Genomic DNA, 124,149 nt, shown 5'->3' on the forward strand with positions numbered 1-124,149 from the left:
CTTTATTCACCTGTTCTCCACAGGCCGCGGCCATTCTAACCTGTGTTATTGTTCTGGCCATTGCAGGGTCATAATGAATCCATAGTACATTGTAGGGTATTACAAGGGAGGATTATGAATATGAAGTCCCACTATGCAAATAGCCTGTATATTGTCTAACCACATGCATCTGGCATGATTGGGAAGCGAGGGACAAAATGGTCCTCGGCCAAGACGTTTTGCGACTCAGCAAAAGCTAATGGCGATGTTCTTAATAGCGGAGCCCTGCTCACGATTTCCATGATAAAGGTGAGCATAACGAGAGAGGAGGGGTAGAATAAATTGTGAAATGAAGAGGCCCTGTTTGCATGGCATAATATTTTCTTCTGCATGCATTTGGAGGAGAGTTGGACACACTTGTCCATAAATCACAGGCAAACAAATGCAACTGTTCTGTACAAACAGTGTAAATACTTATTCATACGATGCTAATTTCACCCCCGTCATTTTGATCACGTCATTCTCTCTGGAAAATTGCAATTAAGTTTGGAGAGATAAAACATGCCAACTGCTCTGCATTTCAAGGCTTGATTGGACTATCAGCTAGTCAGTATGCCGCCGTGGTTTTCATCACTGTTAATTGATCCTTTCTTTAATTAATCTGGAAAGGAAAGCCCATATCTCTATCCTGTCTGATCGTCTCCTCTGTCCGTCATAACATAATAAAGGCCCCTGCTATCCCTCTGCTAGTAACTCTGCCTTGGCCACTCACTCTGGCACTCAGCCAAATGGACTATTTATGGAGCCCCCTATGGAAAGGCAAGCCTGCTGTATGCACTCCAGCGTCTGGCTTCATTAACACTGCTTTTGCTGGCTTGTTTTAATTTGCATGCCTTGTGCCTTTAATAAGGATGCGTGGGTTAGTGGTGTGCCAAGCTTAAGACCCAACAACGGTCTTGAGATTGGAATAGAAACTGCCATCTTCAACCCCCCCCCCCCCCCCCCACACACACACACACACACACACACATACTTTGTTGCGTTCTATTTCTCTTTCTCTCTTTTTTCCCACTTTCCTTTTTCTCACTCTGTCAGATCCTTCTCTCTGACTCTATTTCTCTCTATTCCTCTCCCGCTCTGTCTCAGTGCTCGCTTTCTCTCATCCGCACTGCGTTTGTTTGCTTGACAGAGAAAGCCATTCATTTTTATTTTATTACATTGTACCATCCATTGTATAAATTTACTACATGCTTGGTGGGGTCTGATTGTCCATTTAAAAATGCATATTTTAAATTCCCTTGTTTGACCTTTCATTTCAAAAGTGTAAAAGCAGTTTTAATTTCAGATTCACCAGTTGGGAGTCAATTTAGTGAGAATATTGATTTAAACATTGGCCTGACATTCTTTTCCCTTCTTTGTCTATTGTTATGACAAATTCCCTTTCTTCCAGCCTTTTTACTGTACCCGTAACAGTGCCTCTATGATTGTGACAGATCTACCTGCTGCAATGGCTACTCATTCGGAGGTGTGAAACTAGGTTTTAACACTTGGCTTTTCACACTAAAAGTGGGGCTCACTCCTTTGGCAGTTGTAGTAAGTTACAATAGGACCATAAAGCGTTTTCCTCCAACAGACTGCAAAGAAATTGATGCGAGGCCGCTCAGAAATGAACATGTAAGTATCTGTTTCTGTCTAATTAAATTGCCAGAGCAGTCTATAAGCCGTTCCTGCCAAGTGCCCCGTTCACAATGCTGGCTCCGTCCCATTTAGTGGTATCACACTGCCACCTATAGGTCAGATGACAATGATCGTATTGTTCATCCCAAACCTTTGTCTCCCGTCTGGTTATTGTGGAGGCTCGTTCGGTGGTGAAAGATAAGTGACGGCTGTGTCATCAGTCAGCTGGTGAGATGAAATGTCCTTTAAAAGATCACACATCTCTTGTGATGGCTTCTGACTATTTGTACAATGTATACCTCTAATGGCACTAATCACCTCCTTATACATCATCATGGTGAAATTAGTTTTCTTAGTCTGGCCATCTGAGAAGGCCCCATTTGTTGTTTGTTGCTCCTGAGAACAAAGCTGGAGAAGAAGGGGCCAGCTGGAAGAGCAATTTTTGTCCATCAAGGGCTGTTGAGAGTTCAATTATTTATCTTGTGAAGTGTTCCAAGGATGTGGTCAGCTCGTCGGGGTTATAATGCATGGCAGGGAGTCGGAGAAAGAGAGGGAGACAGACAGAGAGAACGGGGAGGGAGGGAAAGTGAACGAGCAAAGGGAGGAGGATGTAGTAGTTGGAGGGAAAAAGACAAAAAAGGAAAAACCCTGTCCTCCCAGGGTTCAGGACATCCTGGGCTGGCCCTAAGACCACTGTGGTCATCCCAGCTGCTGAACAATACCTCCCCTGATCTATTCCCTCTGCTGTCGTTCTGTCTACAATCAGTTAGTGTACACCAAGTAGTCTTACAAACATAGGCAATCTAAATCAATGTATTGATTGTATCTTCTAACGTGTAATACTTTTCACCTTTGAGCTGTAATTGACATACAAGACACTAGGAAGATTCACAGAGGCCGTGTATTCAACGTGGTGCTATTAGCTATGGCTGTTCTTATTTTACATTCGTAACCAAATCCATTTTCTTTTAACAAGATATCACCTTCAAAAGTGCAGTTAATGTCCATCTATTTTTCAGTGGAATGGACTGTAAGTCTTAAGAGAAGTGACTGATTTCACACTGAACTCAATAATCCTCAAAGCCAGTTTATCTTAAGTCATTGTCCACTACTTTACGAATGTTAACAGCATTAAATCACCTCAAATGTCCAAGTGATTCAATCTTTTTCACAGAGGACGACAAGTGAATTGAATTCCCCCAAAGTGCCTGTCCATTTCCTGTCTGTGTGTGACGGCCTCAACAGTGCGTTGCCGGAGGGAGCACGGATTCGCTCTCACTCCGAGGTGTTTCTCAGCTCATTCCGTGCACCACAGAATGTGACAGCACATTACTTCAGATATCAAGATTTCCTAGCACAAGAATTTCGACAGTCAGTGTCTGCAGAACTGGTGCAATGGGTGCGATGGAGCATAGTGCGATCATCACCACCATCTCATCCAACTACTCCACCAGCAACCTTATGAATGATTTTAGCTCCGGGGAGACTTTTCTCTTCATCTGGCCTGTTGCATTTACATCCTTTTAGTTTCAAGAGCAGGCACCAACCAATGCCCCAAATTTCAGTGGCGCAGCTTACTGTGGCTCTGGCCTTGTGCTTGCCTGTCAGTGGCAATCTATAGCACGGCTGCTCTTAGTGGCCGTGACTCCCTGACCTGCTTTCCCGCTCAGCAGCAGTGACTCCTGCGTGAATAGCTAGCGGCGGCTCTCTCTGGCCTGTCTCCTAGATCACGGCCCGGTCTAAGGAGACACACAATGTGCTCCAGCACCACCACAGCTATCGCTCAGTTGTGTTATGAGACTTATACGCTTCTTTAATGTCCCCCTGTTTCTACGCTGTTTGACAATGCCCTCCAGGTCAGGTTGAAGAATAACAATAAGCGTCTCTTTCTGTGTTCCTCAAAGACGCCGTGCGTTTGTTCTATTAGCATGCTTAATTCACCCCGTGCTAACGTTCTGCATGAATAAGGGAGTTGGAGAGAACACAGAGGCATTCTGTTGGGCCTCCTTTGAAAAACAAGTTCCATCCATTGCATCCATTTGACCACCATTCCTTCTGGAACAAAAAAACAAGGGTGGTTATTAGGAATACACAAAGAGAATCAAACAGTAATTGTACTGGGAAATTAATCTCTTGCATAAAATTGAAGTGTTGGAATGTCTTTGTGAAGGTACAGGGGCCTCTTCTGTGCCTAAACGAGTCAGTCTGTAGCTTTGAGAACAGTGATCATATGAACGGTTGATAAGTCCTTTGCAAGTCCCCAAAGTCTAAGCAGTAATCAGTGGTTGTTGAAAGCCGTTCACTATCCCGCAGACTTCTGGATGGGGCGAGAGAAGGGGAGAGAAAGGACTGCAGGCTGGGGAGCACTGATTCCCTCAGACAGCCTGGGCCTGTTTGCTACCTGCTTAATCTCTGGCTCTTTAAAATTGTGTTTGGACTAAACTGACTGAAGGGAATGGGAGTTCGGAGAGCAGAAGGAAATGGAGAGCTCTTTAGGTGTGATTGACAGCCCTTGTCAGCGCACGTCTTCCTGTCAGAGGCACCTGCCTCAGCCCTGGTGGAATCCCTGGTCCAGAGTAAGGCGCAAAGGCTCTGTCTTAATTATCCCTGGGAAAAAAAAAACACAATTAACAGTAAGCGCTTTATTTTCGGGGGGGGTATTTACTGGGGCTCATCCAGAGGAGACAGACGCTCTGCAATCCTGGGAGACAGCTCTGTCCATCAACATAGGATGGCCAACCAATCCAATTAACGCGGAGATCTTTCAGCCGGTCATTGGTAACCAATGGTGTTCATCCTCCAACAATGACATTCTTTTGGTTTTTCATTTACATCCACTGTGTTCTCAAGACAAAAAGGGGGGGGGTGTCTTCAGTGCAAGGCTACATGGTGGGTTACAAAGCTTGCAGAGGCATTAATAGAACAAACCTTCAACATTGCATGATTGCTTGACATTGCACCCATTTACTCTTTTAGTGAGGGTTAGAGGTAGAGTACAGTTTTCTGACGAGATGTCTTTGTGTGACTGTTTTGACAGGAAGCAATGCGGATAATGGAGGAATCTGATATGTGTGTGTGTGTGTAGGTGTGTGTGTGTGTGCGTGTGTGTGTGCGTGCGTGTGCTTGCATGCCTCCAAAAATGTGTCCTTGGTCCTCAGCCATCTACATGGGGGGTTGGAAACCGAAGGGTCATGGGCCTGCATGGGGATCTTGATTGAGACGTTGATGTAGCAACAAAAGCCATGGGGGCTGGGACAGCAGGGAGATGCCAGTGCTCTCTCCAAGGATTCCACTGTAGAGCAGACCCTCCGCTCCGGGGGAGGGAAAGAAAGGAGGACTGCAGTGATTCAAAGACCAGGCCTTTAGTTCAGGTCTGGGCCCGAGGTCCCCAGGTCAGCTAGCAGGTGGGAACAAGATGGAGGAGAGAGGGAAAACAGGGTGGCGTGAAGGGGACGCATCTGGGCTGAATTAGGAAGGCAATACGGCAGAGCCTGGAATACTGTTTGAGGATCTTGGAGCCAGATCTCCTTTCCTCAGTAACAGCAGGTTAGTGTGTCGGCGGGGGGCCCAAATGAGAGTGATTAAAGCTGGCCTTCGAGGAGCAGGTGCCTGCTTTTCCACTGCTGCTCTGCCCTGGATGGACCGCCATTAATCTCATATTGTCACAGGAGGCTTCAACTTCCTATACTCTGGGCGTTCTGTTCACAACGGGTTTGGACACTGAGTGTACTGTAGTACTCGGTTATTGTCTGACCCATTTCACCAGGTGCCGTATCATGGTGACCCCCTATGTTGAAACGTTGATTCAAGTTTACCTCGAAAAGGGAGAAAAAAAACGCCACCAGTCCTTAAGCTCATTTAATCATTGTAAGTGGATTACCTCACCTCACGCTACATCACCCCCTAATTTGTGAACACATTATTTGAAGATATCACAATATAAAATATCCCCCTGACCAGCTGATTTAACATCCAATGACCACCCACTGCTATTAACAGGGAGATACATACACTGACAAATTGTTCCACTAAGCCAAGAGTAACAACAACGTCTTCTTAATAGGCTCATAATTCCCCCTATGGCTCTATCACATTTAATGTCTCATTTTGTCCTTTCTCCCTACTGCAGCCATAGCAGGGACTGACACATTTGAGAATTGATTCATCGCTACATTAAGTAGTGTAGTAATCAATTACTCCAACAGTTTTGGGGGGAAAAACAGAAGCATATTAAACAGGCATGAATGTCACAAGCTGAGGAATAAAATGGTCTGGGTGCAATGTGAGCTTTATCTGACTCGTAACGCTCCGAGCCCCTGTTAGGTCTCTGTTCACGGTTGCTGCTTTGCCCAAGTCGCACAATGAAGTGGAAGATCTTTTTTTCTCTCTCTCTCTCTCTCTCTCTCTATCTTTTTTTCACAACACCATTTCCATTCCATTTCACCGCATTTCCCCACTATTGTTATCACATCTTCCAAACTATTCAGTGGTGCAGGCTATAGCAGGAAAGCGAGCCATACATCTGTTCTCAAGCGAGTGGGTAGTGCAGCTGTAGACAAAGAAGACTGGCCGAGGACAGCAGTGTAGGAGTTAGTCAGAGATGAAAGGCAGACAGTGCTATATCACACTTTTAGACACGCTGTTAGAGAATCCTTCTTTTGTTATTCAAGTTTCCCAAGTGTGAAAAGGGTCATTGCAAGAAGACAATTACCTTGTTAATGTACATTGCTGTCCTCAGGATCTTCTTAAATACTGTAGGTGCTTGCAGCTAGGCATGGTTGGATACTCTATAATGTTAGCTTGAGAGACTTTCTGAACAGGACTGAAATACAAATATGCCATTGTTAGCCTATAAGTCTCCTTAAGTGCTTTAATAAGAATTGTATGGCCTCCATGGCTCACTGAGCCATCTTAAACCTTGCCCAAAGACAAGGAGATGAAGAAGCAATCTGAGCCAAAGGCGTTCGAGTTTGAACAGGTTTTTATGCTTGCCTCAGGTACATTGTGCACCCTACTGGATTCAACAGGACAAAGTCAGTTTCACCTATCTAGTAATGGTGCATCATGTTTGAACGCTGTATATCTAAACATTTGAAACTGTTCGTCAATGAATCAAAATGTTTCTCTATCTTGGTTTTGTAGTAAGAATAATAACAAAAGAAACAAATGAATTAATTGTACAGGCTCTCCCCGGGTTTAAATATCTCAACTCAACCTTGCTAAATAAGCCCAGCCACAGCTAGAGAGCTCTCATGGAGAAGCAGAACTTTGCCGAACTGTGCACTTCAGTTAGCCCTCTGGTTCAGCTCTGAGGTGTGGGTGGAAGCAGCTCTGTAATGATTTACAAATAACAATAAACGAAAGAGTGAACAAATCAATAAATCAGTAGATCTCTGGATATTTCCGTCGCAACCTTATTTCTTTATTTATCCGGCAGTTTTATTTGTTTTTCGGCTCTCCAAGGCAGGACCAGGAATCCCAAATTATCCGGGGGGTTAGGGGCCACGGTGGCCCCAAGCCCCGAGCCCCATAGCGGAGGTAACGTATTCAATGGCCTGGGGCGAGTGCTGGAGAGGAGCGGCCCTGCTGCATACTGATGGCAGGGAGAGGAGCCAGTAATTGGAGCTGCAGAGGAGAGGGGAGAGGAGGGCAAGCACTGGGAGATGATGGCTTTGTTTTCTCCCTGCCTGTCTGTGCCGCTCAAACTCCTCCCCCCCCCCCCACACCTCTCTCACACTCACTTACCGCAGATAGGGAGGAATAGAAAAGATATACTTGCTAATTGGTCTCTTGCTGCTTGCTTAAAGATCCGTGGATGTCCTGGGTTTTTTTCTGGGTTTTTGTCTGTTGAAACTAATAAACTACATGTCCTTGTGTGTCCAGTAATTTCGGGATTACATAAAAGTGGCACATTGTTTCATGGGTTCCATAGTTTCATGTGGCAGGTGTAAAATAATGGTATTTAAGTTATTAATTAGGCTCAAGAAATATAAAGGAATAGGAAGAACTATTTTCTACGGTGCATCGAATGTGTCTTTTTAAAATAAGCCATGAATATTATAATGGGATAGAGAAGCACCAGTAGATGATTTCTTGCTTTATTTGTATCTCCTTGGTGTGAAACACATGCCTCGAGTCTATGAAAGGCAATTTGAAGCTCAACGCTGCCTGAAAGGATGTAAATTGGTAAATATCATTTTAATCAGAGCACATCTCAGTTAATTAAGGAAATTACTTTGACAAACCGTCTGAAGCTGCTATAGGAATGCCAGCCAACCTGGCAATCAGAAGCTTTCCTTGTGGTACAGCCAGACAGCTCCCTCATGTGGGTGAGAAGTAGTGTTCAGTATGCTGCTGCACACCACACTATATCTCTATCAAATCAAGCGTGCAGGATGAGGCATGAGAGTAAATCTATAGTGGCCTGTTGGTTTCCATGCACTTGGCCTGAAGAATTCCACTGGAAGACTCGCACATTATCGCCGCACTCCTCTCTGTTGACACAGATTAGGGATGTGAAACACTGGCAATTGGCCGGGGAGGTCCGGAGGAAGTCCGTCCTGTTAGCGTGTTCAAGTCATTGCTGGCGGCCAGACGAACAGGTTGAAGGCAGAGCCTGCGGGTCAGTAGAAGGACATGAGCAAGTGGAGCTTTCATTTCCTGTCAAAGAGGAGCGCGGAGAAGCTTTCAGAGGCTTCAGTCATGAGCTAATTGGGCCCCAGTGGGTGACACCGGAGCGTCGTAAATAAAACAAACAGTTTTACTGTCTCTGCCACTGGACTCTTTAAACCTTCATCACAGCGTAGGCGCTTCCAATGAAAGTCTGTGTCTAATTACTCTGGTCGAGGTGGCTTTCTGGTGCCTTGCCGTAATTGATCCTTTTTTTTCCATATGCATTTATGTTTTTTAATCAAAAATGAAATGGAAACAGCCGTAGCCTGGGAGCTGGAAGATCTTGCGGTAATTAGCTGCTCTGGTTAATAGGCCTGTGTTCGTGTGCTGTGGAGCTCAGTGCTGTCCCCCTCTGACACAACTGTGGAGGAGGATGGGCCTGCACTCTCAGGGTCAAACCCATGTAGCGACTGACTTCATTGGACTCTTCAGGCTCCACAACCCCCCTAGACCACAGTTTAGTCCATGTCTTAGTCCACAGCTTACTGGAATAAGCCCTGCTACACAAAAGTCTGTATGCCCGTTTACAGCACTGTACATAGTCTGCAGGAGGCAGACTGCAGAGTCAGGTGACGTGTGGGGATCAGAAACTGAGATAGAAACTGTAGCATTAAAAGATCAACCCTTGATTCAAGTTCCAGGTTGAAAAGCAAGTTATCACTAACAGGAAATTGCATTGTCTCGGTAAAGGAGTGAGACGCACCCTAAAACAAATTTTTCAAGGGACAGTGCCATAATAGTAGATACTGTAAAGCAGATTCTGAAATATCGTAGTGCAAGATGAAAGTAGGTTGCCCACTTTTATGTTTGTGCAGCTGTCTGTTTGTGGGATTGTTGATATTTCGAACGTGTAGCTGTATAAATGTATGCTAATTTGTATAAATATACAACTTGCCCTGGGGTGTGAATTATGAACAGGGCTCATAAGATACTTTTAGACTGTGCCTTCTTTTATATTCACCGCAGATCAAAACGCAGCAGCTCCTGATTGTCATGTTTCCCCGTTCTGCTGGGTTTGCCCAGCGTTTCACTTTGTAATTCTGCAATGGCTCCTTCCCAGGGACATATTCATTCCGATGCTATAGAATGTGTCAAATAGAGGTGTCCTAATTGTGTCCTTGATGAAAGGCTATTAATATGGAACACTTTTGCAGTCACCCAAGTGCCAGCTCTTTTTTTTTTTTGGTTCCTTCTCCCCCACACCTTGTTTTAGCAAAACAAAAAGAAGATCTGTTCTTATCTCTAATGATACCTGATTCCCCGGGGGTTAGTGGTGAGACTATCTGTGGCTTTAGCAGATTCATCAAACCAAATATTGTGTTCTTTCCTCAGGAGAATTGGACTCACATTGCATTATATCACTGCTAATTAAAATGGAATATGCAGTTAGATTATCTGTGTATTGTTGCCTGATGAGTAGGCTTGTGCTAAAGACAGAGAGTGGAGGTAATACCAGAAGGTAACAAAGGTTTTGTGGTTTATTTATTCTCTCAGCCCTGCAAGTCACTGGAAAAAAGAACTCAAGGTTCTTTGTCAAGGCTACAGGGTTGTTTGATTAACTGAGTATAAGTCTTCATTGTCAGAACAATTTGTGTTCAGAAAAAAATATTAACATTGAATACAGTTGAAGGTTGTGATCACCTCTTTCTGTTCATAAGCAGCGCTGCCGTGATTGCCACAGCGGCAGCCCTGATTGGCTGAGCGATCACAGGGTTTTTGTTCACGCGTGACTTTGTTCGCTGGTTGTCCTGAGGCCCATGTCAGCAGTCAGGATGCCCTGATCTGGGAGCAGCCACTGTCAGGCCTGCACCTGTAACACCGGGACCTTGTGGCCCTGCATCCAACAAGCAGGGCAGGGCAGCAAGAGCACACTCCGACATGCTTTGCATTTTACCAGCACTCACAGCCCCGGCAATACTCCAGAGACTGTCCGGGATCCCAGCTGTTCTCTTCATTTTAATGCACTCTGAATAATATTAAAGCAGAATCAGTTGAATTTATTAATGCAGTATGCCCCTCGGAGAGATGCTTTTAAAGGCCAATGATTTAATTTAAGCTCTTAAAGGCTATCCTACATTCTTGATGCTACAAAGAATTATGGCTTGTGCCATGTCTTTACACCACTCAGTACCGTGGGCCTCTGTTTGACTTATTAGCAAACCATGACTTGTGGAAATGGCCACCATTAGCAGTCATATTTCTCTTTGTTGTTATCTAAGTCATCCTCCCTCCCCCACCTCTCCTTCGAGAGACAACATCAATCCTTCATCACGTTCTCTGTTTTCCCATCACTACAGATGACCATTACTATCCCTTAACTCTGGGATCATACATAAACAAAATAACGCTGTCATTGTAAATAGTTTTGCCGCAGCATTGAAGTTGACTTTTACTACATGACAAACTTTTCATGCAGCAAGAATGCCCGCTCTGAAGCAACACCGACAGGCAAAGAAACCAGTGAAGTCTTTTTAAAGCTCACCATGCAGTCTTCTCAGGTAGACGTGCTTATACATGCGAAGCAATCAAGGAGTGTAGCAAACACAATCTGGACTGTCATTTGGATCTCATTACTGAGTTGTAGCCAGGAAAGCCTTCTACTTTATTGGTGTCAGGGACCTCTCCTAGGGCCAGGCCTGACCTCTGCAGGTCCTTTAATTCAGGCCAGCCCACAACACCACTGGTAATCTCACTGGCCTGTTTTTCGATTGGTCCAACAACTGCAGAACAAACAGCCCAAACCCAAGTGATTTGATACATGCAAGTGAACCGTGAGAAGCTTGTGCCTGTGATACTTTTGTTGTACTCAGTGGGGACAAAGTCTCTAGCATGGCAGGTCAAAGAGCCTGAGCAAAATTGCTCATGTAACAATTACTAAAGAGGTGCAGAGAGAGAGAGAGAGAAGAGGTTTATTAAAATGAGGCTTCCCTGAAAGGCTAGGGCGCACCTGCGATAGCTCGAGACTCGGCGCTCGGTAGTTTGACGCCTGCTTTGGGGGCTGTACATCAGACAAGCGACTGCTGAAAAAACAGGTTGTAGGGGTCCTTGCGCACAGCCTGCCCGTGGTGCTGCCTGAAGGAGAACCATGGAAACAAGGAGTGTGACAGGCTCTAGGGGGGATCTGCCACAGCTGCAGGCACTTGCTTTTTTGACAGGCTGATGAAGACATCACTGCCACACGGTGCACAACAACAACAACTTACTGGGGGAAAAATGTGATCAGGCAATGTTAACTGCTGTGTGGCTCAAATGTTCATTAGTGAGCTTGTAAAACATCCAGGGATTCTCTAATGCATTCAGGGACCAGATTGCACGCTTACGTACTCTGTAGAGATTTGAAGGCTTCCCTGGAGAAAGTGGATTGATAAACAATTCCTTAAGTATGATTATAGCTCTGTGAAGAAAGCAGAGCGGGTGCGTGCACTGAGGGTTCGGTGGTCTTTTAAACCCTGTCAAGTTCTTCTGTTTAATGTGTTGACTTTGGATGACTGCATGGCAGGCATTACTACTCACCATGACTTCTCACTGTCACAGATGTCGCTCAGGTCAACGGTGTCTCTTTTTATGACAGCTTAGAAACTAAAACAATTCTTAGCCATATTGCAGTTTACTGTAAAAGAGCACAGCCCTTTCAAACAGTGTTTTGTTGCTGTATCCATGTAGACAGGGTTCATTTTCAACTGTTTCAGCCTCTTAATATGTAACTGTACTTGGTCCTCACAGTGACAAATTCTAAACTGTAAAACGAGATGATACATTTTTGATTCAACGAAAAAGTCATTAGAATTCAATGTAAGAATTAACATCACTGGCTATATTTGTGAGATGCAGATGTCCTGGTGTGAGAGTTTGGCTGTTTGCTAATATATGATGATTAAAAGTACCCTGGGAGGGATGCTTAATTGGTTTCACCTCTCGGGGACATCTTATTGGGTCTCCTTGGTGATCTGTGGGCACCCCCCTCCTTAGTGTGCCTCCCCCCCCCCGTCCCTTCGCTTCCCTCCAGCCACCCCCACCCCCAATGGAGCCTAGAATGCAGGAAGGTTTCAGCTAGTGTGTGGGATTTAGCTCGTCTGAAGCTCAGGGTCACCTCCACTCCCCCTTACTTTGAAATGGACCCCTGGTGGCAGCTCCTGGGAGAGCCCAGTGATGTCTCTATCAGCCTGTCAAAAGAGATAGCCCCGGGCTCCACCAGGTCCCCCTGAGCCAATCAAACTCCTCACAAAGCACAGACGGATGCTCTTTCACCAGCGTGCTACTGCAGAGGAGGGGGGCACTCGCACCCGCTCGACTGGGACACTCAACACTCCAATCAGTTCGAACAAACTCCCATCTCCAGGGTCCGGGGCTCGCCTCAGCCCAAACTTACCTCCGACTGAGTCTATTTTTATGGTGTAACTTGTTTATCGAGTCTCTCTATCGTCAAGCTGAAGTGAGAGGATTCACTAAGTTTACTTTTGGCTTTTCAGACTTACACTCTGAAAGCAGAGAGCCAGAGGGAAATACATTAATAATCAAATACTTTTTCCGCCATGTCGACGACATGTTACATGATTAAAGTTCAAACTGTTTTTGTAAAGTGCCCACACGTTCCAGTCCATCCGTGTTGTATTAGCTTAAGGCAAACATGAGCTCAGAGTCTTGAAGAAATGTATGGCATAACCAATGTAAAAGCCATTTAATATTTGTCTTTATATAATCTTTTAATGAAAACTTACAATTGTTATAAAACCTCTCTGAACAAATGTTAAAATGCTTCCTGATTGAGGAACATTTCCCATAAAGATTATGCTAGTCTCAGAACTGATGGGACTTGAAAATATTCTCTCTATGTTAGAGTAAGATGTGGTGTACATTTCTGTGTGTGTTGTGTGCTTGGGTGTGCATGCGCATGTGTGTGTACTAACCATTAGGCTTGGGAGGTGTTTTTAATGGAAATCTGAAGCGCTAAGTGCTGAGGATGGAGTGAGTGCTCTCTAGGAGAGATGATCTCTCTCTCTCTCGCTCCCTCTGTTCCTCTCATCTGGACCCTGTTATTGTGAGAAAGCAACAAAGCGCTGCATTAGCCACCGTGCTGCAGCCACACAGCTTTGATGTGGGCTCTGTAACCAAGGCACAGCGGTGGCCAGTGTCTGAGCCCAGTTCCAATGGCTGTTGTGTAATCAGATGTGTTTACTGTGTATTCAAGGAGAGAAGTGGCGTAAGCCATCCCCACTACAGACTGATGATGAACAAAACACTCCGAAACAACAACCCAACTCTTGGAGATGGTAGATGTGTTTTATTTATTTGAGATTTCATTCACAAATTCCCCAAATTCACAAAAAGGACTGTAAGATAAATAAATGGACTGTATAGTAATTTGACAATATCTTTTGTGGGATGAAAAGAAGCAGTACATTAAAATTACATAATATATTGATAATCTGCCGATGGCACCATCACTAGAAAAATAAGCATGTTATACAGTTATGTGAATGTAAGGACATATCAACATAGACGTATTTTATACACATCTGGGATCAATGAAATTTGCAGTAATTAAGTAAAGATTATCAAAGCACAATATATATTCCTGGTAGTACAGCATTAATTGCTATTAATTATTGTGTAAATATTGGATTTGTCATGCATGATTCAAGTTAGAAAGGCAAGAACTGCAACCTGGTTTGTTCTTAGTTTAAAATCAATTTCTCGAGTTCTTCATTGTCAGGTGTTGAAGTATTATTGAAACGTGAACGAGAGCACTGTATATCTCCTAATTAAGAATCCAAGTACAGCTCCCGTCGTTCTCTTCAGCATTGTGCTGGCAGTAGCAGGATGAGTCTGATCGTGCCCTGATTTCTCCAGCCCTGCATCTGTGAATGACAGCTCCAGGTGCTGCCCTCCTAGCCTGAACGGTGCAATGCCCCTGTCAGGGGACGGTGGCGGTGGTGGTGGGGGGGTGGTGAACACACACGCGAAAGAGCGTCTGGCTGCACCCCAGCAGCAGGGGGCAGGGGTACGGAGGGCGCCGTGGGGAGGGAGTGGTACCGGGGGGGGGGAGAAGTGGGTCGCGGGTTCTGCCGGCACCGGGGCGTCGTTGTCGGGGCCGTACCAGGCTGGGCCGTTTTCAAAAGCAGACAGCCTTTCATCTGGCACGTCAGCTGGGTTTACCTTCTCTTCTTTGGCGGGCCCTGGACGCCAGGAGTTCGCAGCTCGCTGTACTGCACCTGTAAAAACAAACAGGGGTTTGGTCGGAGGCAGGTAATCTGAGCTCAGTGGAGCGCACGGTAATGGCTCCCCTGAGAAGAGCTGGTGCAGGGGAAAGCCGGGCGGCCCAGCCTGTAATGAATCATTTTTTAAACACAGGAGCAGAGGGGATTAATCACAGAGAGGAAGGATTTGAGAAGTCAAGGGTTCCGTACCAGCGAACGCCCCCCACTACCCCCCCCCTCTACCCCCCCCCCTCTACCCCCCCCCCCCCTCCATCCTCCACCACAATCACAATATTAGAAGCAGACATCAACTGGTGAGACGACCTGCCAGTGATGGAGTTCAGAACTGCATAATCGCTCAACGCAAGTTGTGTCCTTGGTAAGGAAGTGTGTTTTCACGACACTAAGAATAGTCTCGGCTGATGCTCCTGATGAGCTGGAAAAGCAACCAGCATGTTCACTTCAACATGGGACCTCCAAGTTCACTTTGATTTCATCAGAGAGACGTAAAACGGTGACATTTGAACTTGAAACCCGGTTTCCTTTCTGTGATGTTTGCAGAGTTTCAAGACTCGAGATCAAAGATCGGTTTCAAGTCTCACTGTCTCCCTCCTCACAGATTCCTTCCTGTCAAAACATATTTGTTTGATAAATCTATTTTGAATGGTAAGAATGTGCAATAGCAAATAAAGAACATAAAGTAACTTACATAGGTTCCAGTACAGTGTGTGCTATAATGTTTCCATTATAACATGGATGGCCTTTTAATGGTTCATCATTTGAAATAAATTAAAAGTCAAATACAAATATGACTTGATTACAACCATATTGGGAAACAGATTGATTGTGGCAGAGAAAAAGAAAAAAAAAGATTTGAAGAACTTAAATGAATGCAACATAAGTTGCTTGGGAAGCATTTTTGTTTTGCTTCAACAATAACATGCTTGTGTAGAATAAAGGTACGGTCTTTATGCTAATCACTGGGCCCTGGTGATTAGAATGGGAGATGGAATGAAGGAACAAAGTGGCTGCCGTCTGCATCAGAACATGAAACTGTCCTCAGAACTGACAGCTGCTTCTTATTTAAGGACAGACACACTGCTGTCAGAAGTCCTGGTTTGAGGGGCTCTTTGTAGATTTGTACAGGCACTAATTGCCAAGTAATTTCGGCAGCACACAGGAGTTCTTCCTTGCCTCCTTGCCTTTATGGTTCATTTGTGTCCACACACCTATCTCGGGACTCGAGTTCAAAGGTAACAAAATGTAGCTTTTGTCTGCTGCTCATTTTGGGGGAGGGGGGGATGATGCTCTTCAATGTTTTTTGTTGTATTTTTTTTTACTGAATGTCAAGTCATTGTAGTGATGAGTCAACATGCATGTTTTGCTTTGTTTTGTTGATGTTTGTACTTATTACTAAGGATCTTTCTCCCTAAAACTACGGGAGAAGTCCTGTCTCGGCAGATTTAAGTGAGTCATTTTCAAAGCCGCAGCAACGCTCCCCCTCTGGGGAGCAGACATGTAAAGGCCGGTGAATCAAAATGTATTCACCATCTTGTTTTGCCAAGTCACTCAGCCAAATCTCAGACATCCACACAGGCCTTCCTCCAACAACATCACAGAGAATTTGGCAATTGCTCTCAGAGACAGGACATCAAGGGCTGAGCAGAGAGAAGGGGCTGGGGGGGTTAGAGTTTCTTTCCAGATCCAGACAGTCACGTATCCTGGCTGAACGCTGTCTGTCGAGTACCTGGGAGAGGAAGGCTCTGTGTGGGGCTCCGTTTCCTGCCCACGCACGGGTCGTGGTGAGAGAACAGAGAGCGGATGAACACCCAGCGTCACCTACAACTCTCTGGCAGCTCCTCTCCGCCCTGTGATGTAACCGCAAATGACATATCAGCCATGGCTAATATATGATCACATATGGCACCCAGCAGGACGGCGGGGGCTCACGACTACATTAATTGACTCCCCCGCCCTGATGTGAGGGGGGCCACGTCAGAGCCTCTCAGCTGACACAGAGCTTAGCACACCAGCCGGGGTTGCAGGGGCCTGCCACCGGCCCCTGGCCAATCACGAGCCCCTGTGTCACAGCGCTTTATCAGAGGCAGACAAAACTGCTAATCACGGACATGGCTGGAGCGATATGGTGGAGGACAGATCAGAGTAGACCCCATCCAGGCATCGGGGCCACCGCATCAATCCACACAGAGAAATAATTGGACTAGAGGTGCTTTAAAGGCGTGAGTCCATTAATAATCAAACAAAGGGAGAGGATATGTTTTTGCAACACTTGGGAATTCTGTTGGAGCAAATAATGCAGATATCTATTGGGAATTCCCTCCCTCTATCTGTATGTAAAATTGGACCCTTACCATTTGAACATCTGAAGGCACCCTCTTGAGGAAATCCAGTATTTCATTATTGTCAATGGCATAGGGGCTGCGCAGCTTCTTGGTAAATTTGTTAACGCCTGTGAAAACAAGAATGCATTAATAAATAAAGGTGTCATCCTGACTGCAATGTTGGAGGAAAAAAAGTTCCGCTAGCCGTTATCGCGGTGCGTTCACCGGTGTGTGTGTGTGAAATTGTACCTTGTGATGCTATTTCCATTGATCCCCAACAACCACATTATATCTGAGGCATGTCAATAAGATACAGACAATGAAATGGATAGGTTCGAACCTAAATAGATAAGTCGCTTAATAGAAAGCTATAATTCAGAAAGCAAGTGCGTATACACACGCACACACACACACACACACACACACACACGGGCACACACTGAGGCACACAGGTTTGTGTCTACAGCCAAAGGCAAGCCAGGTCCTTTGCAGTGCTGTACTTATAACACCAAGACTCCCAGCTACTCCCAAGACACCCTATCCCAGGATGAAAGGAGTCACTCATCCAGCAGAATTTGTCTATTTTATTCATTCTAATCTTCGCCATCACTGATGATTCTGGTACACATATGTTTCCTCCTCATGCGCGTCTGTACCAGAGAGAAATACACATTCGGCTGAGATCGGTCTGTAATGGGACCGTTCTATTCACAGCTTGCAACGGCAATTTACCTCGACGTGCAGACAAAGAACCTCAGGACGTAAATATGTACAACAACTTGAAACGTTTGCCTTGCAACCATCGAGATGGGGGTTAACTGGGGAGGCCGGAGAGGGTTTCAGAGAGTGCGCTTTTGTTTGATATCATCTTTTATTATCGATTAGTGTTGGAGGCAGCGTGGACCTGCCGTGGTTGTGGGCTAGCAGCTGGAGGAGGACAGGCTGTTCAGGGCCAACGTCTTCCTCTGACCGCTGAGACAGCCGTCTACCTCTAAATGACTACAGCAGATAATGAGATACTCCTGGTGGAGACTGCCCAAGGACATCATGTATTATATACCACATGATGTTCTCCCTCTGCTTTGTTTCCAAATACACACACACACACGCGCACGCACACGCACACACCCTGAGCCTGGCTAACTAACGGACTCGCTTGCAGCCCACACTGAGCAAAGCAGACTGTGCCTCTGCAGTTGTCTGATCTCTGGGCATCTGCAGAGGTGTGGGGATGGCTGACTGCTTCCATGACTTGAGAACAGGCGGAGCTGCATTCACACAGGGTTAAATATACAAACTATGAACCGTATGCTTTCGTTGTTCCGGGAACAACGGAGTAGAACTTTCAAATATGAACGTCAAGGGATTCTGGATGTTGCTTACCCCATATCAACACGATGTAGCGCAGTGGGATGTAGTATAACGCTGTCGTTGCCACAAAGAGAACCAGACAGGCAAGACAGGACAGGAAGGGTACAGACCAGTTGAAAGTGCTGTGAAAGAAATATTGCAGCAAAATAAACGATCATGAACATTCAGCACTGAGACAAGATGCAGCTGTCAGAGGGATGGGAAAAGCCTGAAATGCTAAACTTACTTCTTGATTCTTTCTCCCACGCTCGCAATTTCGTCTAAAATGTTTTGGACAGTGATGACTATCTCCTGCACCATATGGATTTTCTCCATCAAACCTTTTTTCCCGGATTCCTAAAAATACACAGAGAGCCCTGATGAAGAACTGTACACATTGGGTAAAAAGCAGACAGTAAACCAGTTTATCTTGTCTGTGCTATCATGAGTAATTCATCTATTGAATAGCCTATAATGAGCAAACTCTATTTCTCTTCAGACGATGCTTTTGAAAATGAGATAGATTCACTGTTGAAAAGCTGTTATGTAGATGGCTGCAAGATTTCTGCCTTTGTCCACTATACACAATGGCAGTGTTACACACGCACAGCACAATCAAAGATCCACTAGAGGATGAAAAATAGACAAAAATGGCCATCAGCAATCAGGCAGCTGAGACGACCCAGACAGTGAGTGCAGGAGGTTCACAACTTATAAGACTTCAAATTTGCTGGTTTTCACAGGGCGGGTTTGGGCTTGTTCATGCAATCCTATCTCCCCCACCTCCCATTCTGTCCTCACACCTCTGGGGCGTGTCTCTATGTGAGCTCTGCCACCTCTGAACACTGGCTGGAATCACTGGCTACAGTAAATTCTCACTTACATGTGGCTCTTGTCACATGTGAATGAGCTTCACTGCTATAGCCAACACACCGCACAATACAATACCGTAGCCTTCATTTTGAAAATGATGCAAACGCATAATGGTTTTACTGGACGTGATACCGTACACCTCTTGTGGTACTGCAGATAGACCTGGCTTAGCGAGAAGTCAATTTCAGGGGGAGAAAAGGGAGTTATTCTCAAGCTTGTCTACAGTTGAAATAGATCACATCAGCGCAGGTAACGGCACAGGGCGAGCCTTGAAGCCTTGAAGCCTTCCACAGGGAGAGAGAGCGGGCCGGAGGTAACGCGTGTAATGCAAGCTAAGGAGGGCTGAGAAGCCTCACATCAAAAGAAGGAAATAATGACAGGAATGATGACAGAGGACGAGGGAAAAGGGGAGAGCGAGTGCGAGGGGGTGGGGAGGAGGAGGAGGGGGGGGGGGGGGGGGAGGAAGGAGCCGTCTGATGGACTCTAACACTATGCGGATGTCTGTGTTTGTGTTAAAAGCCAGTCGCAGTCCCCGGCTCGCTGACAGCGTCCAGACAGAATGCCTTCATCAGAGCCTGGTGAGGCAGCCCCTGGGAAAAACCAGTTGTCCGCCTGCATAGAGACTCCCTACTGTCAGTCCCCAGCCTCCTCCACGACGGGGAGGTGCAGGAAGAGAGCCATTCCCACACCATGAGAGCCTCTCCACCCAGCTCTGCTCTGGAGGCACAGACAGGATGTTCGTCCTTGTCCAAAAAAGGAGAAAACATCTTGAAAATGCCCTCTTAGAGAGATCCACAAAGGGATTATCTCATCCCCCCTGTCATGGAAAAAAGGGCGCTACCCTTTTGCATCATTTTAGCAGACATCACTTTCCTACACATCACTGCATTAGGGGCAAAGGGGACCTTCAACCTCTGTCTAATGTGCATGCAGATCCTTTACTTCACATTAGGTGTTAATTGAGCTCTTTCTCCTGAGCTCTCATTGAGAGCAGGGGAAACTGTGTGAGCCCGCTAAAAGCCATTAAGATCCATGTCTGTGCGCTCCTGATGGACTGAAAGAGCTGTGCGTGGGGAAATGATAGCTGGCTGGATATGGAGCCTCATCAGTTAGGCTCAGATTCCCTTTCATATCCCTATCTAAACTTGTTTAGGCCCCCTCTTACACAAATTAGAATTTAAATCTAATAAGAGATAGGAACTGTTATTTAACTGCAACAGATACACGCACGAGGTAAATTTAGCAAGCCCAGCCAGGGGAAAAAAGGGGAGAAACGAAAACACTGTGCAGCTTTTATTTGAAGGGGGAGAATGACCAAAAGATATAGGCCTTCTCTAAAGTATGCATCAACAAGCTCTCATGATTATCGTCATTCATCTCCCTTAAGACCCTTGAAGTCCTCCATCTCCTTAGTGACGAGAATTGGAAGTCCTCCCTGCATTACTCATTTGATGATATTCTATTTATCTTTGTTCATTTTCCTTTTCAGTCCTGTACAAAACGGCTCAGGGCTCCTAGAAAACAAAAATAAATAAAACAGCTCCCTCTGAAGTGAAAAAGGATGGGTAGCTAAGGGATGGGCTACATGAATTCTAAATGTCTACTGATTAGAAAACCTGTGTCAAATCATATTCTCATTTCAGATAAAATTGTAAAAGGTACCATTTAAGGCAGTGTAATGGAGAAGAGATTTGATCTCCTGCACAAAGGTAAACAGGAAATGTAATCTCACAGGCATGGCGGGCATTATCAGAAGCTGGAAAAAGCTCATTTAACATTGCTTTCATTTGAATAAAAGGAACCAGATTTGAATATGCATTCAAACATGACTGAATATTTCCTAGTGACTTATTTCACAAAGGCGAGAAATGCGCATCTTAATGAAAGACACCTGTTCTGGCATCGATTCTCGCAACTAAAATGGGGCAGCAGACAAATGGATGCACAAAACAAAAGTGCTGCCTCCACCGCAGTCTCCGTCTGTGTTAGAGGGTGCATTATGCAGCGCCTCCCACGGTAAACAACAGCCAGCGTGACATGGGCAGTCTGTCTGACTGCTGTGTTGAAGGTGACCCAGAGGTGAGTATGGTCTGAGGGGTGAGAGAAAGTGACCCTCCAGCTCAATCTGACACCCCCTTCCACCCCTCCCCTCGCTCGTTCCCCTTCATCCCCCCCAGCCCCTCCAGTCCCCTGGGCAGGACCTGAGGAGTGCTGCTCCCCCAGACTAGCCAGCCAGCCAGCTAGCCGGGGGATGTGGCAGGGTTGTTTCATCTCCCCCGCTCATTTGTGATGGAGATCTATGTGGTTGTTTTGCTTCTCTGTTTCTCTATTTTATGATTAAATATTGTATATCTGCACAATTGATACCTAAGGCCAAAGGGAAGTCACTTTGCCCACAGATCATTTGTAAGCTGTCTCTTTCCCTGAGGACAGATTTGTTCAGCGAGAGAGGATCTGTTCTGTATTATCCCTGCTGTAACAGAGCCTTGCCTTTCGTCTCTCTTTAACGTCATGCCTCACATTCCAAGTTCTCCAGCGGAGGTTTACATTTTCCCTTCCTCCAGGGGAAAACAGGAATGGAAAAAAAAACATATTTGAGTGGTAATCATAACCTTCTCAGAGGGACTAGCCTTTATTCACATCCTAACCAAAGGATTATGGGGAAAATACAGCGCCTTTGAAGTCATCACATTTTAACACTGATCACTTTTTAACCCCAAATATTTCCAAAGAAGCTTTGATATGAAGTGTAAAGCTACACGGCTTGATCTGCGGCATGATATCACATTTAAGTGACGGCGAAACCATAACAACACTTTCAGAAAAGCCACTTTAAATTAAAGCTGACAGCTTAAAACAAACATGGGCGACTGCTTAATTAGTAAATGAAAGGAGATATTTCATTTCCACATGAGTGTGAATGGGCTTATGAGGCTCACGGTAAACCTTTCACTAGCGACTTCAAGGTCCAGAAACGGAGTTCTGCAAGACATGCATTTAACATGCTTTTTTTTCTTTTCCTTTTTTACTGCCGTTTGAAAATTGTACAGCTTTCGTCTAACTATCATAAAAAGCAAGGAATACAACCCAACATTATGAAGCTTGAGAGCTTGTAGCATAGAAACCGTTGTGTAAACATAGGAATTAAGACCTGTGAAGTACTGACATTATGTAAACTTCCTGCATAAAAATAACTCGCCATTAACAAATACTCATACAACATAGCCTCCATCCATTTTTTTTTTCCCCTCCCAAGATATCATTGCTAACCCAGTGCTGCTTAGCGTGTATGCACACATATCATAGGAGCTTCATACATGAATTAGCCTGAGCTTTCAGAGGGGATTCAGTTGATGGAGCCAGCGTTTGAAACGCAGGATGTTCTCCTCCATAGGTGAAGGTAGCCCTAGGTCATCACAATAGAATATATTGAGCACATTATGGATATGAATCCGGGGTCTAGTCACACAGCAGTAGGGGGTCATAGCTAGGAGGCTTTGCAGCAGTCCGACTCTTCCTCGCTTCCCCACCATAAAGCAATAACACACAGAGCCCGTTAACACTGCTCTGTCTACCGGTGGGACACACTTCTAAGTAAATATAGGATATAGGCCTACACTCTGGGGATCCACAGTTTTTAGGGAGAGTTATCATAATAGCTACAGTATTTTGATATCAGTTACTCTTCAGGAGAATCACATTGAGATGAAAGATGACTTACATAAAGTCATTATTATTTCCTGAGAAGGGAGCGCATAAGTGAGTGATCGTTTTCAGAGTGGGATCCTAATATTCTCCTCTCTACGGCGGTACTATTGCACTTAGCTTGATTTGTTATTGTAGCCAAAGGTCATTCTTGTAGTTACCATCCCGTTTAGAAAAGTCTGGTGAAAAATCTTCACTGGCTGCTAATATTCCCAATGGCTGGCAAACTTCAATTAATGATGCAGTTTAACGTTGATTTATAGAGTTTCAAAGGGCTGGGACACTGCAGCAGAGCACATTAGCAGAGAGAGATACTCAATCCCCAGGGGACCAGAATAAAGAGCATGCGGGAGATGTGTTTGTTCACATGGTGTTACTGTTTCACACACTCGATAGTGTCCTAATTTGGAATGCATGAAATACTGTTCTATTCTTAGATTAAAAAAAAAAAAAATGAAAAGAAAAAAAGGCTTCTGAGAATTTATTTTCCATCTAACTTTAGAAGTCTCCACCGGATATTGTATATCTGCCATAGCAAAACACATTGTTATTTTAGAGCGTTTAGAAGAAAAGAAAATAAGCTACCTTCTCATCTTCCTCTTCTTCGTCGGCCATGGTCATGTTCACCTAGAGGAGAGAAAGGAGAGAGGGTGTAGCAAAAGGGACAGGGGCACATGAGCACTGGAGCATTTTTAACAAACACCTTGTAATGAAATTCTCCACTAGTACATACACCCCTATTGGGAGAGGCCTGTTTCCATAGAGACTGCATCACAGGGGTGACCTCACACAAAAGAAGAGGTGACCGAAGGCCCTCCTCACAAGAGCACTGTCACAGCAAAGCAATCTCATTTCTACACAACATAAACACACGGAGCAACGGAAAGAGGAAAGACGAAGAAGGGGAAAAAAAGAGCCCCACATTTAATTTGGATGCTGTTGCCTAGATCACTTTACATCAACTCATCCCTGACCCCGTAGAGTTGCACACTGTGACATTGCCCGGGAACAGGGGCTGTGTTAGTGCTTGGCCAGAGAGTCACACAGAGGTTGACAGAGGCTCTTCGCTGGATATGAGGGTGAACCCTGGCTTTAACATTGCCCAGGGACGCCTTCACCGCCAGGAGCCACAAACACAATGAGGGGGCCGGGGCTGTGGCTCCGGGGAGGGGACGCGAGCAGGCCGAGGCCTGGCCGTCAAAATGGCTTTACAACGCAGTGAGATTGGAGGGCAGTGAAAAGTGTGAACAGCATTAACCTTTACAGACACGGGAAGGGGGGGGGGGGAGACTTGATTTCCATAACCACGGAGAGAGGTGAGATCGCCGTACCATCCTGAGAATGGACTCCACACCCTCTGTTTACAACAGCGGCTGCGAATGGTACGCTGTGTGCTGCATTGACACTGCGTGGTCAGACGCTTCAAAAAAATACATCCGAATGAGACGAGGATAGCAAAAAGAAAACATGTTGATTCGATATTGTTGTGAGGGTCATGCAGTATGCCGCGGTCTAGTATGTCTCGAGTCTTGTATTACAGAAATGCACCTGCCAGGCAGGCATGTGGAGTTAGCAGTGTGTCTGTGACACGTGTACGGTATATGCAATGCATGGGGGACGTGTGTATGGGGAGAAAGGTGTAGTGTGGATGATAACACTTACCAGGTCCTGGTTGGAGCTGATTCTGCCCAGTGTGATCTGGACATAGTTCCAGCCAACGAGCAGGAGAAGGAAGAGGGGCAGCATGAAGAGCTCCCAGTGCCATACGGTCAGCACAAACATCTGAAAGACAGCACAGGACATGAGCAGACGCGTGGCTAGGCCCCATACTGGCACCGTGTGGCACAGCCCTCGAACAAGCAGACGTGTTCCACCGACCTCTTAGACCACGGACCCGGACCGTGCCCAGACGGAACGGGCGGAAAAACCACCCTACTACGGAAATCCCAGCATGCCTCTCGACCAAAACAAGCCATAATGTGTTTTGCTGGCATCCAAGCCCCTATGGCACTGCACAGCAGACTGCAAAGACACGCCACTCTGCATGCCGTGGCCGCACGGATTTAGTGGCGGGGAAGTGAGAGACATTCAGGGACAACTTTTAATATCCCCCAAATCCTATTTATTTACACCGATAACTCAGCGCTGGCAATATGCCTTTGAGCAGAGCAGGGCGTATGACAGGGATAGTCACGGCGTCCTGTCTCCTTCCTAGCACATCAAATCCTCTTAGACTTGGAGGCATCCAGGCTGTCTGACTGTGACTAGGCACATATGGCGACTGGAGGAGCCTTTGCAACGTTTACCCCCTCCACGGCGCCGATACTGAGAAAAGCCAAGACCCCTGGTAGAAATAAGATGGATCACACTGGATGAGTAATCCCTCATAATTCTGTAAAGGAGCAGCACTAAGCACGCAGCACAACACCCACTGCACTTCACAGCAGAGCACTAATTGGATGGCAGCATTTAAACCCATTTAGTGACAGCCTAATGAGTCTGTCTCAAACCGAAATTGTCAGAGATGCGGTGCGAGGAGGATCACACAAGCAGGCTGACAGGCCTGAAAGAAAAAAAAGAAAGTCCCACAAAGTTGAATCTTTTAAATCTATTATGATATCATTATGTGAATGGCACTTACACACTGTACTCATTTCACACACATTTAAAACACAAATTCCCATCATGCATATTTAGTGTTGTTCCTCTAATTAAATATGTGTGTAATTAATTTTTCTCCCTAAAATCCTTCAAACGACTCAAAACACCTCTCTCGTGTTCAATTTCAAAAGCACTTGAAAAAAAATCATTCAAACACAGAATACCTTTCTTCACCTAACCTGTACCCAGTGGAAAGACACCGCTTGCTCAGTTGCAGCTACAACAGCATACCGTGCAGTCCCAGCCCTCAGTCAAACCTGCTGGAGGCGGCTTATAGTAAAAACAATATGTTAGACATGGGCCTGAGACAAGATGTGAAGTGGTGGGGCCTTCGGGCCTCCTTTGTTGCCCTGTAAACAGCAGACTGGCCCTGTCAAACCAGCCAGCATCCAGCCCTCTTGCTTAGGGCTTGGTCTACCTAGTGCCTGCCACGCCACGCTTGGGTTCAAACAGCCACGAGGGAAACGTGAACCATGAGTAATGCACACAACACCCCGGTGCTCTCGCAGCCCAGGGCATCAACCCATCCTAGGTTACCCAGGCTCAATAACATCGGGGGAAACGGAGAGTTGTAAAGGAGCACAGTGGAACGACCGAGATGTGAAGTGATAATATTAACAATATGTTACTGTTATTTCTACATAACGACTCATTTGAATAATGCAGCCACTTACTAAAGCTGGTGGGGGAAATCAAAGGTAAACAATGAATATGCATGATGCAAGAGGTAGCTGCACCGTTTCGCCTCTCGGTTATGAATAACCTACGTCATATGTTGTCACCTCCATTCCCAGGAGACTATTCTACAGCAACGCTCTTTTCACCCCTGAGGAATTCAGCAGGCTGGCGGACAGGTAGCCTGTCATATCCAGAGCATTCTTTGAAAAAAAAAGAGGAAAAGAGAGGAGGAGGAAAGAAATGTGCCTGGAAACTGACATGAGCCCAGCAGGAATGTTCAACCTCTTGCCCTCCCTGCGAAAGCTGCTACATTAACCACTAAAGTCTAATTGCCTGGTCTCTGTCTTCCTGTGCAAGTCAACAGAGGGAGCCAATTCATTTCCTCCCAGGGAGTCGGCACTGAGAATCTGTCACAGGTATTCATAATCGCCCACTAATGCAAATTTTTGCTTGCCGCACACTGGCTTGGTGGACAAGATAAAAGCCTCCAGAAATACAATGCCTTGTGTCTAAACTGAGCGCCTAAATGAGGGTCTAAACCAAAACTGTCAGAAATATCTCCTCAATTCCTCCCTCGCAGTGTCTCAGCCCGTGTGTGTAGGATTTACAAGGCTTTTTTTCTTTCTCGACACTAATAAAAACCTTCCTGTGAACATCTGGGAAAGCTTCTCCGGTTCCTTCACTCAGGAGCACAGACTGTGACTGGCCCGTCAGATATCCCTCATTAATGAGCTGAGGCAGAGCTATACCTTTCCCTTGTCTGCTCACATTCTCCGTGGCTTCTGTGAAATGTAGACGGAACTAATTCCGCGCTAAGTGGTTTATGTTTTATTAGCAGGGAGCTGAGTGATTAAAGTCTGCCATGGACAAAGTGCAACCTGTCAGGCTTCAGTGTAAATTTATATTGAAAATAATCCACCTTTTAATTGCCCTCAAAGTTAGGCCCTATTTCAGTCTTGAGAGCCAAGTTGCTTTTATTTATTTTATTCATCCCTCAACAAATTACACACCGTATGACAACAGGAACCTCAAAGCTCCAAAACACTACAACGCTAATACGTTACATGGGCGGTAAAACAGTCATTTATTTCACCAGAAGGACGTAAAGCAACACACAGCAAAGCAGGGGACCTAATAATTAATGATCTACCTGAGCGTCTAGGTTTACACACAGCAGAATTGGGTAATGAACGACTCGTAATTGAACAAGTGTTGGTATGTACTGTAAGTCTGGGAGGAGTGCCTCTAATGTAGGAAACCTCCCTTGACAAACACCATTTAGCTGAAAAATGCCTGCGTGATTATGCACGGGGTGTCGAGGAGGAGGAGGGAGGGGCGAACAAAAAGAATGAATTAATAAAACTATTAGTGTGTGGTGGAGTAGGTGATGGAGATGCACTCTCCTTAGCCACCTGTAAACGCCTGGAGAAGGGCCGACCCCGGGCAGAGCCACTCTGCCAGCAGGGTTAAGAACAGGCTGACAGATTTGTTTTATAGTGCCATTAATATGATTCCACTAAATGCATTCTGCGCCTTCTCATGCAGATCCTCTGGCCGGCAGAAACCAGCACCTAATAATAAAGCACTCAGCGATTAAAAGTGTGAATAAAATAACTCTTAAAGCTTAGCAAGCATGGCAGCTATACCACCACCCACACTCTCCCTGGAGGGGGTGGGGGGACTGCAGTGGGAACAAAAGGACAAAGACACCCTCACCAAGAGTTTCTACCAGGCTGCAAATTGATTAATGGAGGAGGGGGGCGGGGCCTGTCTACCAACCCAGACGACTGAGTGACAGCCTCGACACCCGACGACAAGGCAGCCAACTGCTTCACGAGTGCACCACAATGCACAATGTAAACATATACTGTACACGAGCCAAACCAGCCACGCTGATTAATGCACTGTCATTTTCACCTCTTGCAGACAAAACATATCAGGAAAAGATGCATGTTATTTTACTGAACATGGTGCCAGAACGTGCTCGCTTTAAACACCAATGAATGCCGTATTGAAAATATAGCAATTACGGTATATAAACAATTACCATTGGTATCCTGCCTGTGTCTATCTGGTGTTTCTGTTCAGTTGCGCTTGGAAAACTAAACAAAGCAAAGAGAGAGCCAGCTAGCATTATGAGGGTCAGTCATGGGGGCCGTGGATGGATGCCAGATAGCATGAGCATAGCTGAGAGAGTTTAACAAGACTGACTACAGGCTGCTGCAGGGTGTGTGTGCCTGCGTGTGAGTTAGTGAGTGAACGAGTGAGTGTATTTGTACATGCACACATTCACACACAGAACACGCATGCATGAAGTAAAGAACAAATCGCTACATTTTGAAAGAGGTAGAAACCTTGCATAATTACTTTTTCTGGGTGAAATCAAGGGCAGTAGGAGTAATCTGCATTGCTTCCTCAATTAAAATACAAAAAAGGAGATTAATAATGAATCAAAGGCCCCAGTGGCTGTTCAGCTCACACGGGCCTTTTTTTCAGCCAGGCTGGAACAGAGAGTCTGGCTGAGGGCTAATGTTGGGGACCAGAGAGGCAGCCTTGAAAGCAGTTGTAAACGCAGAGCAATGAGACATGTAATTTGTGGTGAGCCTGGGCCAGTGTGAGGACAGGCTTTCAGGGGGTGTCGGAAGCAGAGGAAGCCCAGATACGATTTCTCTGCAGGGCAGGTAAAGTGTGTGGGCAGCCATGGCGCTCGGAGCAAACTCTGAATAAATATTTCACATACGCTCAGCTCAAGTCTTATCAACTAGGGAGCGAGCGAGAGAGAGAGAGAGAGAGCGAGAGAGAGAGAGAGAGAGAGAGAGAGAGAGAGAGAGAGAGAGAGAGAGAGAGCGCATTCTACTGAGAGCGATAAAGGGAAATCTCATCTCCCTCTCGAGCATGCCTGTATCTGTTGTAGCAGCTCTGGTTCTACAAACAATAAACCATTACTTTTCACACTCTGCATTGATTGGTTAGAGCCTCATATATATAAGGTCTATATCTATTTATGACTCGTGAAAAATACATGATGGCAAATATGTAGGTTTTACTTATATGCATTTGCAATGTAATACAATAACTGCAAATAATCTATGATATTTTGGCAAATTAATTTACACGATATAAGACGTATTAACTGAAATATTTATTTATACAAATAAAATATGTATAAATAAATACAATGTCTGAATAGAATGTTTCCTACTGAAGATATATGGAAGAAAATGCTGAGGTTAGTAATGGTCGTATATTCAGCATGGTACAACACTGATGGTGGTTCTTTATAAGGGCTGTGGAAAGGTGGTTGTGCGAGGCACAGCATTAGCATTTGCTCACAGGCCAGCTCTGGCCTATGTTTCCCTGCCTGTCTGACACATGCCAGGGCTGGAGCATGGGGCTGGAGCAGGGGGCTGGAGCAGGGGGCTGGAGCAGGGGGCTGGAGCAGGAGCAGGAGCAGGGGACCGGGGCCGAGCGGTCGGGGGGGGGGGGGGGCCCTGTGGAGCCTGTCAGTGGTGGCTACTCCGACCCTGCGCTCCAGCACTGGCCATGAGTGTTTAATCCGTGTCGGGAGCGTTAACACTGAGCGACCTCCTGGGTGACAGATCCGCTATGCGAGCCTTTTCCCCTGAGGAGGTGGGGAGGGAGTGGCATGGTGTGGACTCGCTCTCCCTGTCAGCACAGCTCACAGACACGTTAGCGCGGCAGGGCCGGGGCCGAGGCCTGCCCCGGTACAGCCGCACACAGGGGCAGCCGGGTCGCACGCTCCGCTGCCTGGGGAGACCTGTCCTCTGTGACTGGGAAGGTGGCGCGTGTGTTAGAGGCAGTCATTATGATACCGCACACACAACGGGGTTAAACACGGAGCACACTTCATCTGGGCTGGAAATAAGCACAGGATGAAGGCGATTCGCAGACACAGACAAAGCAACGCTGCAGTACACTCTGGTGCTGGGCAGTTGTTACTCATTTCAACCTTCCCTGCTGGCCACGGACATAATCATTATTATTCTATTTGATCCAGTAAAAAGAAGAAAGAAAAAAAAGAAGAAATTAAAATAAATTGAAAAGATATATATTTTTGTCAATATGAAATTGTTTAGCTACAATGTATGTTTTCGCAGCTGATTCTCTGGATGATTAGATGTAGCCAGAGAAAGTCTTATTAATTCTTATGAAAGCAGGATGTGTCTCAAGGTTACAGTGCATCCGGATAGCCCCCGATGCTGTCAACTGACACACTGTCATTCTCTGCCTACACAGTATCGACTGTGGCATATCTGAAGACATTGTGGAATTGTTTGCAGATACTGATGTCCTATTGTTTAATAATGAATCAATCACAGAATATTTTCAAAACACTCACACATACCATCAAGGGCTCTGTCTTTTCCTACTTCGCTATCTCTCTCCCTGCTAAAGTACATTCCCACTGCAGTCTCCGTGAGAACTCCCACAGCCATGGAGTTGAAGAGTGTATTCCCCAAGGGACTTCAGTAACCCACTCCTCCAAGGCCACACAAGCCACATACAATCCTCCAACTTTTTTCTTTTTCTTACAAGAGAGAAAACAGATGCAGAGAAGAAAACTAGAACGACTTTTCACAAGCACGTACACACTTCTCACTCTTCCAGACACTTGCAAGGGCCAGGCTGCATTGCAGTAAACCTACACAGGTCCAAACATGTCATTCTCAGGGACGGTGTTAACAAGAATAATTATGACGGTGCTGATTATAGCTTTGATCCTGGCCGTGCTGGTATTCTGGTTAATAGCCCCGTCCGTGGCGGTACCTCACAGGTGCTCTCGAGGGACCTCTGGAGCTGGTTCTGACCCTGTCCTGCTCTCATCTGGGGAGACCAGGATTCTATCAGCCCCAAAAAGCACCCGTTGCAGCTGCCAACTGTGTTTACAGCTGCACCGCATCAAACATTCATCAAATGCCATCTTTACAGTCTGTGATGTGAGGCAATCAGCATTTCACAGGCTGTCAAATGATGTCTAAACCGGTTGCTACCTGGCAGTGTCAAAAAGAAAATGGTTCAAATACTCCCAGAAGGTGCACAGGTTTCTTTTTAGTTTGATAGATGAGCTACCTCATATGTTAAAATATTAATTCTACTTAAATACTTAAAGCACTCTAATGACAGCAAAGCTCTAAATCAGCTTTCAAGTGTAAATGATCCTTCTTTTTTCTTTCATTTCTTTTAAATTTTTTACTTTAATCAATTCCATCGAAATTTAAATTGTTATCAACTTTAAACTTCCAAAACAGATTAACTTGGCTGGCCAATACTTGGTAATTTAACGTTTGGTAGAAAATTGTGTTATTTTGGTCCAGTACGTAGAAAGAAGGATTTTACTGAGTTTTTTTCCCCAAGAAGGATTCATGTTGTGAGAAGTACAGTTAAGGATCTTGGTCTCTTTCTAATGTTCAGCAGTGCTTTAGCTCCATCTACAGGCACTAGGCTTGTATGCAAGGAAGGAACTCTGGGTGACCCCTCTGCAGTCTTTACTGATGTATAGCACATTCATCTAGCTCAGTCTTAGTGAAAAGCACATCTAAAAGGCTGTTATTTTATGAAGATTTTAGCTGTCACATTCTCTCTCTCTCCGAAAAAGGAACAGGCCATTGGTTAACTTTAGAAAAACACAGATCCTAGGCTCATTACTGTAGCATAAACAAACCAGAGAGAAAAAATTCACATTTCCTTGTTTGTATTTCCGCACAATGATGGAGACGTTTATGCGGCTTTGCCAGAAGTTTGCTTAAATGCGTGAGAAAGATTCTTTTAACATTACCTAATTAGAATACTGCTATTTTAAAACTGACGCCCATGGGTGAGGAATTGACAGCAACTTCTAAAACTTTAGACTGTTCTTGCACAGGAGATTACGCAATCAGCAACCAGTAACCTCCAACACCTGGGAACAATGACAGAGCTGGAGAAGTTTGCTGTCTTCTCAGGCTTCCTCTTTACACAGTCAAACTCCCCGGTAGCGGCAGAATACCTGATGAGCCATCAATGTGGCTTTCTAAACACAGCATGCCCAATTTAAGTGTCTCAGGATACATAGTTCTCTGATTGTCACTCACAAGGGAAAATGTCTGTGTTAGAGAGGCCGTTGAGAAGTTTCTGTTCAACTGTACTGTGCTGCCAGATATCTCTCCTGTTAACGCTGGCCAGACGAATGATCTCTCATACAAAGTATGAATAAACTTCACTCTAGCCATCAACTTTATCCTGCCAGCACAGGGATGCTAACATCTACAGTATTTTACATTAAAAGAGAAAAATGTATGCTGTGAGGGAGGGGGTGGTATAGGGGTGGGGGTCAAAGCATAGCATTTTCCTGTGGGCCAGTTTAATGGCGGGGGATTCCCGGTAAGGCACTACAGTCAAATCCCACAGTCCAAGCTGAGACCACATCAGTTTTAATGCATTAGAGTCGACGTACTTTATTTGATGTAAAATGGTAGGAACATTTTCTCTCCTAAATAAATGATGTCTTTTTGTATGTATATTAAAACTGGACCCAGCAACCCTTCAGCAGTTCCTCCCTACCAGTGTGGACTGAGAAGCAATGTGCTGTAGCTCTCTGTAGAAAAGACCAGATACTACTAGTCTAATTATACACATCTGAGAGGCAAGCAGAGGCCATCTGTCAGTGTCTGAATAAGTTACCTTATTACCAGAGCCTAAAGATATAAATATAGGAGAGGGAGGTTCTTTCATTAAGGCACACACTACTGGCATGTGGGTGCAGACGGCTCCAAACACTAAGTTAATTGCGGATGATTAGTTGTTGGGAGAAGTGGCTGCGTGTGGCTCTGCTGGGGCTGACCCCTGAGATGGGGAAAGTGTGTGTGTGTGTGTGTGAGTGGGTGTGTGTGTGTGCGCCGTGTGTGCGTGTGTGTTTGGAGGCCTGGCGCTGGGCTGGTAATGACTGTCAAGGCCCCTCCGCTGCCCTCTCCTAACAGCTCCTGGGGCTCCTGACTGTCATGGTTCTGGCCTTGGTTGAGACTTCTAGCTCTACAGGCCATTACAGGTTATTCCTAGATAATGTTCAGCTGGGATTGTCTCTGGTCTAACTATTCCAGGTTTAATGCTATCTTTTTCTCTCTCTCTCTCTCTCTCTCTCTCTCTCTCTCTCTCTCTCTCTCTCTCTCTCTCTCTCTCTCTCTCTCTCTCTCTCTCTCTCTCTCTCTCTCTCTCTCTCTCTCTCTCTCTCTCTCTCTCTCTCTCTCTCTCTCTCTACTGATATTATCGAGCATGAACCTTCAAAGAACAAATCCTAGTTTAGCTATGTGCGAAATAATGTAAAAATAAAAAAAGAAAAACTGCTGTCAGAGAGTAAGTTCCAATCCTTCCTCCAGGAACTTTATTTGTGAGCTGCTCTGGAGCAGCAGGTGGAGTGGCAGTGGAAATGAAAGATTAGAGTGTGCCACCACACACTCCCATCGCCTGCGGAGGATCTAATTATAGGTGGGGGCCTGGAGATGGCCCCATCCTGCTGACCTGTCACCTGTCAGCAGACAGCGATCCTCCTGCTCTCCTCTCCACATCCTTGCCTGCCTGCCTGCCTGTCTGTCTACCTGCCTACCTGTTTACCTACTTACCTACCTGTCTGTCTGTCTGTCTGTCTGTCTGTCTGTCTGTCTCTCTAGTCTATCAGCTCTCTCTCTCTGTCTGCCTCTTTGTTTGTCTCTCTGTCTGCCTGCCTTCCTGTATAAACTAAAACTGTGTAAGTCGCCTCGCAAACTCTACATCCCCCCCCTCCCCCTTTCACTCCTTTCTTCTCTCACTCGAGGTCTTTCTGTCCGTCCGACGTCCGTCCGCGTGTCTCTTTCGCCTCTTTCTCACTCTCTCATGCTCTCTGTCTGTGTGTCCGTCTCTTTGTGTGTGCGTCTGAGTGCGCACCAGAACCACAGGTTCATACACGGAGGGCAGCCGTAGCCTGAGGGGATGAGCACCTCCGGATCAGTGAGAGGGGATCTCAGAGTACACCAGGTATGAAATGCACGTCGCCCCGAGACAGAGGGAAAAAACGAAAAAAAATCGGAAGTGTAAGAAGAGTGTCTGTGACCGTTCCCTCACCCGAACACCACGCTGCAAAGGGCTTCATGCCAACCGTATGCTCTTAATCATGACATTACATGCGCTCTAAGGAGAGGGGCTTCATTGGGGTTGATGGAAAGATTATTGAAGCTTAGGGCCTCAGATCGCATAGCCTCATTAAAATAGCTAAACAGACTAGAGACGTTTAAGCAAGGTTCAAAATTCGGGGAGGCTCTCCTCCACACAGAGAACCTGAGACTGTGATCTTCGTCAAACTATCCCCATGGTGGGGAGGCTTGTCTGGCTGGTCTGATGTCCACACACCCAGACCCAAGCCCTTCAAACACGCTCCCCAGACAGAGAGAAAGAAGAAAAAACCCAGAAGAAAGCCAAGCTGGGTTTGGATTCAAGGATAGTGCACATCCAACACGACCTGGCCTGACCTGCCCCTCCATTTCACAATAGACAAGAGAACAAGGTACATGAGCCAAAGAGGAAAAGGAGAGACGCACACTTGATCTACGCAACGGATCTGCCACTAATTCGGATTAAAACCACAAGGAAAAGTTGGCTCGAATTGCTCTGCAGTAAAATAGGACATCAGTGGCACTGCCCAAGGCAGATATCAGCTAGTTCATTAACATGAGGCAATGACTTACCAGAAAGGCTATTATACTCCGTTGCGTGCTCTCCCACTGAAAACAGCTTTTAATGTACTGTAACGTGTACAGGACCGCTGTGCTGATTTTGCGAACCCGATATATATTCTGGGCAAGGACCTAAAGGGAAATGGTAAAGAGCAAAATGCCAGTTAGCATTAGTTGATACACAACATAACGTTTATGACTTTGTAATCAGGTTTATTCAGGTTTACAAGACCTCATTTGCCTCAGTGTGGTTTCATGTCTTGAGCCAATTAAGCGAATTAGACTTTGACCGATCAGAGCCATGGCTATAGACTGCCTTCCTGTGCTAGCTTTATAAGCATGATGTGAGCACAAATGTATTGCTTTTTCTGCCTCTGAACAAAATATGTTAACACATATTAATGAACAGACTATGATGAAAGCATTACACATGATATATGTTATGTGCAGAGCACAGGGAATGTGCACACATTCTCTAAATTATGCTTAGGATAGACTAACCTTTTTGGAGAATTTAGGGCTGTCTTCCAGGAATTTGGTCTCCTTTGGTTTGAAGGTTTTTACGCCAGCTCTGATCTGCAGATGGGGATGATATCCGATTGTAAAGAGACAAACAAGACAACGGTCAAAAAGGTGGCTAAATAGGAGATTGGCTTAAGGCCGGCATCACTCAGATAATCTGGAATCTTACTGGGTTGTAGATGACCTCCATCACCAGTGTGATGGTTCCTTTAGAGGGTCTTCCCAGGTCCTCCTTCTTCAACTGGTAGGAGACCTGCTGTCCATTCGGAATCTGAGATGATGGAGATGATGGTCTCAGTTAAATGGTGAACTACAACAAGCTAACTGCTAACTGTAGGATCTCAACTTACAAAAAGCAAAGGAATGGCCACTTTGCCCAAGAAGTTTGTAGATTTGTCTGTGTTTTCATCAAAGACGGTCAGCTCCAGCACCTCATGGATGTCCTTTATTGGGCTAAAACAAGATTAAAGTAAATGCATGTCTGTTCTGTACAGTATGGTGACTATGTCAACATGAAAGATAGTTACAATGCAAGGACTTGGTTCCACTCTGGGTTGAGCGTCTTGTAAATGGTTTGAGTTTGTAGTCTGCAGTTCCCAAGTTCGACAACACAGAATGGATCGCTTTTACCTGCAGAGGAAATCGATGTTACTGTACATTGCAGTACAGAACAATATGTGGGAGTCAGGAAATGATTGCAATAAAAAAAAAACATGATGACATAGTCTTGTACCATTGAGGTCTGCAGACAGGATATCTGTAGCCTTCAGAACTTGGACCTGAAGGAAGCCCACCTCCCTCATGCTCTTGTGCGTGTTCTTCAAGCTCTGCAAGGGAACGTGACAATAACGGACGTCAACTCTTCTGGAATGAATCAAGGTGACGCTTCGATTTTCTACCCAGAACCAGCTGAATGTTGTCTGAACCGGAGAATAGTGTGTGTGTGTGTGTGTGGAGGGGGGAGGGAGGGAGGGGGGAGCCGCTAACGTATTTGTCCAGGACAATGTCCCTGTTGTCTGGTTGGTCCAGGGGGCAGGCGTTGATGTTGGACACAGACACCCCCCAGCTGGGGCTCAAGGTCACCAGCAGCACCAGGCTGCCCCTCCCTGGGTCCAGCATGTGTGTGTAGAGCTGCTTCTCATCCACAGACAGTCTGGTCAGGTCTATGTCAAACCTGCACACACGCACACACACCACGGTCTTCAAGGTCTGCAGGGATGAGACATGGTCAGACATGATCCAATACCTGGTTGTCATCTCCAAACTCACATCCCCCAGCATTCCTCACACTTCCTTCCTCTCTTGGCGTACACCTCCACCTGCAGGGGCTCCAAGACGTCGTTGTAATTGTTGAAGTCAAACTGCTCCCTCCACTGGGGGTTGGCCTGGATGCACAGGTTCTGGGGTAGGGAAGGATCCAGTTGTGGGTGATACGTCAATGTAGTTGCACATTCACACACACGCGTACATACATGTAGGGGGTTTTATGTATTAATATGCTGGAATTGCAGTTATTTGAGTCTATGGGTTGAATCAGAGCAAATGAAATGAAATGTGTATTTGTTAACTTTGTTAACTGCCAATTAATTAAATCAATTACAAAGGCAAATGTGTTATAAAATGAAGGTTTTAAATATTGCCTACTCTACCAAGATTATTGTAAATTGGAGAGAGAAAGATTAAGAGGTGAGAAAGGACAAGGAGTAAGAGAAGCCAGAGGAGAACTTCAGGAGATCAAGAATCTAGAGAACATGCTCACAATTCCCTTCACACCCAGCTATCATCTGTAGAACAACCAATCAGACCACATCTTGACCCTTATCATGTGACTAGTAATGCAACAGTAAGTCACACATTGAGGTGAGAGACCCATCAAGCCGAGACCCTGTCCAGATTTTAGCATACTAGAAGTGGGGGGCAGGGTGACGCCCAGCCGACACACAGACATACACAAGTCTGACACGCTCTCTGCCTTACACACACACAAACACATCGACACACACACACACACACACACACTCGCTCTCTCTTTCTCGTTCTTACATACACACACACTCTCGCTCTCTCCTATGCACACACACACCCACTAGACGGTGATGTGATGTCAGGTTTAATGCAGTGTCAGAGTAAGCAGAGACTACATGACAGGTGGATTAAGTCTTCCTTTAGTCCAACCAGGATGGGGATGGGGGAAAAGGGAGGACGTTTTTTTGTGTGTGTGACACGCGTGTGTGTGTGTGCACGTGAGTGAGTGTGTGTGTGAGTGTCCTTGTGTGCGCACCTCTAGCTGCCACTCTGGGATTGTAAACACTGACAGCTTCCAATTAGAACCAGCTTTGTTCAACAAACAAACAAGCCGAAACGAGAGCGGAGAGGTTTACAAAGAAAGGACACGAAAACACAAGAAGCACACTGAAATCATCAGGGGGAGGCAAGTTGTAGAGGTAGATGAGCAGGGCATGCTGGGTATGCAAATAAAGCTAGTGAAGCCCGGCACCGGAAGTCCAGGGAGAGTGGAGAGGAGATGAGAGGGGAGGAGAAGGGAGGGGAGTGGAGTTGCAGTACATTATGCCCAGTATAATGAGCTGCTTCTGCAACGGCCCAATGAGCCGAGGTGGAGGTGAGCCACTGACAGACACCTGCTGAGAGAAAAGAGAGGAAGAAAGGGAGAGAGGCACAGGAGGGGTGATGACAAGAGAGAAAGAAGGGGCTAGTGGAAAAACATGGGGAGAACATACAGTCTATAGAGTAACTGAAGAGAAAAGGGAGAGAGATGTACAGTACTTGAAGCATGACAACAAAAACTAATGGTGCCACTTGCTCTTATAACCCCACCTTGCTTTTGTACTTCTGCTCCCCCAGTCTGAAGCGGACATAGATATCTCCATAGCCATTCTGGGGCATTTCCTTGCCCTCCACCAGGCTGATGCCAAACACCTCACTCCACAGCTGACTCTTGGCTTGGGCCTCGGTTGTGCGCTGCTCCCGGATCTGGTTCAGGTTCTGCTGGCCTCCCTGGAACACACACACGCTCACGTTTACATGAGGGAATCCTCAGAGCACTGCTCTGTTCGACCTCCCCACCTCAACCCTGGCACCGTCACACCAGCCATACATGAGAGCAGGACTGGGGCTTGGTTGCTACAAAGCGTGTCTCTGTTTGAGCACATGTGCCCATCTCTGCTGACGGGTGAGCCACACTGCTGAGGCTCCTAGAGAGAGAGGGAGGGAAAGAGACAGAGAGAGAGAGACAGAGAGGGAGAGAGAGAGAGAGAGAGAGAGAGAGAGAGAGAGAGAGAGAGAGAGAGAGAAATGGAGGGAGGGAGGGAGGGAGGGAGGGAGGGAAGGAGGGAGGGAGGGAGGGAGGGAGGGAGGGAGGGAGGGAGGGAGGGAGGGAGGGAGGGAAGGAGGGAGGGAGGGAGGGAGGGAGGGAGGGAGGGAGGGAGGGAGGGAGGGAGGGAGGGAGGGAGGGAGGGAGGGAGGGAGGGAGGGAGGGAGGGAGGGAGGGAGGGAGAAATAGAGAGAGGGAAAGAGAAATAGAGAGAGGGAAAGAGAAATAGAGAGAGAGAGAGAGAGAGAGAGAGAGAGAGAGAGAGAGAGAGAGAGAGAGAGAGAGAGAGAGAGAGAGAGGGGGGGGGGGGGGTGTCAGCAAGCAGCCAGATGTCCCTGGCTGTGACAGTCCCACTCATCACCGGCTGGGAGACAGAAACAGGGGAGGCAGGACACTTGGCATACTGCTGCACAGACAGCAGGCCGAAGTGAGTAATGATGCAAACCACACAGCCTTCTCATCAGCAAATCACGACTAAATGTGTAGATGTATGTACATACTGTATATGTTTTGCACTGTATAGACAGCCAAGCACAAACAGCAGTGAACATGTCTGGTTTAACTGCTCCACACCACAGCTAGAGCACAAGGATGAATTCAGCTTTCTGGAAAATGCTGTAAAATAAGACACAAGGGGGTAGAACAACAAGTCCAGGAAATGTGAACACTGAGGCATCAAGGACAGCTCAAACAAAGGGCCCACCACCCCTGCCGTGTGTCACAGAAGGAGAGGGAGTGAGAGAAACAGGGAGAGATGGGGAGAGAGAGAGATAGAGAGAGAAAGAGAGAGGGAGAGACAGAGAGCGAGAGAAGGAGAGAGAGAGGGGGAGAGAGCGGCCTTGATACATGTCCATGTGTTAGCGTTCCCCAGAGCCTAGTCTCTGATCGGCGAGGGCTGTAAAAACAAACAAGGTTGGGTAGGCCTGACTGTAATTAAAGAGCAGGGCCTTAATCTGCTCCGGCCTCCTTTGATTGGATGGCTCCCTCCGCTGCCCCGGCGCTGCTTCAAACAGCCCCGACGACGACTCCCCTGACAGCCCGGCCCCTCCCCTTGGCTACGGGGTCACAGCCTGCACCACCACCCAATCCAGAGGGGATCAAAGCCTGTCTCAGGGACCTGAATTAACATGGAATACCAGAGCCCAGCCCTATAAATAACCCCCTCTCCTCTGCTCCCCTCTCGGAGGAGGAGAGACGGGGAGAGGAGGACAGAGCGATAGAACACAGGGACCAGCCAAGTCATCCCAAGTGTTTATCTTGGACACATTTCTATCTCAGCGGCCAATAAAACAATTCCACTTAAATGTAAGTGGCCCCTAAAGAGAGTCTATTCCTGGTCCTAAAAGGGCTGTGCGATTGCTTCCATATGGTAGGACAGCATGGGGACGAGCAGGATGAGCCCAGAACCAGGTCCATTTGGCTGGTACCTCGGCCCAGTCCGTCCACAGCTGTGAAATTACAGGCTAACATCTGGGTTATTGCCCACTATGCCTGGGAATTATCAGCCTCACCGATCTTAGGCATCCAACACTGGCAATGTGCCTCCAACAGCAGAGCCCCCCTCCCACACACACACACACACCACTAACTCTTTCACATGGCCCCCTTCTGACTGAAACACTATCACACAGCGGTTTTACTGGGGCACACGCCATTCTCTCTCTCCTCCACGGGCAGTTGTGAAAGCGTAAAAGATGTTCAGTGTGTGGGTGGTGTTGTATGAACAGCAGTAGAGAACTACCGTATATAACAAGGCCTTTAAGACTGGGAAATGATTTCAGATGTCGGTGTTTTTTTCTTTTTTATATATATAATAGAAATTCAAATGTGAAATTGACTTTGTTACATGCAAAATTAGCACAGTCATTTATAAGAAGAACACTGGCAAATGTTTGTTGTGCGAGTGTCCATTTCACCATCCTCTGAACAGCACATATGAGAGTGGCTTTATTGTCTTTTTTCATGTGATATTGAGATTGACTACAGCTTTGTCAGGAGTGTAAGCAGAGGCAGATGTACCAGCTGAATAGGTGTGAATATCTTCCCACAGTACAGCTACAGCCATGATTACAGTGTGATTCCTAAACACAACAACACAGACTGTGAACCCAGACTACATCTAATTACTGATAAAAAGGCACATTGGATTGTTGCTTTTTTTCTCTCTTTCTGTTCTTTGCTATACTAGATATTTGATTGTTTAAATTTGCTTAGATCACTGACTGGTGCTGGTTATACTTGAAGTCAGTGATCAAGTCAATATAATTTGCTATCGGCACTACAGTTAGATAATCCATTTAGATGCTTACAAGCCCAAATGCTGGGATGACACCAGTCTTTGTTCCGATATTCCTCCAAAACATAGTGATCTACTGCCCCCTGGTGCTAGATATCAACAAAACTCCGATCCATATTTTCTAAACGTAAAAGGGCGTTTTTGTAATAATACATTCTAACATAGGTTTAGTGACAAACATACTGTATCTCATGAAGCACTAAGATATTAGACTCCTACCCTGAAGCTTCTCCTTCGTTTTGGCAGCCATCTCTGTGAGATAAAGAAGAGTAAACAATCAATGAAACGTTGAGAATATTGGACATTTTTTAAATATTTATCATACAAATAAATAAATAAAAGACTTGAGTGAAAAGTGGCCTTACCGGATTCCGTTTAATAGTGGCGTCTCTCAGGGTCAGACAGGTCTCTAGTACAATGACCCCCATATCCACCTTACATTTGGGGTTGTCGAGACACAATTCCATCTCACAAGTCCTGCATACACACACACAAAAACATGCAGAACAAGAATGGTGAGGAGTATTTGGGGTGTGTGGATATGATTATATTTACTACTCCATGCATGTACAATAATGACAAGTCTTTAGTTATTTGTGGTTCTTGTAAACTTACTTGTCTAATTCCAGGTTATTTAAGACAAGAGTGCTAGACCCCATGAAGACATCAGAGGTCAGGTTTCGGTCATATACCTGTAACAAATCCAGAAACATTGTTAGATCTTTATTTTAAATTCAAAGGTTTATGCAGCACTGCTGTCGTTGACTATGGACTAGGTAAGGTGTGTGCTGGCCCTGCTCTTGAAAATGTAGCTATTGATTCATGATTATCATTCATACACATGGTGATGAGGTAACACCCTGTGTGTGAAAAGAATCTGATACCCACTCGGACATCCACACTGTGATCCCGGTCACGCAGAGCGTAAGAAAACGACTCGTTCCATCTGGGATCCCGGTTTTTGCGCACCACTTTGCTTTTGTAGAACATCTTCCCTCCAATTTTAAATTTGACGTAGGGATCAGTTGCACCTACAGGAAAGAACAAAAAGGAAGTATATCCATGTGATCAACATAATCTGACTGTATGCCATTTCTAAATACCATTGTAACAACACTGAATTATAAAAAAGTAATCATGGAATAGGCCTATTTTGTCCTATATATTAAATTCAATAAATACATCAAAATAATTATCAAATGTGAATGCCCCTGTCCAGAACACACACACACAGTCCCCCTCCCCCAAGGGGATATCAAAGAGCTGCATTGTGAGAGACGGACATACGCAGGGAGGTGTGCCCCACATTTATTTGAGAAATCAGAGGGATGTAGCTGTTTAATTGTGAAAGAGTAAAAAACCTCTCGCCAGCAGGAGGCAACTAGCAAATAAAGTCCAGAAACCAGGAGCAACCGGTGTTAATCTCCCAAGCCTGTTAGGAAAGTCTGCCTGCGAGCAGTATGAGGGGGGACGGGACGCCTTTGTCTGCGCTATGGCATGCAGATTGGCCGAAAAATGAAACGCCAGTCCCATGCCTTGGTTTGTATGGGGGGAATAAAGGGGTGCTTGAGAGAGTCTGCAGGGAGTCTTGAATCACATGACAAAGGCCCTGTGGGGATGAGCTGTCAGGCCTGTCAGCTCTCCACTCCAAATGAACATCTCGCTCGGGCAGGCAGGACCCACAGCAGCTCCGCCCTGCCCTGCCAGGCTGTGACAGCCAGGGAAACCTCCAGGCAACTTGACAGGAGGAGAATGTGGCAAGCCAGCAAGGAGAAAAGCTCTGGCATGACTGAGAACGGTGACGATGGAAATGAACAATAACCAAAAAAAAGAAGGGCGAACAAAAAGAGAGGAGTGGGGGGATGGCGGCGTGGGGCCTCTCAGAATATGCCATGACAGTGTATGGTGGTGGTGGGTCTTTGGCATGGTGAGGATTGTTGGGCAAACAGTGGAGAGACAGGGGGCGTATAGGGATTGCATCATCGAGGTGCCATCTTGTCAGGGAAAGTAAGGTCTCAACTAACAGGGAACAGAAGGCAGCCGGTGCAGGACTGAGGCGTGACAACTGGAGCCATCCTTATTCAAAGAGTGAACCATTTCACCTAACACATATTATTTTAAGTGAGTTATAAAAGCTGTGATGATGATAAAATGGCTCAGTATCTTGTAAATTACTATAACAAACATCACATTTATCAACATTTGATTAACATCAAAACCAACCACCATCCTATGTTACTATGAACTAGTCAGTGATTGAATCCATACATGATAGTACTGTCATGTGGTAATTCCACCTGATACCAATTGAGGTCACTGTTTTCCCAAAATTGGCCTATTAGTGTAATGCCCTGGTATATTTCTGAATTCAGATTGTGACTTGTTGCTAGTGTTTCTAGTTAGACTAAATGTACATTTTGTATGTTTCTGATCAAATAACAATTAGCCTAGTGCTGCAGTAGCTGAATGTACAGCGCCCTTTCAGGCTGGTTAAAAGTTATTCTAGTTAAAGTAAACAGACATAGCTTAATGTGCTTTCTATTATTGTATATGTTCCTATTTCTAATCAAATAACATTTAGCTGAATAACCTTGTCAGTTAGCCACGAACAATCAGCTGGCTGTACTGTACCCATTAGTCATGTGTCATGACACTGGTGGCCCCCCAAAATGTAGTCTGAATAATCAAAAACATTGTCTTTTGCCTGTTGATGTCTGCAATGCAGTGAAGAAAACTATGACAACAATGTTATCCTTTCCTGCCGGACCATTCAAATATGGGAACAAAAGTTCCCATGGTTCCCGCCTTAATATCTTCGCTGTCCAATCACCGATTTTGTTTCTGAAAACTGCCAGATACTCATGACAACTTAAGCTCAAAGTACATATCATTGGTTAAGGGGTTACTGGGAGGGGGAAATCAATTTATCGTCAGCAACGGCAGCCATTGTTTTCCGAGGCGGAGCCAGAGCGGAGATCATGGGAGATTGCCTACAGTGTTAGATTTACACCTTCGAATTGAAATCGGAGACGATATTATGAATAAAGACAAGTTTCTTAATATGTGTTGTCAATATTGTCAATTAAAAGTCTAAACCTTGTCCTTACGAAGAATTTGTTTGTGGGAGTGACGCGAGTTTTTTCAGGAAAGAATGACGTGTCCGGTTGGCCGTTTGTGACAGGCAGCTACGACGGTAGTAGCACTGTTTAGCTTCGATTTGAGCAGATTTCTAAAAAACTTGGAAAAACAACATTAACTAGCTAGATCATGTACACTGTAAGCTAAATGTACATGCCTTGTTTGGCCAATTCGGTCGATTGTGGAAGAATCTCGAAAGTTTTTTAGTTATCGAGAGGAGTATCCAGCCATAGCGCTAGCTACTGTACTTTTGGGGGAGGATAATTCCGGTTTCCCCTATGTCTCAACTAGTCATTAGAATGGTCATAACTATTAATCAAAATATGATATTTCTAATCTGTTTTCTGTTCTACATTGCCCACAGATTTGTGGATATTCCACCTGCTCAAAGTTTTTTTTCTCCCTCTTGTAATTAAAGTGGGTAAAAATTAAGTTGTCTGATCAGGTATGGTGGATGGAGAAGTTTTTGTAAAAAATGGCTGCCTGAAACCACCTTGTTAAAATATGATTTGCCTCAAGTAATCATATATTTATTCACATCATTAAAATCCCCTAGTTCTCCTCTTCATTATGGTATAAACAGTTAAGGTGTATAATTGAATATGAAAATTCATAAAATGTGAATATTAATATGAATATCATATTTCAACAGCATATGGAATGTTCAGAATTTTGTCTTAGGCAGTAAAGGGTTGTAACTGGCCCCTCTAACAGTACAACTGGCCCTAGCTTTTCTCCCCAGTTGAAAAGGTCTAGAACCTCCCTGCCCTGGGGACCAGGGATGAAGACCACTGAGCATGACACCCCAACCGAGAGGAAAGTCATACTGCCTTGAGTGACTGTCAACATGTTTGTCAAGTATTTAGGTAACTTATATCACATGTGGGTATAAGATAACTTTAAAGTTTCACAAAGGTGTCTTTCCCAGGGTGACTTTACAATGAGAAAATAATATATTTTTGAGTGAAACAAGTTCTCTACTTACACTTCTGTCTTTTTATTTTGGCTTGCCATACTATGTCTTTCACATTGTCTAGATGTACAGTAAATATGACATTTTGATGTAGTAGTACATGAAAATGTGTTGTGAAACTACAACTTAGCTTTGTCACAGCTGTAGGTATTTGGTGGTGTTTTCTGTGTCTTCCATAAGGGAGGAGTAAATTACTCATGACAGTCTGGTCTGGCCACATGCCTTGCCTCTGTGTCTGTCTGTACTCTATTCAGAACCTCAGTTTCACATTTGAACTCAACCCATTATTAAACACGTCCCAACGTGTCAAAGAGTATTAGCATAACCTATGATTACATAGGGAAAACAATTAAGCTCTTTTTTGTAGTTACTCAATGCAAACTGTAACTGTTTGCTAAATTGGTCGACTTCCAAAATAGTGTTGCATGCTAACACTCACAGAAATGCTTGAGTTTCACCTAGCAGGATCTTTTTAACACAAACAGGGCATTCATCGTGAGTAGGTGGGTTGTGATTTGATATTGATTGCAGTGGGATTTTCACTTCAGAATTTCCATAGTGAACATTTGGGGGTTTTTGGTTTTCAATGGTTGGGTAACACTTCCATTTACATTGTTTAAGTACAACATTGTCACTGAGGTGAAAATTGACTAACAGCAGGTCAAGCACTGTCAGTGCACTTACCAGAGCGATCCCGGATAAACAGGTTTCTACCTTCCTTCAGGTTGATGGTGAGGAGATACCTCTGAAAAGCAGCGGGCACAGACCCCCCTGCTGTATCCTGAGAACAAACAGAAGAAGCAGATTATCTCTATGCCTTCATGTTGTCCTCGATCAGGTGACAAAGTGTGATACAACTCCAGAACTCACACTGTCGCCTGCTTGGTCCTGCATGGGCTGCTCATACTGGTCGCTCTGCTCATTGCACTTTATCACAAAGGAAAGTTGGAAACAAACTGGATGAGAGACCCTGACTGTCACATATCCGTACATAAGACATTAGCAGAAAAACAATATATATTATCTTGTTGTCGTTTTTAGAGCGTTCACATTTTGCTAACTGTGACGTAAAAAAGATTTGATTAGATCAGTTTTGTTCAGTCTGTTTCGGTCAACCTTAACGTGTTGTGTTGGAAACTGGTAATGCAGGTTTAAACTGGACTCGGTAACACGTCAGAGATCTATCTGAGATCTGAAGGAAGGAGGATATAGAAGTCTGGGTTTCAGTTTGACCCAGGAACTTAATAGTGAGCCTGCTACAACCAACCATGGAGTTGAGGAGGACCATGGATTTTGTTGGGGGCGGCCTACATGTTAGGGTGAAAAATATCAACAACAATACAATTATCACTCTCAGATAATGTGCTGTGACTAATCTTAGAGAACCGGGCACAGCTAGTATCACTGTAAGACTTTCTTCTTTTTTATTTTATCAGACCACAATATTTGAGTATGAAAAGAAGGTCTGCAAATGCAAATGTGACCATGTTGCAAATACAGTATTTGTCCTATTGTATTTTGTCCTACAGTACCATTCAAATAGCGGAATACATTAAAGAAGGTGTAAAATACTCAGGCTCAAGTGGTTCAATTCTAACATAAGGAAGACTGCATAGTGTAGCTTTGTCATTTATTGAGTTCAGTAAAACATTTGGCCTTAAAACCTGGCTTATGTCATGTTGAAAAATGACCCTGTGTGCAGTAGGAGTGTGTGCAGTAGAGGAGTGTGTGAGTGAGCTTTGTACCTCCTCCATGTCGTCCTGGGGCTCCATGGAGAACATTGTCATGTCAGAGGAGAGAGACTCTCTCATGTCCAGGTCCTCGGGGTCATTAGCCCAGGGCGCGTTGGAGTGCTCCTCTGTCGGGCTGCCACAAGCTGACTCCCCATCTGCACTCTCCACAGGGGTGCCCTGTGTGTCCACTGGCAGGGACCATCTATCTGGAGCGATTTTGTGTTTTGCTCTGCTTGTTGGAGGAGTGTAGCCTTCTGAAAACAGTCTCCCACGTACCCCTGAATACGCCAGCTTATCCAGAAGGAAGCTAACGTGTTCCCCAGAAGGGTTTCTTGATGCAGCACCCCTGTCCACAGGAAGGTCGGATCTGTCCACGGAGGAGGGAAACCTTTCTGTGGATCCGAACTTTGTCTCAACTAAGGGACTTTGTTGCATTTCGGGAGATGACGTCTCTCCTCTTGCTGCTGTTATGATCCTGGGTGCGGGCACTGGTAAGTCTCTGGAAGCCAGTCTAGTCAGAGGTTCTCTGGAGAGCCCATCCACAGGTTGGTCCACACTTTCCTCAGGCATGCTCAATTCTTCCTCTTCGTCCTCATAGAATGTCACCTCTTCTACAGGGCCACTTCCTCTATAATTTCCCATTCCACCATCCACAGAAGCAGAATCTGAAATATTTTGTCTGAATGGAGTGGCTGAATCAGGTACCGTTAGTCTGTCTGTGAACAATGGGCCACTGGAGACTGAGCTGGTATCACTTTGACTTGAGTCAAATAAGATGGCATTAGAGGTGGTGGACAGGAGGTCAGTTATGGGAGAGGACTCGCTGGGTATCAACCTGAGGTCAGGCACTGATATACTACGTCTGTGGGCCAAAGGTTTACCTTGGACTTTTTTACCAGCCCCCTTTCTTATCTTGATGTTGGCAAAGGGGGCCTTAGCCTTGGCACGGAAGTTCTCCCATTTGATTTTTTTCTTGGCATCCATATTAAGATTTCTGAAAGTTTTATAATTTAATGGCTGTAAAAACTGGAATGATAAGATCAGGAGAAAAATACAGATCAGAGCCTTATTTAGCCAAGTGTATAAGTAGAGATGTGTTTTTCTTACAGCGACATATCAGGCTGTTAGAGTAGAACCAAACACTAAATAATTCCCTCGACAGGAATGTCAGACTTGATAGATAAATGTCCTATAGGTTTTTTTTATTTTATCAAACTGTGTTTTATACTTTATATTGAATATTTGACAAGATATATTGAGGAAGCTACAGGAATACCAGCATTTAATCTGCCTCTGTATGGAACGCATGCATGTTCAAACAATGTTCACACATCGATACAAAAATACATGAATTACCTCTGTCTTCCCTCTTCACTCTCTCATTCTCCTAAATCCTTTGCACATAAGAGTGTAAAAGATAACAACACTTACCTGTCTAAGGTATAACACAGCTGAGCACCTTCATTAGATGAACCAGTCCCCAAAGTGCGACTCCTTAGTGATTGCAAGAACTCATCTGGTAAGACGAAAACAGTCACACACTGTTATTGTAAAACTAAGGACGTGTCTCTAGATGGGTCTGTCTATTGGTGGAGCCTCACCTGAGACAAACAGGCCACACCAGTCACACCAGGTGACATACAGCAACATTGTGAGTCATAGCTAACCACATAGATCTGCCAAGTGGTGTAGTCTTTTACATAACATAGACCTTACTCAGTATCCACACTGAGCCCATACAAAGGCGTTGTAAAAGTACAATGCATGAAACCAATTAAAATAGTATCGTTCAATAGTATAGAATAAATAGTGGTTTAGATGGCTATTTGTTGGCAGATATAATGTAGTGGATACAATCTGAGGATGAAATCTAGCTTGACAAATAAGGAAATGATTTGTATAATATATTATTATCACAACGTGACATAAACAATGTGAAGATGCATACTTTGTTTATTAGGTGTGTATTTGCCTCAAGACTAACATTTACTTATATTGTTGCCAAGTATAATGTGCTTTCATTAACATTCCAATTATGATTTGCATCATAATTACAGGCTTTGGTAGCAATCCTACAATTCACATTGTAGATTCTGAGTCATAAACTTGAAGAATGCAAGATGGGTGGTTCAGTTATCCAATGTCATATCTTCCGACTTGGCATTCAGTCACTGCGTCAATTGTCAGTATGGAGCCTTACCCGGCTCTATTCAATTCGTTCATCTCTATTTATTTACAGTGCAACATGGTTTAGCCTAAGCTCATCAAAAGTGAGCATTCATGTTTGCTCGGAATAAACAAAGCAACAGGCCCAAAGACGTTCCCACATACTGCTGGCCTGTGCAGAACAGTGGTGACTATGTGACAACAGATGCGTTGGAGTTTGGACCGAGCTTTGTTCAATATTTGCACCCGTCTTAAGGAGCTCAGGCCCACATGAAAGAAGCCCAACTTGGCAACCAGTTAAAAGGGAGAAGTGAGAACCCGAAAAGGGCAAGCCCCTGTGGCAGGTGGCCTGTACCCTCATCCTCAAACAGTGCAAAAGCCCGCCTGGTTCTTCTTCATGATTCCTGGAGCTTGTCCAGCACCATGCACAGCAGGTGCAGAACGCAGAAACCAAGTAGTGGGAGTCAGGTGGCTGAGCGGTGAGGGAATTGGGCTAGTAATCAGAAGGTTGCCAGTTCGATTCCTGAATGTGCCAAATGACGTTGTGTCCTTGGGCAAGGCACTTCACCCTACTTGCCTCCGGGGGAATGTCCCTGTACTTACTGTAAGTCGCTCTGGATAAGAGCGTCTGCTAAATGACTAAATGTAAATGTAAGTAACGGGTTTTGTTAGAGCACTTGCTGATAAAGCGTAGCATGGCAATGCCAAAGCACGTACTAATGAGAGAAAGTAACACATGCTTGCCTTATGATTGTGCAACCTTACCTTATGAAGGCCCAGTATTCATCCATTGTACTGTAGGTGACGCTAGAGTACAGCAGGAGGACTATGAGGGACTGATTCAGTGGCTTTGGCACCATGATTGTGGTCGATCTTGCATGGTCATCGGTAACAGTTTTTTTCTTCTTCAAAAAACAGTCTTTGTTTTTTGTACACACATTTTCTTCCCTTTACGAAAATGATTAATTTCTCAAAGGTCGCACAACTCCTCTCTTGGAGAACGGTTGCCAAGGAACTTATGTGTTCTCAATAGGAAACTGTAGATGTGGTTACATATGGCAACTAGCCGAAGATGTTGTTACATGTGGCATGAAGCTGTAAAAGTAACTCTGTGATATCCAGTTAACTGTTGGTCATTGTTTGTGTATGGATCTTGGAGAGAATGGTGTACAGAAGAGGAGCCCCACACACGATGACCCTGATGAACGAGCTTGAGAGCACCTGTAGAGAACTTAACCGGAGACAAATGTATCTCATTCTTCAACCAAGCTAGTTAACTGTCACTTAGCTGTTCTTATGCCACCTACTGGTACGTCACTGTGAAGTAAATTCAGAAACAAAAGGGGTGAATCTTTACTATATTGTAAATTAGCCTGTTTCATGCCAATGACAAACTTTATGGTAATGTGAATGTTTTCACTCTGAATGTGGACAAAAACAAAGATTTAAAAGTAGTCATTACTCTGATAGTAAGGCACATAGAGTAAATTATTGAGCATACATTGAGGTGTTTAATGAAGTTGTCAGTCTTTTGTTTGGGACTTCACATGTGGACATTATCTCGTTTTTTAATTCATACAGAATAAGCGAAATAACCTAAATTACACAGTGAAAGCCAAATTTTACTCTAGTGGATGTAGAATACAAATGTGTACAACAATATCTAGCATATTATCTTAGTCATTCAATAAAAAGTTCACTAGAATATTTATTGTATAATGAAGATAAAACAACACATTCAAGGGAAATAAAATCCAGATTAATTTCAAAATTCTCTCTTAATTTTGAAACAGTTTGTTTCATTCATGGCAACAAAGTCCAGCTTGTGCCGCCAAACGGTTTGAGCATTCAAACCGAAAACAGCTTCTATGAGTGAACTATTAACTACAAACAATTACCAAATACATAGTTCTGTTTATAAAAGCCATAAAGCAAAGCAGTGTACTCTTGCACAGCAAAGTGAAGAAAGTTTTGACAAAATTCTGTGGTATACTTGAATCCTTGTTCTTTCACATTCAACAGTTGCACATTTTTGGACAGTACATGGAGAAGGAGTATCTCTCTAAATTAATTATGCTTTTCTTGTGTGACTCAAATTTGGGTATGTAAGACTGCTCATTATTGATAGCATGCAATGACTGCCCCAAGAATAGGAAGTTAGGTAATGCCTAAGAAACCTTTTTAAATGTTGTATCATGTCAGCAGTTCTTTGGGATAAGGCTAACTGTGCATATAGAGAGAAACTAGAAAAGTCCCTGAAATCCTATCGAGTGCTAAAGTGTGCAGGTTCTGTACTTTGTGCTGATGCTATCAAAATAGCTGCTATTCTGTTATAATGGTATTATTGCTGTAAAATCATGGGATTCTAATGGGTTATAGTGTATTGTTTATATTTTTCTGTTTATACAGAACATTTGGATAAAGGTTCCGTTTAATTAAAGGTCAAACTTAGGAAAAATTATCTGTTGTAGATTGTGACCAAATTTGAGGTAAACCTCGGTTTCAAGCTCCATTCAGGCAGTGTCACTATTGGACAAGAGGTAACAGTCAAGACCTCATTGGTTCACACCCTGAGCACATGTATCTGAGAATATCCATTCTTATCCAACAGGACTTTAGTTACATCAAGGATGAAGTCTGGGTGTGACATTATGCAATGACCGCGTCTTGGCAAAGTATGGGTTGGGTGCTGCATAGATCATTACCGGCTTATCGCCAACTGCTATGAATTCAATGGAGAGGTGTGGAGAGAGTGTCTAAGGGCTACAGTACACAAGATATTCTATAATAAATGTAGAGTGATACTCCTCCTGTACAGCAAAAATATTTTATGCAATCCAGCAGTGAGATGAAGTCAAATCATTTGCATTGTTTCAGGTACTGTATGATTTATCTGCAGAATTACTTGATTTATTTATGTTCTTGCCACTGTAGGATAGAACAGAATGCAAGCTAGGGGCCCCTGTAACAGACAACAAATGACTGTGCATGTAGAAGTCTCATCACAAAGAAAACTGTCTACTGAAACAGTGCAACAGGACGTGCTGTGGCTCTTTTCCAGTGAGGCACACTGCCGATGAATGCCTGCTATACCTAGCAGGCATTTCCGACCCCAACTAGTCCTTTGCCACAAACATATTATGGTTATATTCTAGTGAGCCAATGAACAAAACAGATTTTTTAAACATTATTATGACTTAAGTTTTACATTAGGCTATGATATTTACAACGACTACATTTGTGAACAAGGGTGATCAGGTTTCTCAGAAAAGTGATCGTTCACTTCTATCAAATTAATTTAATATGGATGTGAATGGTTTGATGAAATGGGTTGTGAAATATGTTTTCTTTAATTTGAGCTATGCACATTCACAAAGGCTAATTCTGGGATGCTGAAATTCTGAGGTGCTGAGACCTTGGGTCTAGATATTGGCAGTGTATTCAGCAGCTGTAGGTAAATAATGTGTAGGGAGAAACCTTATTTTCTTAAGCCTTGCAATTATGCGTCACAAAATATATATATTTTTAAAACATTGTAACTTTAACCATACAGCACTGATGTTACAATTTAGTAAGGACAGACAGTCACTACTATTAAAGGGAAAACGACCCAAAACAACCTTCTGGAAATAAAAACCACTTGATAACGGCAAACATTTTGAAGAACATACTGAATAATCAAAATAGTTCATGTTAAACCAGTGAATACTCAACTCATTAAGGACCTTGCCTTGTAAATTTGGCAGTAATCCACAAAAATAGACTTTTTCCTTGATTCTGGCGATAGTACAATGCATACTTACTCACACCAAGGTGAAATATATATATATATTAAAGTTGCTATTTACATAACAAAAACGTTTGGCTCAAATTCTTAATTTTTACAGCAAGTGCTCATGGCTTTTTAGATATTGATTCAAGGTCTGGCTTGCATGTCTTTAAGTATGTTTGCCAAAAAATCTGCACAATTAAAAAGCAACTACAATAAAAACAAAAACATTCGGAGAAAATGTATACTAAACAATATCTTCATCACAACGGAAGGAAATTGAGATTTGGCTTCCAGTACTAATGGCTTGGAGCAGTGTAAGTATTTCTTGCTGTTATGTCACCAGTTCAACTGGACAATTTACTGTTACCTTAATTACACATTTATTGAATCAAATTAAAATGAATATTGTTATTGCAGTATATTTTTGCCATCTGTTTTTGTACTCCTAACACAATAATTTAGTTTCCACATCCGATAGCTGCTCTTGTTGCCCACCAGAGAAACACTCTTCTACATAAAATAGAAGATCAGATCACTGAGCTTGATATCTTAAAAAAAGTCAGATCAATGTTTTAAATAAGTTAAAAAAGAGACATTAAACAAGTTATGTTTACTGTAGCAGTTTTTGAAATGTGAGCTTGAACAATAAACAAGCAGGGGCCCTCAGCTGCAAATAACTGTCTCAGACTTTTTGTGACTCGCAACCACAATAGCAAAAAACAGCAAGTACTAGTAAGTGGTGGACTCAACCAGTGACTACAATAATCTTCACTGCTTAATAAATGACTCCTGTAAACCTAATCTGATTTGCACCAAGTACCTAATATCCTCTGATGGTGTATATAATTCAGCAAAACTGCCTATGAGTTTAAATTTTCTTCATACGTGACCTGTTTAATTTAGATATGTCCTGACAAAATCTTTTCATCTATTTCAGTTGCCATTTTCCTTCTTAAAAAATGATATGCAGTTAAATAATAATAATCTGATATTCATAGCTTGAGGGAGCCTCCCTACCCCTTGCCCCTCCTGCCCCTCCTCCCCCTCCCCCTCCCCCTGTGTCTGGCTGGCTGGTGACAGGGGGCTGGACCTGGGCTCTCTATGTCACCCAGGCGTCCATGCGCATGCGCTTGACCGAGGGACTCTCCCTGTCCTCTGTGCTGGCCGGGGGTCTGCCCAGACCCAGGGGAGAGTGGAAGTCTGCCCGGTGGTCCTCGCGATCACTTCCGTCGTAGGAGGAGCATGAGGAGCTGAGGCTGTCGACAGGCGAGCGGCCCAGGTCCTGGCGGCTGGGCACCTGCTGCTGCTGCTGTTGCTGCTGGGGGAAACCGGAGGGGGGGACACGTTCTCGCGGAGGAGAGATAGGCTCTGACTTAATGTTGATGTTGTGGCTGGTGTTGATAGAGAGGTTGGAGCCCTGTGGTAGGTGACCACCACCCCTGTGGAAAACAACAGAGGCAGTGTCAGTGTGCGGTGTCTATACAGGAATCAAGGCATCGGAGAGACGGTAAAAAAAAAACAGGGAACCAAACCCTGTGCATGGTACATGACAGGTTATGTACACGGATCTAGGTGAATATGTCCAGTAAGTGACGTGGGTGTCTTTGTGAACAGTACCGCAGAGTGTATCCAAGTGTGTTACTCACACCAAAGAGCTGAGAGCTGCCTGTCCCAGTTGATGTTGTTGCCATGCCGACATGGAGCCCAGGGAGAGCCCAGGAGAGCCAAAGCCCTGCAGGGAGGAGATGTCTGCACTGCTCAGGGAGTAGTCTGTGAAAACAACACAGAGCCCGGTGAGGCCCCCACACAGCAACACCTCTCTGCACAGGAGAACAGGGCCGGAGCTAGCAGCGAGTGTTGGCAATCTAGGAGAAGGCAGGGGTGTCAGACCTGCCAGGGGATTAGCTACTAGTAGGCGAGGCCAAACTCACCAGGGTTGTAGGAGGTGGGCATGCCTGAGTAGACCAGGCCCTGAGGAGGCAAGCTGGGGGTGGTGACAGACACCACTGGGGTAGCCAGTGGCTGGGTGGTCTGGGAACCGCTTATCCTCTGGGTATTCTACAAGAAGAAGAATACAACAGCAGGATTTAGCCAACGGTAGACACAGCAACCTGTAAGTGAATAGAACAATTTAACCTGACGCAGTACTACTGATATTAAAAAAAATTATGTTCAGGATGAATCAATTATCTTATCAAAATGTAGATCACGGTAAATATCGCACATTATCTTAGAGTGACAATTGAAATGTTGGAACTACTGGAATGAAAGGTTTTTACCATAAGGTGGCGCTATAACTTCATGACTTCATAACTTCATTTAACCACATCTCTGACTACATATAATAGAAAATCTAATAGAAAAATGGCTCGACAATTAAAGATAGCACATCATCTTAGTCTAGAAGTAATGTAATTAGGTGGGTTTTTTAATACAAATTATACAATTATGCAAATGGTGGACTATACTGTAGGTGTCACAATTACTGATGGTCTTAAACAGACCACAGATGAGGGTGTTCCAAAAAGGTTTTGTCATACAGGTTGTCAAATATGTCATCCAAGTCAAGCACAATTCCACTACTCCTAAACACATCGTAACTAGCAAAAAAATATGTATAGTAGATGAAGTGATTAACACAGTATAAAGTGATGTGAACAAATCTAATCTAAATAAGTGATGGCCTTTGGGTTGAGCTCATTTCCATACACAAGTCCAGTGCAGTGACTGGCATGCTGTCCAAGCACACAGTGCCTTCATGCAACAGGATTAGCCGTGGTTGAAGACTTAAGACAATGTGTACAGTAGCTACACCGATTAGTACACAATCACATTAAACCCAAACACTCATTGGTCTGGTTGGTTATAATATATCTGTGCATGCTTATTTGAAGATTATTTCATTATATTTACACATACAATTCTAACCCATAATGTTTTTGTTTAAGGAAAGAGAGATCACATTGGCAGAATATGATAGATTTCTGTAAGATGACTTGGAAATAACTGAATTCCTAAAGAGGTCTGGCCTCATTATCACCAGCTGAGATGACAGACACATTTTCGGCAACACCTCATGATCAGAAGTCTCACCATGGGCTTCTATGACGCTTCTTACCACACACCTTCCTAAAAGATGACATCAGACCAAGAATCACATCATTCCGAATGTGGTCATCTCCTTCATTCCAAAGAGTTCAAAACTGGGTGTTTGTGTCAGTGTTATTTCCAATTTCCAGCTGAATTAAACTCACACTACTTTCAAATGCAGACTTTTATTTCTCCATCTGAGGACTGTAGGTGTCTGGTACTGTAATGTTTATGGTCACAAACCAACACGCACACACACGTAAGGCCCCAGTGACATTGCAAATGTTCCCGGTGCATAGGTTTATAGGTGTGAATCAAACAGGTTAAGGCATCTTCCACAAGCCAAGCCCATAACATGCAGTGACAAACACAACTCTGCTGAAGCCTCCCTTGAAGCCAACATTATCCATATCCTCCACATTCTCTGACTCACAGGAGAAGACTATCTTTTGACATATTCTGCTCTCATATTCCGAACGATCTTCACCACCTTTACAGAATTACTGATTTATTTCCTTGCATGTGTTTTGCTGGGATGAAAGTGAAAGCATGTTCAGTCAGTCATTTTTCCTCGGGAAGCGTCGGCACTCACCAAATCCATTTCCTCCTCCTCCGACTGCTCTCAACAGAAGAGAAGAAGAGAGGCAGGGTTACTAGGGAAGGTCTGGAGGACTTCTACAGTCGCCGTCATCTAATACCGCACATGGACATATTCTCTCTCTGCTCCCGCTGCTCGAGGTCCTGTGAACCCTCTTTGTCACACTCATGCCCTATCGATTCAAGTGGTTGTGTAATCAGGAGGGCTTTCTGTGGAACGTCGTGTTTATCTGAATTCTGAGCACCACATGAATAACGCTGCCATTGTTGCAGATGTTGGCTTTGGGCTATTTTAAAAAGACGACCAATGTTTTTTTTTTTTACCGATTGCCGAACAGTAAGGAAAAGGAGGTCACAGAGGTCAACTGTGAAGTCCATTAGGGAGCACACTTAAGTTAATAAAGACGTTAAAGCGGCACAAACACCGTATGACATGGACTTCACCTTCCATTAAAACTGTGCTTAACCTCTCATACTGAGGCCACGTCAATACAGCACTCAGTCAATCCAATTACATAACTAGACCTACGGCTAGGCAGATTCCTCTGGAAGATGGCTCGCTGACTTTAAAGCTAAATGTGTTCAATATGCTAGTCCAGTTGCTAACCTAACAGAAGCCCACTTGTGATCCTAATGTGTGGGTGTGTACTGCTCGTGCATCTCTCTATTAGGCCTTAAGATGTAGGTCAACTTTTCAAAAACAACAGCGAGAGGCATTATCACTAATGGCTGAACAAGCCGATGCCTTTCTCAGCATTTTCCTTGCTGGTGTTTTGCCCTACACTGAAGAACGTCAGTGTGCTTGAGTCCAACTAGAATCCAGTCTTCCATCTTCTCCGTGCTGTGGGACAGACCGGGCCCAGGCCAGGACCGTCTTAATACCCACACTCAATCAACAGCGGCAGGAAGACAAGACAAGGGTGACAAGATATTATCTAGCTCACACTCTGGGCCCCTGATTAAGCCTTCATCCCCACTCTGTCACACAGAGATGTGATTAATTTAATACCATTATGGCCTAATGACAGGCTGTCTGCAGACCTGCCACAGGCTGCCCCCTCCCTCGACTGACTCTCCCCATCTGGAAGGGTTAGTCTACAGTGACAGAGCAGGCCCTCCCCCTGCCACAGCTCCCTGACATGCCAGGGATTGCTGGATCTCTCCCGGCAGAGACAATCCCACGAGTTAGCTCTTCATTAAGAGCTCGCTAAATGGCTCTGTCCTCACGCTAAGTTCACTTGTTGCTTGCATTCAGCAGCTGCACTTGGAGAATGCTGGCATGGCAACATGCGTTCTTTACTCTTCCAAATCTAGGTGTGGATTGTGACGGGAACATCAAAGGTAACCACCAGGTAATCCTCCGTATATTTACCAAACAAGCCCTCCGTTTCCTGGAGAAACTCCAATTGCTGAGAACACCAGCACTCTGAGCAATGCTGCAACTTGGAAAGGGTAGATTGTTGGCAAAGTTCTTAGAAACTATTCTCCCCTTCTATTTTTCTTTCTTTCTTCTTCTTTCTTTTTTTTGCACACGGTGATTTACGACCGTGACAATGTAGTGTAGCCTCAGGTGCTCAGCGTGGTCAGAGATCTTTGCACCTTAATTATTATAATTAGAAAGGGCCTTTAATTTCAATATGAATAATTGAGTAGCTGTGGAGGCACCTGGGCCTCTAAGATTTGGTGGAGCTAGTCAGCTGTGTTGTGGGGCTTCTTGGCACCCACCACAGACTGCTGCGATCACCGAAGAATGTAGCATGAGCACGCCTCTCTGTGATTGCTGCTGATGGCAGTAAATCAGAGCTGTAGTGTACACTGTAAATGAGATCCACTAGGAGAACAAATACAAGAGAAATAATACTTAGACAACACACACACACATACACACACACACACACACACACACTGAAGTGTAGGCAGCGTTCCTCCCGGTGAAAACACTAATAACGCCGCGCGCCACACCACAGAGATACCATCAGGGGATGCTGTGGAACTCCCACCGCTGCACGCAACAGGGGGGTGCGTGGGCCGGGGCTGAGCCAAACTGTGAGACGCCCAGGAGTAGATTTTTCTCTGATGCTTTCCACTTCAGCTGCTCTGCTCCTGTGAAACAGAGGGACGGGGGCTGCACTCACCAGAGGAGGCATCATGCCCTTGCTGGATGGAGGAATAACCACCCTCAGGTCTGGCTTGCGGCCGCCCATCCCCATGTTCCCTCCAGGGGGCGGTGGAGACTTGGTGGGCATGACTTTGCCCAGACCGTTTCCGCTGGGCGTGGCCAGGAGTCCCGGGGATCCCCTGGGGTTGATGAAGCCGTTCCCTGCAGACACACAGGGACACTCAAGGCTGTCAGGAGAGCATGCAGTCATCAGCCAAACTTCCAATGCCCCATTTGAAAACTGCCTGGAACGCTACAGCAAGCAACGTCAAGTGTTCTTAACCCTCTGGGCACTTTTAATAGACTGGGATAATTATCCAGCACATTTACAAAAATAAAACCTCCATTTGAAAATTGATGAGCCTTTCATTCGCCGTGCACATTATTACATCAAAGTCAGTTGGGATGTTTGGGAATTCACTGAACAAATGTAGTGTGACTGTTTACAAGATCTGAACGGCTGAGACTGACGTATGTGCTCAGATAGCAATTGCATTTTTGCAAACACATTTTCGGCAAAACCTGTCAAACTAACTATTGGACACACAGCTTTACATGAACGTGGAAGATGTCATTTTCTACTTGTCTGTAAGTCATGGCAGGCTAACAAAGCTCTGAGTCATAATGCTAGATTACCCACCACCCAGGGTCATTTCCTGTGGCAGGCAGCAGGAAGAGAGAAGAGGGGACATGGTGATGAAACCGTTTCCGAGTTTGCAGAGATACAGTGAGTAGCAGTCAGTGCAGGCCAAGTCATGCAGGCATACTGCAGGCCTAGATGTCAGATCACCACTGTGTCAATGTTCATATGTCTGAGTCTTAGGAATCAGCGGCAAAGCAAAACACAAATTCAACAGTGTACAGCAGTTCACTGTTCAGAGTGTTATTCAGCTAAGCCCTCTCATAAATCTGAAAATTGAAAATGCATAGAACATGGGTAAAAATAATGAACAAAAACACCCTGAAAGAAAGAAAAATCGATGCTATCTAGTATTTCATCAACAGATCAGTGTCACACTTCAACATGTAACCGAGTGCCCTATTGTGTTCTATTGAAACACAAGTCCACTGCCCAACGAGACGGCTCTCGCTCGCTGAAAAAAGGAACAATCCCCGTCTAACTACCGATAAGGACCCCAACAATACACGATCAAATAAACAATTGTGAGGTCCACAATAGTGTCTCGCAGCTGAATCAACACCCTTCGCAAGCTTCCATTGCGCTCAGCTCTCTTGATCCTATGCTACACTGGACTCACTGCTGCAAATCTAAAGAGTATAGATTTAGCAATAATACCATTTGACCCTCAAAACAGCAGACTGGACAAAAAAGGCAGCTATTTATTGGTTTAATGATTGGGTCTATAATGCAACTGTCTTCCTGGAATAGTTGCTTTACTTTATAACATTGGGTGAGAAAGCTATTCTTGTCTGTGTAAATAACCCATTATATGAATTCCATTATTTCAATCAGCAATTTCTTCATATGAGTTGACGCACAAGTCAAACAATGCACAAAGGAAATACATGATGGGGATGGGTTGCCATGAGGAACATCGTGATGTGTGTCTTTGTGCATGTGTGTGTGGTCGGTGGGCCCTAGAGTCCTAGACTACTGTACTCCACATGCAAAAGGTGCAAAGAAAAAACGTTCTGATTATGATCTCAACCTTATGATATATAGTTGCATGTAATCAGTTGAAAATCTGGTGTTGCAATAACGAGAATGTGTGGGCATCACAGGCATAGACTCGGCCTAGCGAAAAAGAAGAGCTCTGTGACCTTAATTTTACATAGCCGTCAGGCAGTGGTGCTCCACAGCAACAGGCTGATGTGAAATACTGTACACTATATGTGCAGTGCAGTACACTGTGCCTTGAGATTATGGATGAGTCTATGTGTATAGTAGCATATGCTAGACTTTTCATTCCATATTCAGAAACTATCCAACCAAACATTAACAATACAGTATTCTCAGAGTAAACACAGAGCTTGTAAAAGGATGTTTGTATTCAATGTTTGTGTAAATAAAAAGACTCATTGTTCCTAAATAATTTAGATGGCCTTGGGAGCTACATTACATAAGGTCTTGTCTTCACGACTCAATCGTTCAGCTTTCATTTGAAGTGGAGACAGAAAAAAGGACAAATAACCCTGTTGACAAAACTGTGCCTAGCGCTCAGGTTCTCCATAGAGCTACACTGACGCTGGCCGGGGTGTCAGTAGGCCAACGCCAGAGCAGCGCAGAACATATGCATGCATGAATGAGAAAAGATTAATGGCTGTAGAGCGTGGGGCCTCTAATAGATTAAGTGGAAAGGAGAGCAAATTCTATTTATAGGCTCTATAAATGAGCCCGAACAGTAACTGCTCAGACACTGCTTTGGTATTGTTTTGGCACAGGGAACAGAGCATGGGGCCTGAGATGGGTATGGGAAAGAGACTGAGACAAGGGTCGTCCTATTATTCCTAGAACTCCACCATATTCAATGATGAGTGGCCTCCAAGTGGAAGGAGTTGAGTTCAATACTTCCTGATATAGAAAAAGGTGGACTACATGAAGCTTTTTGCGAACGTAAAATCGTTTTTCAAGGTCCAACAAGAACCCTCAGACATCAGGATGGACGCATTCTGTCGGTATGCCAGTAGGCTTTGTCATTTTCTTCGAGAAACTCTCCAGTCTTAATAAAGGAAGCTGCCTAGCATGCAGGCATGTTACATAACAAACTCTTTTATTGTATCCCTCACATTCTGACAAACTTTCATTATTAATTCGGAACCCAGTGAAGGATGGATACAGTACAAAGAACTCTGTGTTTTGAATTCTCAATGCACTGCATTGTGAGAATCTATAAAAGACCTCCACATCAGATTGCTAATTGGGTGTAAATAATACACTGTAAATCCAAGATTAGTTCTAATTACATATATCATCTATAATTCTGGAAATCAGGATAGCTTTCAGTCATTATGTGTCATGCCCTAGGTATTTGAATCCCAGCCAAAACAGATGGCTAATTGCAGATAACATGTTTGAGATTTAAGTGCTCAAGAAATCTCTCATTGCTACTACATTTATTTGCTTGCAGACCAGACAATTATTGAGCCCAGTGGAGTATCAGGGACAATGTGCTACAATGACTACAGCAGTACAAGTATGGCTTTAACTTGGCATTACTCATCTCGTCCTTACCCATCATGTCTGATTAGCAGTGAAAGTGGTGCAGGAAGCTCTTGCCTTAATCTGACCTTATAATATTACCACAAGAAACAACATAGACCAAGGATAACATGATAAATCTCACACTTTGCCAGAAAGTGCCACTGTCTTATCTGACCGGTTTCTCAAGGGGCTATAGAGACTGGATCAGTGCCACCATTCCCAGGGTTTAATCAGTGATCCAGAACTTTTCCTTGGACATTCTCCCTGCTTGCAAGCTTCTCGGCTGTGATATCTATGCATGCTACCAGGGGAGAAAAAGAGAGTGAGTTCCTTGAGGGAGAGTTCCTCCTGCCTGCTCTAATCCCTGTGGCCTGTGTCTGGAGAACTCCATGCTATGTCAAGAATGGTCATATGACAGCAGAGTGCTTCTCTCTCCCAGAAGCCTCTGGTGTTCCACCCTGTTGGTACAAACAACAGCTGCAGCCTCCCGGCCATGTGCCAAGTCCTGACACCCCCTGGCATGGCACTCAAAAGTGCACCACCTACACCCTCTGTACATCATACCTGCCGCTTACCAGGTCAGCACAACCAACGTAGCGGAACTCGTGTCACTTAATTTGGGGGTGCGAAACAACTTTAGCATGCTCCATTAAGTGCAACGGTTTTATTTGGGATTGAAAATACTGAAGCACTCTGCTTCACAATATCGATGAGGCCCTGGCAGGGAAACAGGCTCCACCTGCCTCTGACTCTGACACTGCAGCCATGACAGGCTGTCTGGTCATTGTGCACACAGGACTTGGAGGGATGTCATGGACGGAACACATTTACATTTAGTCATTTAGCAGACGCTCTTATCCAGAGCGACTTACAGTAAGTACAGGGACATTCCCCCCGAGGCAAGTAGGGGGAAGTGCCTTGCCCAAGTACACAACGTCAGTTGGCACGGCCGGGAATCGACGGGCAACCTTCTGATTACTAGCCCGATTCCCTAACCGCTCAGCCACCTCACTACCACCTCCAGGGCTCTGCTGCCCTGGGCATGTCGCCTGCCCTCTCCAGCCTTATATGGGCCACTGTGGGCCTGGGTAACACAGATGCACCTGTCAATAGAGGGAAGGAAACTGGAGGCGAGATGGAGGTGCCAGAAACCCTGTGTTTGTTTACCTGCCAGAGCCAATCAGCTGCGTCAACACTGGCCAGCTGTTAACCCTTTGAGTAACTGCCATGTTGACCCTGAGAGAGCAGAGTGATGGCATTTACACAGGCTCCAATGGCTGACCCGATTCCTTAATATTGTGAAAATCCAGAGCCAGCTTACTTTGGACATATGAACAACACCTAAAGGTTCACCATCACTTCAATATGCGTGGATGACCACGGGCGTTACCGTCCAACCAAATCTCCCAGCTGTTTAGACAAGTGCCTTCACGTCAATCCCGCCTTCGCATGCAATTAAATGTGAGTTTGACTAGTAATTATCAGCTTAAGTGACACCCGCTAGTGTCTGACCATGTCTCATGAAACACAGGCATCCAGCCCAGCAAACTGTGCCAAGGGTGGCAGGGCTACTGAGGGTGGTGAGGCCTGGAGACAGCCAAGGCCTACCCAGACTGGGGAACTTACCCTCTGGGCAGGGGCCCACGCCGTTTCATACTGAGAGGTCTGGGGTAGCCAACATAAGACCTAATGAGATGCACACACAGTGATAGAATTAACTATTTGCATCCTTCGGCCAGGATAGATATGTGAGAGCTCCGTCAAATGAAGGAGGTGGCAAGAAGGACACAAAGGCTGTTTCTAGTCTGCACTCTAGGAACAAACGCAAATAAAAATGACACGTCAAACTGGGAACAACATGGTATTTCTTATCCATTTAGTGTCAAATAGTGTCCACTCTGTCTGGACAGCCATGGGAAGCAATGCTGAGTGGGAAATCATTCTGTTTATTTTGTTGGCAGAGTTTACATTTATGTTCTCTTCACTCACTTTGTTTAGCCAGCCAATACATTGTTTTCAAGGAATGGCCGTAAGTCAGTCACAAAATGCCAGTGTCCCATTTTAAGATATTTTGGGTTATTTGGTTGGTCCAGTTCACATGATTAGTACTACAAAGGAATAGTAGCGTAGCAGCGTAGACAAACACATAGAGCTTATCTGAAGCTAATGTGTTTTAGTACAGACAAGTGACAGTGGGACAGTGTTAGTAAGGATGTTACTGGATGGATGGTTTGACTGAGAGCCTTTAGACAACCCAAGTGTTTCATTGACCCATGTTTTCACAGAATCCCTCCGTATGACTTGTGTGCAAGTAAATAAATAATGTTAGAACATTTCAGTGTGTAGGTCTTTCTGATCAAATTAAATAAAGGATTGTGGATTCATGATGGTCAGTGCTGTCATTATGAAAATGACTTCACAGACAAGTTAGCTCAGGCATTATTTACCACAGGAAAATCTACTTTACATATTTGTTTAAAGAATGTGGTAGCCCTCTGCTGTGCATGGGAACAATGTATTGGTTCTACTGCATAGTTAAGGGGAAACGCTGATGCAGCTGCTTTTAGTCTGAATTATGATGACCACATCTTTGTTGCTAAAGCCTATTTGGTAACTGGCAACACAGTGGCACTACTCTGGGTTACTTGGTACTGTATACCTGAAGGAAACAACCTTATCGCGGTGCTAAAATGACCACAAAACCATCGGAAAAGTGAAGACATGAGGTTGATGAGGGTGGCCCCCACTGACCTGCGTTGCCTGCGCTGGGGGGTCTCTGCGGGCCCCCGCTGGAGCCCACGTTCCTGTGCAGGGAGGCCTGGGGAGGAGACAGCATCCCACTGTCGCTCAGTGAGGCGGCGCCGGCTGCCAGGGCCTGGGTGCTCAGCGGGCCCCCGTGTTGGTAGGCCATGACGTTGGGGTTGGAGACGGGCACTGCCACGTGCATGGAGAAGTTCTGCTGGGGCAACGCTGCGGGCTGCAGAGGGGGGCAGACACACACACATGCAGAGAATCAAAGGCCTGACGCAGACCGGAGGATCACGGGGGGCTGGGGGGAGGGGTGGCACAGCTGAAACTGGAACGGTGGAGCAGGCATGGCGGCATGGTTAACAGAGATTCCCCATGGAGGTCTGCTCCTCAGTAGATCCCTGATCACATGATCAGGATCAGGGCTGTCCGTGAGGCAGCAGATCCCTGCTCACATGATCAGGATCAGGGCTGTCTGTGAGGCAGCAGGTTCCCTGTGGCATGGGGGAACGGACGAGGATACTAGACAATGGAAGAAGTACGATTTCAAGGCATTACAATTCATGGAAACCTTTATGCCATATTTTACAGGGAGTAAAGATGCACCCGGAGAACTCATAGCACACATTACACATTGTTTTTAAACCCATGTATTACAGTAAATGAATTCAAATGAAAACATTTTCACTCAAAACAAATAATAGTATTCAAACGGCATGCCCATTGTAAAACAAAACAGTGCCAGGAAACCAGTCAGCACTGCAATAGTCATCACAGCTGAATATAATTTTTTCATTTTCTACATGATTCATTTGAATTATGAATCATCATGAGTCATATTCACTGAATGTATCTTTGTGTTCAGTTCTACAGGGTATCAGATTGCTGTGGGTCTGTGCCTGTGCAGTGCTGACTGTCCAGTGACTAAGTGGCAGTTACAGGTGAGAAGAAATTCCTCCATTCACAGTGTCCAGTGAGACAGTTAGTGATGTCATTAGTTTGTTAATGGCAAACAGTGGAGCTCTCCATGTCAGAATCAGGAAATGAAAAAAAAATAACAGTTTCAAAAATACTACACTCTTGCAGAAGTCTGTGGTTGTCACCCGCAATAAGATCACAATTGTCTATTGTAGCTCTAGATACTTCTAACCACCACCAGATCATAGGCCATCAAGATGGAGAGGGGGGAGGGGGGGAATACAGAATAAGAGTTCACTGATCTTGGCCCGGAGATGAGGGGAAGACCACAAGTGAGCCCATCAGGGAGGGGACAACTAGGAGAGAACAGAGAGAGAGACGGGGGAGGGGAGGAGATACATCACATACTGTAATAGATCCCCTTCCCCCATCCTCCAAGATTTTTGAAAATAACGTAATGCAATAATAATAAAAAAAAAATAACATTTTGCAATCTGCTTGAGGCAGAAAATTGGGTTTTTGGAAAAAATGAAAGAAAAAACACATAAATCACTAAAGCTACAGGGCAAACAGGGGGTGGAACAGGAGATGTATTACTTTTTCCCTCAGCTTTTCTGAATTTATCTGTGCCTCTCTTTTCTTTAAATGTATCCTTCGGTTTTGTTTCAGATTCATCAGAAAATATTTCTAATTCCTCAAGTCCTGAAAAGGTTCCATCTATAATCATTTTGTGATCTTATCAACGTGTGTCAATAAAGGTTGGAGAGTGAATAAACAAAAACAAAACACTTCAAATGCGCAGAAAAGGGTTATGCTTTGAGTAGTACATGTTTGTTTTAAAGTAGAGAAAAGAAATTGCAGGGTGTGATACCAAAAAACAAGGGAAAAAAGTCAAATCAAGGGTGAAAATCCTTCGTGCCACAAAGCCAAGCAGAAACATTGCATTTACTTACGATTTTATGATTTCTCATCATATTATCAAACTCCTCATTAATTTTTTTATACTTTTCTTCTGTGTGAGGAGTGAGGACATATGAGGCATCGGGGTCCGGGCTATCACAACCTCTGTGTTCTTTCTTGTTTAGCGCCTGTAGTGGACATCAACATAAAGACAGAAATCAACACAAAAAGGCAGGGAGGAGATAAAGTACTTACACCACAGCGCTTGTACATTAAATCACTCTCTTCGCTTAGTTTGCCGAAACGGTCGTCCATGAGGGGGCTGTGCCCAAAACAGTCATCAGGATCAGGACTGGCACAGTCATTATGGCCTTTGGTTCTTAATTTCTGAAATAAAATTGCACAATTCACAGATACAGCATACATCTTTGTCTTAGCTTAATATAATAGTTTTTGTCTATAGAGATTAAGATAAATGTGAACTGCAAAGAAACGATACTTTCAAACATGATACACATGTAAAAAAAATTGTAACATGACACAAAGGACCAAGGGAAATATACCAGGTCATTACTGTATGTAATCATAATTGATCATAATTAGGAGCCATTTACATGATGATAACAATAATTGGCAATTGACATGACAATCATGACATTTCAAGTGAAAGGTGCAAGGTGGGCAAAGACACAGAACAGTATGTTTGTGGAAGAAATGAAGCATTCCCTCCTTATCCTTTTATCCTTCAGAATGCTTCAGAACAGGAGAAACTAAATATTGTCCTCTATCTCACCACCCCCACCCCCTTTCTCTATTCTCCTCAATGCATGTGTGTGTTCCGATGCATAGTGAATTATCTTTCAGTTATCATAATCCACCAAGCTGGAAGACGCCCCACCATAAGAGGATAGCACAAAGCAGCTGTTTAAAATGTCCCAGGCTTCCATTCAGCATGGTTGCCACTCAGGGGATCTTATCAAAGTTAAGTAATGTAGGAAATAAAATGGATTATCACACGCGGTAAAAAGCGCTTATTAGAGCATGAAATAGAACGATTATTGTAAGAGCAAAGAGCACACACTGTGGTGTGGGGCGATAGAGAAGAAGTCCTTTATTTATTTTTCAGCTCTTCCAAAAGCCTCCACCTGAGAAGCGAGCCAAATAAAAAAACGGTGTTGTGTGGAACATCATTAAAGGTCTGAATGACAGTGTTAACAAGCCTGGCTGACAGCATGTGATATCAGTCCGGCGCACATCAAATATGATTTATACGTGGGCTCTGTAGGTTCCCCTATCAGGATGCTGCAGGTCTAAACTTCTGCCCTTGCCTGTCTGTGGTCTGTTCCTCTGGCCCCCGTCTACAGAAAGGTCACTGACATCTATGGATGCAGGGGCCATAGGCTAGCGGATAGGAGAGGGGCCTACACACTCTAATGAGCCCTTAGTCTCAGCCCCTGTCTCCATCACCCTGGAGGTGGAGACAACGTATGTGTCTGGGTGTGTGTGTGCGCGCGTTCACGCGTGTGCCCATGCATGTGTGTGTGTGTGTGTGTTCAGCAGCTGGTGCTCACTGACAGTTGTCTGACAGTACACTGGGGTTCATTCTGATCTATATCTGACAGTGAAGCTTATACAGCCTACAGCTCAGTATCACACACAGACCCTGAAACTCTCATTAGCTCAGATTTGGGAGACTAACAGTAGCAGGCTACCAGTATGAACACGCTGATTGTTTTCTGACTGAAAGGTACAGTATGTCCACAATGGCAGCCCTAGCAAATGTAGTAAACCTCAATTTCAACCATTGTTTACTATACCATACACGTCAATGAATACTTCTGCATGTATGCTAAGGGTTTAGCGTAATGTAAACATCGCCTTAGTTCTCTGAAAGGCACTCCGTTTTTTGGATATTTCCGTAAACTCTCAAGGACGATGATGATACACAAAAGCGCAGACATTCAGATTGACTGCTGCTTGGTGTGGTGGTTGAAGTTCAGACATTCTTCTTATTCGAAGAAAACGCCTTCCTGGTTTGCTTCCTGTTTACTGAACAACTCTAGCCCTCTCTAGTTACAGTTCTGAAAGGCCTGTATTTACCAAGGAAACTATGCATGTTCTCCGCCAGACTGCCACACATCTGATTGGGAGCTGCAAATTAAAGTTCCAACCTGGTCATTAGGGGAATAGCTTGGTTGGACTGGCTGAGCATGGTGGTGTGAGGAGGGAAGCCCAGCCACACACACCCTCCATCTCTGGACAGTCAGGGAGGGTCTGGCTGGAAACTTCCAGAGAGGCACACCACCGCCCTTTCCACAAACCATGGGGCACCCCTTCACCCAGACTGGATAACACTTTGCTCAACAACCAGTTAATTCTATGAAAAGCGGAACATGGGCTAAAATATGTGTGGCTTCCCAACACTGCCTGGCTGGTTCTGTGAGAAGTTAACACTGCCTGGCTGGTTGTGTAAGAAGTTAACAGTGTCTGGCTGGTTCGGTGAGCAGTTAACATTGCCTGGCTGGTTCTGTGTCCGACGTGTTGGTTCCAGGGTGGAGGTCTGGGACAGCACAGCACGTCCATAAGTCCTTCTTAAATGACTTGGCATGTTTCGAATGTCCCACAGAGCCTGTCCACAGCTCCCGGTAAATGGATCACTAAATCAGCACATGGCCAAACAGGTGTCCCTCTCCCAGACACCTGCCAGGCCTCGGCACCCCAGCCTGACCAATCAGAGAGAGCGTCATATTGACATGGCCTTAGAAGGGGCCAGGGGGAGGCCTGAAGGCTACGACCCCAGTCAAACCTGCCCCCCAGAGACTCTGTGACCTAGAAAACGTAGCCAACTAGAATTCATTCATTGCCACCTAAACAAAATGTGTTCTTTTTCCGATTGAAGAAATGTTTTGGACGGATTTTAAAGTAGCCTTCAAGAGTGAAGTGTAGCTGTTTGTTCCTGGAAGATGGCGCAGGCAGACAACAGTGAATACAGTAGTGCTTTCAACAACTTTTCCAGGGGAGTACTGTGTGTTATAAGGGCTGTGGAGAGGAGTGACGAGGGAACTTGTGTAATCTATTCACAAGGCCCTGAAAGGCTCACTGAGATTAGTGGGAGCAAGGCCAGATACTATTTTCTCACAGCCATCCAGACCTGTATTGATAGAAGTTTGGCATAACAGGCAAAATGAGGAGTGTGAGTGTCTAACAACAAACCACCAAGGCATCAAAGTGTGTGTGTGTGTGTGCGTGTGTGTGCGTGTGTGTGTGTGTTTGTAGAGCTACCAATGCCAGCTAGATTTCAATATCAGTTGTAAAAAAATAATAAAAAATATAAGATATTCTCTTCTAAGACCATAAACATGATGGGCACATAGAGTTGAATAGTTGGACCCAAAATGTAATTTTGAATCGTTTTTAGTTTGACAGATTTTCATTCTAAATCAACGTGAACCCAACCGCACCGGTTAAAAATAACATGGAGCCGCAGTTCTTGCGTAAGCCACCTACGTACACTACTGTACCTGTTCCTTGTGAAGCACTTTGAGTGAAATGGGCCTGAGTAATATACTGCCCTGTGTACCTCAGAACAGCCTTTTACTCCTATGCGCACCCCACTCTTGCGTCAAGGGCTTTCTGTTTTTAACTTATACAGTACTATGTGATGCACTGCAAAAACAGCAACATAGACATGTGAAGTGATTGTAGAGATGGCTTGAAAAGGAAGGCAAGCTAGACCATCATTTATTCTGCTGTGTGTGAAGTCACAATGGGAAGAAAGCTACTCTTCTGAGTAGCTTCGAGTACAGCATCTGAGAGCAGGAGTGCAAGATGAAACACACATTCTCCTTCAGTTTATTTCAACAACCATATTGACACCAATTATTGGTTGACATAAGTACAGTCCATTAGACACACACACAAGCAGGCACACCTAAGGCATGCATACTGTATGGCATCAATTGGTGCTCGAGGCCGGTCCTGTCCATACCTTCCAACTCCACAGGGCAGCCAGTTAGCCCTCGAGAATAATGCCACACTAAGAAAGGTAGCGTTCTAATCCTCGTGACATAACCATTCTGTTTGTACTGTTCCATCTAATGTGCTTATCAAAGTACCTCTTTTTTAGTGCGATGGCACTTGAAATCTGCATGGTGAGGAGGCTGATAGCAAGGCTTTTTATCTTCTCAGGAGAGAGTTCGGCTCTTATATAACATCTTAAGAGTCTTTCACGGAACCCATGTTCCCTTTTCCCTGTGGTGCTGCAGTTTCAACTTGAGGGGAATGAAAGCGTCTGCTAGTTGTTCATTATCACCAGGCATCTGTTTCCATGTCACAAATCCTCCACTGGCTTCCACTCATTTTCACTACAAAATCCCACATTTGTGACTTCAGGGCTAGAGGGAGAGATACAGGACATTGCTGCGGGTTCCAGATGGATCTGGGGTGATCTCATGACCGTTTCACATCAGCATTGAAGCTGATCAGAGGATATGACCTCATGCGCGTGTCCTTCCGTTGGCTCGGCCCATGGTCTAGCTTCCTCGGTAGACAGGAAGTGGAACAGCGGGAGCAAAGTCTCCAGCCAACCGTCTGTCTACAGTCTGTTGTGTCGTTAGCTTCTTGGTGCAGCTGGTGCCAAAACAATGGACAGTGTGAATCCCCCAGTACAGGCCTGGGATAATGACCAGACCATCATGACACAAAGGAAACAGAACCATGGTTCTGAACGTGATCTGGTCTGCATTGGTTTAAAGGACACAGCCATGACAGTCCAAGCCTCTATCTTACCCCCAGCTCATTATACAGTACTTCAGAAAATTACCTGTGGTTGACCAACTAGATTGTCACTTTGATAAATATAGCCTGTTCACATTATCAAGTAAGATGCCAGTGCATTGCCTTTCCTCGGAGAGACAGCTGCTCTGCTTAGAGACTGGGCTGAATGAGGGATGTAATGTGACAAAGCTATTAGTTGCCGCAGTCAAAGAGAACACTCAATCAGTGGACTGGATATTTCCAGACAGTTTTGCCAAGTGGGAATTGAAGTACAAATTGAGGATGAAGGCATCTCAAAGTCATCATCAACTGCAGATGTTTTCAGAGAATGGGAACACAGTGATGCATGTGCACCCCTTCTCTTAATGGCTCTTCTGAAAAAGCACCGGTGCAATGTGCCATGCATACATAACAATACACTGTAGATATGGCTCCTTAATGAAGTTAAATATGTACATACAGAAAATGACACGGTGGAACTATGAAATCACGTCCCATCTCTCTCTCTCTCACTCACTCACTTTCTCTTTTTCTCTTTCTTTGCCTTCACTCCCTTTCCCCCTCCCTCTCCTTCACTCTCTCTCTAAGCCCGCTGAGTGGATCATTAGCTGTCAGGGCCCTTGAAACCATACCCCCCGCCCCCAACTCCCATTCCTGCCTGCCTCTAAAATATTCATAAGGACAATTAGGAGTTCCGATAAGGCGAGCGCGGAGGGCCGGGGCTGGGCGGCAGAGAGGGCAGGATGTGCCAGCAGGACGTCTGTTCTGCAACACTCTATACCCAGACCTCAGACCTGCCCTCATCAATCTGAGGCATGCCAGCCCTCTCTCGCTGGCAGGGGAGGTGGCATGCTGCCAACTAACCCCTTAACCTCCCCCCCCCCCCCCCTCCCACCTCCTCCTCCCTCCAACTCTCCCTGCTCTGTCCTCGCCCCAGGGTGGAGGGAGGGGGGTGGGGGGACACAAGGGCAAGCTCATTGTTGCACAGGGCGAGCTAACACAGAGAGACCGCTGTGCATGGATGCGGCGCCTTATTTCAGCGGTGGGGGACCACAAGGTCAGCAGAGAACATGGGGCTGGGCTTACGGTTCGGCCCTGAACATAACCATGGTCATTGTTCTACCCAGCCCAGGAGGTTGTTGTGGTCGCTCGTACATGGACAACTCTCATTCATAACAGGCACAGATTGGGCAATCTCGCTGCTGTACTGTGATTGGTTTAAACCAAATTAGGCCAGTTCATGTCTGACCTATTTTCTGCATTTATGCAGTCTTTATGCCATGTGTCTGGTAAGGTGCTGAGACGTTCACAGTTGAGATACAAGACCCTGGTCCAGAACAATTAATTACGGAGTAAAGTGGATTTCCACTTCAGCAGAAGCTTTTTGTAGTGTAGGTCTCACAATTAATTCATTTAATCATGTATTTGAGGGTTGGAGATTTTTTTCCAATCCACAGTACCATTTCATTGCCTAATTAGATTAGTTTTGCTGACTGGAGATCAACTTCAATGGCAAATTGAGAAGTGGGGAAGGTTGGTGGAATTGTTTCAATGGATGTCATTTAAAGTTCTAAAAGCTCATACAGTATATTCAGTGCTAATGGATGTGCATTTAATTTACAGGTAAACCTGCTGTTTATATGCATGAGCTGAAGTGACAGACGATGGCAAAATAATTCTGTCGAATGTGATGGTCCAAAACTGATAACGTCATTTTTTATGAAGTAAAAAAATTAAAGTGTATTATGTGTCATCTTCTTTGTGAATGTGTTATCTGAACTGTACGAAGCTGAATGCAGTGCTCAAGCACTTGAGGCTAGAGCATGTCTCATTAGTGTCCCTGGAGACTAATATTTACAAGAGACCACCCCAACCTCACATCTTTAGTTGTTGATGTTGTTGTTTTTTCTCATCCTCTCCAAAAAGACTTAGTCATAAAAAGGAAAACAAAATGAGTGAGTGAAGAATTGAACAAAAAGCCCTGACGTCAATGAAGCATGACAGTCAGAAAAACAGAATTTCTCCAAATCTCTGTAACCTGGTAACAAGCATTACACTCAAGAGTGCAGAGCCTTTGTCTGAGGACAGCGGAGGATGCAATGGTCACAAATAGGTCAAGGAGGCTACATCATCAGGTTTCGGATGTTCACTTGTACACACATAGCATCTTGCAGCACAGCCTACAATCAAAAATACATTTAATACATTAAATGTACTGGCTACTTGTTCCTGATCACCAATGGAATATCTCACTGTTCTCTGTTGTGCACTAAACACTAACATGTGTTTCCATAGCAACGCAGCCAGCAGGACTAGGAATAAACTGTTCTGGTAAATTCTCATCTTGAATAAAACAATACAGGACAGGAATATAATGCTCTCTCAAAGATCCAAATTACTTGCTTTCAATGAAATCAAAAACTCCAAAGGGAAGTGCGACCCTTTTTGCAGTGAAAGCCCAGAGGAAAATGAGTCCTTGTCCTATAAAGAGGGGCACTTTAAAAACTATCAGGAGACCAACACCATTAATACAGCTGCACTCACTGTGACAAATAAAGGTGTATATACACTGTATTTACAGTACCTCACCTTGGTATATGGAACAAGTAATGGCACTGTTAAACTGAACAAAAGTGGCTTCATCAGAAAAAGGAAAAAAATGAAGAAAAAAAAAACATACAATACACACAACAGTAAATGTACATTGAAATAGTCAACTTGATAGATTAGTTATATAAAGTTATGTCAGTAACGGTTTTGTCAGTACCATAACAGGTTGTCTTGCATGGAAGCATAATGTCTGTAACCGAGTTGAACTGGATAAACTCACTCCTCAGTATAAATACTGCCTACCTGTGCCATCGAAGATATAGCTTTTCAGTAGCATAGCTGGTTGAAGTAGTGTTTATAGTGTATTAATAAGGAACAAGCCTTGTGGCTGAGCCAAACATCTGTGTCGTTGTTTCAGACCTGTTTAGGACTGGACCCCTGTATTCACTCAAGCAGTAACTCAGGGGTGTTTTGAGCTGTGGACAATACTGTAGGTCAAAAGTGGATGCCCTGTAGCCAATGGATGTTAATCAAACTGCAAAACCTACCAGTTACATACATTGGCATAAATACCAACTGATGCCAAGCAGATTTGCTGGTAACAAATCCATAGAACACTAGAGGTAGAATCCCAGATAAAGTATCAATATTATAGACATATGAATATGACTGTTGTACCAGTCCTCATCTGAAACCTCTCTAAGGAAATTAACATTGGAATGAGGCATAATATGTTATGAAAATGAATGGAAAAATGAAAGTCACTATAGTTAAGCTTAAGAGCCCAGAAGTACATATTTGTTTTGCTGCTGGAATATGAGAATTCTGGTTGAAAAAGTACTTCATATATTAAAAGGCCCTCAAAAAACAACCTTTCAATAATATTATGTCAACAGCACTGACATTTGATTAACTTAAGAGAAATGTCTAATATCATGGCTGCTATAGCTACACACCAGCGAGAACGTGAGGAGGGCCTAGCTGGAATATTAGGAGTACTGTCCGTGGGAGGATGTTGGAAATATCCAGCGATAGCAGAGATCATCCCGAGAAGAGCTGGTCAAGGCATAGGGTAATGTGTAGCATACAGTATGGGAGAAAAAATCAAATCATTGTTCGGTTGGAAATATCAGCGCAGAGGATTTCACTACATGGCTGTGTGAGAAAGAAGACTACAGTATACGCAGTCCAGGAATCAAATGCTTTTCAAAGTCAAAGTAATTTGCACAAAGTGACGTGCTATTCTTATGTAGAAAAGCCTTCAACATGTCCTCTTGCTGCAATGGGATTTGTCTGAGGCGGCATATAAAGTCAGCATTGTAAAACACACATTTTAATCACTAGAAGTGGGCTTTTAGAATATCCCTCGCAGCCCCCTGAAACAGACGAGCCAATGTAGCTGACCGTGGCCACCCTTTAGCCATCTCAAATGTCAAACAAGGCTCCAGTGGATCGCAGAAGGATTCTGGCTGCTGGCCAACCCAAAGTCAAGTTGCTAAGTTAAGCACTCGCCAATTAAAATGTAATATTTTCTTCTGGGTTGTCATCTGTACATATCAAACATAAATTAGGCCCCTGACCCCTTTTGGACGGATCTTTCAAACTTGGTTAATTATCCAGAAATGGGGAAGTCAGTGACTACAAGTGTGTGGTGCTGTAAGTGGCATGGGTCATGAGTGATGCCAGTTGTAATACTCATCCAGGGGGCACAGTCACCATTTAACAGTACAATCCCTGTTTATTACCGTTTATTAAAGGCAGGACAGGCAAGTATTGCAAACCTAGCAAGTGACTACTGCCAGGAGGCAGACAGACAAGTAGCCCTTTCAATCGCTTGTGCCGGTCCAAACTTACTGGTTGGTCGTATTTATTATAGTCCTGTGACACCCGCAGATATTGGATTGATTTCATTTTACTGTCAAACCTTTAGATGTATTGGTAACTATCAGGATGTGAAGTTTGTTTCAGCAAATTGTGTCAAAAAGTGCTTCTCAACAACATTACCTACCCTGACTTTAAGATGCTTTGGAGGTTGCAGCCAAGAAGCCAGCACCAAATATCATTAGTATTTGATACACCTTGAGGACAGACACATCCAAACATCTTCAGCCACCATGGCAAGACGGCACAGAAGCTGCAGGAAGGCATAAGGGTGGTGACAGGTCTGCTCTTTACCAGTCCGAGCTTCATCTGGCCGTCCCCGGTATCTTGGTAAGTCACAGTTAGAGATAGACAACACTCAGTTCTCAATCTGTCTCTGATGCTCCACAGAACTCCTATCTAAACACGCTCTGATGTCCAGGACCCAGGGCTGACCTGCTAAGCCTCAGCCATCAAGGTAGCCCTGCAATATTGGTGTGAGCCAACAAGGAGCCGCCTATACAAAATGAACTAGAAGTGAAGACAAATAACTAATGAATCAAGGAGGGCAAAGTTGAATGTACTTTACGGTACGTTTTAATTTGCAAATGTTTGTGAAACTATTTAAACTCAAATTGTTCGAGTGATTATACAGCCCGTGCCTTTCACCTTCATTCACAATGAAAACCATTGCCCTACTCAGTCCATTTGTGCACAATAATTCAACAATTATTGGCTATTCATACTATTCACAGTGGCCCTCTGATCTCTGACCTACCTTTTAAAGCCAGAGAATACAGGGGTCTTTAGATCTACCTTTCACAAATGTCATATAATTACCCAGAAAAGTACGCAGGAAATTGCCATAATTTGAATTGTACATGTCAAATTATATTTGAAGGCCCTATCGTTTTAGTGAAAACAACTATATGATACAAAAGTATTACTGTGGGCTAAGAGAAAAGGTTTGGGTCTTGATTCTCTCTCTCTCTCTTTCTCTCATTTCTCTCCTCCCACGATTTGATCTGAACCCTTCTTTCTCTTTATCATTCTCTGACCCACATCCCTCTCCCCCTCTTCCTCTGTTTTCCCCTCTCTCCATCTCCCTCCCTCTCTCACTCCCTCGGAACATGCATATTCCTACCCATCTTTGGTAGCACTGCTGGGTGGAGGATAATTGATCAATCATGCTAATTGAAGAGTCTGGACGGCTAGCCCACCACAGCAGATGTGCCAATTTGCATTCATTAAGCCTGAGATGCCTCTTAATCACTGTACAGGTTTTGATTGACAACTTAACACCCCCTGGATCCGAACCTGCAGTCACTGCCTCTGTCAGAGATATTTACATTTCAAACGCACAGTCACAATACACTGATGATCCGACACAACATAAAACGATCTTTGTTTACTTGCAATGTTGTTGACTTTTTTACTTGCAATGTTGTTGTCCAGGCTATAAAGATGTATCATATGTACAAGTAGGTCTAAGACAATGTCCTGTCCAGTCAATCATCCAACCTTTACATAAGTGATAATAACATGGTTTGTAATACAATGACCATACAAGCAAATTATTGTCTATGAATGTTATTCAATGCATTGTCATTGAATAACATTCATTGCTCTAACCCGATTAATATGTGTGTGGCTTCCTTTGATAGAAAAGTGGAATGTCTAGAGGGAACAAGGAAACACAAACCCAGTCGGCCTGACATTAGGAAAGAGTCAATATTTGCATATCTTATTAGGTTACTGTCACAAAAGTAAGTGTCATTTATGTTAATAGTTGATAATGATGATGGAATGATAATGATTACTCAATAGGGACTGAGTATGGCTCTCACTGAATGGACTGTTTATCATTCAACTCTATGCATGCAGTTTCAAAAGGAATATCCATTGTTTTCCTCACACCACAGGGTACAATGACTGCCTCTGTAGCGCACCAGGTAGATTCAACTGAATTTGACTATGACTGTTTAGGATTTGTTTACTCAAAATGATAGACAAAATAACAGCCATACAAAAGGTTAATTCTGCCTATGTGCTATATTGTAGCTATATGTAAACCTAGACTGGTATTTGAAAACTCAATTTTCAAATCAGATTAGAGACAAAAGTGTAGTCTCCCTGCCAGATTGAAACTATTACAGCTGTATAATCTATCTCATTCAATTACATCCACATCCCCTATTATATGACATTACTTTTAATGTGCATCTCCAAGTCAGATTCATTTAAACGTAAACTTGATTATTCTGAGCGCACCGTAATTGCGTTGGAAAACGCTCCAAAAGAAACGGAGACACAAGACGGCAATTCATTCCTGTGAAGTCTAAGATATCCTGAGCAGAAAGCGAGGAGCCTGTGCTGGGTAGGACGCCGCCAGGTTGCGGCCGGGCTGAAGGAAGATTTCATTACCTCCACCCAAGGAGAGGGAGGATGACGGCCGTCCCTTATTAGATCTCTCTAATGACCCACGGCCACGTCTTCATTTGGGGCACAAGTGAAACTCAATAAGACAACAGTACTATTCAATAACAACGGTTGCAATTAGTGTACAGAAGTTGCACAACACCAGACACAAAGAAGGATCGAGAATTAAACACATGGGCGTTCCAGCCGTTCCGCCTCCACTCAGCTCTCACTGTATGGCTATGGAATGGCAACACTTGAGAGTTCCCCTACTGTATGCAGCTCTTCTCAAATCCCAGTGTCCCATGTCTCCAGTAAGGTACAGCCGTTGTTTGTCATGTCACCTTTTGAGTCCGCCTGTCTTGACCCCCTAGTCCTCTGCTGCTTGGTGACTAAAAGCTCTCCTTTCAAAGCAGGACTCGGAAAGGAGAGACACAGATGGGGACAAGGACACTTAGAATCTGATGGAGAGCGGGCTCGATCCACGAAGGGAGATTTCATGCAACATTTCACCTGTCGCCCGGAGTGTTGCCGAAACTCAAGCACACACACATACAGTCCAAACGAATACACAGACACACACTTCTTCACTCAAACATACACACACACACACGCACAAATCCTGTACATTACACACCAATGCACAGGCACACACACAGGGAAAGCAATCTAAGCCTACTGTTTGGGTCTTGAGTCTAGACTGTGAGCCAAGATTCAGACAAAGTCCGTAGCCCTCTGCGAGTTTATCAAACTGTGCCCCAGGCATGCATCCATCTGTGCGAAACATGGCTGTTGCTCTCCCACACTGTAAGGCCCAGCCTTTATCTACAGATGGTACTACTGAGCAGGAATGTGACCTTTGATTTGGCTCCTCGCATGGAATGGGAACGTATGCTGCCCAATGAAAACTGGGAACGGCTTAATTTGGTCTCTCTAGCATGGCAGATGAGCACACGACTGTTTGTGTGGCAGTTATCTGATGAATGCAATTTATAGATTTAGATAATGTGTCCAAGCTAAGTGTCTCCATGTGAGGCCAATTCAACCCGGAGACCTAGGGAGAGAGAGGGACAAAAATGATGGAAAGAGAGAAAGAAAGGAAGACTGAAAGAAACACTGACAGAAAGAAAGAAACAAAGAAACAAGAAAAGAGAAACCTTGGAGGATATTTTAACAATGCAGTCATCCCACAAATGCATGATAAGAGAAGGTTTGTGAGAGAGATACCAAAGTTCTGAACAAAAGTAAAGTAAAACTGAATTTAAGAATTCAAGTAAGACAGAATTGGGAAATTACTTTTAGCTGTTTCCACTGTCTTGTATTTCAATGGTTAAGATTCAGGAGCAAAAAAGACCTATCAAGTCCTTCCCCAACAAATAAATTGAATTAAAAGAACGTCCATTTCCTTTGTCTCGAACTGAGGAGCTTTTTCCTTGTCTCTGCTAACACTTCATAACGAGATTCCGCCAACAAACCGTGATGGCATACAGTACACCACAGACAATGAGCTATTTCGTATGGCTCTGAACCGAGTTCTTCTGCTGCTCTTTCTGGGCCTGTGAATGGTGGCATGTGTGGCCATGTCAGGAGAGGGAGCCTGGAGCCTGGCTGCTTACTTCTGCTCTGGTTCTTCACTTCTGAACCCTGGACACATAGCTACCAGGGCTGGGGGTGAGGGGGTGGGTGGGGTGGGGATTTGCGCGCATATCTACACAGATGCTGGCCGAGTGAGCAGGGACAACGCTACATTGTTCCCCCTTTCGTGCAGCAAGACAGCCTCCTTGGCTTGTGAGTGGCTACATGGGAAACACAACAGATCACCACCCTGCATGCATGGGGTTTCAGCCGGCAACGGAGCACCAGAACCACAGCCCAGAGATAAACCCTGCGTATCCTGCACGTCAGTTCCAGCACACTGCTGACACGAACATACAGAACGCATACAGCGCATAATCTGGAGGGGGAAAAAAACGAACGGGCCGACCCACGCAGGCTGCGAAGTAGAACCGTAAAGAGAGAGAGAGGAGAATTTCTAATAAGGAAAACATCCCTGAATGAGTTCTCTTTTGTCTGAGGACAGCTGCAGTTTTTTGTTGTTGTCGTTAGCTCCTGGTTAAGACGGGAAGGGTTAGAACTCGGGGCAAAACCAAACACGGGGTCACCGTTACATAAGTGGGAAGTGTGTCTATGTATTTTTTATGTAGGTAAGTCCCAGCTCGGCTTGGGTGGGGGGTGGGGGGGTGAGTGGGGCGGGGGTGGCCTTATGGAGGCTGCAACGGGGGCTGAGTTCTGTTTGCAGCTCTACCGAGCAGGTAATTCACAAGCAGGGGGACGTAAATAAAAGATAACACAGGAACACAGCTGACTCTCTTATGCATCCCTTTGACTCCTCCTTTTGCTCAAGTGAAAGAGTTTGAAGAACTTGGATTCTCGGAATTTGTCTGCCACCCTCTCAGACCCCTCGGACCAAATGTCTCTCGGTCGCGGGCAGAAATAATAAAAAAGGTATGTAGGCGTGGAAGGGCGCCAACGAAAACACGAGCGTATTATGACGCAGCAATGCAGAAACCTGGGAAAGGTCTGCCCCCCCCCCGTCTAATGAAAACACCTCTGTCTAACTTGAAACACAAGAGCAAGTCTGTGTCCGCTTTCAATATTGGCTTTAAAAGCAAATAAGTGACTTTTATTGTTATTATCCTGATTTCTCGACTTGGCATTAATGTGTTTGCTTTTCATTTAGTCAGGAGTGAAGAGACTGGCTTCAGACAGCATGCTCTGAATAGGTCGAGAAACCACAAGTACGTCACAGGGAGATGACTTGGACTGCGAAGGATCCACATTTTCTTTTCATTGATGGTCTTGGCCGACAGGTCTGTTCAACTGGCATAATAAATACCTTATTCTCCTGTGTGAGTGTTTGGGCATGTGTTAGAACATAGTCTAGCTGGGACTAGGTGCTTCCGGAGTTTCACAACTCCTAGAGCGTACAAAATGTCCTGCTCTAGCAATGTGATTGTTTTGCAGGGTGCCTGCCTTTTGGCCATGGAACACTAACACCAGGGCTAGTCCGTGCAGGTATAGTATCTGGAGGAAACAGGGGGAGCCATGGACAAACCCAGCGGTGCAAGACTGAGCAACAGCACATTTTCCTTGTCGGTTGCTGGACCAAACAGCAGCTGAACTTATCAGGGACTGCAGATGCCCTGAGCCCTATCTCCCTACAGCCTAAAAGGAAGCTGTTACTTCAATCTGTCATAACTCCGGTTGTAATGTCTAATAACTATGGCTCCCCTGTGCCTCGTGGGCATAACCAGTATACAGCACAAGTAGCACACAGTAACAGTTCACAAGTTCTTCATTCCTCGTTAGTGCATGTTGAGTCACATCATGTGTTATCTGTTGATATTACAACTGATTTTATAGCTTAAAAATCAAAAATGAAAACCCAGTAAGCTTTTCACAAGGTTCTTACAAAAACTTGTAAGCGGGCCTGTATCCTGAAAAGCAAGCCCCCTTTCTGTCAGTGTATGAAGAGTCACATCAGGTGTTACCTGTGGAAATCACATCTAATCATATCGGTGTTTCATTCAAGGTGTTCATCCTGTGTGCAGGACTGTATCCTGAAGACTACACAGTAGGAAAGGAGAGGCGACTCACCTCCACAATGTCGGAGTTGGTTCTGCTCTCGTGGGGCTCGTTGTACTCTGTGTACTTGAGCAGGACTTTATCCATGTCCGTGCTGGCGTACTGGAACAGTTTGTTGGAGCTGTTGAAGATGATGAGGGCTATCTCACAGTCACAGAGAACACTCAGCTCATAGGCCTTCTTCATCAGACCAAACTTCCTCTTTGTGAACGTTACCTGGGAAACACAAAGAGAGAGAGAGAGAAAGAGAGAGAGGAGGGAGAGAGAGAGAGAGAGAGAGAGAGAGAGAGAGAGAGAGATAGAGAGAGAGTAAATACAGACATACTTTACTTACTGTAGCTGTCTTTGAACTAGTATTACACAGACAAGTGTACCAGGCAGTGACTAAACTAGATTGGGAAGAATGTTGAATTGAGTGTGGTGATCCAGTTGGTGGGATTGCCACAGATTGGTTTGTTAATGTAAAGTTTGACGACACAAAAAAGCCCTGTTTGCCCATCTCCAGTATCTATCAATCAAACACTGACACTTGCTTGTTGTGTTCGTCCTTACGAAAACTCCACAGGGCATGTGACTCAGTAGTGGGGTTTAGCCGACCAGAGGTCAGACTGTGTCGGAGGTAGAGACAGGTCAGGGAGCTGAGTCAGAGCATCTGCAAACAAGTGATCCATATATATTAGCGTCTGGCTCCATGTTCCCTACGTACAGCACATACATGCAGACAGGGTGACAGTGAAAGGGCGGCCCCTGTGCGGCTCTACCCGTAACATGAGTCCACGGCTGGGACTGCAGGTCGTACATCACGCCGGAGGTAACCCGACCCTCTCTGTAGAGCGTGTCCTGCAGTGCTGTCTCTGTGCCTCATGCACTTGTCATTATGTTACACCCCTTTACCGCAGTACCATCTTGTCCTCTATTGCCCTACAAACTCATTCATTTAGGATTCTAGGAACGCACGTGTGTTACACAAAGTGGGTTTCGAGAATACGGTTTTCGATGGAGCCTTGCCACTAGAATGTACTGTGTGTTTGATGTGAACCCGCATGAATGTGTACTATCTTCCGCCAATTTCAGTGACCTGCTATGGGGGAGCAGAGCAGATGAGCTGGCTTTGTTCAACTTTAATTGGTCACAGCTTGCAGTTAGCTTCATTTAAAATTGCATAATGCAGCCTAATCCTGTGAACTGTATTGAGTCTCTGTATCCAGTCAGCCAGTGAGGTCACTCCAACTGTGAAAAATGAATTTCCAAAATCCCACACTACAGGTAATTACACAGGTCTATTAATTCTCTTCTAGACACACAAAGCTTCCCACGTCAAGCATTCAGGTGTCTGCTATGACAGACCAACTACCAGAACAGACTATTTATTGCATATATCAAAATTCATGAGTCATAGCAGTGTTTTTAAACAGAGTTAACCACCCTTTGATACTGTAGATGCACATAAGTGAGATTCTTCACTTGTTTGCACTTCGCATACTAATTTAGTCATTTTATTGATCATGTCAGTATCTTTATAAAACGGCAGCATTTCTGATGGATGACTCGTGTGATCGTCCAGTCCTGCGGTACATTTTTCCATGCTTCTTGCAGGATTTGCAATACCAAATCTTTTGACTTTTGATGCAACACAGTTTCAAAAATGTTGAGGCTGAAAATTAGAGGTGGCCACTGGGATTTTCATTTTGTTTTTGTTTACTACACTTTCTGTTACTACATTCCTTGATTTAGGTTAAACTTTCCGGTGTGGGACCAACAGCCCCCACCCAGCTGAAACTTCCTCACCTCTCTTAAATCAAAGAGGAATGATTTAGCTTGTTTGTTTGTTTATCCACCTGGAAAACGCTCACTGTCACAGGAGAAATGAAGGCATACATGGTATGCTCTTTAACAGATGAGTGTCTGCTAAACCATTGAGATGTCCCATTTCAGCAGGATGAACACAAGGAGGAGGAGGTAGAGGTGGTGGTGGAGGAGGTGGTGAAGGGGAGCTAGTTCTACCCAGCTGGCTGGCTGAGTGCAGCTTTGCTGACCCAGGGCCCGCTTCATTTCCCCTGCAGGAGCACAGACTCCCTCCACCCTGCCCCAACCCTAGCCTGGCTCTGCCCTCGTATGTACTTCCGCTCAATTTGGATTTTGCTTCTGTACTAGGTCTGGGAGTTTGACTCTGAAGTCGGTTTTCAGAAACACATTTTTTGTAGGTCCAATCAGCGAACAGAGGGAGTGGCTGAGAACGATGATGTTAATGTCGTGCACTAGTTTGAGTTGTTCAGAAATGGCGGCGCGAGTGAAGCTATTCTGCGGTTGTGGCAAAGCTGCCGAATATCCATAAGTTAAAGCCGGAGCAAGTTAATTCCTTGCTGAGTTTTGTTGGTGGCCATGATGTTGTGGCCCTCCTCCCCACGGGGTTGGGGAAAAGTTTGATTTTCCAGCTATGGCAGCTAGTTCCGTTACAGCAGAGGTGAAGGAGTTGGCTAAAGCAAACGCTTGCAATTGGTTATGGCAGATCAGAGTGGCTCTGGGCAGATCCAATAGTTTTAAACTTCAACAGAGGACCCGCCTTTAAGGAAGTTAAACCTTGTCAATGGGGCGATCCCAGACCCTCTGTACAATTGAAATGTACAAGGGTCTGGTTAGGTCCAGGCTACCCCAACCCTGCCACCTCTAAAGAAACATCTCCCAGCTAGCCCATTTATATGCAGTGCCCTAAGTAGTAAACAGCTCCTATCAACAACCAAGTAGAACTAATAAGCATCTGGTTTAATTCCTGTACAATACAGGAAGTAAAAAGAGTAAATTAATTCAATGAGCAGTGAAGTGAATCATAAGCAGAATGACTTGAGATTGCAGCAGAAACCAGCCTCTTCCATCTGACACTGTCACTGCACATCCACATGTGACATCCACAGTTCCCAAAACAATAATAAAGTGAAAAAGTGAAAATCAAGAGGACATTCTGTTTCTGCTATGTGAATCTGCCATGCTCATTTCAACAGTTCTACAGAATATTCTTTGAAAAAATGAGTTAAGTGTACTTGAATAAAGTTACAGTAATTTATACTTTCTCCTTTGATAAGGTCACCGTAATAACCTATACAAAGACACACCGAACAGTACAGTCACTGCATTATTCTCACCTGATTGTCTCTGTCTGAAAACCATGACCTTTTCACAGTCTCTTGCTGTAAGAAGTTACTAATTATATTCTGACACCAACTTCTACATACTTGTTTAACTGTTACCTGTCTTAGCTTTCTCAATTCATCAGTAGGGAATAGGAAGGACTTGTGTACAGTTGTGTGTGCACAAGCCCATGTGTGTGAGTGTGTGTGTGCCCTCTAACAAGGACCAGGACAGACCTGTCACTCATACGGTATATCAGTGTCCTTTCTCAGGGAAACAAAGAAGTCAACATGACAAACACGCAGACATCTGATAGTAAAGCTGCATGTAGCCAGGACGTTACTTGGAGGTGATGCCCGAGTCACTGACACCTACACCAGGGCTGAGGAGCTGACTGCTTTATGAGAAGGCTCCATGTCAGCTCCTATGATCCCCACAGCAGACAGGGCTGTATGGGGTAGAGAGGACAAGAGCCCAGGCACCAGCTGGCAGAGTGACCCAGGCCCCCTGGCTGGAGTCCGGGCTGAGCTGGAGCAGGGGGGGGGGGGGGGGGCGGGACTGGGAGACAGGCCACGGCCTCTACTGCTGTCTGCCTGGATCAGCTCTCCCTGAAAGGATGGAGTGCCCCTGGACCCCCATGTGGACCACTAGAGTACCCACAGGCTTGGTCCAGCAGCTGGGCTTGACTTCAACTGCACTGGGTCCCTACTGATAAGTCCTATATGCTTTCAGCTCATTTGTTCTTGTATGTCAAGCTTTCCTGGAAGTAATAAAAACTTAGATACAATACTACATTCAATATATCCCAAATAATTTGGAGGCACACAAATGAACAGAAAAGCAAGAATCACATAACCGAATCATGTAATAATCTGCTTTTAGATGACAAACTATAAATAGGCCTCCACAGTTACAGATAATCACTGTGACCTCTCGCTAATGTCACACGACAGGAGAACTTATCATCGGTTTACCACCGGTTTCTACCCGCCGCCCCCCTATCTATCAACAAAGTATTTTACCTGTTAAAGAATCATGACAATTTCAGCAAGGGCAGTGGGATGAGAAATGGAGGGATGTACAGTCTTGCTCCCTGGTGGAGCAAGACATAGATTAAGACAGAGAGAGAGAGAAATCAAGAGAGAGAGAGAAAGAGAGAGAGAGAGAGAGAGAGAGAGAGAGATAAAGAGAGAGAGAGAGAGAGAGAGAGAGAGAGAGAGAGAGAGAGAGAGAGAGAGAGAGAGAGAGAGAGAGAGAGAGAGAGAAGAGCTCTGTGCCCACGAGCGTGTTACGTACCCTGGCTCCATCCAAAGTGAACCACAGCAAGGGCAGGCAACCCTCCACCCAGCCGCAGAATCATCAAACTTTTAATGACTTGGGCAATTACCCCCGGTGTGCCTGCCTAATGGCATCCAGAGGACGTCGTTAGGCACGAGGAGCTACGCCCCACGCTCGCTAGGCCCTGACAAGCCAGTTCCCTGTCCCCACACTGCCTAATCAGGCCACTCTGTACCTTCCACTGTACCCACCGCGCAAGATCCTGGACGACCCTCTTCCGGGAAGATGTGCGTACCGTTTACGGGGCACAAACCGTCACGGCACCGTCAGAACGCACCGCAGAGCCGCTTTCTGTCTGAGAGCCTCAGCCGTTTGGGGCTAGGGACGTGGCCAAGACCAACTCTACCATGAGGAACAGCCTGTGATCTGATGCTTGTCACACTGTGCCAAATTATTTTCATGGGGCAGGTGTGTGTTGGGGGGGTTATTGTAGGCATGAGTCAATTCTTTCATTAGGTGAAGGGATGGATGTGGTGGCTGGTGGGGCTGTGGCTGGAGTTGAGGCTGGGGCTGGATCCTTCATGTTTCTTACAGGGCTCATAGCAGGCTCAAGTGTGGCTTTGGGTGACATATATAAATGCCATGTTATGTGTCAAACCAGACAACGTTGTCCTGTCTTTGAATGACAACAGCGCCATTGGCAGAGGTGTTGATAGGGAAGAGATATGCACGATGATAAAAAGGAAACCGAAAGAAATATGAAACAATTTGCCCACTTTAAACACTGCAATGGTGTCTGGGCTCCTGCCCAGTATCTGGAAGCTAATCCATTTGTTGTGATAGATAGTGCAATTATAGACCTCCGGCCCATGCCATACTCTCTGCCGTAAATCCTGAAAGGTCAACAGCCCATCCAGAGCTCTCCCAGTGATGATGCTATAAGCCCCCACTGTCCCCACGCTACCTCCTGTACTACCACGCTATTTAATTAGCCCACTTAAGGCCCTCTTTCAATTCAACGCTATGAATACGGATTGCTCACGGCAAAGCCAGGCTGATAAAGATTCTAATTGTCTCCCTACAATGGCGCCCGCATGCTAATGGCCATTCCCCCTAGGTTGAAGGCACACCCCAGAGAGATGAGACCGTGCTTTGTGGTTCACGGAAGGAGGCTACACACACATAGGCACTTGCGCGCGCGCGGGCGCACACACACCCCTTCTCCACGCCGAAGCTTCATTTGAGAAGCCCTCACAGCAGTGTACGAACAGTGGCCTATTCTCATTTGGCGGTAGTGTGCTGAGCCAGCTAAAGCCTCATAATGGCGACGCCTGGGTTCCACTGATAACCATTCCCTGTGATGAGAGAGCGTGACATTTCCAATCTGATGGACGGAGAACACAAGAGAGAGCTTTCTTTTTAAACAGGGTCTTTGTCTCCATGGCTCCACTTCTCGATAAAACAATCCTTGCTTCTCTACGCCCTCAGGCTACATTCGGGCATAGATTTCAAAGGTTAGCAGTGTGCCAATCAAGCCCTCCAAGACAACCTGACTTGATGTTACTTCCTGTCTGCCTCTCGAAGATGTCACAGGTCGGGGAACACGATGCAGATAGTAACTATGTCTCTCTCTCTCGTTACTCTCCTACAGCCGCCCTCCTCCCTTCTTGTCCCCCTGCCCTCCTATTTGTATCCCACCCACTGCCAGGTGTTATGCTGATAATTGGCCCGTCGTGTGGATTTTTGTTTCTCACTTGGCTGAACTGCTAGCCACAGAGTAACTGTCAGAGACAGGGGGGGGGAGCTGAGGGCGAGGGGCAGGAGGTCTCATGTTATCACCCTCCGGAGGGCGAGCACAACCTCAATTAGCTTTCTGTGTGCACGGCAGAAAAAGTTGTTTCTCCTGCACGTAAGGTGCAAATGATATTTTTTGAGAGGGTGTGAATACGATACATCCTTTTGGTGCCTCCGACAAGCTCAGGTATTTCTTTGAAACAGATTTTTCAGTGATGGAATGTAGGGGAAAATATTGAGATTTCGAAAGCTAAACGGTAGCCAGTGAACATTGCGTCGCACATCATTAGTTGTTAGAGATTTAATCTTAAAAGTGATGTCTTCTCAAATCTATGGAGAAGAAAAAAAGTTAGTAAAGGGCTCTGTCACAAAGGCACTGCATTTATATGAAAAAAACTCACGGTTTTTAACCAAGTGTTTCGAAAAATGTACCGTTCAGTACAGTACATCGCATTCTTCCATTGCATCTCGGGAGGCTGTACAGGGAAGGCTCCTGTGGAGTAGCGTAGTGTACTGCACCGGTGTTTAGGAGTTTATATTTAGAGAGAGCAGCCAGGGTGAGCTGTAGGCCGCTCTCTCTCTGCGGCCAGCCTGGGCAACGGCAGGGCAGACTGAGGGGAGAGAGAAGGGAGAACTGTGTGCTCCTGACCCACCCTGCTAATGAGATGGTGCTGTGGTGTGGGCCTGCGCTGCCTGCTCTTAATTACTACCGAGCAGCTGCAACCGCACGGAGCTGGCCTGGGGCTGGGCTGGGGGCTGGAGCTGGAGCGAGGGGCCCCGCTAGGCCTGCAGACAGACCCAGCGGTGGGGAGCGGCCGCAAGCAGCCCCGCTGATGCCCGCTCGCCCCCACGCTCCCTCCCACGCTGGGAGGCCCTCGAAGCTCCGCTTTGCTCCTCAGCCGAGCCTGCTCCTGCCTCCTCATCAACTTCTCAGGCTGAAATTGCAGGGTGGCGATGGGGTAAAGAATGCCTGACAGGACAGTATGGCTGCACTGACGAAAATGTGTCACGCACACTGTTTCTCTGGTGAGGAGTTCAGACGAGGATCGTTTATCTCGATCCTTACGGTCCTTGTATGAATTACCCACAAGGCAGCCTCCATTTTTATCTCAGTCATGACTCCATCCAGACGGGATCTCTAATCACAAAAACACAATGTTCTTTTTGCGTGATTCCATTCCATTCTACAGAAAATGTAATAGCGCATGTATCCACTGTAAAATGAAGGCTTATAACCAGCACTCTAAATCCTCATCAACTAGTACAAAATGACCAGTACACAGTACACAATAATACTGTTCATGAAAACATGTTTGTGCTATCATTTATTTGTATTTTTACTCCATACAAAGAATCAATCTAGGAATAAATATCATTTTCACTAAGCCTGTTCATCCAAGCTTTCATCAAAATGTACTTTCTGTGAGGAATATCCATTAAAAATAATGAGTTTTTTTTTTTACTGAACTGATAGTCCTCATGGCAGCCATTCACGCTGGCAAACAGTGTTACCTCAAACTGAATGGCTATGCCAACATAAGAACTGGGCTTCTAGTGAGAGGGTGCTTGAGTTGGCTTGTCACAGCTGGGCCGGGCTGAGAGAGAGCGAAGCCTCACTTAGACTGATGGGAGTGCTTGTGTGTCCCCAAGGGAGCGTGTGGAGAATGTTTGTGCTGAGGTGATCCCGTGACACTGACCTGTCTGTTCCTCTCGTCCATGATCCTGGTTATCTGGATTTTCTTCCGTCCCATGACTGCGTCCTTTCTGCTCTCTCTGACACCTCGGGAATATCAGAAAAACGACAAAGCTGGTCTCCCTTCGCTCTCCTAGTACATTGTACAGCACTCTCTCTCTCTCTCTTCTCTCTTCTCTCAACGTCTGCAACGTCAACGTCGTGACCACACCGTAGTCTGCAAAGGGAGAGACAGAGCGAGAGAGAGAAGGGAAGAGAGAGACGCAGCACAGTTAACAACACAACACTCAGAGATGCGTCCTTAACCCCCCTCACACCCAGCACATGTGTGGAGGGGGGGCTGGTCGCACTCTATGTTCCATTTCCTGACACGACTAGCAAGAACACAAGGGCAATGTGGTGACTCCTTATGTGGTGACTCTCCATCTGCGCATTCACTGCATTAGAGACACTGACACAAGCCCTCACATCCGTAGCTAGCCACAAACGAAGGGTCTTTGATGCAGGCTTAGTAATTCATGGTTGTTCTCCGCAAGGGATAGGAAGCGTTGCTCAAACCAAAAGGTGGCCGGCCCGAGTTACAAGGAAGCGGCAAACTGTTTTACAAGCCTGTGGAGGCAGAGCAAGCTTTCTTCCACCTGGTCTGACCCAATGCCACTGCCGGCTTTGCTGCTAAGATGATTAGAAGAGCACGATCTCAGGTTGACATAAGGTAAAGTCCTCAGAGGTGGAAGGAAAGGTTACGTCCACGTGAGGAACACTGCAAACTGGCATCACATTCATACCCCGCAGACACCCCTGGAGGCCTCTGCCCTGCCCCTGCCCTGTCACCGCTCATCTACTGGGAAGAGCTATTGCCCTCTCCCTGAATGAACATCCATCACTGACACATGGACACAAATACACAAGTAAATAGAAAATGTCTATTCACTACTTTTCTCCTCAGAGCACAAACTCCAGTTGAGGTTAACCTCTCGGTGTTCACTGCAGGCCTATACATACAGTCAGCATCCTTGACAACGGTTTATGATAGGCCTACAGTACGAGATAAAGGTGTATACGCCCAGAGGAGAAATGACAAAATGGACAGTTCCATTGGCAAGCAGTCATTTGTGGGTTAGAGACACCGGTATTACAGTGTCTGGCTGTCTGAATGTAACATACACTGTAGGCAAACTTGACTGCATTCGGCTAAGCCATCTCAACCCACGCACGGTAGGAAAGTAACCACACTAACCCCCATGGAGAATTTCCCTTAAACCACATCATAACACCCTGATGAAAATGAGAACGTTGTCGCTCATTCACCATTTCCAAATACTCATACTGACACTTTTTTCTTTACTTGCGAGTATGAGTATGTTTGTCAGTCTGGAAAACAGTTGTCTGGTTTTAGCGCTGGGCTGCACAAGTCAATAAATCACACATATCGCAGTGGTCTGTGTAAATAGAGGAAGGAGCTGTCAAAACGGTCTAAGACATGGTCTTCTCCAGAAGCGTAATTCCCCATGTCATGGCATTTATGTTACAGAAATCTGAAATGACAAGCTGAGGTCCCTCAGACTCCAGGTGTGCCTGTTAGAATTAGTGACAGACTTGAAAAGAAGTTGACCAAAATCGGTTTCCTTTATATGCTCCCTTTGCTGACCTCAATCCAGTCTGGTCTTTTGTTGAATTTAGACAACTCTCTCAAGTTCTCTGGATCAACAATAGCTACATTAAAACTGTTGATATTGTATTATTCATCTATAAAGCCACATGGAGATTGTGTGCTGTGCAAGATGTTACATCATAAACACAATTTCTTACTAGTAACTGCCAACACAACTGTCTTACAAGGATTATGAATAAGGACATTGTCCAGACTGAATTAGAAGTCGGACTCCTGCAGGGATGTGTTACTGCTCTTGAACGCAGCATTCAGGTTTCAATGATGGAGAGGTAAACGACATCTACATCTCCAGAGCTCCATGTTTCCCCCTAATCTTCTCGGGTGACGGGAGTCTAAGGCCGAATCCCAATACACCCCCTTACCCCTTACCCCTTCCCCTTAATTTACCCCTAGCCCTTGGCCCTCGAAAGTAAGGGGTAAGGGCTACATAGCCCTAGGAAATGGGACCCCACTTGGTTACAGGTACGTCGTATAGCACATATTGATATCTCCAAAGCAAGTAGTGTTATGCACTGTTATTAAATGAAATTCGCTGCTAATGGAGTTTACTTAAAACTGTAGACATGCTAATCAAAGAAATGCGGGACTGTTGTGCAATTCAACACTGTAGCATTAGCGTACCAAACTGGCAATCTTTAGAAACGTTTCGATTTGGAAAATGGTTGCAAATATATATGTTCAGGACTGTGTATAACACAAAACAAGACTGTCATCATTTTTTAATCAATTAATTAAGACGAAAATATCACATTTATCGGACTCTCTGGATGATCTGGCCGCCATTGTTGCCAGTCGCGCAGGATTCACATAGCCCTAGGTTTCAAGTAAGCCTCCGATCTTACTTGGTTTTACCCCTTAGTCTTAGCCCTACCCCTAGCTCCAAAAGAGTATCGGGACACTAGCTCTCACGGGAATGCGCAAAACTAAGGGGAAGGGGTAAGGGAGAGTATTGGGATTTGGCCCGAAACCCCCTCTGGATTGCTGCAGCCCATGGGCCCTGGGAACCAGGCCAGCAGGGCCAGAAGCAAGGCTACCAACAAGGCCAACTGCAGGGGAGCACGGTAACCCAAACGAGAGTAGGTTCTTGGTCAACCAAGTTATATCAACACTCATCTCTCTCTCTCGTTTGTTGGTTTGAGTTCTTGTGACTGAGGTTTCACCAAGCATTGACCTATTGTTTAGTAATGTTAATTACATGAGGATTTTGGGTTTGCTCTGTGGGGCTTGGAACAAACGGATATGGTGATCTCACTACTGATGCTTTGTGAACACCCACCTCTGTGTATGTGAGGGGATTTTCCTTCTTTTTTTTCTATGACCTGAGGACCATCTGAATATACTGAATGACGTCTCTTTAATGTATCCAAGCATTAAGAGAATACCCTCCACAATCCAGCAGTGTCCTTTTCAGAGGACCTTGATACAGTACAACTGGTCTACTTTGTCTTTGATTAAAACCAGTCCAGCACTTCTGAAAGGTGCTTACAAAACATTTGTACCGCAACGATCAATACATGGGGAATATGTCTCTATAAGAGAGACCACATCAGCATGACAGGAAAATCAATACTACATGTCCCATAGAAAGAGCAGATGCAACCATGCCCCTGACAGAAGCCTTGGTCACAGTCTAAGTGAGTCACTGTGTAGTATCCACTTTTTAAAAATCTTACAAAGGAGAGTGATTTTTGACTGAATCTATGTGTGAGTCATGTCCAGAGAGGGGAGTCCAGAGGTACAGGCTCTCTCTCTTTCCCTCTCTGTGCTTCCTCCTCCTCTTCTTCCTCCTCCTCCTCCTCCGCCTCCTTCTTCTGCCCTCTGGGAGACAGCTCTGGGCGGCTTGGTGTCGGGGTCGGCCCTTTCACACTCAATAAAACATGCTCAACTCCCACTGTAATTACTGAACACCGCACATCCTCCTCCCCTCTGCTTGTAAGCCTGGGTAAGCTGTGCACGTACGCACACCGCCGTGTAGCATGACTGATCCTTACATTCCCATCTGTTGTCCCACATAACATAATACCCGTCAGGTTGGCTTGATGCAACTTCTATGAGGCCAGGGCTTCCCGTAGAACGGTATAGCATGTTACTGTTGTACATTGCTTTGAGGGTTCACCATGAAGTACAGTGGGGAAGTTGTCTCCACTCCCACACGTCCTTTCTGGTGGTGGACAGCAGCCAAAGTCCTCAGCGTAGCCATGACAGTATAGCTTCCTGCGTCCAACCACAGGGCCGTGGGCAGACAAGACTCAACTTCCTGCGCCTCCGCTTCCTGTTATTCCAGCCCCTTGTAAATGACCCGGGCAGGGAAGTCAGAGGGAGGGCGGGAGGAGAGGGAGGTAAGTGGGTGAGGGGGGCCCGGGCGCCTCTGGCACCTCCTTCCTCTCTGATCCCTCTCCATGTTACCTCCTTTATGTCAACACTGAGACTAAATAACAACAGGCCTCCATCAGCCTGATTCTAACTGGGTGCTTTACAGTAAAGCTCATCATGCAGGCTGGGTGTGTTTAGGCTACAGTACCGCAGTAACGCACTCAAACACTTTCTATGCTATTAGAATGTAGGGCCTAGCTTGTTTTGACCATGGCTCATAATGACTTGAAACATTTCCTGAGTTACATAATGATGAATCACTACTCCATTACGATTAAATAAACAACCAAGTAAATGAGCACTAATCTACTGATTGGACAGGCTATGCTTTCTTTGCACAAAAACATATATACTTATAGCAATTTGAGTTAAAAAAAAATGCAAGATTAGCGATACAAATCAAGTTTATTTGTCACTGCATTATTCACAGTGCTAGTTTATGGCTCAGTTCCACTTCCAGCTAGTCAGAGTTGAAGAGGAAGGGAGAAATCCAGCAAAGTAAAGCCCTTATGTTGCTGTTGCATTTCAATGGGAGCCTGACAGAAGTGCATTATGAAATGAAGACACAAATCACTTTGTTCTTCCCCTCTTTTCCTTCGTCACCTGTAAAAGGGCCTGCAGGCCTGGGTTGGGAAGTGGAGGCAAGCCAGCCTCTCGCGCTCTAACACTTTTCTTTGTGAGAGCATGCTTATCTCCCACTCCAGCAGGGAGACGGAGGATCCTGCCAGACAGTCAGCCAGACAGTCAGCCAAGCGGGCAGGCAGGCAGGCCGGCAGCATCACTAGTGTTAATGTCTCCTGATGCTAATCTGACACATTGCTGATCCTTTAACAAACCAGTTTCTCCGTACCAGCTCTCTTTTCCCATTTTCTCTCTCTCTCTCTCTCTCTCTCTCTCTCTCTCTCTCTCTCTCTCTCTCTCTCTCTCTCTCTCTCTCTCTCTCTCTCTCTCTCTCTCTCTCTCTCTCTATATATATATATATATATATATATATATATATATATATATATCTGTCTATATATATATATATATCTTTATATATATATCTCTTTCCATCCCTCTCCACATTTCTTCACCTCTGTTTCCAAGGCAACTAATGAGATATAATTAATAAGATCTACCGAAAGGATGTGTGAACAGAAATGAGTGAAAAAGAGGCTTTGAGCTGGAGCAGAGCTTCAGTAGCGCGACACCTTGACTGCCACAGTACATTCACTTTCATTGCTTAGGCTGGCATTATCAGAACACACTGACTTACAAAGCATGAATACAGCATTGGAAGCTATTGTGCTTACTGTGTGAGCCACGTGTGACATTGTTCTGGAATAATCACATACTGTACAGTGTAACATAAACATTTAAGGGATGCACTGTAGTGTACAATTATTATGTATTGATGTATGCACAGTTATTCAAGTTTTAAATGGATGCCAGGGCTTGACATTAAGGCTTGTCCGCTTGTCCGGGACAAGTGGATTTTTTTGTAGGGCAAGTGGAAGAGAAAAGTACTTGGCCCGCTGGACAAGTTAAAACTCAAACAAAATGCCATGTTACTTCACGATTATATTTTACCGATTTTATTGACCGATTCTGCATTAGCAAAACACAAAAAAAGTGGCTTTGTTCCAAGATCTCTACAGACCAGCTAATTTGATGCTCAACACTTGAACGGAGGCTTATTACTGAAAGAGGAATTATTTACTGTGTAGTCTAAGTTACACTATCAGGGCTTTGAAATACTGCAACTTGCTCAAGTAGGCATATGGCTAGTCAAACATAATATTTCATAATAATTCCAGTAAATCAAGCAGTGTTGCAAGACCCAGTGAAATGTTCTACAGCTAGCAAACTAACGTTAGCTAGCATCGCTTACGACATTGGCTACCATTACAAAAAAGAAGTATACTTAAAGTTTATTTTGTAAGTATACTTAGTATAAAAAAGTATACTATTATCATGGTACTTAAAGTATACTAGCAGTGTACTTATTTATATACTATTTTTGTACTAAGTAAACTGAATTGGCCCACTTTTTAGGTCATTCAGTACACTTTAAAGTAAACTTATAGTGTATTTGAAGTTTACTTTTGAATACTGTACAGTAGCCTAAGTAGTGCACTTTTAGTTTATGAAGTATACTTCCTAAAGTACCTCAAAGTATACTTTGGAATACTGTAAAGTAACCTGTGTAGTGCACTTTACTTTGCAATACTCAAGTGTTCTTTCAATTAATGTAAGTACTTCAAGAAGTAAACTTAAAAATGTCCACTTACTATGATTTACTAATATATTTAAATGTTTAGAGGCCCCCTCAAATGCCGCTGATCTTGCGTCACTTGACGAGAATGGGGCCCCTTGTCAAGTGACACTGCAGATTCTTGACTAAAATAAGCTATTTACAGCGTTTGCATCAACATCGCAGGAATCCAGCTCTTCTTATCAAATGTAACAGTCATTTAACTCATTATTACAATGTTAAACCAGCACAACAATGACAATTACCACGCAACAGAACACTACATTCTAAACTGACACATAAAAAATTTGAAATTCATGAAGTTACATTTGTATTTTGAACAAACGGCAAACTTATCAGCACATTTTAACACTATTTAACGCTTTACATCATGGGAATTGACCAGCCAATGAGCCACGCTATCTTCATCTTTTCACATCGTTATTTTGTTCTTCACTCAGTTTGACATTATAATCTTCAAATGCATAATGCAACTCTTCTGTTGGCTTATTTCTCAAGTAGCATTTTCGTTTTTTCCATTAATACTCCAATTCATAAGTATTAATACATACATTTTGAAGTCCTATACTCTTAAGGGTAAGGGTAACTCTACTTCGCTAGGCTATCCTCAGTATTTGCAAGCTAGCTAGACTTATACTGTATCTAAAATAAGATGAATAGCCCCGAGACGAGCTTTCATGGGTGTTCGCGCGTCTATGTTCTTTCACTCCGTGTGCCTGCGCCTCGTCCATTACTGTTTACAACGTAAGCAGGACTACTTGGTTGGCTTTGCCTGAGAAATACAAGGTTTGGCGTGAGAGCGTGTGAATTGGTTGAAATGCGTGTGTCTTACGACCAATGCGTGAGAGTTGGCAGCCCTGTTAAAGGTGTATAGCCTACTTTACAGTTGAATATTAGCTGGTATTTACCTACGTACATTTAACCGATCCAAATGTTCCTAATTCTTGCTTGTTAAATCTTTACCCGAACAAGTGACTTTTGTGCAGGGACAAGTGAAACGTAAATGTAATTGTCCAGTGCCTCAAAAAGTTAATGTCGAGCCCTGGATGCATTTAGATGCAGATATCTACTGTATATTCAGATATACTGAGATCAGAAAGCATTTTTATGTAAAAACCAAAAAACATCAGTAGTTAAAATACAATAATGAAGGTGCTTAAACCAATTTGAATCATTGTTATCAAACCAGGTAAGAAAATGAGAGTGTAACACTAAAATATGGGCCAGCATTACAGTCTGCTTTAGCTTTATTGGAAAATGACTCTAGTCCTGTCATAGACAACTCAGAGTACAACAAGCCTAGGACAGTGACTCACCACAAAATATCAAATAAAAACATCACCCCCTACTATTTCTAACATACCAGGAGCTTTAATCTACTGGGACACAGCCATAGCCTCAAGTGTTACACGCTTTAGCTTGTAATGGCTTCCACACGCACATTTCTCCAACGTTGACTTAGCTTGATCATTCATCTCAATCCTCCCAAATACAGAGGACAAAAGACCTTAAGCCTTCGCAGCGATCCCATCCCTAACACCACGTATGTGCTGATGGTCGTTACTGTGGTAGATGACAGAGGCCTGTGGGGATATGTCCCAGACGTCCCTGTGAGGGTTGAGGATGCAGACCAGACAGCCAGGCAGTGAGAGCTTCATCTGTCCTGATGATGACTGCTACCTCGCTCCAACTCTCCCCTGACCCAGCTGCAATCCCATGTTAGATCAATGCAAGTTCAAACAATCATCCATCCTGTCAGCTAGCTAGGGTGTGCTGGGGGCCGGGACTTCAGAGAGGGGCGCCAAGACAGAGAGCTACTTATCACCTCTCCAATGACATCATAGGGGATAACCCCCCCCCACACACACACACACACACACTCACACACACCAGGATGCAGTTCTTGTCCGGCAACTCTCTAAGCCAATGGCTGAAGGTCATGTAACGACATCCAACCAATAAACTAGTAGATTCAGATGAATGCAAAAACTGATTTCTTCGCAAGACAGACAGCTAACTTTCAGACCTAACACAATATACAATATACATTTACATTTACTGTGGTACGAAGGTACAGTATGGCGTACAGAAACAAATAACCTTAGGATGGTAGACAGCGAGAGTGAAACTCAACACCAATAGACAGACACCCTCACTCTCCCTCACACGACTGTCAGGGGATGAGAGGACTATGCAAGGTGACTTTGACTGAACGCCTTGGGGGCCATGAGAAAAAGTCATTGACGTGACTTTAATATTGCTTCTCTTTTTGACTGACTTATAACCATATTGAATTCCAGAAAACAAAAAAAAATAACAAGACAGACAATTCCCTATGGTGTAAAGGCACACTGAGAGGAGGAAATCCGTTGGGTAGTATGCGAAATGTTGAAGAACTATGTAATGAAGCCCTTACCCCATGACAGGCAGTCCCACTCAACACTGTTGTGTGGTACACAAACTGTGTTTACTACAGGCATATTGTTGAGCACAAAATGTTGTTTGACAAAGCTTGGATGCACATTGTCAAAACAGATTTTGCTTCTGCTGTTGTTTGTGTAGGAACATGCAAGTCTGTGTGAGAGACAGACAGAGAACAAAAAGAGATTGGAAGGAACACAGAGACAAAGAGTGAGGGAGAGAAAGAGAGAAAGAGTGGGTGAAAAAGAGAGAGTGTGTTAACTATAGGGAAATCTAGAGAGGAAACAGATCTAAAAACCTTTAGGTGGAGGAAGAGTATCTCCCCCTTTCTGTGGTCGTGTGTCGTACCAGTGTTGTAACATAATTACTGCTGGGACACTTCAATTCCCAATGATCCATTTGCGTCAGTCAGGTTTTTTAGCCCAGCCGATGAATGGATTCTCAGTTTCTCAAGGATAAAGAGATGACCCTATCCTAACAGTTAGATCTATTTCATGGGAAAGAGCCACCCTCATGTTCAAGGTAAATCCCTCGTTGGCTGTCGTAGGAAAAAAACTCAAACATATTGTATGAAGGAAAATTATGATAAATTCTTTTATGCAACCGAGTGATGAATTAAGTCTCATAAAACAATATGCAGATGGTAAAATCTATAAATATGCTGAATGTTCCAATTTTTGAAGAGAGCGGGCATTGCCTTTTTGATTCTCTGATTTAATAAAACATTTCTTCAGATATAATTCATCATTCCCTTTTCACCAATTGTCTAAACTACTTCTAATCAGTTGAAATATGGCGTCCACTACTAAATGGAATTGACAGTCTAGTGGCTAACAACTCACTTCAAATTAACAATAAGTGGTCAGATATATTCTGTCTTTGGGCAAACAACTGGTCTACTAAACATGCAATCACCAAAATTCTTTATGACAGTGTGTCAATCTCAGAAGTCCATTTTCTATCAAGCGTCAGTTAGGTTTTGACATTCACTCTGGAAGAGCTCTTTAAATGTCACTATTCACCAAGTTCCCTTCCTTCTAGAAGTAAAATAATACACACAACCGATACAAGTTACATTATACTACTACTGAGCTGTATTTCTATCATTAAAAAAAGATAATAAAAAGAAGGACCATGTTCAACGCCTATCAAAAAAAGCAACCCTTCTTTGAACTTCACTACCTAGAATACTGTATACTGTACACACGGTCATACTCAGTCACACCCTGTGGCTCAGGTGATACTTTGAGGGCTGTGTGCCCTTTTGGTGTGATGTGGTGTGATACGTCTATTAGCGATGGTTGTCCATCATCAGAGAGGGTACTCATCACGGGGGGTAATCATGCCAACTCAGAAGGGAGCGAGCCCACGCCCCCCCACCAACACCCCCCTCGCGCCCCAACCCCCAGGCTCCCCCCAGAGCTGTGTTAAGTAGTGTGGCAGCCTTTTGATGTTACACAGACAGCATCTCTGAAATGGTAAACAGTGGAGATGAATCGAGATGCTAGTCCCGGGGGAATCCACAGCGTAAGGATATTAGGGACGTCATGCATTAATGGGTTTCGGCAGCACAACATTTGTACGTTCCAATTGCCTTTTGGAATGCCCTGAGTATACAGATAACACATTTGGATTCCTCTTGGATATGTGATTCTCTCTCTAACGTGTCCTTTGATCAGCCGCAGGAACATCTGACTAAATAAACAAAGGGAGAGGGTGCCAGTACGAGATACCGGGCCAATGTGGCCTTCTTGTTAAACAGCATTGTGGGAGTCTTCAAGACCAACAGGCCATATTTTAATAGGGAAATAAAATTGGGAAGAAATGGCTAAGAATAAATGTTTGTTTTATCTTTCACTCTTGAACTCTTAACTTACCCTGTATTCCACAGTGTCCTATTACATAAAAACTTTATGCAATCTAAGCAGTGCAAACGTTTGTGACTCATAACTGAGATAGGCTATGCTATGAGACAGGCTATGCTATGCAGCGATTTGATTCTCTATTTTGTTTTCTTTCATTTTTGTGTACACTGTATGCTGTATTGATGACTGGTCTCAAAAAGACCAAAATAGATTTTCTGTAGCGAGATGAATCCATCCCTGGAGACTGCAGCTACAGTATCCTGTGTTGGTTTTACCACAGACTGTACCACACCTTCCTACTAGAGGCAATACAACCATGCACATGCAGAGAGGGGACCGAGAGATGGATGAAGCGATAAAAAGAGGAAGCAGACCGAGAGAGAGAGCGAAAGAGATGAAGAGATGGAGGGAAAGATTCACTGGCCCTGTTTGCCTGCCTGCCTGCCTCTCCAGGAATCTTTTGAGCCCAACTGTTCGCTGATAGCCTGTGGCCCTGACTAAGGCCCAGTTGCTGGTGGGAAGTGCTTCTCCCCCGATGCATGCTCTGAACAGAGCTGGCAGCTGGGCCAGTGACAGGGGACCGGGGGGGGGGGGGGGGGGTTAGCAGAGGCACCAGAGAGTGTGACACTGGCCCAGTACCAGCGCAGTCCACAGCTGACTTACACTAACAGATCTGGTCAAGCATTTCATCTGGATCAGCAGCACATCTCACCTTGCTTACAGGGTGAGTGGACAGAAACAGGAAGGGAGAAAGAGGAATATATATATATATAGAGAGAGAGAGAAAGAGAGAGAGAGAGAGAGAGAGAGAGAGAGAGAAAGAAAGAAAGAGGCAGAGTAAGAGTGAGGAAAGAGAGAGACATAGGGGCAGAGTAAGAGTGAGGGTGAGTGAGTGAGTGAGTGAGTGAGTGAGTGAGTGAGAAAAACAGAGAGAGAAACAGAGAGTGTAAGAATGCAAGAGTGAGGCAGAGAGGCAGGGAGGCAGAGAACACCATGGACAGCTGGCAGACTCAGCACAGTCTCACACAGACAGTCGTTTTGTACGACATAAGAGCATGGCTCTGGAGTTCCACTAACACAGCCTCCAGATATTACTGGGAACATGAGAATGTTTAGGAGAGCAATTCAAAAACACGAGTGTTTGGGTGACTTACAGAAACAGAAATGCTCGTTTTGGCCCATTGCGAGACGCTCTAATTGTTTTATCACTTTAATAAAACCAGGCGATAACCTGTGCTAATTGCTTGCAGAAGTGGAGTGTGATTTTGAAACTGTGTTGAGTTTTACTACGGGAGTGGTGTAATGTTTTCCCTGGCAGGACACTGCCAGGATTGCTCAGGGCCCGGGGTGATGTCATGGCCTGTAAAAGTGATATCTCCCTGCTTGCCTCAGCTTCTACCTCTCCTCATAAGGTAGGGGTCAAGTCTCTCTTAATGCTCTCTCTCTCACTCCCTCTCTCTCTCTCTGTCTCTTTCTCTTCCTTTAATGTAGCGTGTATCACTGACAATCACAAGACAGGATAGACACATCTTAGTAAATCTGGGAGTGAGCTCTGGGTCATCCAACACACACACAAACAAAAACACATCTCTACACAACTCCTAATGGATAAGCATCATGTAACACACATCCTTCTCTACGTAATAAACCCAGTATGATAAACCACACAGTGAGATGAACACACCCTGCTGATCAGGAGGAAGAAGAAAACCCAGAAGCTGACTCTCGACAATGGAGGTTTGGAACCCTGGACCTTTGTCTGAACCCTACGGTGGACTGGACCGGCCTCCAGACTCCTGCAAGGCGTTACGTCACTTCCCTTTCCTGGTAGTAAACACGGGATGAATTCTTGAGAATAATGGGTGTCTCATCCCCACATCCCCCCCAGCTGTCTGGCTTCAGAGGGGTGAGGGGAGGGCAGGAAACCCGGCAGGCAGAGCCACCTTCCTACAGCCCACGCTGTAGCCTGCTAAAGCCTGCTGCTGGGGCCACGGGGCTTCCCACTGTTGGGACTACTGGACGTCAACGCAACTATCCTTACCACAGCGCTGAGGCCGTTCGCAGTGAGCAGAGCCTGAAGACTCCTGAGAGCTAGACTGTGGGAGAGGATTGCATCGCGTCTCCAGCATACATTGTCATATTAGATTTTTGATAATTGACTATTTTCCAACCAAATGTCACCTCACAGTCATGACTTCACACACTGATCCAGGTTGTCTGTTGTGCATGAACACATACAGTGAGCCATTACTGGAATCAGAGACAAAACAAGCACACCCTGAACCAACAATACAATGCGTACAAGGTTTCTATTCAACTCGTTTTTTGAAAAAAATCTATTTTATTCACTGTATTTAAACCTTAATTCTTACAATGTAGAACTGAGTTCTCCCCTGGCCCTCTCATGCTTTTTTAATATGTATTGGATGTGTTGTAAAAGGAATACTGCGGTGCACATTAACAATCACAAAATCTTTTGATCTGCTAAATTCCATTTTAATATATTCCTTTGATTTGTGTCTTTTTTCACAGCCTCATTGAAATTCGGTCGAAGTGCAACTCAGCAAAGTGATGTCTTCCTTAACTTCAAGGCATATTCAAGTAATCATTTGTGTAAAAAGGTGTGCATTAATGTGGTGTGTGCAGTACTACAAATTACAATCCACTACATGCAATCCAACACTTATTTTCTCAATGAACACTCATGTTCGTGTCACCTTAACCCCTTCACTTTCTAAACAACAAGAACACAACCACAAACAAGTGATTCTTTGGGTTATCTACTTCTAGAGCAAGAAAGAAATGCGATCACATAGATAACCACATTAATAACCAAACAAAATTAAGTATGAGGGAGTTGAAAGGTGTCAAATTGTAACGTTTGTCTCTCACCGACAACTCTGCATTGCCACACTCACAGGCACATTCACCTCAGAAGCCACACTTGTAGCTGCCACACCTGTCTTCTTTGTTTTCAAACTTTAGCTTGAATTATTTATGTTAACACTGAGTAATGAGTCACTGCTTCACAGGGCACCCGTGTTAACCGTGTACAGGCCACTTGGGGACAGTGGAGAGGGACAAGGAGTGGAGGATCAAAGTGGTGAAAAGAGGATTACAGATTCAGGCTGGTACCTTGCTCAAGGATCTTACAGCTGATTCTCCAGTATGGCCAGGGTGGGGGTGGGTTGAGGGAGTGGCGAGGGGTGTGTGTGTGTGTGTGTAGGGGGGGGGATAGCTCCACACAGGGAGGGCTGGCTCGGAAAGGGCAGAGAAGAGCAGACAGGGGGAGGGAGGCTGTGGGTCCTTAAGCCGCTCTGGCCTGGCCTGCTCAGCAACACATGTGCTGAGTGGGCCGTATGTGTTGGCTTAACACCAGAGGTCACAGCCAAGGGCGGGACAGTTGAAAGGTCAGCACTCGGCTGTCTCACATAGAGACAGTGCCTGAGTTGTACTGTACACACACCTTTGGTGAATAGAATTGAAAACATATTGTGTGATATCGATATCTACATGTAGGTCAATGCTACTGTCAACTGGACGACTCGACTTAGCAAAGTGAAGTGACGGGTATTGCAAATAAAGTGGGCGACATGTCCTGCACTGAAAAACCGGGGTGTTCACTTCTGACTGGTTGAGTGTTAATGAACTCTGTCCCTTCACACACAGACACTGACTTTCCTAGTTCTAATTCCGACTGACATGTTCATGCTTAGTAATCATATATTTGAGCATGCCAACAAAAAGAACACTGTAACTAAATGTTTAAATGTGATTCGCTAAATATTCACTTTGAAACCGCAGCGCTGTAGACAGTATTTATAAAGTGTACATGTGGTCTGGTGTCTGTGCCAGGGCCTGGAGTTAATCCCCAGACCTATGGCTTGAAAGTTATCATCACAGGACATTAAGAAACTGCCTAATAAAGTTATAACTGTGGAGCCTTACAACTCGATACACGGTTTAATTTGGCACCCTCCTCAGACACATATTTCCTTGCTAGCACAGACACTGTCTTGTGCGATTGGAGTTAAAAAAAGAACAAGTAGCAAATATTTTTTGACAAATTTGAAATTAAGATTTTGTTTGTTTGTCAAACATATCACTCACATCCCTGAGTAACCTGTTTGGGCATTAAATGTGAGGTGGTGTGGTCAGGTGGTCAGACAGGAAGCAGTCAGGTTTGGGGCTTGAATCTCAGGTCTCACCTGGTTGTGATTTTATGACTACCACACATTTTGGGATAGGAAACTCTTCCAACAGCCATGTGTGAGAGAAACTCCGAACTGGATGGACTTTAATGAAAAATAACGTTCAAGGGTTTGCTCTTTCTGTGATAAAGGAACTTCCTTCATACTTTATCTCTGCCCAAAACATGGAGGCAGGCTGCTTTCCATTAGAGTGGCCTACAGGAAACACCAGCCTAGCATGGGCTAAAACATTATCTACTGGGCTCAAGATTCTGCATCCTGCCTCCAGGTCTCACAGGAGAACGCAGGAATCTCCAGTTTGATGATGGGGCTCCGATAAACAATGAATCATGTTGCCAACTGAACATGCGGGAAAAGCTTTTGTAACAAAAGAGACAGGGAAGTGTTCCTCGACGGACGCTGTGGAGAAGCAGCGTGGGTTCTCTGTTACTCAGAGACATCTTGAACATCGTCGCCAAAGTGCCCTCACACCTAACTCTCAGAATGAGAGAGAATTTGTCACGTACGATCACACCATAATGAAGGAGGAACTTTAATATGTTTCTTCAGCTCCTTGTTTCATTTTCAAGAAGCTAATGTTGTGGTGTTAAGAGGACTGAATGACCTTTTTTAGTTGTATGTGTTCTTGGATAAAAAAGAAATATATATATCATGGCAATTATGCTAATGCGCACTTGATTTCCTTCGGTTTATGTTTGATCATGACTGGATCCCACCATTGATGTGATACTTTTACTACCTCTAGAACATCTTTCTTTCAAGCTCTGCCTCATGAGCCAGCAACATTATAGACCAGTTCAGCCTGCATGCATTTGTAACATAGTAGTATACTGGTTTAACATGGTGAGATTTCCAAGGTCCCTGTTTGGCTGACACGATCACACAGCACAGCCAGACACTTAACCACTTGTTCAATTTAGATTTTAAGATACATTTTTAAAAACTGTGAGAAGCACGCATAACACATTACAGGGTATATCTCATTATCTATACACACATCAATGCAGACGGGACTTGGGGACGGCTCTTTAAACAAAATGTGAAATTGTGATTTTACAAATGTGTTTATATATATATTCTAAAAAACGTATTATAGTGTATAGAGAAAAGTGCATTCAGCTCACCCAGCTATCAAATATGTTCTTTCTTGGACCAAGAATATCCAGCTCCTGTCTCCTTCTTTTCCTCTCTTTCAGTTTTTCCTTGGTGTAATCTTCTTGCTGCTTTCTCCTCCTTGGGATAAAATGGCCTAGGAGGGGGAGAGGAGAGAAGAAAGTGTTTCGCACAGTGATTCAGAGGCGCGTTGTAAACGCCAGCATTCTCCTTCTGACAACCAGTGTTAATTGCAGATCAGACTCGCCCACACACTTCACATTTCTCCTCTTCATCGGAGGGAGAGGAGCTGAGACCAGGCTGTGATATTGTGGAGAACTCAGACGAGCACAGTGGGAGACACTGCAGCTTCTCGCTCCTCACACCAATCACCACCTCTCAACCTCTCAACATCTCCCTTTTTACCCCAGTAAAATTCTCAGCACGCGCCAAGGATGTATTTACAAACTGTTGCTGAGGAAACACACACAAACACACACACACACACACGTTGTCAACCTATAATATTTTATAAATCATATTCAATAAATAACCTTATGCACTTTGCACCAGACACCTTGGGACAACATAGGCCAAATGTGTTATTCTGGGGGGATTATACATTAAAGTGTTAAAAGGATAGCTATGAAGTCACATTCAGTGACTACAGTGGTATTAAATAACAGAATATTTAACTTTCTCATCTGAGATGGCAACTATCTCCATGCCACTCCTCCACATATCAGACAGGACCACACCATACTGTGCACGTACATTTTGAGCAACTGGGCCCATTGCCTAGGGTGTCACAGATCTAATGACTGGGTAGTGCTAGGTGCTTTGCTTCAGTCCATTAGTATTCACTACCCCCTTACTAGGACAGTAATGTTCATGTAATCTAAAGAAGACAAACTCCAGAGGGTACCAAAACTGTCTGTCAATAAAAAATAGTCCCAATGTAAAAGTTACAAATCATTCAACACCATTTATCAGTCAGCATCTTCAGTACCCCCCCCCCCCCCCTGACCCGACTGTATGGATTATCTATGTACGCATTAGGGTCAAGTCAATTGAAGATGCCATAAAGTATGGCTGTCATCGTCAAGTTCACAGTAACAATACATCATACTATGGTCTGGCAGTCAATCTCTTGTCTGCTGTTATCTTCTGTTTAGAGACCCCAAAAGTTTCATTCTTATTAATACTTTTCAAGCACAAACTTGTATTATTTTGCAGTAGAAAGTGTTGTACTTTGTAAATGGTATTATAATATTGTACTATATTTAGCAATTTGATTACCACTTTAAATACAATTATTATACTTACATACTTAATAATCAATAAAAAGCAATACATTTTGACTGTGAATATTGTGTGTCCATAATCTACAAGAAACCATGGGTCCAGATTAATTCAACACCCATTCACAATCATTTATCAAAACAATGTGCGATTGGGGTTGTTCATTTTCAATTTTTACACTGGGCTATATAAAACATGTTTATATTTGTTCAAAGCATATAGGTACCAGTCTGAACAGAACCAACTGTAAATCATTTGAGTTAAGTTCTGATAGAACAGTGAGTGTCCAGAACAGTGAATGACCAGAACAAGGGTCAGCAAACCAGCAACATATGAACTTGTAATCATAGCAATTCAACGCATTCACCTAAATTGTACGACAAAATACGTGGCAAAATGTACTACTATACGATAAGGCTATCAATCATCTGTCATTAGCATGTGTTTTAAGCTCTCCTTTCCGAAGTCAAGGCTTATCCCCAACCCAACACCTGAGTGTAATGCTGGTTTATTTCGGTTGCCTCACAATAGCTACAGGTACAGAGGTTATTAACCTTGGCCATGTGTTATCGACACAAATAACAGCCTACATTAAATACGAATGTTTTTCACATTTAACAATTTACTCAACAATAGGCTACTGCACATTCGAATTAACCAAATCCGCCGACGACGTCTATGGCATAGGCTAAGAAACTTTCTAAGATATGTATATTATTTGAATGGCAATGATGGGATTATAATAATAAAACAATTGCCAAAGCACATCACAACAGTTATAGAGGGAGTCTGTTATCTTGAATGAGTCCTGACACAGTCATAGCTTTCACATTTTGCGCTTCCAAGTCACAGCTTCACGATAGAAGGAACGTTGGTTAAAGTACTGACTCTCTTGGAAAGTCAGATAAGACAACTTTCTGAAATGCCTGCTGTTATACAATTCTCATAAAAGTTTTGCGAAAAAAGTACATTTCCATTACAGTTTAAACAATTAAAATAAATACAGCATTCCCTCCTTTGAATTACAATAAGGGTAGTCTTATGGTTATACTGACATTCGTTTCTAAAAGCGTACGTTCCATATTGACACATATTATGCGATACAATATTTTCACATACATGTACAGTAAGAGGTCGCAAACCGTTCCTAAATTCACTCAACGTCTCCCTCTTGTGCTTTCTTCCTCGCACACTTACCACTGTCCCTCTGTGCAATATTGTTGCTATTTTTGTTACTCACCTTTCCTCCCGAGTCCCTCGCTGTATATAGATACTCTATATCAGGGGATCCAATGGATACAGTGTGACATAAACGTAATTTCAGTCACATTTACAAACAGACTGCTATTTTAGGGAGCTGACCAACTCTGAAGAGCCAGTCGCTTGTCAGTGTGAGACTCCTCCCCTTATCTGACGAAGACCAGACGAGGTACTGTAGAAATCAACCTCCTCCCACTTTCTCATCATTATTAAAATTGTGGACACATTTTTTTTTTACTTGTAGAGTTTACACAAACTTGATTTTAGAGTAGAAGGTGTGGGCTTAATTTTGCAAGGCAGATGAAACCTTAGTGCAAAAATCCGTTTTATTATTGAGTCATAGCAGATCACCTTTGCTTATGTTATTTGCTCAAAAGATAACTTTTTGACTCAGAAAGAAGTCAATAATCGAAATGGGTTAGACAGGATACTAATACACCAAGCAACTACCGTTGAAACTTTGTTTAACAATGAGGGCTGTAGGCTATTTTGTAGAGAATGGTAAGTAGTAGACGAGAGTGCTCTAATATCGATTCAAACAATATGCTTTTTATGTAGGCTATTTATGAGTGAATGCCCAATATTAAAGGGATTTCCAGCAATTCAAAGTTTGGAATAATCACAATTTCTGAACTCAAACCCAATTTACGGCAGATCTTTTAGAAAGGCGCAAACGGGCGAAAGACACCCTCCTTATCCAATGGAAATATTTAGCGCCTGGCAAGTAACCAATTACAGAAAGGAGGTGGGTTCAGTATAACTCGCATGTGGCAAATGCACGTGTAATTGCAGGATCTAAGGAAGAGGTGTGGCGCGGAGCTCGGGCTGTTTTCACCGGGATTTAAAGAAACAGGTGCACGTAGAACGGCAAATGTACTTAATCGTGGGCACATTTAGTAACCTACTTCCAGCTTTTCATAACTCAATACAGATCAGTATTACTGTACTGTAGGTCAATGCAACAATTCAGAGACGACATGTAACTCTCACAACTTTGATTATTTTTGCTTAAAACCAGGAGTTAGGGCTAAGCTCCAGAGTTGTTTATCAATATTAGTTAGGCAATCAAGTAAAACACAAAAATGTTATGTCTAAAATGATAACTCCATGCACAGTACATGCCTGCATTCTGTACAATGCCTAATGCCAGCCATCAGTCAATACCTTCCTGAACACCCTTGCCCTATGTCTGACACAATGCCCTGTGTCACTGTAGGTCTCACCTGGTTTGTGTTGTTGCACAAATGCCTTCACAGAGCCTGCTGATAAGGTCTTCAGAGATTTTTTTTCTACAAGGATTCACTTTCTTTCACTTCTTCTGTCCTCTACTTATCTCTAATCTATCTGTCTCTCATCCTTTCTTTCTGTCTTTGTATCTTTCTGTCCCCTTCTTTACCTCAAAGCCAGACCAGCTGGCTTTGGATGCTTCCTTCTAGCCCCTGAGAGGCCTGACTTCACACCCTCTGCCTCCACTCGTCCTTCGATCTTTCTGCCGGGAGGGAGTGGGGTGACAGCAGTTTGAAGGCTAGGACCCCAGATGGACAGAGACATGCCGGGCATGCGTTGTGTGACAGGACTTGGCTCTGGGGCTCTCTAGACCAGCCGCAGCTGCCAGTCATGGCTACAGAAGGTGTTGAAAGATTCTTTCTCTTGTTATTATGATTGATTCAACTGTGAAGATGAAAGATACATTTGGACCATTTTCACAAGTTATTATGTTAGGATTGTATCATCATTTATTATATACAAGTTATACTCTACAGAAGCCAGTTATATCAAAGATTATGTGACAAAGACTGACATTGTAGTCACTTTTTTTAGAACCATGGCTGTTACATTATATATATTAGTTCAGTTCATTTATTTTCATATCTATGAAAAGGCATAAACTACTTGACAATATTTGATGTATAACAATTTTATTTTTACAAGTTGTATGAACCCAAATGATAACAACTGGTACAACCAGGGCTTAGATGAGAGACAGCTGGCATTTCCAGGATGGCACCAGACCAGGAATAGCTCCAAAGACACTATCCCTCCAATTAAAAAATGGATTGAGAAAAATATCCCTCATGCAATGGGCTTTATTAGAATCGAGAAGTCAAGTCTGATCTGATAATGATATTGAAGAAAAAATAGATGTTTATTTTGTAAATGGGGACTGCAGAAACAATTCCCTGTGTCACATAATGTCTGCCCTATGTCTGGCCAGACAACTCTAAAATAACAATTAATTATCTGAAGCTCATTAAAAGCAACCCTCTAAAAAGCCCTTGACACCCCTCTGCCATCCCTGCCCCTGGCTGGGTCTTGTCTCCAAACCCACTCATCAGGCATATTCAGTCTACAAACTATGAACCTTCTCAAGCTAATTCAACATTATACAACTGTATATACATTTAGAGAAAACTACCCAAACCCTACCTGAAAAATAATTCAATCTGGTCATATAAAAATCCACAAAACATAGGTAATAGTTTGCTTTTATGGGATCAACAGTGTCAAACAGTGTTAGCAGACAGTGCTAACATACAATCATCGTCTTGTGGACCATAAGAAGCAGTGTTGCCCTCGGGCATTTGTATGAGTGAAGACGCTATTTTAATGCATATATCAATTGCATTCCGTAAACATACGTAATATAAACATACGAAACACAGAGACAGATAAAAACAGAAAATCCTCAACTATCAAAATACTCAAGCCAACACCTGCGTACTCTCTGCGCAAAAATATTGTCCATGCTAATGTTGAAGATGTCTAAAGGGGCCATTTGAACAACATTAAGGTCTCTATGTAAATGCTGTAGCTCCACTTTAGACAACTGAGTGCAGGATCTAAAAATATCCAATGTCTCACAGTCTGGATCAGTTCTCTCATTACCGACTGTAATTAACACTAACCAAGCTCCATCAGCTTGAAGCGGCATAGGGTAGCACACAGCTGTTAATGTGGAGGTATGACATCTGCATTGAGAACCTCTAATAACAAAACGTTATATCAGTTATATCAGCTCCCTGAGGAAAAGGAAAGGAATCACACATACTATCGTACATAGCCAGGGGTCTAGAATACAATCTGTGGATTTGTCTGAAAGTAATGTACAGTACCGAGAAGACGTGTGTCACTCACAAATGTTTACATTCTATATTGTACATATATCCCCATCACTTATAGGAAACCTCTAAGACTCTCCCAATGATCTGGTAGGTTGTTATATATTACTTTAATGATACAACACACTGAGCATCTTAAAATATAATGCAAACACTGACTTTTGATGTCTTGCAATTTAGCAAATTCTGCAAGTTACACACGGAATAATTCATTGTTTTCATTGTTGATTTAAAATGTATTGAGTACATGTAGCATAGGTGTGGGTGATACCTTGCATGATTGCAAATATAAATATTCTGAATACTTAAGAGGAACTGCAGAGATATGTAAAGTAAGTTCTTCTTAATGAGGATTTTATTCCTCTTGAGATTTCAAATCCTCTGGGCTTCTTTTTTTGAACCCATCATTGTGCTCTGTACATCATGCTGTGGCTCCACTCGTATGTCGCTGCAAGGTGAAAGAGCCCACACATACAACTGCCTGTTTGTTTTTGATTGGCCCTTTGTCGTACAGAAAACAAAACTAGAGAAGAGTTCCAAGTTATAACTGTAATTACCTCCAACATTCAAAGGCACTAAAGTTCCATTTATAAAATGCAGAAGCCATCATACTAAGCTCATTAAAAATTGAACAAGGTCAGAAATGAAACTCCACTTCCCATTTTTCATTTTGTCCTTAATTTCAAATATGATTTCATCAATCATTTGAAATGACGACCGCATAATTCACACTGACATTTTGTTGTCAGGTCATTTGAGCAAAATATCTGCAATAAACACCATTTAATGAATGAGATGTGTTTGTACCTACACATTATAAACCAAAACAGACATAATTATTGCAACTGTATCTTATTGAAATATGACTTACCAATCCATTGTTAATAGTTGTTTAGGGTATTTTTTTAAAGCCTCAGGGATACTGCAGATAATTGAGAACTCACAATTTATGTTTAGTAGAATAATTAATTGGAAATGACAAATCAGGATTATGTCTGACAGTGTTAAATGCACGTGAAGGTTATTTGTATCTATTTTTACTAAACACACAGTTTATTACAATTAATCCCATTGCACTTTAAGAACAACAATTATTTGCTGGCGTTAGCCCATTTCTAATTATGATATTAATTATCAGTGTGCCCGTCTCTGCCATCATAGCGAGTCAGCAGGTGCCATCACTTCCTATCACCACCAGTCTCACTACTTAGACATGTTGAGGAGGAGCAGCATCAAGTCAGCCTGCCAACATGAATGTGAATGTGTGGGAGAGACCATTTTCATATCTTCCTTTCAACCATCCTATTTCTTCCTCTGGTATTTTAAGCTATGACATGCCATCAAGCGATTTCTACTGTAATTCACTCTGGCAGATTGTATGGCTGAGAAAGAAAAGATACACTATCTCAGGGCTTCTGTGAACAGCAGTTACAGTTTTTGACTGAAGGCAATTTTGGAAGGGGGCAAAATTGTCAATTCTCTAGATTTTGGGCTGCCAATACTGAACATCAGTCAGTGTATCTGTTCAAAGTCTTCACACTATTATATTTTTCTGACATATGTAAACCGTTGCTATGGTTAAGTTAATGTGAACTGTTTTTTATTTCATGTTTGACAGTAAACATCATTTTTTATGCTTGACATTTTGTCATTGAATATTGGGTTGAATGTTTACATGTCCTCATGCTGTTGGATTAGAATATGGATACTATTTGATTCCAATAACCCCCCGGTCATGCAATCGAACATTCCCCGTTTTCCCCCAGCTATGTGACTCATTTCCAGGCATACACCATCTAACCCTAATCCATGAAAGATCAGTTAGTATTCATGTCTTACAAATGAGTAAAATCCTCAAATCTTTTTGGCAAGTGCAATCGAGGGAGTCTGAAGCATATCATCCACCGTGAAAAGACTATCAAGCAACACCAGCCTTTGTCTTTAGAATTTAACAGAAATACATTGCTATCATCAGCTTTCTTGTGATTTACTTATTTATTTATGTATTTTTTGTAAACATTTTTACTTGTTTCTCAAAGGTAAACAGAAGACAGACACAGGGGGACATATTCAGTTTGCCTACAACAGGTAATAAATGTGTGTGTCGAGCCTGCGCGTCACAGATTAAACGTGCTTTGTTTAGGATGATTTATGGATGTGATGCTGTGCTGGGTGCACTTGGCTGTGAGTGGACCAGGTTTGGAAGATGGTGAGGAAGCAGGTAAGGTGGGGGATGGCGGGGGGAGGAGGAAGAGGTGTCAGATTTGTCTTACAGGAAGACTGATCTGTCCCTGCCCTGAGGATGCCCACTGCAACACACACCTTGGCCATTAATCACACCCAGCCTCAGACTGCTGTGTGCTTTGTCTTCACCTCTTCTCAGACCAATGCAGCTTGCTGTCACCGGGGTGGGGGGAGTCTCACACAGACCCACAAAGCCACAGTCAAGAAACCTAAAAAAGATTGACTGAGCTTTCTCACTGCCAAAGAAAAACATGGTTTACACTCACAAGACTGTCTTGATCTCCTTTATCTTTTTAGAATTGTCATGCGAGGTAAGGAAAATAATTCTTGTCCAACATGTTTTCCTTAATACCTCCTGGGAAGAAAAAAAATAACCGACAATTATGAATCATACACAATTCAGTCAACCCAGCATGTTGTCTCATTGGGACTATTTGTGACCAGTACTCATAATTTTCTTCATTGCCTATTGGGTTCCTTCTCTCTTCTTCATCCTCCTTCAGGAAGGTGTCCTGGATACACAGGATTAAGCTAATTCACTATTCTCTCTGAGAGGAAGCTGAGTCAGCAGGTTGTCCAGCTAAAGACATGTTGAATTATAAACCAAATACAATTGACCTCTGATGCTCCCGTTTTAGTAGATCACAGAACCTCCAGTTCCACCAGGCAGCTGTTAGGTACATGCAGAGCTTTATCCTGTCAACTCTCACAGGGTGAAACTGGGCCAAGATCCCGTCACCTCCATTGGTAGTAAGAGTTTTAAAGATGACGCATTAAAACAATGGTAGTGGCAGTGTGTAACTATACCATTGGATAGAAGGATTTATTTATTTATAGTAAAAATTTGCCTTGAGATTTCAGTGGTGAACCAAGGTCCTTCTCAGGAGTCTTTGTTTATTACAGCCTGAGGGAACAGGTATTGTAATAACATTGAGAGCTGCATTGTTTCAGAGAAGTGGGGTGGGGGGTGTGTGTGTGGGGGGGGGGGGGGGGGTAGTTAGTGTGGTAAGGTTCTGAGCTGAAGGACTGTGGAGAGCAGGACTGATGAAGAGCAAGGCAAATGGGTGCAGGAAGGAAGTGTTTAGACAATGAAAGGAAGCGTAGAGCAAGCAGGTAACAGATAGTCCAAACTTAAAGGCTTTTAAGTTCAATCGGTCATAAGTTTTTGTTTGCATTCAGTGTTTGCCCTTCATTTTTGGGGGTTAATGGAAATGTACATGACCGGGGATGGAAAGCAAACTACCTAAACTAACCTTTAAGTTAACTCTTGGAATGCAACCAAGTGAAATATCAATGACCATGGAGTTTCATGAAACTGAGAACATTTGCACCTTAGCACATTTATTTTTTCATGTCAAAATATTGGCCACTATTTGCCATGCACTGTGGACATCTAATAAACAGTTAATCTTTGAATGTAATCGTAGTTGGTCAGGAAAAAATATATAACGATCTGTGAAAACGGAACTTAAGTACACAAAGGAGTCCTTTCAGCATGGACAGGCAGATGTGTAAGTATACGTATAATTGCCTGCACTGTTTAAAATTCATTGCTTTTGGTACACCTTTTCTGTTTGTTTATCATAACATCCAGGGCAAACAGTCTTAATGTGTACCTTAGCAAATATTTGCGGCACTATATCAAATTCAAAAATTGAATTAAAGATATCACACAGGCCAAATGGGGTCGCATGTAAAGTAACAACGCTGTAACGTCTGTCTGCTATTGCACACAGACATGGTCTTATCACGGGAACACTTGGAGTGTTTGCACACAGAGTTTAGCTGCTTTTGGTCTCAAATAGCTCAGACTGTGCTGTATTAAAAGCTTGAACAAAATCTGTCTTTCACCAGCCGCCCTTTGTCACCCATACAGAGTCTAGAGGCAGATTGTTCATATTCATACGACATTGACTTAATGCCCAATGCGTCTAAACAGATTGGAGTGTAAATTTGTTACGAGAGATCCAAAGGATGGACTTACAGTTCCGAAGAAGAATGGAGATGTCATGGCGGTGCTCAAGACAGAAGTGGGATAAACTCTCTCACTCTCTCTCTGAGGTCGGCTCACTATCCCCTCTCCCCATAGCTCAGGGTTAAAAAAGAGAGAAAGAGAGATCAGACACGCCAAAAGAAAACACGATTGACACAGACTTCCCAGGCAGAGGCAAGGCTGAGGTTCCCAGCAGCCACAAATACAATAACCCATTTGCAACAGTGAATGTCATGCTTCAATTTTACATCATAAAAGCCTTTATATTGAGGCGACTTTGTTCACATGTTGTACAAATGGTACTTTAAATTCTAAGAGAGCAAACTAGCAGACAATCTTTTATTAATTTATTTTTTTACCTCAGTTGCCATGCAATTACTGACAAGCTCTATTTGACCAGCATAAAGGGATCCCCGAGGATCCTTCTGTCCAGCAGTTCACATGACTGTTAGCTAAACAGGACAAGTTCAAGACAGAAAAAAATTAAGAATGATGAGTTTCATTTGAAACAATGAATTTCCCATAAAGAACCTGTGGCCCATAAATTGACAGCCAGACATTTTTTCTCCCAACCAATGCACTGTAAATGTTCTGGCTGGTGAGCTATTTCGGGTGCCACACATGTCCTATTGTCCCATTGCTTCAATTACAAAAAATAGAGCACTTTTTTTTGTTGTTGAGCATGCTGGGAATTCCCTCAGTTTTCCCATGCTCTTGACCCCTCCCACCTCTCATTGTGTTGTGCAGAGGGTCTGAGGCCAGAGAAGCCCGGTGGCTCTGCCAGGCTGACAGATTGGCCCTCTGTGCCCTCTGCTGCCCCTCCTGCTCTGTGGCTCTATTGTCCTGCCCGCTTGGGCCCCGCCATGGGGCACACCTCACCATTGTGTCTGACAGACCTGCAACCTGATACCAGGCAACAGAAGGCCGGCTCCATCTTTCTTGGACGAGCAATGTAGAAAGCGTGAGTTTGTACAGGCTGTTGAATGAACAAGCAACACACTTCAAGTAAGCTGTCTGATTCCGCAAATGGCTCGGCGGGAAGGCTGGGTTTTTCAAAGTGCCGAGGTCAGACAGGTGAAGTCTGCCTATGACAACTCAATGACAGCTCAAATATCTGCTAATCCTATGATGGACTGTGTGCTGCAGCTCACAATCACAAGACTGCATGTGAGATGTAATCAAACTGCCCAGGAGAGATGAGGCCACAGATATGTGCCCGGGGTGTTCTGTGGGAAGGCACATGCCCACACATGCCTTCAAACCACTTATGGGAACAAACACTGCCCTCTCAGTCACATCTGTATCTCGCAGGGACCACAGTGCATCTTTCCCACATGTAGGTGAGCTGAGAGTAAGCTGAACCCAGCAGCGGTAGGATGGAGAGGAGACACACTACAATGGCTCATGCACGTCAAAGCTGGGCCTGACTTAGCACGGCAAGGAAGCTGTTGTGTTACACCAAGGAATTGTCTCCTTTTTATCTAACAGACAGATGATTAAAGAGTTCAACACAGAAAGCAGAATAATGACTCACTTGGGCTGCAGGAGGTACAGGAGAGGCGTGTACAAGTGTTTTCTCTGGAGAATTTCCTCTGAATAAGGGCTAGGTTTTAAAATACACAAATGTATTCAACAAAAAGCAGCCGTGATTAGGTATGCAGGTGGCAGTTATGGATGAGATGAAGAAAGAGAGAGAGAGAGAGAGAGAGAGAGAGAGAGAGAGAGAGAGAGAGAGAAAGAAAGACATGTTAGAAAGAATGACATGATGGAGGAGTTGTGTCTCAACTTTAAGCTGTAACCTACATCTCAGGAGTCTCAGGAGGAACCTCTAATAGTCAGGAGACATACGAGAGGCAGCTTGTATACATACAATATACAACAATACAACTGAATCCATCTCTCAGTCAAGGTCTCAGAATGCCATTGTGTTTTACTTATATGCCGACTCTAATGTTAAAAGGCCCGGATGTTGTGAATTAACACACAATACAGAGCATCAAGTTTGTCTCTGTGGTATGTATCTGTTCTGTTCCAAGCCATTGTGTCAGACAGCATAGTTATAAAGGCTGTGGTTCCAGTTTCCTGTGGTTTTCTCCCCCCAACGACGAATACACTGTGCACACTGCATCCCAGGTGAGTCCCCGGGTGACAGAGTGACAAATGACTATGGTGCCTCTTGCTCAAAGTGCAGGAATCATTGTCAGTCAATGAAGGGGACAGGATTAATGATCCCGATCCAGTGGCAAAGGGTAATCATGGGAGATTAAGGAAGAGACCTCCTCCAGACACACTGGGAAGTCTGTGTAGCTCAGTTACCTGGCCCAGAAGGACAGCATTTCACACTCTGGGAAAAGTCCAGATCCTCTCCCTGATGTGGTTCACTTTTACAGTTCTGAATTCTGTCCTGCTTTCATACAGTTGGAACATTTTTTTTATTTTTTATTTAACCTTTATTTAACCAGGAAATAACCTATTGAGATTAAAAATCTCTTTTTCAAAGGTGACCTGGCCAAGACAGGCAGCAGCACAATGAACCACAGTTACAGACAAACAGTTACAGACAAACACACAGGGACAAAATTAAAACAGCACTAAAAAATAAACATGATAGTAACATGATCATCTAAAGTCGAGGCCTCTTGTCTGTGAGTCTAACGACTGAGCACTGCTTTCATTTCTGGGTAGGCAACGGGAGAGTCATTCTGCCCCGTTCGAAAATCCACTAACTGATTTTCCCTATGAACGTGTCGGATCTCGTGGAGATGGTGTACACAATGTAAACAATGGAGCAGATTCGTGTTCTAACCAGCTGTGCTGTGTTCCCCCGTTAGGATTAGCAGGAGGAGCTGAGGACAATGACAGACTCACAGTGATCAGCCTAGGCCTCTACATACCTAATCAGCCAGGCAGGAACATTTCATCCTCCCCTTGCAATCAGGGAAAGCCTGAGACATCTACTTTCCAACAAATGGCACTGATCCATCTTGGCACAATTGGACAGCCAGCACATCACAACAACATACTGTAACGGGACGAGTTTGTGCTGAAGACGAAAGAAGACCGAGAAGATCAAAGGAACCAAGTCCCGGGGACGGAAAGGAAGGAGTCGAAAAGGAGGGAGAGAAAAGGAGAAGGCGAGAGAGGGGTGAGAGCTCGAGCCTGACCAGAGGGAAAGAAGGCATGCAGCGCTTGGCAGGAGTTCTGCTTCCAACAGCAGCTGTGGCCCAAGCTTTATATCTTAAGGTGGTGCCTCTCCACCCCGCCACCCTATCTCCTGCTCTCATGTTCTCAATCAGAGAGGACCATAAATTATTGTCAGCGGTAATCACAGCTGTCCACCAGGGCTGTGCCGAGGGCACCCAGCTTGTCCAACTGCATCCACTCACATTTTCCTGGCCCCGCAGAGCCAGGCAGCGGGTCGGACCTGCCTCTGGGCCGAGCCAGCGGCACACTGTTCCAGAAAAGCAGCCTCTCGGAGGACCTAGAGCTAATGAAAGTGATTAACCTGTGTGTATCTGTTCAGTACAGCACCATTAAACTCGTTACATCAGCACCCCGGACCCTGTTGGTATAGAACACTCTGGAGTTGTAGAAGGTTAGATTTTGTTGCACGCAGAAGGGAAGCTGAGGTTAGTGACGTCAAGTGTTCAGGTCCCTGTGTGTGTGTGTGTGTCTGTGTGTGTTTTGTTAGTATGTGTGTGTCTATCTGTGTGTCTGTGCTTCAGTTATCTATTGAACTAAGTTGAAACCAAGATGTACTGCTCAGGCCCCAAGGAGTAGTGTCAACTGCAGTGTTGACTGAAGTTGTTTGGACGTGTGATTTGCAACAAATACAAATACATATATGAGTGTTTGCCACCACGAGGCAATGCAATAGCATTCACGACCTAGCATTGTGCCCATGGGCAATGCACTGGTGTTTTTGAAAAAGCAGCAATACGATTCATAGAAACAAACTACTTTCTTTGTCACTGAACATTTGATTACTACCATCCAGTGGCGGATCCAAGGGGTGGCAAGGGGTGGCAAGGGGTGGCAGCTGCTACCCCAATAAAAAATTCTGCCACCCCATACTTCCCATGGAAAAATATGATTTATACATTACAGAACATTTCAATACATAATATTAATGTTACTGTTTAATTTAAACTACAATGTTGTAGTTTAATCATTTACCATAGGGAGTAGGCCAGCCAACAGCATCCTTCTGCCACCCCATTGCCACCCCGAATGAAAATCTCTTGATCCGCCCCTGCTACCATCACCATGAAATAAGGGCAACATGGGAACCAAAGAGTCCAGGATAGGTATACTGTCATGAGGATGCCGTCAAGAAAGGTAAAAGCGTGTGTTCGCTTGCTAGCCACCCACAGGATTATTACCAGCTTGCATGTATATGAAAAAGCACAAGAGAACGCAAATCGCCTGTTTGACTAGAAAAACCTGCAACCAGTCACAGTTTGAATTAAAGACCATTTTAATAGAGCCTGCTAACAATTGGCTGGTGGACGATTGCGACGGAGGCATGGATCACTCACACAGGCACGTTACTGGCCCTTTTAACAAGGCCTACTCTCCAGTCTTCTTCCCTTGACTCTTTCCCCAGGACTCATCTGGCCGGCTCTGTTGGCTCGCCGCCCAGGTAATCGTGGATGGCTCTGTGCTTTTCAGGACAGTGCCGTTATTTCGCAGTGCAAACTCCCAGCATGGGGTGGCACACCCACCTCTGGCAAGACGCCGCTGTCAGAGGAGATCAGCCAAGAGCCGCCTTCCCTTTCAATTAGCCCTCGTCTGTCTGAGAAGACCCAGCAGCAGCAGCCGCCGAAGAGCCTGGCCGCCCCGACCGCCACCCGCCAAGGAACAGTAAGGAGAGCAGGTGGGCGGAGAGAGGGAGAGAGAGAGATCGAGAAATAAGCCCCCAAAACTCCATACAGGGACTGAAATACCCTTCACTGCTGTGCTCCTAAGTCCCTCCGTAGCGCAAAGAGGCCCTGCCACGGCACGTCATAGTAAACACAGCGCCATGGAAACATCGCCGGCTTGGCAGTGAAACGCGTGATGAGATATGGCACCGACGAGGCATTTAATTCCCCAAATGACTGGATCTCCTTGTGTGTACTTCAGAGACTGAGCTGAGAGGAGAGAGAGTGGGGAGCACAGTATGAATGTGAGGCTTCTGCTGAAACGACCCTTCCACATCACCAGCGACAACGACTAGAAAAAAACCAAACAACTACGTCGATCGACATTGCACTAATCAAGGGGACAAATTAGAGGCTGTGTGCCAGGCATGTAACAACATGTACTGTGGGTGAGGGTTGGAGGGGGGTGGGGGGGTGGGAGTGGGCAAGATGTGGCGGGAGAAGGGCTGCAAAACGGAAGGTGGGGGAGGGTGGCAGTCATGCCTCTGGGTTGTTTGGTACGAATGCCACATCCAGGTGGGATTAGAGGAGCTGAATTCCAGACAGTGAGCCCGCTAACCAGCCAACCAGCACTCCCTCTCAGTGTACGAAGACTCCCAGAGTACCAAGAGCCCGGGGTGGAGGATGGTAAACACGTGCAGCTGGAGCTCTAGCAGGATAGTCCCAGAGGGCGCTGACAGGGACTGAACAGGGAGATGAGCAGGTACACTGCCTCCCCCCAGGCGTCCCAACCTCTAGTGGGGTGCACTCTCCATGGTCAACAAAGAGTTTGCAAGCTGTCTGCAGTACCTGAAAAGCTGCACATATTTGGGCCCTCACATTCAAGCCTGAATATAATTGACATACTGCTGAGTTTGAATATGTGCCATGGCTAAATCTGACATTAGGATGATTTGAGTCACCTGTGGAGAGTGGGAGGCATTGCCAGCTCCCACTGGTGAGGTACCTTCAGGAGGAATGTGAAAACCCTGCGTCCAAAATGGAAGGACAGACCAGCATTGAAGCTCAGTGTAATTCAATGCAGAACACTTGTCTCAGCCCCTCCATCCCATTCTGCCTGTTCCTTTCCTCCACGTCCGTCAGCTTTTGCAGCAAAACGGGCTAAACTAAACCATTAGAAATCCCAGGCATTGGTATGCAGCCCCAATTAGTTTTGCCGAAACCCCTTTTTTTTCTTCTCCTGAGCAGCAAAAGAGGATATGTTCCAACGTAATGAGGCCAGTGTGTTTGGAGCTGTGGTTGGAGGTCCAATGGAACCGCAGGACCAGCTCTTCTGGCAGCAGACTGGCAGCTGGAACAGCCATCTTGGAGCTAGAGAACCCTGGAGTTCACACTGACATGTGAACAGGTTGACAGGCGGCTGTGGATAATAAAGAGTCCTTTTAAGTTCCTGAAGTAACTGAAGGAAAAGTAGTTGAAGGAAAACAATAATTGAAAAAAAAGAAAGAAAGTGGGAGAGTGAGGTTTTGTAACTCAACCATATTTGGATACAGGGGAACCCTGGTGCCAGAAGGTCCAAAACAGGACAGAGGTGTCAATGAATAGATGCCTTCCCTCCAGTGGCCTTCCGTGAACGTGACATCATTAACGCTGGTCAGACAAACACTGTAGTATCGCAGAACCCTGCTCACTGTCAAGGCATGCCTAACACTGCCAAGATTCACCTCCTGTTTGGCCCCCTAAGTCCATGTGCATCCTGTTGAAACCATCTGCCACAACATCCTTCTCTCTTTCACTCTCTCTTTCTCTTTTTCTCTGTCTCTTTTCTTTCTTTCTTTGTTCCACTGCCATTCATAAAACAATAGTATAAGATCAAGGCTGAACTGACAAAACATTTTGTCACCTCATGCTGATGTGGTTCCTCTACATTTTGGACCCTGATTAATGAATTTCATGTTCCATCAATCAGTAGATAAAATATATTTAGATTAGACAATACGTAGTGAACTATGTTGATTGGTTGTAGTTATTTTGCCATCTGCCCTGCAGATACCTTATCTCATATATAGTAGTATCATACTTGTATCCCTATGACAACAGTATTGAACATGAGAGTGTAGTATAGAACAGGAGAGTGGAGTATATCGTGGATTATAGGATAGGAGAGGGTCGTATAGAATATGAGAGGGTAGTATATAGTGGAGTATAGGACAGGAGAATGTAGTGTATAGTGGATTATAGGACAGGAGAGGGTAATATATAGTGGAGTATAGCACAGGAGAAAGTAGTATAGGACAGGAGAGGGTCGTATATAGTGGAGTATAGCACAGGAGAAAGTAGTATAGGACAGGAGAGGGTAATATATAGTGGAGTATAGCACAGGAGAAAGTAGTATAGGACAGGAGAGGGTCGTATATAGTGGCGTATAAGACAGGAGAGGGTAATATATAGTGGAGTATAGGACAGGAAAGGGTAGTATATAGTGGAGTGTAGCAGAGGAGACGGTAGTATACGACAGGAGAGGGTGGTATATAGTGGAGTATAGCACAGGAGACGGTAGTTTAGGACATGAGAGGGTAATATATAGTGGAGTATAGGACAGGAGAGTGCGTCCTCTCTTCACAGATGAGCAGCACGGAGCCCTTTTGGTGAGCACCAGCAGTTGTCAGCGGAGACAAACTGCAGCTCTTGGGAGTGCCCTAGTTCTGACAAAATCCTCCCCCTCCATCAGTCACTTCATCTGACTCAGTGAAGGAGTCTGTGCCCTGCTCGAGGTCACACTAACCAGGAGACACAATCTGTTCTTCTCCAGGTGTTCATTAATGCACTTGTCCTTGATGCCTCCACAGCAACACAACACAAAGACAACACATCCCTGCCTGCCGTGTTCTAATTACACATCGGAGGATATGCATCATGCTTTTCGCTAACAGACTTGTAAATGTCAAACAATGGCAGGCGCGCCCGTTAGATAGTTTGTTGTTGCTACTGCCGCTCGGGCGCCTCGTCCTACTAGGACAAACATGAGCGTTGTCGTGGAGCAGACTGGGACGGCGGCAGGACGGTCGAAGTCTTTGATGTAGGCACGTTGGGGACAGCTGATGGGGAAAGCCAGGGCTGGGCTTCTGAACACAGCGCTGGAGGAATTCATCAAACCTCCTCCCGCATTAGCATATGGGACTCATTATCATATGAAACCGATTCTCCGTAAAACGGCCTCCCAGCCTTCTTCCCATCCTTCCGCCCTATCTCCTCCCCCCACTCAGGCGGCAGGGACAGAGGGACGACCCTGGACCAGCTCACAGTCCTGCTCCTGGAGGCCCACTCGGGTTTCCATTAGCCAGCAAAGCTACACGGCTAATTATCCAGGGGCGTCCGGCGTCTTTACAGCCCATGATAACGACATGCATTGCCGGGGCAAAGAATGGAGAGAGCATGCCCGGGGGCGGGGAAGCGGGGGGGGGGGGGAGGGGCGAGCAAGGTAATCTTTCAAAATATTGGAAGGCAATTAGATGCACCATAACTACCAAGGATGACTGCTGTCACTGAGGACGTAGCTGCTCTAAGGGGGGTACTTAGGGCTACTTTGGTGACGATGTCAGGGCAACCTCCCAGGTTAGCATTGGGGCTCTTATGAGATTTCTCAGGAGCTCAGACCTTCCACACTGTGGAAGATCCTATGAAAAGGTCCCTCCGCCTGAACTCTTAAAGTATGCCTCATGTCCAGATCCATTTGATATACAGACAAGATTGAGGTGGCCAAGATGCTTTAGAAGAAAGAATCCTGATAGAAACCTTCTAGTGACCAACTGAACTGACAAAGTGCGGTAATGTCCAGTCATCCCATTTCACAGCCCAAACAGCCAGTGTGATCCTCCACATATGTCCCAGGGGGAGGACAGGCTGTTATTACTTAATGGCTGAGGGAAGCTGTCCATCTGTGAGGTAGCACAGCCCCACAAAGACTCTTTTCATGTGGCCACTGTCAAGAACATAG

The 124,149-nt window shown here is 44.5% G+C and overlaps 2 protein-coding genes across 8 annotated transcripts; both read right to left on the reverse strand.

The window, feature by feature from the left end:
- Positions 1-13,596: 13,596 nt before the first annotated feature.
- On the reverse strand, positions 13,597-48,363 carry mctp2a (multiple C2 domains, transmembrane 2a). The gene is made up of 23 exons (XM_084672706.1): positions 48,261-48,363; positions 46,842-47,855; positions 45,967-46,023; positions 45,781-45,877; positions 41,874-42,016; positions 41,601-41,677; positions 41,351-41,462; positions 41,205-41,237; positions 38,194-38,373; positions 36,628-36,758; positions 36,346-36,532; positions 36,092-36,185; positions 35,886-35,988; positions 35,709-35,811; positions 35,528-35,629; positions 35,338-35,412; positions 34,849-34,968; positions 24,458-24,577; positions 23,381-23,422; positions 18,465-18,574; positions 18,251-18,360; positions 16,898-16,995; positions 13,597-14,540 (listed from the first exon to the last, which is right to left on the reverse strand). The coding sequence occupies exons 2-23, from the start codon at positions 47,811-47,813 to the stop codon at positions 14,481-14,483; spliced, it is 3,126 nt and encodes a 1,041-aa protein (XP_084528832.1). The 5' UTR covers positions 47,814-47,855; positions 48,261-48,363; the 3' UTR covers positions 13,597-14,480.
- A 2,120-nt stretch (positions 48,364-50,483) lies between these two features.
- On the reverse strand, positions 50,484-109,460 carry mef2aa (myocyte enhancer factor 2aa). Of its 7 annotated transcripts, XM_084671442.1 has the most exons (12): positions 109,158-109,460; positions 105,405-105,529; positions 89,486-89,698; positions 81,603-81,806; positions 66,597-66,728; positions 66,395-66,529; positions 64,527-64,752; positions 58,590-58,774; positions 56,450-56,473; positions 54,699-54,825; positions 54,414-54,537; positions 50,484-54,206 (listed from the first exon to the last, which is right to left on the reverse strand). In XM_084671442.1, the coding sequence occupies exons 3-12, from the start codon at positions 89,537-89,539 to the stop codon at positions 53,867-53,869; spliced, it is 1,551 nt and encodes a 516-aa protein (XP_084527568.1). In that variant the 5' UTR covers positions 89,540-89,698; positions 105,405-105,529; positions 109,158-109,460; the 3' UTR covers positions 50,484-53,866. The 7 variants fall into 7 exon arrangements, with proteins under 7 accessions (XP_084527568.1, XP_084527561.1, XP_084527565.1 ...); XM_084671435.1 differs by lacking the exon at positions 66,597-66,728 and having other exon boundaries at positions 109,158-109,448; XM_084671439.1 differs by lacking the exon at positions 66,395-66,529 and having other exon boundaries at positions 109,158-109,448.
- Between the last annotated feature and the right edge of the window lie 14,689 nt (positions 109,461-124,149).

Source organism: Hypomesus nipponensis, chromosome 14, assembly GCF_054491055.1.
Source record: "Hypomesus nipponensis isolate SF chromosome 14, ASM5449105v1, whole genome shotgun sequence".
NCBI classification, from domain to species: Eukaryota; Metazoa; Chordata; class Actinopteri; order Osmeriformes; family Osmeridae; genus Hypomesus; species Hypomesus nipponensis.

Bases quoted from the DNA above. Each gene is read 5' to 3' on its own strand.
- mctp2a (XM_084672706.1), bottom strand. From the start codon at position 47,813: ATGGATGCCAAGAAAAAAATCAAATGGGAGAACTTCCGTGCCAAGGCT. The intron at 23,423-24,457 runs GTAAGTGTTATC...TCTCTCCTCTAG, and splicing joins TCAGCTCCAACCAGGACCTG to GTGAACATGACCATGGCCGA. The intron at 18,575-23,380 runs GTAGCTTATTTT...GTGTATTTTTAG, and splicing joins AAGAAGAGGAAGATGAGAAG to GAATCCGGGAAAAAAGGTTT.
- mef2aa (XM_084671442.1), bottom strand. From the start codon at position 89,539: ATGGGACGGAAGAAAATCCAGATAACCAGGATCATGGACGAGAGGAAC. The intron at 81,807-89,485 runs GTCAGTGTCACG...TGTGTTTCCCAG, and splicing joins TGGACGAGAGGAACAGACAG to GTAACGTTCACAAAGAGGAA. The intron at 64,753-66,394 runs GTAAGTAAATGC...CCCCCTCTGCAG, and splicing joins TGATGAGAAATCATAAAATC to CCCGCAGCGTTGCCCCAGCA.